General features: G+C 43.9%; 1 protein-coding gene across 1 annotated transcript; it reads right to left on the bottom strand.

Moving 5' to 3' along the window:
• Positions 1-37,869: 37,869 nt before the first annotated feature.
• Positions 37,870-88,437, bottom strand: SMO (smoothened, frizzled class receptor). Its single transcript, XM_044279964.1, has 12 exons — positions 87,885-88,437; positions 69,982-70,187; positions 57,856-58,065; positions 56,594-56,766; positions 55,810-56,029; positions 52,896-53,019; positions 50,694-50,786; positions 47,872-47,980; positions 46,165-46,350; positions 44,098-44,246; positions 43,479-43,613; positions 37,870-41,767 (listed from the first exon to the last, which is right to left on the bottom strand). Exons 1-12 carry the CDS (start codon positions 88,291-88,293, stop codon positions 41,172-41,174), a joined length of 2,610 nt encoding a protein of 869 aa, XP_044135899.1. The 5' UTR covers positions 88,294-88,437; the 3' UTR covers positions 37,870-41,171.
• Positions 88,438-143,317: the final 54,880 nt, after the last annotated feature.

Below are 143,317 nucleotides of genomic sequence, written 5' to 3'. Positions count from 1 at the left end.
CACCCAAGGAGTTAATGAGTAGCTTGTATCAGTAGTTCAGAGACAGCACACCAGAGACGGCAAATATTTTTGAATTCAATCTTTATTTTACCAGTGGTACAATCTCATGATAACATTTATGGCTTATTGGAACATTTCGGGCTCAGTTCGGTGCCCTTTGTCAAGCTGTGAGGCCGGTCATATCATTTCCACTGCGACAAAGGGCGCCGAACTGGGCCCGAAACGTTGCAATAAGCCATAAATGTTATTATGAGATTGTACCACTAGTAAAATAAAGATTGAATTCAAAGCTATTTGCTGTCTCTGGTGTGCTGTCTCCGAACTACTGATACAAGCTTCCACCATTTATAAGCATGTATTTAGCAGACATATACATCTGTTGCCTTTCATTTGTAGGTGGTATCTTCTTCCTTTAACAGCGGGGAACATGTGATGTATTCAGCTTCTACTATAAGGTCCGCCTTTCTTGTCTTATCTTAATAAATAAATAAGTATGGTATCTACAGTATATTTGAATGTTATCAGTTACTATCCCTTGGATAAAGTATGTTATAACAAAAGCAAATACAGGTGCACTCTGCAGTCTCACTAAACCCTCAAACTGATTTTAAAATTGAGAGATTAGTCAACATGTCCTACGGTGTAGAACATGTCTAAGCCTGGGTACCACGCCAAGGTTTCTCAAGTAGCCCGGGACCTGCTTTTTGTTATATTGTTATATTGATTTTGACATCCGCACTTGCTACCTTGTGTGAGATGTCTATTGTGGTACTTGTGGTTCGCCGCGGGCATCCTCCACCGTATGCATTTTGCTGGGGATCGCCATTAGCAACGGGCCACAAGTGCAGGATTTGCTCCCCTGTATATATGCACGACTGCATATGGGTTTGAGCACCTCCTGCTAATGCCACCCTGTCTTTTTAGTTTGTATATATAGATTCCTGGAGGTGTATAAACTCCAATATAAATGTGCCTGTTTTCCATCTACAGGCCACATTTAGGTGCACCTGTGAGGCCTGGGCCATATCAGCCAGTCTTGAGTGGGACTCGCAGACTCCTCCCTCCTCCCATTGCAAGCACGGCTACATGCTGGAGGTAACTGGTGAGCTGTTTGTGAGTCGGCCTCATGCTCCTGTAATTTGCCCACTGGCTCCTGGTATTGCCCATACGGCTCAGGTAGGAGAGTGTTAGGTCCCGGGCTACTTGAGAAACCTTGGCGTGGTGCCCGGGCTTAGACATGTTCTACACCGTAGGACATGTTGACTAATCTCTCAATTTTAAAATCAGTTTGAGGGTTTAGTGAGACTGCAGAGTGCACCTGTCTTTGCTATTGTTTTGTTATATTGATTATAACATCCGCACTTGCTACCTTGTGTGAGATGTCTATTGTGGTACTTGTGGTTCGCCACGGGCATCCTCCACCGTATGCATTTTGCTGGGGATCGCCATTAGCAACGGGCCACAAGTGCAGGATTTGCTCCCTTGTATATATGCACGACTGCATGTGGGTTTGAGCACCTCCTGCTAATGCCACCCTGTCTTTTTAATTTGTAGATAAAGTATGTTACCAACATTATCTATACAGTATGTACTCCGCTATTATCGACTCCCTGAGGAACCCAGGAAGGTGGGAAACGCGTTGGGATGTTATTTCCAACTAATTATTATCAAGGTGTACTTTTTAACTATTTTTCTATTAATCCTCTACCCCAGGGGAGTTTTTGCCTTGTAGGGCATCCTAGGGTTAGACAGGGTAACCTGTTGCTCCTGGGCTGAGGCCTAGTTAGGGCTTGTATAGGGAAAGTCTTTTCTTTTCTCTCCCTGGCACTTATATAATTGGCGCAGGCCTCCTATTTCTGCCATTACTATTGCCTTAGGCTTTTGCCCCTATCTAAGCCATCTATACACTTCATTATTTTGACCTAGTGGATGTCACATGCTCAGTGGTAGTTGGGCTATATCTCTGCCCATAAATATATAATCTCATCTGCCTTGGTATACAGGGCGATTTTAATTATATCTTTATTAAAAGTTAAGCTTTAAAGAGTACAAAAAATAAGTTGTTTTTATGTTTATGTAAGATAAGAATTGAGCTATAATGAGTGTTTATAAGGTCACAGATAAGGAGTCCATCAGCTCCCTGCCTGGAGGAGAAGAGAGAAAATACAGATCCTGCTAGTAGATAAACTCAAAGCTGTGCAGGGAAAATGACTCATCATTTTTAATAAAGACCAATTGAAAAAATTATTTTATAGCTCAAAATTACTACAATGAAATAATTAATAAAAATGGCACCAAAGGTGTACATAGTCTTTAAGAAAAGTCTTGAAGGTGGAAGTGAAAGGTTTAAATTATGGAGGATGGTAGGCATAAATGAGGGAGGAGATGTGGGTGGGTACAGCACTGTGGAGAGCTTTGTGGGTGAGGATGAGAAGTTTGAATTGTATTCTGTGGTCGATTGGCAACCATGGAAGTGACTGGCACAGACTAGAGACATCAGTGTATCGGGAGGACAGACTGAAGGGAGAAGAGTTTAGTGAGAGGAAGACTGATTAGTAATGAGTTACAGTAATCAAGATGAGACTGAATCAAAGCAACCACAAGAGTTTTGTCCGTTTACACTGTGAGAAAAGGGCGGATTCTGGAGATGTTCTTGAGGTGCAAATTACATGAGTGTTTCAATATTTGAATATGGGAAGCAAAGGAAAGATCTGTGTCAAATTCAAATCCAAGACTGCTGGCGTGCTGCCCAGGAGTAATGATAGCGCCAAAGACTAAATTTGAAATATCAGATTTAGGTAGGTTAGTAGATGGGGGAAAGTTTTTAGGAGATGGGAAATAAGTGTGCATTGAAAAATCTACTAAATTGCTCCTTACTAAACCATCTGTATGGTTTCTACCTGTATATTAGACCAGAACTTCATTACAATGTCTATAATCAGATTATTTATATGCTCACATTCAATAATTTCCATCAGTGATAAGGAGCATAAACCAGCCGTCTAGGTTTACAATTACTATTTGTAATCACTTACTGTGTGAATAAGGGCTTAAAGGGATATTGATGCGCAAGAAAAAGAAACTGTCCCTGGCCTGACATGCTATAAAAAATAAAAGAACTACTTACCTCACCGATCCCCAGCTATGGCAGTTCTAACAGCGTCAGGTCCCCAATGTACCTTACTTCCTGCTACTATCTTGAAATGGCAGTGAATGCCGCTCAGCCAATCACTGGGTGCAAGGATTTTTGCCACCCTAGGCAAAAGCTTATTTTGCCGCCCCCTTGACTCCGCCAGTTGATCCGCCCCTTTATATATCATTGATAATACACGCCTCAGCTTTTTTACCTCGCAGCCCCTATTTAAAAAGAAGTTCTGCAGCAGCTGAGGTGTACAGAACCTTCTAGAGCATACCACAGCCGCTGCAGAACCTCTTTTTGAAGAGGGCCTGGGAGCTAAATGTCCATCACTGATGAACAGACATAAAGCTCAAAGAGGTTCTGCAGCAGCTGAGGCTTGTATTATTAGGTCTCGGAGCTGTGTTGGTAATATAATTGATAATACATGCCTCAGCTGCTGCAGAACCTCTTTTGGAAGACGAATTGTGAGATAAATGTCCATCACTGATAATCAGACATAAAGCTAAAAAAGAGGTTCTGCAGCAGCTGAGCCATGCATTATGAGATGTGGAGGCAACGTGACTTATAATACACACCTCAGCTGCTGCAGAATCTCTTTGAGCTCAGTGTCTGCTCATTAATGATGGACATTTAGCTCCAAGGCTCTCTTCAAAAAGAGGTTATGCAGAAGCTGAGCCATGCATTAGGAGGTCTCAGAACTGTGCTGGGAATATAATTTATAATACATGCCTCAGCTGCTGCAGAACCCCTTTGAGCTCGACGTCTGTTCATGAGTGATGGACATTTAGCTCACAATTCGCCTTCCATAAGAGGTTCTGCGGCAGCTGAGCCACGCACTGTGAGATCTGGATGTGATGTGACCTCAGCTGCTGCAGAACTTCTTTTACCCTATAAATAATGCCAGCCGGGCTGTGTAAGGTGCCGGGATGCGGTACCGCAGCGGTATCCTGAGCGGACGGCCAGTCTGGCAGGCAAAGGAAACACAACAATGACTCCTGATTGCTGCTGCCGTGCACAGTATGTGCAGTTGTCAGAAGCTGGTTGGGGATTGGGGCGGGAGGTGGAGGAGGGTGAGGAAGGAGGGGGGGGAGTAATGGAGGTGGGACCAGGGGTAAGGAGCGGGGCGGTGCAACTCTTCAGAGGGCAGAAGGGGGGAGGCAGTTAGGAGTGGAACGTTCCTCTGGTGAGAGAGAAAGGAAGACCATGCAGACGGGCTGGGCGTGGTTTGTCAACAGTGGGCGTCTCTGATTTCTTACGAAAGCCTTTAGTGTGTAATTGAGGAGGCGTGGTCGCAGTTGTTGAGGTAGGCGTGTTTCCAGTGTCATACGAAGCAGTGGTAAGTGTTGGGAATAGCGGGGGCGTGTCTGCTGAGAGTAGAAGGGGTGTGGTTTTGTCGGCGGCGAGGGGAGGAGGAAGGCACCACTTGCAGGAACCGCAAAGGGGGAGGAGGTAGGAGAAGGTGCTGAAGGAGGGGAGAGAGGAAAAAAAAAGACAATGGAGCTTGTGTGCGGCTGCGGGAGGTTAAAGCTGCCCCCTAGCATCAGAGCGGAGAGCTGCGCCCCCAGCAAGAGTGCGCTCTACGTGGTGGCCTACTTTGCTTATGGGTGGCGCCGGCCCTGACTGGGTGCAGCAATGACCCATTTCAGCTAGTGATTTTTCACAAAATGAGCTGTAAGTGTCCCTATATAACGATCCAAAAAGTGATAGGAAGAAAACAAAGACAGAGCAGTATGCTTAAGGCCAGCAGAGTGGAGCATACTAAGGAGAAGTTTGTGGTCTAAAGTGTCAAATGAGAGCTGCTTTATCAAGGGTGGATTTGAAGGTATTGTTGTAATGAGAGGGAAGAGAGTGGGGCCGGTGATAACAGTACTCAATAAGTTGCAGGGGGTTAATGGCGTGTAGGTTTCTGGATGTGGGAAACGTAGGAATGTCATGAGAGGAATAAAATATATCTTTATAGTATAGTAAAGAATATTGTGGTCAGAAAATGGGATGGGTGAGCTGATAAAGGCAAAAACTGAGCAGTGGAGGAAGAAAAGTAGATCAAGTGTATTGCCGTCTTTGTGTGTGGCAGAGGAAGTAAATTGTGAGAGGCCTAGAGAGAAGGTTATAGAATGAAAGTGAGAGGCTGATGGGATGTTAAAGTCACCCATAATAGGAGTTGGTAATTTGCGTGATAGAAAATGGGAAAGCCAAACAGCAAAGTGATCCCGGAACTGGTGAGGTAAGCCAGGTGGACTATAGACAATAGGGACTCGCAAGGGGAATGGGAGGAAGAGTCTGATGGTGTGGACCTCAAATTAGGAGAATGTGAGAGAGGGTACAGGGGGAATGAACTGAAATGTGCACTGTGGAGAAAGTGGTATGCCTACTCCACCATGCCTGTTGTCAGGTCTGAGGATATGGGAAAAGTGTAGCCCATGGGATAAAAGCAGTAGAGGACACTGCGTCAGAATCTTGAAACCAAATTTTCGTGAGGGCCAGCAAGTTGAGAGATTTTGAAAGGAAAAAGTCATGGATGATGGCAAGTTTGTTACACACCGACGAAGAACTCCAGAGAACACGGTTAAAGGATAGAATAAGACATGAATGTGTAACACCCCAGAGTGGTGTTACCACTTCTGCACCTAGCTACTATCTTGAATGGTCTAACTTGTATGTCAACTATGCATTCTGTTCCAGGTTCACCACAATGTGCATTCCTAATAATGGTTTGCAACTGTTTGTTTTATGTAATGTGCCTGGTTCACCAGCAGGTAGCAGCAAACATGGCAGAGGTACAGTTAGGTAGAATAGAGCTTTCCATTCCATTCTAACCCCTCTCTGTGGAGAAGTGGATGAGTCCCACTTCCTGCAGGAAGGTTTGGGGCTATTTTTAGTTGGTCCAGCTTACCCCCTGCAAGGAAAAAGTGTGCAGGGCACGTCTCTGCTGGACATGCCCATGCCAGCCAGAGCACCCTCAGCTGTGCTGGCCATGGAGGCCAAAGCTTAGAGCCTCAGAAGCCAGGAGGAGAGTTCCCTGGCCTAATCTAGAGACAGACCACAGAAAGAAAACGCAGCATATAGCAGAAGCAAAGTTATACAGTCAGCCTGTCAGTACAGCAGAGCCAGAGAGAAACAGATGTAGTAGAGTCGAGTTTGCCTGCCATTTTTAATGCTAGTGTTATGTACCTGATGAAGGGGAGTTACTCCCCGACACAAGTTGTACTTCCGCATTAAAGATTTATCCTTACCATTACCATCTGGATTGGATTGTGGTCAGCTCTCTTGCGCCCTGGGAAAATGTTATTTCCTTTTATTCTTATTTACCTTTAGTTTTAATGCTAAAGCCTGCTAAGACTAAAACAAAGTTTAAAAACTGTTTCCGATGAACGTTTATTTGAGGTAAAACTGCTGTTCAACTACATACAAGGTCTGGATTCAATCTTTCTTTCAAATGCCTCAATTATTCCCCTTATTTATTGCTTCGGAGCCAAAGCCTGCGGTCCAGTCCTATCCAGGTAGGAGCACCGTGACACATATAAAGAGACATTTTAGGCCACAGCATACCACTCTGCATTTCCTACACCTTGGACGCGCGATATATAGAGGGTCCTGTTAATCAGATTCCCAGAATTTCTCTGTGTGGCAGGTGAAAAAATGAGATTAGCAGAAGGAGGTGAACCAGAGTTTGGTGAGATGTCAGCTGCAGCTAGTAGCAGGAAAATTAAAAGAGACAGCAGGTGGTTGAGTGATTTGTGAGAATGTTTTTTGTGCTGCACCAAGGAGAAAGATGGGTCAAAGTGATGTAAGAAAGTGGCCAAATTTATCATAGCAGCTCATGCTGGATGATAATCTAGTGTACTTTTAGACTAAATTCACATAGCCTATTAGTTGACTTCATTTTTGCTAGAATGGTGCCCCAAAATTGACACATTTTTGTGTGACTGGAGAAAATTCAGGACCACTATTACCCTCCCCAGGAGTGGTCAACTAGCAAAGATCACACCAAGAACAAGGTGAGTAATAGCGAGCTCACAAGGGAACCCAAAGTAAATCTTTAAGAGTAATGGACGCACACTATTGAAGGTGATTTGGGCAGTGGCGTACTAAGGGGCAGTCCGCCCCAGGTGCTGGCTCTCAGCGGGGTGCCAGAAGCAATGAGCGCTTCCATCAATACAGATAGAAGCGCTCATTGCTGGAGCGCAGGGAGCTGCGGTCCTGTCACTCACCACTCAGCTCCCCGCGCTCCTCCCCTCCTTCACGCCGGCGGCACACAGAATGTTGAAGCAGAAAGACTTCTCCCTGCTCCACCATTCAGCCTACAGACACAGATTGCGCTGTCTGCCTGTGTGGGCGGAGCCTGCAGACCGAAAATCTGCATAAGCTCCACCCACACAGTGCTGCAGAGCGATCTGTGCCTGCAGGGGAGAGAGGACTGTGAGCTTCAGGAATGGGACAAGGTGAGTAGGCACTGTGTTTTTTTTATTTTTTATTTTTTATACAGAGGGCTTAATTACTATGGAGGGGGAACAGAGCCAGAGGGAATTACTACAATGAAGGGGGAACAGTGGGTATTATTACTGTGAATGGGGCACAGAGGGCATTATTACTGTGAAGGGGCACAATGGGCATTATTACTATGAAGGGGACACAATGGGGATTATTACTGTGAAGGGGGCACAATGGGGAATATTACTATGAAGGGGGCACAAAGAGGGCATTACAACTGTGAAAGGGGCACATAGAGTGCATAACTACTGTGAGAAGGCACACTGTGGGTATAACTACTGTGAGGGGGCACACATCTGTTTTGTTTTAAAACTCTTTTTATTGTTTTATCAGCCAATAAAACATCCATATTGACTCTTTCGATATAAAAAATACAAATCTGAGATACAGACACAATATGACATAAGGCATATCAGGACATTTCTATGACATCTTCAATATTCTGGTAACATAACCAAGGACGTGGAGCTGATAACCACGCACAATTAGGCTAATGATTGCATAACCACATACAAAACCAATGGCAATAGTCATACATGGGTAACCGGGTTATGGTAAGAAAAGGGGAAAGAGTAACAAACAGGGGGTGGGGAGGGTACATCAAATAGCTGGAGCGTAAAGTATTTCCATTAACCTTGGAACTTCTCCAAGGGAAGGACAGTCAGATGCTCTAATCTTACTTTTTGTAAGTCTCATCTCCATGAACTCAAAATTGCTCAGCTGTATGTAAGAGCCATCGTCTATGTACACTGAGTATTGTCTTATTCAAATAATCAACCTAGAGTGAACCTTCTATAAGCTCTCCAGGGGTTCCAAATAGCCTCAAATTTAAGTGGGGATCCAGATTCCCAATGTACCATCTGTTCAAGTCTACATATCTGGTCACATTTGACAAACCATTTCTGGATTGGAGGTATTTCCTGCTGTTTCCAGCACGTTGCAATGAGGAGTCTAGCAGAAGCCAGCAAAGCCGCACTCAAGATTCTCATGTTCTTTGGACCTTTTACATCATTATACAAACCAAATAGGCAAAGTTTTGGGGTCACAGGGACGTGTGTCCCACTCATTTTTGATAAAACTCTACACACTGCTTTCCAAAAGGGCACTACTCTGTCACAAGACCACCAAATGTGTGCATGAGTACCCAGTTCTTTATTACACCTCCAACACAAAGGATTGGAAGTAGCGGGGAACATACGGTGAAGTCTTTGGGGTGTAAAATACCACCTAGTTAGGACTTTATAACTATTTTCTTGTACCTTGACACACCTGGACACCCTCGTCGGGGAGAGCAAGGCACGCCCTCTCTCAACTGGTGAAAACTTGATTTGTAAGTCTGATTCCCATTGTTGTAGAAAGGTTGGACTATCTATTTTAGACGCGGACATCAAAATCTCATACAGTTTGGATATTTTCCCTCTTGGATCTTTAATCTGCATAACTAACTTTTCAAACGAGGAATGGACTACCACCGTAGGTAGACGTGTTAGGTATTGCTTTAAAAATCTGATGCAATAGTTGATATGGAATGGAGAGCAGCCTGTCATTAGCGGGTGTTTATAAAGTTCCAGCGCCGAAGGGATATCATTGTCCTGGCAAATAGCCAATAACGGAGATACGCCTTTTTTTACACTGTCCGGAAGAGTGTGCAAAAAATCAGTGGATGCTTGAAAAAAGACATCTCTAATTTGCATTAATATCAGGTAGTTAGGTGTCAAGGCAGACCTCCAGTTATACTTCACCCACATATGCAGTGTGTATTTAGTAATTGAACTCTGGGTTCTAAGATTTTTAGAGGCTTGGGGACCCTCCATAAATAAGAATGATCTCAATGGGACGTTTGACATGGCTTGTTCTACTATCAGATCTAACCGATCCGAATGAGGCCTCAACCACTCTAAACATCTAAGGCATAACACCGCCTTGTGATAATGATGTACATCTGGGATACCCAAACCACCATGTCTAGGGTGTCGTGTTATTTGTTTAAAAGGTAAGCGTGCTCGTCTTCCACCCCAGAGGAATCTTATCATGATGTCCTGTACTTTTTAAAAAATAATTTGGGGATAGGTATCGGGAGAGTCTGAATGTAATATAGGATGGTAGGCAGAAGAATAGTTTTGATTAGAGTTCTGCGCCCGAACCAGGAAACATATGGGATGTCCCATGAGCTAATAATATCTTCTAGGCGTTTCGGTAGGGGTACAAAGTTTTCTTGATATAAGCGGGAGAAGTCCGGCGTAAGTTTTATCCCTAAAAAGGTAATGTGAGTGGTCGTCCATACAAATGGTGTAGTTGACTTGAGGACTTCCAAATCTCTGGGCGTCACAGACATATAAAGCACAACTGATTTGGCCAGATTTACTGAAAAGTTTGACAAGTCAGAAAAGGTTTTAAGCGTCGACATGATGGCTGGGAAGGCAATTATAGGGTTGGATACCAACAGCAGTACGTCATCAGCAAAGGCTGCTGATTGATGGACTGATGATCCCACTGATAGCCCTGCTATCTCCTCATGCTGTCGAAAGGATTGCAAAAGAGTTTCAATAACCAGCACAAACAACAATGGAGAGAGAGGGCAACCTTGTCTCGTACCATTGGATATTCTGAACATAGGAGACAGCGTACCATTGACCAGGATCCTCGCAGTGGGCGAGTTATACATTGCCATGACCGCGGCGATAAAGGAATCTGGTATGCCATATTTCGCCAAAGCTTTAGTCATAAATAACCAGTCCACCCTATCGAACGCTTTTTCCGCGTCCATACTAAGAATCGCTAAGGGAATGTTTTGTGTTTTCGCCCATTGCATAAGGTTAATAATCCGAATAATGTTATTTTTCCCTTCTCTAGTGGGTATGAATCCTACTTGTTCGGGAGATATAAGTTCTGGCAAATACTTTTTAAGCCTATTAGCTAGTAGTTTAGCGTACAATTTTAAGTCGTTGTTGAGTAAAGAAATTGGCCTATAACTGGCACATAATGAGTGGTCTTTCTCAGGCTTGGGTATAATAGTCACCTGGGCTGATAACATATCTCTTGTAAAGTCTGCCCCTTTTCTCACTGCGTTACAGACTCTCAACAGATATGGTAGCAGAGTATCCTCAAAATTTACATAATAGACAACCGGTAAGCCATCTGGTCCGGGGCTTTTATGGAGGGGGGATTCTTTTAGCGCCTTATGTAATTCTACTAGAGTAAAATCAGAATCCAAGCCAGCTGCTTGTTCTACTTTAAGGGACGGTAGTTGTATATTCTTTAACCAATCGTCTATCAGACGACTTCTGTCCGAACGTTGTGCAGGAGATTGATCCTCCCGTAGATTGTAAAGTTGGCTATAAAACTTACAAAACTGTTCAGCAATCAGGTCCGTTTTACTGACCGTCTGTGCAGTCGTAGACTTGATATGAGATATAAAGGACTTCACTTTCCTTTTCTTTACTTGAGACAATAGTAATTTTGACGCTTTGTTTCCGTGAGCGTAATATTTACACTGAGTGGATAGAAATAATTTGGCCGTTTTGGCATTTAGTATATTTCTTAATTCCGAGCGCAAGGTGTCCAGGTGTGCCAAGACGTCCTCCTTAAGTTGTGATTTATGTAGTTTTTCAAGTTTGGCAATCTCTGCTGTGAGTTCCTCGATCTTAACCTGCTTTTGTTTTTTTACATAAGAGCCCAAGGCTATTAGCTGCCCCCGTATCACTGATTTGTGGGCATCCCAAAGGAGTACTGGGGATATGTCCTCTTTATCATTCAACTGAAAGTATTCCTCTAACTGTTTCACTATTTTGGGAATAGTAGTACTATTCAACAGCGTTTCATTCAATCTCCACCTAAACTCCCCTTTAGGAAGGTTCGTCAGTTTGTAGGTAAGGAAGACAGGTGCATGATCTGATAGAAGAATACTTCCAATTGTGGATGCAGTACAATACTGCAATGAGCGTATATCGAGGAAAATATAATCTAAGCGCTGGTAAGATTTATGAGCAGCTGAATAATAAGTGTAATCTTTCTCGGCAGCGTGCATCATTCTCCAGGAGTCTGTCAATCCTATTGAGGAAATTGCTGACTTAATCCTGCTCAAAGACGACCTAGTAAGCGCAGACAGACCAGAGGAGGAGTCCAAGGTAGGAGTTAATGCAACATTAAAGTCGCCTCCCAGAAAAACTGTACCATCAGCATATTTGCCAAATTCTGCAATAGTCTCCCCCAACCAGTCCGCCTGAGCCGAGTTAGGAGCGTAGATATTCCCAAACGTAAATACTTGGGACCCAATCAAACCTTTTATAAAGATGTATCTACCCTCTTCATCTGCTAGAGAGTCCTGACAGATAAAGGGTATATTTTTATGTATTGCTATGCTGACCCCCTTAGACGCCGATGACATAGATGGGCTATGGAACCACTGGTTAAACAGCATATGTGACAATCTCGGCACATGCTGCTTACGAAAATGCGTCTCTTGCAATAATGCTATATGTACTTTCAACTTGTGCAGATAGTGACATATTTGAGTTCTTTTACTAGGAACATTCATGCCTCTTACATTATATGAGCACACCTGTAGCTCAGTCATAATAGACAAGACTTACCACTCCAGCTAGATGAAGGATCTGTCCCAACGAAGTAGGCTGCTTCTTTTGTGGAGGTATAGGGGAAAGACCAGGAAAGGAGGGGAGGGAAGGACAACAAACCATAGGGGAAACACAATATACAACAATTGAACACCATCTCATGGTGCATATCCACGAAAATACAGTGGACAGACTCCAGAGATATAACATGTATAGACCAAAGGAGGAGGGTCTACCAAACATGACCAGTAAACCCTCTGAGCCCAACGCTTTTGGGCTATATAAAAATAAATAGGCAATAATGTACCTAAGAAAGAAAAGAAGGAGATGGAGATGGAAGAAAGGGGGATATAGAAAAAAGAGGAGGTATTTGCAAATAAATCATAAAACATAATAAATGAATGTGGATGTAGAGGAAGAAACTCTCTTCATGGAGGGGGGGTCTATTCGCCCATACTGTGTCAGTAATCCCATAGTGACTAGTCTCCTATACAACCGTGTACCAGAAATATTCGGCGATTGAGTATTAATTATTAATAAATATTACATCCACTAGATGGCGTACTACACCCACAAATCCTTGAAGCTGTTTCTTCTTGTGCTGCACTAGAATCCGCAGGACATAGAGTGATGCAGTTAGGCTATCCTGGGCTATATAGGAATAAGAATGAAGACTCAAGAATCAAAGTAGAGGAATAAAGAGTAAAACAAAAAGATAAGGGTGCAGGTAAAAGGTAAAACAGAAAAGAAAAGAGAAAAGAATAAAAGAATAAAATATTGTGCAATATTCACCACCAGGACATTACATCTCCTACTTATCTGAAGTGAGATCGAAACAAGGGAGGAGAATAGAAAACAGAAAACATGAGAAGGAAAACGCATTTAAAGCCGGGGGCCACAGTGTAAGCAATGAACAGTATGAATACGAGAATAAGAAAAACCGCACATTACTCGTTCATAGATTATGCAAAGTCCATGACTATTGTGATCTCCTCAGGTGGGAAGTTTTCTGGACCTCTGGGGACGCAGCTTCTTTGGTACGACGGTTTGCCAGGAATCCTGCACTGGCAGCTCAGGTAAGTTCGCCATATTCTGCGCAGGGCACCAGTCAGGGATGTCCAATCCTTGTACATCTAACACCTCACAGACTCTTACAAGGTCAGCATGGCTTCTTACAACTTGTTTGCGCAGCGGCGTATTAATTAGTAAGCCAAAAGGATGAAGCCAACGATAGGACAGCTTTTTCTGAATAAGAATGTCCAAAAAGGGCTTTAGGTGTCTCCGTTTCTTGAGGGTCATCGGCGACAAATCATGGTATAGCGACACTGTGGATCCCTCTATCTCAATATTCCTGTTGTTGCGCGCAGCAGACAAAATGTCCTCCTTTATGGCAAATTTGTTTAGCCGACATATAACATCCCTCGGAGGGTCTTGCGGTCTCGGTGCTGGACGTAGCGCTCTGTGTATTCTGTCCAATTCAAAGTCCTCCGGTTGGCGATCGGTCACCAGGCGACCAAACAACTGAACTACTTCTTGCTTCAAGATTTCTTGCGCCACCGATTCAGGGATCCCTTTTAAACGGATGTTGTTCCGTCTCCCCCTGTTATCCTGGTCTTCTATCATGGAGTACAAATAATTCACATGTGCCTGTGCGTCGTCTAGGCTGTGTGAGACTTGTTCATTGAAAGATATAATGACCTGCTGTGTCGCCTCCAGCGCCTCCATTTTAGAATTCATCTGGCGCATGTCTTTCTTTATATCAGACAGATCTCGACGGATTGGTTCAAGGGCATCTTGCAGGAGGTCTCTCATGAATTCCCGAGAGATAGGTAATTCTTCTGACTGCAAAATTTCCTCTTGATCGCTATCAGCGTCCCTCTCTGAATCGAGGTCCTTGTCGTCCTCTGGACTGGAGCGGCGCACAGGCGCCATCTTGGATTCGCCTCTGGGCTCAGCTCTTCTCACAAATTTGTCCAGATCGCTCTGGCTAGCAGAGGCTTTGAGCCTACTAGGAGTGTCCTTAGGCTTGTCCTTGCCTGTTTTGCCCATTTTTAGCAAGAAATAATAGCTTTGAAAGGCTCAGAAGGCACGGTCAGCAGCAGAGCTCTTCACATGCGCTGCATCCGGCTCGGCTGCTTGACTCCGCCCCCCGGGGGCACACATCTGTACAAAACTACTGTGAAGGTTGTACAATGAGGGCAATACTACTGTGAGGGGGTACATTTTGTTTAAGTATTGGGAAGGGGGGGGGTGCCAGAGAAAGGTGCCAAGCACCCTAGGCACGCGACTGACTTTGGGCCTGTCTTGCTGAATATGGGCCAGGACGCCGTGCTGTCGTTGATGGAACAATGAATTTGAAATTATACCAGCAAATTCTAAAGGAAAATGTCAGGACATCTGTGTGTGAACTGAATCTCCAGAAAACGTCATCGGTATCTGATCTGTGGGGATCAAACCCCTGCCGATCAGCTATTTGAGAAGAGACTGGCACTCGCAGTAGCACCGCGGCCTTCCAACTTAGCCTAGGTCATGTGATGTCACAGTCATTGGTCACAAGGTCTAGGTGCAACTCAGCCCCATTGAAGTGAATGTAGCTGAGCTGCGATACCAAGCACAGCCACTATACAATGTACGGCGCTGTGCTTGGCGAGCTGAGAAAAAGCCACAGAGCTATTGAGAGCGCAGGTACCTGCTCAAACAGCTGATAAGCAGGGGTCCTGGGTGTAAGATCCCCACCGATCAGATACTGATGACCTATCCAGAGGATAAATCATCAGTATAAAAGTCTCAGAATACCCCTATTTGAATGGCTAAGGGTACTTTCACACTTGCGTTTTTCTTTTCCGGCACTGAGTTCCGTCATAGGGGCTTAATACTGGAAAATAACTGATCAGTTTTATCCACATGCATTCTGAATAGAGATAAATCACTGAATGGCGTTTTGGATGGAGGAAATGCCGCAGCATGCTGCGGTATTATCTCTGTCCAAAATTCCGGATCAGTTGCCGGAATGCCGGCATGAATTTAGATTGAAATGTATTAGTGGTGGATCCGGAATTAAAAATACCGCAATGCCGGAGCGGTAAAAATTTGAAAAAAATTCAGCAATGCGCAGGCTGGTAAAAATGTGAAAAAAATATCCAGAGAGACGGACTTGTTCTTGCAATGCATTTGTAAGACGGATCCGCATCTGGATCCGTCTACAAATGCTGTCCGTTTGCATGCAGATTGCCGGATCCCTCTGCTGCAAGTGTAAAAGTAGCCTTAGCCAAAATCCTGACCTTAATCCATCAAAAATGTTGCAGAAAGACCTGAAGCAAGCAGTTCATGGGAGGAAACCCATCAACATAACAGAGTTGAAACAGTTTTGTGTGAATGGGCTAAAATGAGCCGATGTGTAGAATCAACAATTACTGGAAATGTTTGGTTGCAGTTATTGCTGCACAAGAGGGTCACATACGATACTAAAAGCAAAGGTTCACATACTCCTGCCACTCACAGATATGGGATTTTGGATCATTTACCTCAATAAATAAATTAATAGCCAAGTCTAATATTTGTGACTCATTTGTTTGATTTTGTTTGATTTTATTTTAAATCTTTATCTACTTTTTTACTTTGGTAGAATGATGTCCTGCAAGCTCAGCCTTTGTTCTTTGACAGTTCAGCACCACCTAGTGTTGATGCTTTATTATGACATTATGGTAAGACGCCTCATGGCTTTACTATGCATGTATTCTGTGGCGTGCTTGGGCGAGGGCGGTCCACCCCGGGTGGCGGCTCTCAGGGGGGTGCAATGAGCGCTTCCATCAATACAGATGGACGCGCTCATTGCTGGAGGGCTGACGCGCCCACATAATGTGGCGGGGCACGGGAGCGCATAGTTCCCTGTCCTGCCGCCGTTCACCGATATAGGCTTCAGGCCTAGTAGTCCTGAGGCTATGCGGTAGTAAAATCCCATCGCAGGCGTGCGTGATGACGTCATCGCGCGAGCCTGTGCCGGGACGCAGCAGCACAGTGAAGTGTTTGCGACTTCCTCTGCGAGCAAGCGCAGGTGAGTATTTAGCTTTTAGGTTTTTTGTTTTTTTATGTGCCAACTTTGGGGGACATGGGGGGGACACAGGAGGACATGTGTGGGAAAAATATTATGGTGGGATACTGTGTGGGGAAAACATATTATGGGAGGGATTACTATGTGGGGGCAAATTATTTCAGTGGCATGCCTAGGGTGTTTGGCACCCGGGGCGGGTCCTTTCTCTGGCACCCCATCTCCCAATACTTGACCACATACCTCTTATATCCAGGGACATCTTCTGTCATGTAGACCTTCTCTTTCCTCTTCTCCGTTAAACCGCCATGACAAATTCTTTCAGCTGTGTCTTGTCCCTACAGAGTTTGTAATACAGACACGTTAGATTTCTCAATTTTTCCATCAACCTCCCCATCCTGCTGCCACCCCCAATACTGTGCACATTGTGCCCCCCAATGCCCCAGGTACTATACTGCTGAAAAAATAGTGACCCTAGTAGATATTATTGGGGTCATTTCTTAAACTGGTGTAAAGTAGAACTGGATTTCCAAAAGAGCTGTCAAATATGAAAGGTGGAATCTGATTGGCTGCTATGGGCAACTAAGCCAGTTCTACTTTATGCCAGTTTTATAAATTACCCCAAATGTCCCTATAGTGTCCACAGCATATAATGTCCTCTAGATTGCCCCCAGTAATAATAACACCCTATATTGTACTCCAGGTAATAATTTCTGTATAGTGTACCCAGAAATAATAGAATTGCCCCTACAGTGCCTCCCCAATAGCAACACCCCCCCCCCCCACGCTGCCCCCCCATGGTAATTTCCCCCACACGGCCACCATATAGTAATTTCCCCCACACGGCCACCATATAGTAATTTCCCCCAAACAGTAATTTCCCCCCACACTGCCCCCATACAGCAATTTCCCCTCCTCCACAGTAGTTCCCCCCCCATTGCCCCCCCCCCCCCATACAGTAGTAAATTACTGTATAGGGCAGTGTGGGGGAAATCACTGTGTGTGTGTGTGTGTGGGGGGGGGGGGATTACTATGGGGGATTACTATGGGGGGCAGTGTAGGGGAAATTACTATCAGGGGCAGCATTGGGGGCATTGCTATTGGGGAGGCACTGTAGGGGCCATTCTATTATTTCTAGGGAGACTATACAGGGATTATTACCTGGAGCACAGTATAAGGTGTTAGTATTACTGGGGGTACTCTAGGGGGACATTTTAGCTGCTGTGGACACTATAGGGACATTTGGGATAATTTATCAAACTGGTGTAAAGCAGAACTGGCTTAGTTACCCATAGCAGCCAATCAGATTCCACCTTTCATATTTGACAGCTCTTTTGGAAATCCAGTTCTGCTTTACACCAGTTTATATCTACTGGGGTCACTATTTTTTCAGCAGTATAGTACCTGGGGCATTGAGGATTACAACAAGCAGAGTATTGGGGGTGGCAGCAGGATGACACTGTGGGGACACCAGGATGGGGAGGTTGATGGAAAAATTGAGAAATCTAACGTGTCTGTGTTACAAACTCTGTACAGACGAGATGCAGCTGATAGAATTTGTCCTGGAGGTCTAACGGAGGAGAAGCGGAAAGAGAAGGTCTACATGACAGGAGATGTCCCTGGATGTAAGACGTATGTGGTCAAGTATTGGGGGGGAAGGGGTGCCAGAGAAAGGACCCGCCCCGGGTGCCAAACACCCTAGGCATGCCACTGCATGTATTCTAAAAGTAAACAATATCATTGTGCTTTGTAAAGTGGCAATCATTATTGTGTGCAAAACTATACTACAAAGCACTCAAACTGTGTATCTTGCCCTCTCTATACATTTACGGTAAATCAGAGAAGCAGCTAGCAGTAGGGGACGCCAGCAGCCCTGGGCTCACTAGGGGCCAATTGCAGCGTGTGCATGGTACTATCCCAGGGCCCTTCCAAGGTGTTATAACGCACGTCCCAGATTAGGAATGCCAGAGTGGTATAATGGCCTATAATGTCTCTATAGCTTGATGTTAGTTGTGTCACGGTGTCTCCTACCTGGGTACTGCTGGACTCCTGGCTTACTTGCAATAAATTTGAGTGTAGTGATAGTAGGAGTAATAAAGGGATTTTGCTGAATAAATGAAGTCCAGAACTTTAGGTGAAGTTCAAACGTTTCTTTACTTGAAGCAACTTCATCCAAGCAGTATACAGCTTTGGTCTCTTGGTCCTAGCAGGTTTTGGCAATCACTGGCAGGAATGAGTACTTGAGCTTTAAATTTGGAGCTTGCAGGATAAAACTTCTGCTTGGGAGCTCTGTAATTGTGGCAGGGTTAGCTTCTGCATTAATCTAGTAGCTTTCTGCTTGGTGTGGACAGACTAGCTGAGGAGGAATTGGCTTCTCCTAAGACTCTGGACTTATCTCACAGATGGATTCTCAGGGAATGCTTTCTTCCTGGAACTCTGGAGGTTGTCTGTAGTTTTCTGTTTTTCTCATCCAGCTGAGCTGAAGGTGCTAAGGCTGGGTATATGACCAAGTCTCAGCCGAGACTCTGTCCTTGCTGTCTTCCCTATGCAGGGGAACTCCTCACACACACACACACACACACACACTACCCCTAGCAGGGGGTGGGCTACAATGACTAACTTCCTTCCCCACCCATGCTGCAGGATGTGGGAACTGCCCACTTCTCTACAGAGGGGGAGCTAAGCTGGAATAAACCATTCCAGCTCAGATGCACTAAACTGGGACTTCTGATTGCCAATGTGTTTCTGCCACCTACTGGTAACCAGGCAAATTACAGGAACAATTACATTTAAAGGGGTTCTGTCACCTCGTTTTAGATTATAGAGCTGCGGACATGCACGGCTAGATTACCGCTAGCATGTCCGCAATATGTCCCCACTCACATAGTATTACAACTACAATTATTTTACCACTGTATTTTATGAATAGTACGAAGATATACTATATATTCGAACAGAAAATTTCGAGACACCTCATCGAATATTTTATTGTCGATTATTGTCAACTATTGATTTTTGCTCGCGATTATATTTTATTGTCGATTCTATTGCCGATTCGAATATTGAGTGTTAATTATATTATTGTCTTAATATTGTTCTAATACCATTATTGCATGTTACTTTGTCTCCTAATATATGGGAAATTCACTAAGAGTCTCTACACCATATATATATATATATATATATATATATATATGTGAAAGACACTGATCGGATCCAGCTCACATTTTACCAGTTACCCATATACCCTAATGATCCCTCCCCTATAAATAGGAAGGAAATCAGTAATACTGTCCACCACTGATGAAGGTGCAAGAGTGCATCGAAACGCGTTTGGTAAGAATAGAGACAGTATATGGGTTTATAATAACCAAATTACCCAAGGACGTCCTGTAAAGAGAATCGCTAGCTGACAACTATTTAATCTGAGGACTTTTTGTAAAGAAAATTCGCTAGCTGACAACCATTCGAACAGGCTACAAACCAGTGACGTAAGCACTCAGCTGACCGCAGCAACATAGCTATCCTTCCGGTCACGTGAGACGCCATCCCCTGCAGCACGTGGGACGCAGGAAGAGCAACCAGGAACCCAGGACGCCGCAGCGGAGAGAGACGCCGAGGGAGCATCACACCACGTGCGCACCAACACCATCCAGGACCGGACTACCGCCCATATATATCGGGGTACTGTGTACAGAGAATTTCTTGCAGCCATTCCCTGAGACCCACAACTGATGGGATAAGACTGTTTCATATTGTACACGGCTGTCAATACTTATCCAGGACATAAGAAGCAAACAGTAATACCTATATCATTAATGGTTCTATTCTACTTTACGTAGTTTTTATTCAGATTTTATCTTATTTTATTGTGCACATGTTTCCATTTTAAGCAGCACCTCTATACAGACTGATCACCTGTATAAGCAGGCAAGCCTTGATACAGAGCGATATATAGTCTAATCGACTATTTGCATTGTGCTAACACACTGAGCATCTATACTTTATATGTGTCCAAAACATTACTGAATCGACAAATCCAGTGTTGTGTACATACACTATATTTTATATAATAAACAATCCTTTATACCATACCTGCATTGATAATATTTATTACCTATATACCCAGCCATCTGAGTGCCCTCCACTTCTCCATGTCCTTTTATTGTGTTTAAAAAATGATTTTATAGATATGTAAATGACCCTGGTAAGGAGCCCAAGGGGCTGTACTAACCTTCTGGGAGCCCAGCCTACGCCCCCTGTGAAGGAGTCCAGCACCGCCTGCGACCTCCGAATCTCCTCCTTGCTCACAGTTAGATTGCCGTAATCTCGCGATGCGTGAGTTCGCGCATGCGCAGTTCCTTCCCTGAGGCTAATGCCAGCACAGGGAAGGAACATTATGCCGGCACTGCGCATGCGCGAGCTCGTGCATCGCGAGATTACGGCAATCTAACTGTAATCTGTAGGTCAGTACGATTACAGTGATAACAAACACATATAGTCATTTTTTTATTTCACAGCTTTTGTTTGCAATAAAACCCCTTTATTTTGAAAATAAAAAAAGTTTTTGCATTGCTACTTCCCAAGACCCATAACTTTTTTCTTTTTCTTTCTATGGAGTTGTGAGGGCTTGATTTTTGCAGGACAACTTGTATTTTTCATTGGTATAATTTGTGACTAAATGGCGCTTGATTAAGTTTTTTCGGTGGCAACTAAGAATAAATGAGCAATTCTGTCTTTTTTTTTATAATTTTTTAATGGGGTTTACCATAGGAGTCTCCACCAGCCTAGCTGCAAGGAAAAAGAGGAGACTGTATACAGTAAGTGGATCGGCAGGTAAGCACACAATACAACACTTACCTGCCGCAGCAACACCGACTGGAACCTGGGCATGAGTACTGGTGCCCACACATCATACAGGACACCGTACAAACAACCACATGCATGGCGGCCCCAGGCAGAACAGCATACAAACTTGTAGTTCCCCCTCCGTAGAACCCCGATACCCCCTTCCGAAAGGTATACCACACAGGGAACATATCTAGCAAACATGCTAGACTACAGACACCAACAGACCAGACATGTAACAACCACAAGACAAGACAACAACCACTCATACATAAACATCACCAAACATATGCAAGGGTAGTGAAGAGAAGGTAGACAACGGGATGACATAGAAGACATCGGAGAGACATCGATGTCCCACTAGGTGGCCCTCAAGGACTGGGCAGATAAAAACACCCAGGAAAGGAGCAAAGCTCCAGAATGTCATGGAACCATGAACCAGACGTACAACAGAGATGAGTGGAAATAAGAAGGCTTTATTGGAAATCAAGCCGTAGCAAAAGTCCAAACGGATGGCTAAACCGAAGCAGGGTCTTGCGTAGACAGAGGTCAGGAACTAGGAGGGTGGTCAGACGAAGCCAGGATCAGGAACCAACGGGGTAGTCAGACGAAGCCAGGATCAGGAACCAACGGGGTAGTCAGACGAGGCCAGGATCAGGAACCAGAAGCAGCAGCAGTCTTAGAAGCATGTGAACACAGGCGGACCAAGCAAGGAACTGAAGCCACAGACCTTCTATATATATGAGCTAGGCATCCAGCTCCTCCCAGTGGGAAGGAGGAGCCGCAGGGTGGGAGGCTACAAGAAACCCAGAAACCAAGATGGCCGCCAGCACATGTCAAACGAAGGAGAACAGTGAGAAGGTAAGACCATGACAGTACCTCCCCCTCAAGGGCCCCTCCTCCGCGGAGTAAGGAACGGTTTCAGAGGGAAGCGTGCGTGGAAGGCTCGGAGCAACGCAGGAGCATGGACATCTGCGGAGGGAACCCAGGAACGCTCCTCTGGACCATAACCACGCCAATGGACCAAAAACTGCAACCGACCGCGGACCAGGCGTGAGTCCAGGATATTGCTCACCTCATATTCCTCACGGTTGCCCACTTGGACCGGACGGGGCCGAGGAACCGAGGAAGTGAAACGATTACACACCAATGGCTTCAACAGGGAGACATGAAACACGTTGGAGATCCGCATGCCAGGAGGAAGCGCAAGGGCATAGGCTACCGGGTTTACCCTGTGAAGCACTCGGAAGGGACCAACAAAGCGAGGCGCCAGCTTGGGAGTGGGCACTCGAAGGTTGAGGTTGCGGGTGGACAACCATACACGGTCTCCGACCTGGTAGGAAGGAGCGGGCGCTCGTCTGCGATTAGCCTGGAGTCTCTGGCGTTGCGCAGAGACCTCAAGGGACCTCTGGATCTGTACCCAAGAAGTACGTAGGACGGAAAGGTGATCCTCCACAGCCGGAGTATCCTGGGGAGAGAATACCTCCGGTAACACGGCAGGTTGGAACCCATAATTGGCCATGAAGGGAGACGTCCCAGAGGAAGAGTTCACCGCCGTGTTCCTGGCAAACTCAGCCCAAGGCAGGAGGTCAACCCAATTGTCTTGGTGATCGGAGACATAGCAACGAAGGAATTGCTCCAAGGCCTGATTGGATCGTTCTGCGGCCCCATTGGACTGAGGGTGGTAGGCCGAGGAGAAAGAGAGATGAATCCCCAACTGGGAGCAAAAGGCGCGCCAGAACCTGGACACAAACTGACTCCCCCGATCCGACACAATCTCCTTGGGCAAACCGTGCAACCGGAAGACCTCCCTGGCAAAAATCGAGGCCAACTCTTGTGCAGAGGGTAACTTCTTGAGAGGAACACAGTGGCACATTTTGGAAAACCGATCCACAATCATGAGAATGACCGTATGGCCTCGGGATGCAGGGAGGTCCACAATGAAATCCATCCCCAGGTGTGACCATGGACGCTCCCCGGTGGCTATGGGTTGCAAAAGGCCCAACGGAAGGTGCCGAGGGGACTTACTCTGGGCACAAACGGAGCATGCCGCTACATATGCGGCGATGTCGGAACGTAGAGAAGGCCACCAGAAAAGACGTGAAACCGCCCAGGACAGCTGATTCTTTCCAGGGTGCCCCGCGGCCTTGGAGTTATGGTAGGTTCGCAACAACCGAGTGCGCAACTCCTCAGGCACAAAACATCTGCCGTTGGGTCTCCCAGAGGGAGCACCAGATTGAGCCGCCAAAATCTGCTCACCCAGAGGAGAGGTCAGGCTGGTGCGAATAGCGGCCAGGATCTGATTCGGGGGTATGACCGTAGTCGGAATCGACTCCTCCCCGGACAGCTCGGAGTACTGCCGTGATAAGGCATCCGCTCTGATGTTCTTGGAGCCGGGTAGGTAGGAGACCACGTAATTAAAACGTGACAAGAACAGAGCCCATCTGGCCTGACGTGGTGTCAATCTCTTGGCCTCAGAGAGGTAGGTCAGATTCTTGTGGTCCGTCAGGATGAGAACCGGAACCACCGAGCCCTCGAGCAAGTGCCTCCATTCTTTAAGGGCCTGCACGATGGCCAATAACTCCCTGTCACCAATCTGATAGTTGCACTCCGCGGAAGACAGTTTCCGGGAGTAAAACCCACAAGGAAGCAGAGGACCCTCTGGTGTTCTACGCTGAGACAGGAGGGCGCCTACTCCCGTCTCAGACGCGTCCACCTCGAGGACAAAAGGCAACCCAGGGTTGGGATGCGACAGAATCGGAGCCGACACAAAGGCGGACTTTAGAGCCTCAAAAGCTCGGATGGCCTCGAGCGGCCAGACCTGAGGATTACTGCCCTTCCTGGTCAGATCCGTGAGAGGCTTGGCTAGCATGGAAAAGTCCCTGATGAACTTCCGATAATAATTGGCGAAGCCCAAAAAGCGCTGCAGGGCACGAAGCCCACTGGGCTGGGGCCACTGTAAGACAGCCGAAACCTTCTCAGGATCCATGGAGAACCCCTCAGCGGAAATGATGTAACCTAAGAAGGTTACCTGGGATCGGTGAAATTCGCATTTCTCAAGCTTACCGAACAGCTTGTTCTCTCGTAAGCGTTGCAACACTCGTCTGACATCCAGAATGTGGGCCTCCATGGATGCAGAATATACCAAGATGTCATCCAAATAGACCACCACACACTGCTGCAACAGGTCACGGAAAACATCGTTGATGAATTCCTGGAAGACTGCGGGCGCATTGCACAACCCAAAGGGCATAACCAAGGATTCATAATGACCGGTCCTGGTGTTAAACGCGGTCTTCCACTCATCGCCCGCCTTGATCCTTACCAGGTTATATGCCGCCCTCAGGTCGAGTTTGGTAAAGACCGTGGCCCCTTTGAGGCGATCGAACAGCTCGGAAATCAAGGGTATCGGGTAAGCGTTCTTGATCGTGATGCGATTGAGACCCCTGTAATCGATGCAAGGCCTCAACTCGCCGCCCTTCTTTTTCACAAAGAAAAATCCAGCCCCTGCCGGGGACGAGGATTTGCGAATGTGTCCGCGTGAAAGCGCCTCCCTCACGTACTCCTCCATGGCCTCATTCTCCGCTACCGACAGTGGATAGACTTTGCCACGAGGAGGAACGGCACCGGATTGTAACTCTATGGCACAATCGTATGGGCGGTGCGGAGGTAGGGCAACCGCGCGCACCTTATCGAATACATCCCGGTACTCTTCGTATTCAGGAGGCAACAGAGAGTCCGAGGAAGTACACAGCAACTTGACAGGCCCATGGATGCAACTAGCCCCACACTGCGGTGACCACGAGAGGATCTCGACCGATCTCCAATCGAAAGTCGGATTATGCTTCTGGAGCCAGGGGTACCCCAAGACCACCGAGTAGTGTGGAGACGAAATAACCTGGAGACAGACCGACTCTCTGTGAACAGCACCAATGGCTATCCCCACTGGAAGGGTCTCATGAGTCACGTGTGGCGGCAGAAGGGGTCTGCCGTCTATCGCCTCAAGAGCCAGTGGGGAACCTCGAGGCTGCAGAGGAATGGAATTGGCGGCAACGAACACTCTATCAATGAACAAACCACCAGCACCAGAGTCCACCAACGCCTGGGTCGTCACCGAGCCCCCGACCCAGGAGAGGACAACCGTGATCAGTGGTTTGTCAACACGGGAAACCGGGGACGAGGAGACTCCACCCAAGATCTGCCCCCGACAGGACCTCAGGTGCGAGCGTTCTCCCGGACGGTTCGGACATGCCAACCGAAAATGCCCACCGAGACCACAGTACATGCATCGGCCCTCGCGTCTCCGGAGTACCCTCTCCCCCTCAGACAGGCGAGCAAACCCCCGCTGCATGGGTTCACCCCCAGACAAGTCATCCCCAGGAGGCGTGGGAGGAGAGGGAGGCACGGGTGGGACAGCAAACGTAGGCGCCAATCTGTTAGGAGACCTCCGCAGGCTCTCCTTAAAGGAAGGTCTCTCCCTGAGTCTGGTGTCAATCAAAATCAGGAAAGAAATAAGAGACTCGAGCTCCACTGGTAGGTCCTTAGCTGCAACCTCATCCTTCAAGGCATCCGAGAGACCATGAGAGAAAGCAGCGACCAGAGCCTCATTATTCCAGCCCACCTCTGCTGCCAGGGTACGAAACTCAATGGCGTATTCAGCTACGGATCGTGAACCCTGTCTGATGGACATAAGGAGCTTCGCAGCAGAGGCAGCACGAGCCGGCACATCGAATACCTTCCGAAGAGAAACAACAAAACCGGAAAACTCGGCAACCACCGGATTGTTGTTCTCCCATAAAGGGCTGGCCCAGGCCAAGGCCTTGTCCGAGAGCAGCGAGATCAAGAAGCCCACCTTTGATCTCTCAGTAGGAAAGGCATGTGGCAGCAACTCGAAATAAATGCCCACCTGGTTAAGGAAACCTCGGCACTGAGTTGGCTCTCCCCCAAAGCGCTGTGGAAGGGGGGCAGAACCGGTCATACCCCGAGACACCGCAGGCGCAGCAACAGGTGTCGGGGTAGACTCTGGCGCAACAACCGGAGCGGCAGTAGGAGCGGGCCCAGGAGCGACAACCGACCCATCGGCAACGGAAGCGAAATGAGCCGTGCGTTCAAGCAGGGTTTGCAACGCCACAGCGAACCGACCCAACAGGTGATCCTGCTGATCAAGTCTGGCAACCAGCGTAGATAGCGAGGATGGCCCTGTACCGTCAGAATTCATGGCTTGGTCCTAATGTCATGGAACCATGAACCAGACGTACAACAGAGATGAGTGGAAATAAGAAGGCTTTATTGGAAATCAAGCCGTAGCAAAAGTCCAAACGGATGGCTAAACCGAAGCAGGGTCTTGCGTAGACAGAGGTCAGGAACCAGGAGGGTGGTCAGACGAAGCCAGGATCAGGAACCAACGGGGTAGTCAGACGAAGCCAGGATCAGGAACCAACGGGGTAGTCAGACGAAGCCAGGATCAGGAACCAACGGGGTAGTCAGACGAAGCCAGGATCAGGAACCAACGGGGTAGTCAGACGAGGCCAGGATCAGGAACCAGAAGCAGCAGCAGTCTTAGAAGCATGTGAACACAGGCGGACCAAGCAAGGAACTGAAGCCACAGACCTTCTATATATATATGAGCTAGGCATCCAGCTCCTCCCAGTGGGAAGGAGGAGCCGCAGGGTGGGAGGCTACAAGAAACCCAGAAACCAAGATGGCCGCCAGCACATGTCAAACGAAGGAGAACAGTGAGAAGGTAAGACCATGACACAGCACCAACAAAGGCTGGAGTCCAACTGACTCCAGCCTGGAAGCCTCAGGTAATAAAACCCAAGTGGCCACACCCAGCCAGGAAGTTAACCCCTCCAGCTCCATACAGGGGAGGAACCAGTAGAAGGGGAGCAAAGCCCATACATGCTGCGACAACAAAGCATTGCCCCTGATAACCAGCATGTACCGCTAATGTGTCACAGCGCACAACAAAGACCGTGACAGATGCATTTTCCCTTACCCGATCGTTTTTATTAATTTATTTTAACAAATGAAAAATAGATGATGACCTGACACATCATTTTGTACTGTACACAAAAAAGGTCATAGCATCATCATATATAGAATCTATAAGACAAAACAAAAAAAGAACAAAGCAAAAGAGAGCAAACCAACAAGAGGTATCAAGGTTAACAATTTGCTGTAGGAGTGGCATGGCAAATAAAAAATAGAATGGCATACATGTCTGATATTCATCATGCATGGATAAAGGGGGATGCAAATGCCCCAAGGAGAGTTGGCAGAAAGCAATTCATGGGGACTACAAATACACAAGCTTTAGTTGGATTCCCAAGTGGAAAGTTCTTCCCAGTTGTTAGATTTGTTTGCGTTTATTCAACCACATTTAAATGTCTGAAGCTTCTTTCCTGAGCCAACAAAGTGGGAATAATAGCTTCACAGCTGTAATCAAAAGGTTAGGCCGAATGCACATGGCCGTGAGTGGTCCGTGGTATCGCGGCCTGGCATCCTGCTTAGAGCAGGGGTGCACTGCGTCAATGGTTGCTATGACGCCGTGCGCTCCTGCTCTCAGCAGGAATCCAGGCCGGGATACCATGGACCATGGACAAAGTAAAGTAACTTAATTTTTTGAAATACTCCATTAAGGCTGCAAGCTGTGACCCAACCAGAACCCATACCTATACATCTAACCAGAGCTTCAATTTACCTTGCAATCCATTTGGCGCCTGGTCTTCCCTCATAAAACTACAATCCCCACAATCCCTAGCTTTCCTGCTTACTGATTGGCTGCCTGATATACAGTCCGGTCACGCCCCCTCTACTCAGTAATCACCAGCACACTGACACAAGACATTTAGCGAGAGATGTGATAGCAACACACTGAGCATGCTCGACCTCACAAAGGCTCAGAACTACAGGTCGATGCCATGGTAATTTATAAGGAAAGTGGGTAGCAGAGGAAGAAAACTACTTTTATAACTACTGAATGGTAAATCTGTGACATTTACATCGTATTAGGTAATTATTGATGATGAATTAGTCTAAAACATAAGTTATATTTATGGGAACTGGAATACCCCTTTAACCACTTCAGCCCCGCTAGGTGAAACCCCCTTCATGACCAGGCCACTTTTTACACTTCGGCACTACACTCCTTTCACCGTTTATCGCTCGGTCATGCAACTTACCACCCAAATGAATTTTACCTCCTTTTCTTCTCACTAATGGAGCTTTCATTTGGTGGTATTTTATTGCTGCTGACATTTTTACTTTTTTTGTTATTAATCAAAATGTAACGATTTGTTTGCAAAAAAATGACATTTTTCACTTTCAGCTGTGAAATTTTGCAAAAAAAACGACATCCATATATAAATTTTTCGCTAAATTTATAGTTCTACATGTCTTTGATAAAAAAAAAATGTTTGGGCAAAAAAAAAATGGTTTGGGTAAAAGTTATAGCATTTACAAACTATGGTACAAAAATGTGAATTTCCGCTTTTTGAAACGGCTCTGATTTTCTGAGCACCTGTCATGTTTCCTGAGGTTCTACAATGCCCAAACAGTATAACTACCCCACAAATGACCCCATTTCAGGAAGTAGACACCCTAAGGTATTCGCTGATGGGCATAGTGAGTTCATAGAACTTTTTATTTTTTGTCACAAGTTAGCGGAAAATGATGATGATTTTTATTTTTTATTTTTTCTTACAAAGTCTCATATTCCACTAACTTGCGACAAAAAATAAAAAATTCTAGGAACTCACCATGCCCCTCACAGAATACCTTGGGGTGTCTTCTTTCCAAAATGGGGTCACTTGTGGCGTAGTTATACTGCCCTGGCAATTTAGGGGCCCAAATGTGTGAGAAGAACTTTGCAATCAAAATGTGTAAGAAATGACCGGTGAAATCCGAAAGGTGCACTTTGGAATATGCGCCCTTTGCCCACCTTGGCAGCAACAAAGTGTCACACATGTGGTATCGCCGTACTCAGGAGAAGTTGGGGAATGTGTTTTGGGGTGTCATTTTACATATACCCATGCTGGGTGAGAAAAATATCTTGGTCAAATGCCAACTTTGTATAAAAAAATGGGAAAAGTTGTCGTTTGCCAAGATATTTCTCTCACCCAGCATGGGTATATGTAAAATGACACCCCAAAACACATTCCCCAACTTCTCCTGAGTACGGCGATACCAGATGTGTCACACTTTTTTGCTGCCAAGGTGGGCAAAGGGGCACATATTCCAAAGTGCACCTTTCGGATTTTGCAGGGCATTTTTTACACATTTTGATTGCAAGGTACTTCTCACACATTTGGGCCCCTAAATTGCCAGGGCAGTATAACTACGCCACAAGTGACCCCATTTTGGAAAGAAGACACCCTAAGGTATTCCGTGAGGGGCACTGCGAGTTCCTAGAATTTTTTATTTTTTGTCACAAGTTAGCAGAAAATGATGATTTTTTTTTCTTTCTCTTTTTTCCTTACAAAGTCTCATATTCCACTAACTTGCGACAAAAAATAAAAAATTCTAGGAACTCGCCATGCCCCTCACGGAATACCTTGGGGTGTCTTCTTTCCAAAATGGGGTCACTTGTGGCGTAGTTATACTGCCCTGGCAATTTAGGGGCCCATATGTGTGAGAAGTACTTTGCAATCAAAATCTGTAAAAAATGACCGGTGAAATCCGAAAGGTGCACTTTGGAATGTGCGCCCCTTTGCCCACCTTGGCATCAAAAAAGTGTGACACATCTGGTATCGCCGTACTCAGGAGAAGTTGGGGAATGTGTTTTGGGGTGTCATTTTACATATACCCATGCTGGGTGAGAGAAATATGTTGGCAAAAGACAACTTTTCCCATTTTTTTTATACAAAGTTGGCATTTGACCAAGATATTTATCTCACCCAGCATGGGTATATGTAAAATGACACCCCAAAACACATTCCCCAACTTCTTCTGAGTACGGCGATACCAGATGTGTCACACTTTTTTGCAGCCTAGATGCGCAAAGGGGCCCAAATTCCTTTTAGGAGGGCATTTTTAGACATTTGGATCCCAGACTTCTTCTCACGCTTTAGGGCCCCTAAAAAGCCAGGGCAGTATAAATACCCCACATGTGACCCCACTTTGGAAAGAAGACACCCCAAGGTATCCAATGAGGGGCCTGGCAAGTTCAAAGAATTTTTTTTTTTTTCGCATAAGTTAGCGGAAATTGATTTTTTTTTGTTTTTTCTCACAAAGTCTCACTTTCCGCTAACTTAGGACAAAAATTTCAATCTTTCATGGACTCAATATGCCCCTCAGCAAATACCTTGGGGTGTCTTCTTTCCAAAATGGGGTCAGTTGTGGGGTGTTTGTACTGCCCTGGCATTTGAGGGTCTCCGCAATCATTACATGTATGGCCAGCATTAGGAGTTTCTGCTATTCTCCTTATATTGAGCATACAGGTAATGAGATTTTTTTTTTCCGTTCAGCCTCTGGGCTGAAAGAAAAAAATGAACGGCACAGATTTCTTCATTCGCATCGATCAATGTGGATGAAAAAATCTCTGCCCAAAAAAAAAAATGGAGGGGAAAGGCGTCTGCCAGGACATAGGAGCTCCGCCCTACATCCATACCCACTTAGCTCGTATGCCCTGGCAAACCAGATTTCTCCATTCGCATCAATCGATGTGGATGAATAAATCATTGCCGGGATTTTTTTTTTTTATATATATATACATACAAAGTGCTTGCCAAAGCATAGGAACGCCGCCTCCTCCTCAGCTCGTATGCCTCGGCAAACGTATCTGTCACTGCAGAGGAGAAAATCCCGTCTTGCAGCGCCGCATACACCGACTTGCGTGTAATCTGACAGCAGCGCAATGCTTCTGTCAGAATGCACATCGGTGCTGCAGCTAGTAGATCGGTTGGTCCACCTGGAAGGTAAAAAGACAAAAAAAAAAAAAAAAAAAAAACAGGCCACAACGCAATAATTTTATTAACTTTGGAACAGAACATGTAACTTTAACTTTTGGAACTAAACATTAACCTGTTTGCTTACCTGTTTTTTTTTTTTGTTTTTTTACCTTTATAGAACAAACCTCTCCTTCCCCATGGGTCAATGTGCAAAGCGCAAATCGCCCAAAGATGTGGCGAAGTGCGTTATGCACTTTGTCCCATGTGAAAGGAGACGTTTGCAGCAGCAGTGAGTGAATGGGCCCTAATAGCCCTGTGTGCCTGTCCTGGTGAGATGATCCCTATGCTAATAGTGTACCTGTGAGTGGTACTTCCGGAAACACTCTCCAAAGCATAGGGCAGGGTGGTCCGGACAGTCAGGACAGAAATAGCGGGTGTCACGCCTTATTCCACTCCTGCTACAGACACAACATCTTTTTCGGGGTGACGGTTGGGTTGAGGTACCAGGAACGACATTGGGGAAATGTCGCTCGTGTAGACGGCTAACTACACTGGTGGTTGGGGCCACGGAACCTCCTGGATACAGGAGGTTCTCGATGATCTCTTCCTGAAATTTGAGGAAGGATCCAGTTCTCCCAGCCTTACTGTAGAGAACAAAACTATTGTACAGAGCCAATTGAATTAAATATACAAACACCTTCTTATAACCAGCGTCTGGTGCGTCGGGAAACTAAATACGGAGACAACATCTGGTCATTGAAGTCGACCCCTCCCATGTGGAGGTTATAGTCGTGGACTGAGAGGGGCTTTTCAATGACACGGGTTGCTCGCTCAATTTGTATTGTCGTGTCTGCGTGAATGGAGGAGAGCATGTAAACGTCACGCTTGTCTCTCCATTTCACCGCGAGCAGTTCTTCGTTACACAGTGCGGCCCTCTGCCCCCTTGCAAGACGGGTGCTAACGAGCCGTTGGGGGAAGCCCGCGCGACTAGTTCGCGCGGTACCACAGGCGCCAATCCGTTCTAGAAACAAATGCCTAAAGAGGGCCACACTTGTGTAAAAATTGTCCACATAAAGATGGTACCCCTTGCCGAATAAGGGTGACACCAAGTCCCAAACTGTCTTCCCACTGCTCCCCAGGTAGTCAGGGCAACCGACCGGCTCCAGGGTCTGATCTTTTCCCTCATAGACATGAAATTTGTGGGTATAGCCTGTGGCCCTTTCACAGAGCTTATACAATTTGACCCCATACCGGGCGCGCTTGCTTGGGATGTATTGTTTGAAGCCAAGGCGCCCGGTAAAATGTATTAGGGACTCGTCTATGCAGATGTTTTGCTCTGGGGTATAAATATCTGCAAATTTCAGGTTGAAATGGTCTATGAGGGGCCGAATTTTGTGGAGCCGGTCAAAAGCAGGGTGGCCCCTGGGACGGGAGGCGGTGTTGTCACTAAAGTGCAGGAAACGCAGGATGACCTCAAATCGTGTCCTGGACATAGCAGCAGAGAACATGGGCATGTGATGAATCGGGTTCGTGGACCAATATGACCGCAATTCATGTTTTTTTGTCAGGCCCATGTTGAGGAGGAGGCCCAGAAAAGTTTTAATTTCGGAAACTTGGACTGGTTTCCACCGGAAAGGCTGGGCATAATAGCTTCCCGGGTTAGCGGTTATAAATTGTGTGGCATACCGATTTGTTTCTGCCACAACTAAGTCTAAAAGCTCCGCAGTCAAGAACAGCTCAAAAAATCCCAGGGCCGAACCGATCTGAGCCGTCTCAACCCGAACTCCAGACTGGGCGGTGAAAGGGAAAACTACGGGTGCGGCTGAAGTTGGGGACTGCCAATCAGGGTTTGCCAGCACCTCTGGGATTCTAGGGGCTCTACGGGCACGTCTTTGCGGTGGCTGCGACGGGGTCACTACTGCACGTGCCACCGTACCAGCTTCAACTGCCCTTCTGGTGCTCGCTACTTCACCAGGTTGTACGGCAGTGCTGGTACTAGGTCCAGGAAGGGCTGGGCTGCTGGTGTATGCCTCACCACGTAATCCGACAGCACCAGCCCCACTCTGCTGCTCTTGAAGCGGATCCTGCGCAACCTGCGGTCTAGCGACACGGGGCCGGGTACGCCTGGTTCTATCAGGGACCTCAGCCTCCTCGTCCGAACTTTGGGTCAGAGAGCCACTGCTTTCTACAGGTTCGTATTCTGACCCGCTGGATTCATCAGATGAGGGTTCCCACTCCTCATCCGACTGGGTCAGAAGCCTGTAGGCCTCTTCAGAAGAATACCCCCTGTTAGACATGTGGGCAACTAAATTTAGGGGTATTCCCTGAGACTACCCAAGAAAAAAAAAGCAAGCCTGTCTTACAAAGGGGAGCCTAGCGAAGTACCGGAGGCCGCTGCGGTTGATAAAAAATATCAAAACTGATTTTTTTATCGCCGCAGTGCGTGTAAATTGAATGTGCAGCGATCAAAAAAAAAAGTTTTTTTTGTCACTGCGGTGGGGCGGGTGTGGGCGAACGCACGTGTGGGCGACCGATCAGGCCTGATCGGGCAAACACTGCGTTTTGGGTGGAGGGCGAGCTAAAGTGACACTAGTACTATTATAGATCTGACCGTGATCAGTTTTGATCACTTCCAGATACTATAAAAGTACAAATGCTGATTAGCGATACGCTAATCAGCGAATAACGGACTGCGGTGCGGTGGGCTGGGCGCTAACTGATCGCTAACTACCTAACCAAGGGACCTAAACTATACCTAAAACCTAACGGTCAATAACAGTGAAAAAAAAAAGTGACAGTTTGCACTGATCACTTTTTTCTTTTCACTTGTGATTGACAGGGGTGATCAAAGTGGTGATCAAAGGGTTAATTGGGGTTCAGGGGGGTGATCTGGGGCTAAGTGTGATGTTTGGTGTACTCACTGTGAAGCCTGCTCCTCTGCTGGATCCAACCGACGAAAAGAACCAGCAGAGGAGCAGGCAGCCATATAACAGATCATATTTACAAATATGATCTGCTATCTGGCACTTTGATTGGATTTTTTAAAAATCAGCAACCTGCCAGCCACGATCATTGGCTGGCAGGTTGCTGACGAAATGGTCCTTAACGAAATGCCGGCGCGAAGTGCGCACGCGCGGGCGCATACTCGCGTCATCTCGCGTCTCGCGAGATGACGCGTATATGCGTGACTCTGCGCAGCGCTGCCACCTCCGGACCGCACATCTGCGTTAGGCGGTCCGGAGGTGGTTAAAGAAACACCTAAAACCAATAACTGAGTTTCCTCAATAATAAACAAAAATCACTATAAAGTCCTGAAGTTGTGTTCAGCGGTTTTCGTGGTATATGTCTGCATAAACTGAATAACATATATACAGTATGTGGTCTTACAGTTTCTAAAGAGGTTGTCACCTAGATTTCCCAGATGAGCAAGGTTAAAAATTCAGCTTTAAAGGGAACCTGTCATGTGGATATTTGATTATAATCTAATTATATACAATCAATAACTACTAAAAGGTACCTTAGATGTATTCACTTACTGGTGTGACAGATGGTTACCTCATAATATACACACAAAGATGCCGCATTCCACATGCTAATGAGCCGATTTGAGTCCAGCGTGATGTCATTGAGTCCAGCGTATATTTAATTGAGAGCTATAGCCACTCCCCTGCCCACCTGCTGCTGATTCCTATGGAAAATAACTGTCATTCAGCAGCAGGTGGGCAGGGAGAGTCAGAAGCTCATAAATACTCAGGACTCATCATTATCAGCTGGAGCTTTTCAATACAAGATGTTGGCAGATTGACTGGGTCAATTAAAGAAAGTGACCCAGCATTTTGCTAAGAGAATCAGTCACTTATTTATGTTGCCCTTAGTTAGGACACCGTAAAACGGGTGACAGGTTCCCTTTAAATCTACACAGTTATATCACCTGCTTCCCAGTCACTGAATAAAAAGGATAGGTCATGAATATATGAACCCCTAAAACCGCTTGAAGTTGCTTTCTCTACAGAGGATTTTTCTCTATATTAGGTTTTAGACCACACAAAGCAGCTGGCTGCACATAGCCAAGCTACACCCACTTTTGGCAGTCAATGGGTGCATGATCTTGCATTAAAATCAAGTGACCACAGATTACAGTGGGCGGAGCCTGGTCAGCCACACTATGTGGTCTTACCCTTTGAGGGACTAGCTCTTTAATTTCCCATAGATCTAACAATAGGGAAAAAGTCCTAATAGAATATGTATCCATCCCACAAACAGTCCAGAAAACATAAAATTAGGCACATTTTATTAATTCATATTTACAAGTATAAAGATACAAAAAGTATTTTGGTACCAGCATCTTGTGTTTGACATTTAAAAATATAGGAATCTTTTAAAAATAAAAAAGGAGACCAAAATACTGAATTTATTTTACAATGTTCAAGCTGCAGGCGCAGTTTCAATGCACAAACTCCTTCCTAAATGCGCACTTGAGACCATTCCACATTCCTGTCTATGTACATGTTAACAAGTGTCTTACATACCTTATGTTTGTAGTGTATATAAATGCATCCAGGGGGCTACATTACCTGTAGCAGCTCCCGATTATATTCCAATGTCCCTTTACCTGAAGAATCATTGTGGGCCTGCACTTAAAGGGGTTTTCTGGAATTAGTACTATGGTTTTTAACAGATATGCTCATGCATACATCTTCCCCATGCTTTTTTTTTATTTTTTTATTTGGACTCTCCTGACTTGTTTTCACCATATAGACAAATCCCTCGGGTTTGTTTCCATCCTGTCTGTAGCACTTCCTGTTCCTGTATCCAACCAAACCCATGATGCACTTCTTTCACAGCTCTAGCAGTTTATAGCTCCTCCCACCCAGCTAGTTACATGGATACTCTCCAATCACTGCCTCTGTTGTTGCTCTGACACACCCATGGATGTAACATAACAGGAAATAGGAAAAAGCTGCATGGACATGGTCATGTGACCACAGCTCAGAATAGAAGACAGGAGCAAAAAAAGTAAAATAAATACTTCACAAAATTACAGCTACCTTCATAAACAATTATTTTAAAGGGATGTTGTCATTTTCTGTAAATTGTATCGGTCATGTTAGAAAATGGCTTGCTGGACATCCCTCAAAATTCTACACATGGAACAATAACTTTCAGAGAATGACATATCCTTTAAACGTGCCATTTGTGGCACGGACCATAGATCCTACCTATAGCCAGCAAGTGTTCCAATATTTTGCATTTTATTTATTTTTTTGTGATTGGATTGCTATTTGGGGAAAGTGTCATACATGAATAGACAACTTTATTTACAAATGCCTAAACAGGCAATGGAACCTATCTTGGCCCGGGTGCAAACTAATACTTCACTTTTATTATAATGTTCATTAAAATGTGTCACTAAATTTGAATGTGAATCACAACTTGTTGAACTACAAACAAAGAAACAAAAAGGCGTTAGAAACACAGTCTGTAGTCCACTGTTAGGATTGATAGTATAGTCAGTTAGAGGCGATGTGCACAAACTCTAAAAGCTATATAGGCAACCTTTTGCCGTGCCTAGTCTGCAAATTAAATTGCCAACTCAACCTGATTATCAGCTATATCTAATTTGGTGTCAATGTACAGTGGGGGACTGATTCCCTCAACCCACAATACAACTGAAAGTACTACTTGATAACCAACAGTTGCTGCAGACATTGGCAACACAGTTGCAACTACTGTAAATGGCACCTGCTAATGGTGCCAACAGGTCACAGTAAACCAGCCGGACTACTGTTTTAACTCTAACAGTGGAAACATGACTGCTTGTTAAAACCTAGAACTGCCCCCTGACATGTTTCGCCAGTATCTCTGGCTTCTTCAGGGGTAACGGGCAGCCAACAGTGGACTACAGACTGTGTTTCTAACACCTTAGGAGCCTTTTTGTTTCTTTGTTTGTAGTTCAACAAGTTGTGATTCACATTCAAATTTAGTGACACATTTTAATGAACATTATAATAAAAGTGAAGTATTAGTTTGCACCCGGGCCAAGATAGGTTCCATTGCCTGTTTAGGCATTTGTAAATAAAGTTGTCAATGCACCTTGCCCAGGTCAGGTCCTGTTATTTATAGTATACATGAATAGACGTTTCTAATGATTTCATCAATGTTCCTAATTAATAGTTCAAGAAATATATTTCCCCACATTTATTGTTTTGTTAATAGCGGGGCAGACGTGATCAGACTACGCAAAGGTTGTTTGTGGTCTGTTACTATGGAGGCGCATAAGACACAAATACAAATATTTTTAATGAAGACCATTTGTTGCAAAAATGTATATAGCCCGAGAGCGCTTTCCTCTGACTTGCATCAAAGATCTAGGATGGGTTTCAGATTGAATATAATATCTGGGTGTTCATTCTGTCTACTAAACAGCCCATCAAAATACTGGAACACAGCTTAGGCTACTTTCACACTTGCGTTCGGGGCTCCGCTTGTGAGTTCAGTTTGAAGGCTCTCACAAGCGGCCCCGAACGGATCCGTCCAGCCCTAATGCATTCTGAGTGGATGCGGATCCGCTCAGAATGCATCAGTCTGGCAGCGTTTGGCCTCCGCTCCGCTCAGCAGGAGGACACCTGAACGCTGCTTGCAGCGTTCGGGTGTCCGCCTCGCCGTGCGGAGGCAAACGGATCCGTCCAGACTTACAATGTAAGTCAATGGGGACGGATCCGTTTGAAGTTGACACAGTATGGCTCAATTTTCAAACGGATCCGTCCCCCATTGACTTTCAGTGTAAAGACAAAACGGATCCGTTTGCACTATCATGAACAAAAAAAAAAATATGAATTATTTTTTTTGTTCATAGTAATGCAAATGGATCCGTTCTGAATGGATCTAAGCGTTTGCATTATAGGTGCGGATCCGTCTGTGCAGACACCAGGCGGATCCGCTCCGAAAGCAAGTGTGAAAGTAGCCTTATGTGGCGCACCAATGACGGCACACTTGGTAAATTCCAAATTTCAGGAAGTCTTCACTAAGCAAGAAGGTGTTACATTAGAAAAAAAAAGCCTAGAGTTTTTCTAGACAAACGGGTAACTTCTAGCATGTATATAAAATAAATTAACGTCATACCAGATTTGGGTGACTAGCCTTCATGGCATAAATTTAACTGGGTACATGTGGCTTTATGATATATATATATATATATATACATACACACACACACACACATTGTCCAGCAGGAGTGCAACAAGCTGTCACCAATGCTTATTAGATGATGGAAACAGGGTTCTAAATGATACCACAAACATGCTATCCCTTATAAATCTGTTTCCTTCAACTTTTATCCCAGTTGCTCTAAAAGTCAAATTTTCTATACATTTTTTAAAAAGAAAATGCACCGAAAGGGAAGAGTTCTGCACTTCTTAATGGCCTCGACTGTACCTTTAAAGGGGATAATATCCGTATGCAAACACAAATATAAAACAAAACTAAAAACCAAGCATATAAAAAATACATAATCACAAAATCAGTTATGTTCTCATAATAGGAAAGAATGTAAGCTGAGACTGAAGACCAATATTTACCGGTACTTTCCATAGGAAAGCATACTTTCGAGACCTGCAAAATTAATGACAGTCTATCACAATGCACAACATGTCTCAGTCAGTTACTTATGTGGAAGGGTTAAAGTACCTGTATCTTAGAGGTGCTAGTTTTACTGGATATACAAAAAATAAGAATTTAACCCATTAATTTACAACAGAACAAAAACACCACCAAGACATAAATAAACAGCCAAAGGCTTCTGCCATGAGGTGCATGATATAGCTTCCCCTTTAAGGCTGTTCATATTTTATGGTGGTATACAAAACATGTACAGTAATATGACACATAATTGTATGAACACACAGCTAAATTACACAGCTAAAGGGGGGATTTCACATCACCATTATTTATTCGTTCTTCTGATCCATCAGAACAGACAAAAAAAAAAAAAAACAAGGAAAAAAAAAAAAATTGATCCCGTGCATCAGTTAAGCACATTTGGCATCCGTCTGAGCCATTTGTATGCAGTACTTTTTTTCTTCCCCGTCTACAAAAATGGATCTCTGACGGAAATGAATCAAACGGATGTCAAATGTACATAAATGATGCACAGATTCAGTTTTTTTCAGTTCTTTTGAAGGATCAGAAGAACGGTGATGTGAACCCAGCATTTCCAGTAAATATGCATATAAATCCAAAGTATAAACTTGTACTACAAGTTATTTCTGAACTTTTTGGGGAACAGTTTTGGGAATCATTAAATTGCACTGCAAAACTTTCCTTTCCCATCTCCCAACAAAAGTTCCATCAATATAAAATTTCTCTACCCCCAAAGTAAAACGCTAATGCTCAAGGTGGAGCCCCGGACAACAAAGATGGTCTGTTGAGACCCATTATGTTTAAGTCACTGGGTGGTTATTGCTTCTAGACTGTTATAATCAAATGGCCTGGTGAAATCATCTGCTCTGTAAGGCACATAGGTTCTATAAAAGGCACCAAACATATTCTGTGCAGGGGTATAACTTAAAGGGGTTCTCCACGAATAATCAGCCTTTGGCAAGTGCCTGCAGCCTGTCTCTTTAAATAGAAGATTCATACTTACCTGCTCCCCACACTGACTCTTCTGCGTCCATGTTCCAGTGCCTACAGCGCAACATGGACATGGTCACATGCTCAACTGAAGCCAATGACTGACTTCAGAGGTGACATGACCACAAGTGGCACATCACAACGGAACATGGAGGCATCACAGAGGACCAGAGCAGTGGGGAGCAGGTAAGTATGAATCTTCAGTTTAGCACTTGCTAAAAGCTAATTATTACATGAGAACCCTGTGCCTCAGTGTAAAAGGTTTAAAAGGGCGCAATGGTCTGTCTTCCAGAAGCCACTTCCACAGAAGAAGTTTAGTCAGTACCATCATTAGACAGATAGATAGTACCTTCTTTCAGCTTGTTCTGATTATACAATTGTTAAGAAATTTTATTTTACTTGGGACAATACATTTGCTCTGTACATAATAAATAATTGTCCAGCAGAACATCCCCCATCAGATAAACCCCAAAAGTGAGTTGAAGAGCAAGCTGCATAGCTGCTTTGTGAACAAACAGTAAAAAGGATTTTGTAATACACTATTGCAAATATTGATATTAATTTGGGTCCAGCTCTTTCCGCTCACTGGTGATTCCTGTATATATGTTTGTGTGTGCAGATCTAGGTCTTCTCTTCTAGGGCCTTTGAAGTTGCCTTCTAGCTAGTCACATCTCAGGAACCAGAGATAACACAGGTCTGGCGTCATTAAAGAGTGTCATGATTATCAGATCCTGCACAGTGACATCGGAGGATGGGGGGAATGGATATAGAAAGATAAAGGTTCATAAGGTATGAAAAACTAGGGCTGGGCGTAATTTCTTGGGGTTCACCAAAGTAGTGAAGATTTGTCCTGTTTTTCTGCCTGTCCCAGTACCAGAGCCTATGCCATCTACCGTACATGAGTGTTAAGTTTCATGTTTATTTCCTTTTATTTTAGGAAACTGCTATATATTGTATTTCTGTATGTCTTTTGTTACACCTTTTCTTTTATATATACATAAGTATTGTTACTCTTTTTGTCATATTAAACTCCCTTTAATAAGTTCTGGCTTGTGTTCTTGAACGAATCCACGTACTAAGCTTGAAGCACACAAGGCACCTGTTTAGATAATAGTTTGGGAGGATATTGTAGTATTTAAATAATGTAAACTGGGATTATATTGAGATAGGAGGGAGTAACTGAAGTCTTTCTGTAAGTGTGTGAGCTCTTGAAACAAACCTTAGTGGTGGCAGTGTTGCGGTATTACTGGGGAATATTAATAATTTAGATAGATCAGTTGTCTTTGGATTGGCCGCCCAGCCACACCCACACATCATGTGAACTCCAACGAAGGTGATCGTAACATGTACATTCTTCTGTTATTCAGTCCTAGGAAGTCTTTTGTATCGTATTTCATCTCATGTTCGAAGCCTTAGATGAAACATCCATGTTCAGATCTCATTTGACATCTGCATGTGTTTTTGTCTCAGGCCATTGTCAACCAGCCTGCAACTATGATCCATTCTAAATTATTGGACTTAAGAAAAAGTCTGTAAACATGTCTACTTGGCTACTAGAAATCAGAGTCTGTATCCATTAGTTCAGCATCCATCAGGTTTGCCCTGGAATGCATTGGGGGAAACCCTGCTCTTCTAGTTTGAGTTCTTTCAGTACGGTGCCCCACATTCCCCATATTATATAATTGGGGATTCCCATTTGAATGCTGGAAGGTTCCATCACACTTTGGCTGTGGTATGAACTGAACATTACTCTGTTCAGCAATGGGAAACTCATCAGCAGAATAGGGATGAGACATTAAATTAGTGTGAGTATAACTTCTGTATCCATGGCGGTCATCCCTGGTCTCAACATGGTATAGACTTCCTTGTAGAGGAGGCCATCTCTGGTACTCTCTGCATGATCCTGGAAGAGCGTCTTCTATTTCCTGAGGTTCCCTAGACCTAGTCACTAGACCAGGTTTGGCAGGAAGCTTTGGAAGGCGTGGCACAGCAGTTGATATCCGATGTCGATAGCTTTCCATACCCCTTGATTCCTCCATTGGTCTGATCTCTTTCTTCCTTCTCCTTTTCTTCTTCTTAGTCTTCTTCTCTAGGCCATAAGGGTTGTCTGCCTCTACCAGCCACATGTTCTCTCTCTCTTCAGGGGGCACTAAAGAAGGATAAATGGTTTTAGGCAATGTTGATTTATGAAAGGTATCATAGCTTAATGCTCACAGAAAAGAACAAGGCAAATATTAAGAAATATTTAACACACACACACACAAAAAATAGTTTTGGCTTTTTGGGTACACCCATATATACCAGAATTTTATGTTTTAGATGTTTGAGTGTTTTACACAGGAAAAGCTTCAAAAGATCTACACCATATCTGCAAAATTTGGTGTGGATGTATTGTGATTTAATGCTTACAATTGTTTATGGATTGAAATACAAAAAAAATTCAAAGTTTCAGAGAAAGAAAAACATTTTTGGGCTTAAATTTGATTACTATGGTTTTGAACAGATATGCTCATGTACAGTCGTGGCCAAAAGTTTTGAGACTGACACAAATTGTGGTTTTCACAAAGTTTGCAACTTTATTGTTTTCCAATCTTTTTGTCAGATGTTTCTATGCTATACTGAAGTAAAATTTTAAGCATTTCATATGTTTTTTTTACTTTTATTGACGATCCCACGTTGACCCTTCTTTTTCAAGAGTTTCACAATTAGCCTTGGCATGCTGAATATCAGCTTCTGGGCTAAATCCTGATTGATGGCAATCTAAACAGTTCTTGGAGTTTATCACAATTTCTGTGTTTTTATTTGTCCACTGCCTTTTTGAGGTTTGACCACAGGTTCTCAATGGCATTTAGATATGGGGAGTTTCCTGGTTATGGACTCAAAATTTCAATGTTTTGTTCACTGAGCCACTTAGTTATCACTTGCCAAAACATCATCCAAGAGCAACCTCTCCAAATAATCCAGTGATTAACACAGATTTTTCCAGCATGATGGGGCACCACGTCACAAAGGAAAAGTAATAACAAAGTTGCTCTGCGAACCAAACATTACAATTTTGGGTCCATGGCCAGGAATACCCCCATACCCCCCTTCATCTTAATCTCATACAAAACCTGTGGTCAATCCACAAAAAGTGTGTGAACAAAAAATAAATAAAATAAAAACACAGAAATTGTGATAAACTCCAAGCAGTGACCAGGCAAGGGGTTGCCATCAGTCTGGATTTGGCCCAGAAACTGATATCCAGCATGCTATCCTCTGGATAGATCATCAGCATTTGAGGGGCGGGGGTCCGACACGTGGGACCCTTGCCGATCAGCTGTTTGAGAAGGCAGCGGCGCTCCAGGAGTGCCGCGGCCTTCTCACTGTTTACCGCAGGCCCAGTGATATCACGGCTAGTATTGACTGGCCTGTGCTCGGCTAAGCTCTGTTCACTTGAGTGGAGCTTAGCCGCGCCCAGGCCAGTGATACAAGTTGTGACGTCAGTGAGTCAGCGGTAAACGGTGAGAAGGCCGCAGCGCTGCTAGAGCGCCGCTGCCTTCTCAAACAGCTGATCGGCAGGGGGTCCCGGGTGTCGGACCCCCGCCGATCAAATGCTGATGATCTATCCAGAGGATAGATCATCAGTTTGAACAAAGTGCAGAACCCCTTTAACATACAGTATCTGCCAGGAGCTTTCCAGTCATATATTGCAAACCGGTCACTGAAGCGCAGTGTGAAGACCGAGCATTGATCTGGATTCTCAACCATTTCAACAATGGTAACTCTGGAAAGATATTCCTCTTCCTGGCACATGAGGCAGCCACATGATAATTGTGATAATGAAAAAGATCACAGCACAAATGGGAGTTGTAAATTACCTGGAGTTGCCACTGGAGTTACAGACACATCCTGTGGTAATATGGCTCCTCTTCTAGCCACCATCTTTGTAACATGCTGCGCCCATGCAGAAGACATGTCAGCAGATGGCTCATTGATGTCAAAGTTTAAACCAGCTGAGGATTAAAAAGATCACACATAATGATACCAACACAAATTGATGACCCAGGACAAGGAGCCATGAAGCCACCCACTGGGACCCTTCCCCTGGCCTGTGATGAAAGTGTATTACTACAACACTTTAGTACTGGAGTAGTTTCACATTTTAACATGGTTTTCCAAGATTTTTATTCAAAGAGACCTCAGGGCTCCAGTGAGCCCTGCAGCCTCTCCCTAGGCCAGAGACGTCACGTTCGTCCAGCATACTCCCATTAAAGTGAATGAGGCTGAGCTGCAATACCTAGCAAAGCTGCTATCCAGTGGATGGCGCTGTGCTCGTAGGTTACAAAAGACTATTGGGCGCAATGTAACCCTATACCTTCTTTACAGGAGCTAATAGCTTACTGGCCACCCTTGGCCTCTGAAATAAACTAGTCCAGTGTGTGTATTTTAGCTGACTAAAAGCTACATACAGCCTTTTAATTTTAATGGTGTACTTACCAACCGGTCCTTCATGGGAGACTGTGTGCAGACTAAAAGATAGTTCCTTCTCAGGGTTGTTAAGCAACTCCTTCCGTTTGGAAAATGCCTTTGCAATCATCTTGCTTTTCTTGATTCTCTTAGGTTCATCATCACTACGCCCCAAAATCCTGACAAGCATAGGATGACATATAAAGGTTATTCCAACCAAACAAGTTATGGATTCATCATCACTACGCCCCAAAATCCTGACAAGCATAGGATGACATATAAAGGTTATTCCAACCAAACAAGTTATACTTCTTTGTAACACAGGTTTCTTTTATTACGATTGTGAAGCTTAACCTTGAGTTTTTCCTAAATATCAGACTAGAATGAAAGCTCGTAGATGGCTATCTCTGCCAGTCCCAAGGAGATGAATGGCAGGACACATGTAACTGCAACTCCATTTATATGGGGGAAAAACAGAGTTCCTGTGTTCATGATAGGCGAGGGTCCAAATGGTTGGACCCCACTGATCAGACACTCATCCCCTATTCTGGATAGGGAATAAGTGTTTGTCATGGGATGACTCCTTTAAAGAGAACCTGTCAGCACCAAAATGGACCATAAACCGCCAGCAGTACCTCTTTTTTATTTTTTTATTTTTTTTTGTAATGTATCGGGGCAGTGATACTGACCATTTTTGTGATATACTTTCATTACTGAAATCGTACATTTCTATTAGAAAATAGCTCTAAAGTGGCCCATTTTGAGTCTTCTGTTTACATAACTGAGGAGACTTGCTCCACGCTGACTGTGTTATATAAACAGAAGACAGAGGAGCGTTGCTAAGGCTCATAATGGGCCACTTTAGAGCTATTTTACTAATAGAAATGTGTGATTATAGTAATTAAAGTATAAAAGGCCATCAAGTGGGTGCGGTGAGCTTGACTTCAATAACCTAATTTGCATGCGACCCGCTGGGGAATAAAAGTTGTTTTCCAGTGATCATGCACCTCGGACATCTTACACAAGAACATCATTAGAAACTTGATGTCAACAGCTTTTTCGGTACTGCTGGCGGTTTATGGTCCATTTTGGTGCTGACAGGTTCCCTTTAACCTCCCGCCACATTTGTTTCTACCCTTAGGCCTCATGCACACGACCATATGTATTTTGCGGTCTGTAAATCGCAGATCTGCAAAATACGGATACCCTTCACGCTGCATCCGCATTCTTTGTGGACCCATTGACTTCAGTGGGTCTGTGGTCCACATTTCGTGACAAAGTATTGGACATATTATATATTTTGCTGGAACGGACATACGGATGTGGAAAGCACACGGATGACCCGTGTGATGAATTTCCATCCTCAGCATGTTAACCTACTGCGCCTTCCCACTATGGGTTTCCCCCTTTGACATTCTGCTGTGGAAAGAGTGCCTAGTGTAGCCATAACCGGAAAGAAGAATTTAAAATCAGTATGTTTCCAGTGTAAAATTAAATTGTGGGTACACTACTAGGTATCGCTGCTGTGCAAGCAAACTAATGTGTTCATGAATGATATACAAAACATTGGCCCTGATTTACTAAGCTGTCAAGACATGCACCAGATTTATCACAGGAGCTCAGGCTGGATGATAAACGGAGTGCAAAGACAGATACTTTTCTATGACTATTGGTTAGCTTAATTTGAGATGACAGAATGATATGGCAGAATTGTAGTGCAATTTTGGTAAAAAATTGCGCATCTTAGGTCATGCGCCTTTCCTATGACGCTCCACCCACATTCCTTTTTGAGCAAGTCCAAAAAAGTATAGTAAGCCTAAGTGTGAAAAATTCACCAGAATCGCGCCAATTTGCACCACTTTTTAGACAAATTCTAGGCACAGTCACATTAGTAAATCGGAGCGACAGTACAGCACATGCCATAAGTTCAGCGAGTAAGAATCAGGCCATGTAATATTGCCAACTACTGAGCAATCAGTCTTCCCTCCTCTTTGTCTTATGATTTGAGACACTTATTGTTTTAATTATTTTGAAAAACATAAAAATAATTGAAACAAGAATGTGTGTTTTTAATGAACCTCTGATTTCAGACCTCACCTGCACCAGGCCCTCTTCCAAATAATAATGGTTGCTTTGGTCCACACCCATGTGCTCATAGCTATGCCAGTTCCAAACATGGCAAAGAGGTTAATCTTCTCTACAAGGAGGCTGGGCCTGTTCTTTATGCCACACTCTGGAACTGGCTTGTTGGTCTCAGTGGCAATGGTCACATTGGCTTCACATCTGAAAAACAGTAGATTGCACATGTCCAGTGGAGGGCTCCTTGAGTAATGCTTTGTGAAACAAATACATAGATCAGTAAATGCTTACCAAGCACAGCACCCACAGCACCGTCCAATGCATTGCCGCTGTGCTTGGTATTGCAACTCAGGCTCATTCGCTTAAATGCGCCTAGACATGTGACTAATGAAGGTGACATCACAGGCCTAGGAGCACCCAGTCTCTTCAAACATCTGATCGATGGGGTTGCTGGGAGACAGACCCCAACCAGTCAAATTCTGATGACCTATCATGAGGATAGGTCATCAATAGTAAACACCAATTTTTTTTGAAAAAAACAAACAAAACACTTTAACACTTTAAACTTGTTACGTATGATGTCAGAATACTATTTCAGTAACTATTTTCAGCTTTTAGAGGGGCTGTCTCACCTGGAATATTGGTGGCATACTGCTAGGATGGGCCACTAATGTCAGATTGGTGCGTGTCCCAATCTATGTCTATGGGATCACCAAAAACAGCCAAGCACTGTGCTCAGCTATTTCCATAGAAATAATTGGCGATCACACTGCGCAAGCGCGGCCACCGCCTCCATTCACTTTTAAGGAACTGCAATTGAAATGAATGGAGGACGGCCACGCACACACAGTGTGCTCTCGTTCTCTTTGTTCTAGAGGTGGGACCTGCATCTGTCTGGCATTGGTGGCAGATCCTAGCAGTATGCCACCAATGTCCCAGGTGAGACAACAAATTGAGAGTATTCCGTAGAGGCTCCCATTTACACTGACTAATGAGGTCTTGCACGCTGGCTTGTTCTCTTACAATACCTAACATTGTTATATTTTGTTATAGTTTTTTCACTATGATATCATTTTGGCTAGAAATGACAATGATAGAGGAAGGCTTTAACCAAGTCACTTAGGCCTCTTGCACACGACCGTATGTATTTTGCAGTCCGCAAAAAACGGATCAGCAAAAAATACGGATGACATCCTTGTGCATTCCGAATTTTGCGGAACGGAACAGCTGGCCCCTGATAGAACAGTACTATCCTTGTCCGAAATGTGGACAATAATAGAACATTTTTTTGCAGAATGGAAATATGGACATACGGAAACGTAATACACATGGAGTAACTGCCGTTTTTTTGGGAGGACCCATTGAATTGAATGGTTCTGCATACGGTCCGCAAAAATAAAAATGGAACGGACACGGAAAGAAAATACATTTGTGTGCAAGAGGCCTTAGGCTGACTATGTTGGCCACTTTCACACCTGCATATTTTGGTCATTATTTTTAATAAGAAGCCAAAACCAGGAGTGGAACCTACAGAGAAAAGATATACTGGAAAGACGTTGAACCTCCTACAGGTCTTGGACCCACTTCTGGTTTTGGATTACAAATACAGACGTGTGAAGGTGGCCTTATGGTCTACATAAACACAATGGATGACAAGTGAAGTCACCTGCTAAGTGCTATCACCCCAGATACATTCTGAATTGCCTAGTTAATTGCAATACTCACAGAACATATTCACGGAAACTCCTTTCCCATTCGGCTTGGTTGAAGAAGTCATAAAAATGACAGGTGAAGGTGATGAGCACAAAACCAAATGCCAAAAATCCAAATATTCCTGTATTGGAACAGAGAATGTAGAAAAGCATTAGACACACGGCAATGCTGGGATATACAGGTGAAACTCAAAAAATTTGAATATTGTGCAAAGTTTATTTATTTCAGCAATGCAACTTAAAAGGTGAAACTAACATATGAGACTCATTACATGTAAAGCGAAGATATTTCAAGCCTTTATTTGTTATAATTTGGATGATTATGGCTTACAGCTTATGAAACCCCAAAGTCACAATCTCAGGTCCCCTTTTCTCAGGGGATATGGATTAATTAGCTGACTAGAGTGTGACACTTTGAGCCTAGAATATTGAACCTTTTCACAAAATTCTACTTTTAAGCTGCATTATTGCAATTCCTTTTAGGTTGCATTACTGAAATAAATGGACTTTTGCACAATATTAAAATTCCAGCCAGGATTAGAACATTAGAGGTGACATTTTTCGAGTTTCACCTGTATAAGTACTGAGCTTCTATAAGATCTCCAGTCTTCCACAGATCATCCGGCTGGTTCATGACTCTGTTAGTGCCTAGTATCGTTATGAACCTTAAGGTCTTCTATACAATGAAATACTCTTTCTAATGAATTAAAATCGTTTTGTTTGAGCATTTAACTAGGCACCTGGGCTGATGGTGTCATAAACCATCCAAATCTCTAGGATCTTCAAATCGTACTACCAAGGTAAGTATAAATTGGTGTTGACAGATACACACGCCACTATAACATTATTTCATAGTAATTTGACCCTTTACATCTGTATTGTGCGCCATTAAATAAATGGATTTCTATGCAGCTTGGGACCAGTAATCCAGCCATGTGCTGGTATACTTTTCCTGTAACATATTTGATAGCTCTAATGTTCTAATCCTGGCTGGAAATATGAGTATTACATCTGCATTATGAGACTTGTATGTGTACAGGATTACCAAAGCCTGCTTAACAGGCATTAGATGCAAATGCATTTTAAATGTTAACATATGGAGAATACTACACTGGCCATTTGCTATATACAATAAGTCTAATTTCCCTGGCACAGTGCCAGGATTATAAGGTTTTATAGAATGGAAAAACAATGGGAGGAAAGGCAGGTTCCCAGCGGTCTGCCCTACTGCTAGTGCAGAAGTCCCTGGTCTGTGCAGGGTACAATAGGACAGATAGTTATAGGATGTGCAAGTAACTTCATCGCCTGCTCATGCTCAGCGGCATACTTCATTGGAGGCAGACCACACAACTTCTACGAGGCTCAGTTCCCAAAAGGAAAACTGCATTTTCTTGCAGCCGCCACGAGTCACAGCTCATTGCATAGGGATTATTTTCAGCTTCCGTTCCAGAGCATGTTGACATATGCATTGGGGCCTCCGTCGCAGATTCCGCCAAAAAGAGCAGACAAAAAAGTCCTGCATGCAGGACCTTCTTTTCCATTTTCACCCAAAAAAGCAGACACGCGAACAGAAACCGAACGGACCCCATTGTAGTCAATGGGATCTCTTCTGCTCTTCTAAATGATGTGTAAATTCCTGTGCACCGAGCTCCCCCTAGTGGTGGCTGCAGGCAGTCAGCTTTGTAATAGAACAGAAGCAGATCTATCAATGTATCTTGCCAGTTTCAAGGTGTCAATAATCAATACATTGAGAAATGTGGTGTTCAGCATGAGTGCCGTATTTATGAAGCACCTATTCAACTTTTTCTGGCACAGAGGTTGGGGTGAATTTTTTTATTATACCTTTTTTAATAAAAAATTTGTTCCACTTAATAAATAAAACAAAAACAAATTGAATCAGGGCACTGCACGCTGCGGTACCAGGGAGTGATCGTAAAACATATCTATTGGGAAACTTGGAAGACTGGGCGGGGGGCCTACGGGATTTGTGTACTCCCTTGCCCATGCTGTATATTGTACAGTGAAACCCCCTAACTTCTGTATTCAATTTAACGTGAAATCAGTATAAAAAGACATAAAAATTATGACGAATGTAGATAGAACTACACAATCACACCAATGCAGTTTATACAGTAGGACACTGACTTAGGGCTCATGCACACGACCGTATTTTGCGTTCAGTATACTGGACGTTTTTTGTGTTCAGTATGCGGAACATATACTGAACCATTCATTTCAATGGTTCAGCAAAATATACTGAAGTGTCTCCGTGTGCATTCCGTTTCAGTATTTCCATGCCGTGAAAAGATAGAACATGTCCTATTCTTGTCCGCAAATCACGGTGCTTGGCTCCATTCAAGTCAATGGGTCCGCAAAAAAAAATGAACACATATACGGAAATGCATCCGTATGTCTTCTGTATCCGTTCAGTTTTTTGCTGAACCATCTATTGAAAATGTTGTGCCCAGACCAAATTTTCTATGTAATTACTGTATACTGTATAAGGCATATGGAAAAACGAAACGGAAAGACGGAAACACAACGGAAACAAAAAACGGAACAACGGATCCGTAAAAAACGGACCGCAAAACACTGAAAAAGCAATACTGTCATGTGCATGAGCCCTTAGGGTCTGTTCATATTGAGTTCAGGGTATACATGACGTATAGCTCATAAATCTGCCACAGACCAATATATGTACACACCGTATATTGTGTGAGTCTTATATATCTGTAACAAGAAGCATGAGCTACTTATAACATGTACTCTCTGCATGATGCTACATCGTTACAAACTTGACTTTATAATGATTTCATTTGAATGGCAAAGCATTACCTAGCCGCAGCATGGTTTCATTGATTTTACTGGCTGCCTTCTCACTAAGTAGTCCAGGGTGATTGCTTTTGATGGAAAACAACGTCATCACACCTATAAGAGAACTGCATGTTCAGTGCACTCCATTATCATCATATGGAAGGCTCCACAGTGTGTGCGGAGAGACCGACAGCTAACAGGTTCACAGTTTATGTTCTGTCCGTCCAACACTACAGAGACCAACAGTAAATACAAGTCCTTGATTCATCCTATACTAACTGGTCATAAAATCTCTTTCTGGGTAACAACCACAACTATTGCCATTTCCTCCAGTGGTCTCACAAGCTTTCCCAAACACGGTGACATATACTGTATACCCCCCCCCGCTCCCGCATCAATGTATAACTAGGCATATTTGACATTAAGTAGTGAAGGAAAGAAAGGGGCAGACGGGCCATGTACCTTACAGGGAAATTTCCCGGTGGGCCGATGCACAAGGGGCAGCCGAGCCCTCCTCACAGCCGTTGGCCAGGTACATAACGATCTGATGTTCTCAGCGTTAATTAATGCTAGAAGCATCAGGTACATATGCACTTGGCCAGCAACTGAGGGTGCCTTCCTAAATTCAACGGTATCACCATCCGTAGTATGGTGATAGGGCAGTATTTTATGCTGCACTGGGGTATCTGCTTTTCCTGGGGCGGTATTTTATGCTGCACTACAGTATTGCAGGCCTTGCCTACTGTCAACTTAGCCCTGTCTACAACTTGGGGCCACTTTTTTTTTTTCAGGGCCATTTTCAGTTCCCATTCCGCCCCTGGGGAAAGATGAATGATGGCCCTATGGGGGTGCATTTCTAGCTAGCTTTCTAAGGAACAGAAAAAAGAAACTAATAAATAGTACAATGTACAAAAAGCTGCCTGGAATAGTAACCCTCTCTTTGCAGAGTTGCTTTAAAGGGATTCTGTCACCAGGTTTCACCCCCTCCAGATAAAAATAGGTTTATGTTCAGGGAGCTTTAACCATTCCTAATGTGGTCTTATAAATGTAATCTGTAGGCTCATTTTGCTAAAAATACGCTATTACTAACCTGTCAGTCATAAAAATAAGGTGCCCAAGGGGATGTAAATGGCTCCAAGCTGCAGCCCTCACCTGCTGCCGTTCGTGCACAGCGCCGACTCATAATCTTCTGTGACGCCTCCAGCTCTCCCTCTGTAACATCGCTGTGAAAGCCTCCTGCTCTCTCTATCTCCCTCCCCCCTTCTCCCTCCTTCCTCTGTAACATCGCAATGTTACAGCAGCAGGAGGAGGGGGGAGGGAGGGAGAGCAGGAGGCTTTCACAGCGATGTTACAGAGGGAGGAGGGAGAGAGAGTGAGCAGGAGGCTTTCACAGCGATGTTACAGAGGGAGGAGGGAGGCTTTCACCACGATGTTACAGAGGGAGAGCTGGAGGCGTCACAGCATGTTACAGAGGGAGGAGGGAGGAGGGGGGAGGGAGAGAGAGCGAGCAGGAGGCTTTCACAGCGATGTTACAGAAGGAGAGCTGGAGGCGTCACAGAAGATTATGAGGCGGCGCTGGGCACGAACGGTAGCAGGTTAGGGCGGCAGCTTGGAGCCATTTACATCCCCTTGGGCACCTTATTTTTATGACTGACAGGTTAGTAATAGCGTATTTTTAGCAAAATGAGCCTACAGATTACATTTATAAGACCACATTAGGAATGGTTAAAGCTCCCTGAACATAACCATATTTTTATCTGGAGGGGGTGAAACCTGGTGACAGAATCCCTTTAAAGATTTATCAAAATAAGACAGGAAGCACAAAGCTACGTAAAATAAAAATATATACAGAGGCGGTGCCACAAAGGTACCTGCCACTCTGATCCCTACTGGGTCGACTGCAGCGGTTATGTGGTATTCATCATTTACGTGACACTGCAGCCAATCACTGGCCTCAGTAGTGACATTTCATTCAGGCACACATGACCGCTGAGGCTAAGGATTGGCTGCAGTGGTCACGTGAACTATAAATGTGACGTCATCAGTAAGGGCCCAACAGGAATCGGGAGCGGCACGGGAGAGGAGGGACGTTTTAAAGGCAAGTAAGTTGTTTATTTTTTTATAGATATGTTAGAGAGAGAAATATAGAGACAGATAGAGAGATAGATAGAAAAAAAAAATAGGTAGACAGCTATTTTTTTTAACAACTTCATATATTCTCACCTCGTATAAGGAAGTAACCTCCAGCTACCAAGACAATTCCAATAGGGGCCAAGACAAAGCCAGCTCTATACCTGTAGTTTTTGTATCCCACAAAGCAAATGCCGCTCACAGAGTCACCATCCACCTATTAAGACACAAATGTAAATGTCTCACGTGTGTTCTTCATATTTTTTTTTACTTAAATGTAACATTTTGCTAGTACACTTCAAAAGTACAGACAGATCGATAAAAATTTAAATAAAAAGACAAGGCCTTTAGGGGTTGGCTATGATTTGCTTTTTTTAATTCCCCACCCCATGGGACAAGTGAAGGGAATTATACAGATTCTTGGGTCCAGAGCTGTATTTGCTGCACCTCCAGTCCCCCCCATGTGAACTTCCTGCAGGGACGGGGTCATGTGTGTTACTGCAGCCAATGACTGCCTCAGCGGTGACGTGCCCCCCAAGCAGCACGTTGCATACTGCCGAGTCACGTGCCGTTTGAAGACATGCACACAATTATACAATATGCATCAAAGCATGCCATTATTTTTTTCCCTTGAAAATAAAATTCTATGGGGGTCTTATTTGGGATTCATGCAATACAGATCTGTGAATAAGGCCTAATACAGTGTGTTCATTGAAAGACATGGTTCCACAATGCCACCTTGTGGTCACTGTAGAGAGTACACATTGAGTCTATGGGTACATTTATTATTACTCTACTATATTCCTGCAGCGCTTTACAGACATTAGCATCACTCACTGTCCCCAATGGGGCTCACAATCTAAGGTCCCTATTAGTATGTCTTTGGAGTATGTCTTTTACATTCACACATTCGTTATAAAAAACGGCCGTTTGAAATGGCAAAGTGGCCCATTTTTAATGGCAGTTTTTTTTAACAGATGCTTTATAAAAAAATAAAAAATAAATAAAAAAAACCGTACCCCTTCAACTGTATGGGGGCCAATAGTCAGTGATACCGGCAAAAATAGGACTTCCTACGTTTTGACGGATGTTATTAATGGGTCATTAACAAAAATAAAAAAACGTTGTTGAAATAGAACCATAGATTGCAATGGTTCTAAAAATGGCCTTGTGACAGCCATTTAAAAAAAAGCTGTCACATGGCGGTTTTCCACTGTTGTGTGAATGGAGCCTTATTAAAACTAGTGCAGCCAAAAGGTGGAAGAGTTACCCAAAGAAGCCTCATTTTGTCTGCTCTACTTTAATGCATTTCCCAGCCTGGTCTCATCCTTTTTGAAGCCAGTGAAATATGTTCGAGGACTTCATAAATAGTAGGCCATAGCAGCCACTGGAAAAGTGCATTGTAGCCTCATTTCTCCTCATTGCCACGTGGATTTACAGTACGAGCCAAATACTGGCCACTATTTACTGCAGTCCGTTTTCTGCCTGAATCATCTGAAATGCTAACAAAAAATGGAGAAAATGATTTTCATTACAGGTAACACTAAAGCCTAAAAGGGTATTCTGGTTATAACGGGTTAGGCTACTTAACATTAGCGTTTTTTGCGGATCCGTCATGGATCTGCAAAAACGCTTACGTTACAATAATACAACCGCATGCATCCGTCATGAACGGATCTGGTTGTATTAGGTCTTCTATAGCCATGACGGATCCGTCTTGAACACCACTGAAAGTCAATGGGGGACGGATCCGTCCCCATTGACTTACATTGTGTGTCAGGATGGATCCGTCTTGCTCCGCACCACATGGCAGACAGAAAAACTAAGCTTGCAGCATTATTCTGTCTGCGATGGGAGCGCAGCCAAACGGAACGGAATGCATTTTGGTCATTCTGTTTCGTTCAGTTTTGTCCCCATTGACAATAAATGGGGACAAAACTGAAGGGTTTTCTTCTGCTATCCTATGACGGATCTCAATAGCGGAATTGAAAACACTAATGTGAAAGTAGTCTTATGCAATATGGGATAACTGCTAGATCGGGAAGGGGAGGGGTTTGACCACTAGAACCTCCACCAATCACCATAATGGTCCCGTGTCCACCCTTTGAGTGGAACGGCAGGGATGGCAGAGTGATGGCAGTTATGTCAGGACCACAGACTTTGAATAGAACAGTAGTGCAGATGCTTAACCACCACTCCATGCAAACATCCAAACCCCCCACCGATCTAGCAGTTATCATCTATGCAGAGAGAGGTAAAAACTGCAGGTAACTATAACCGAAATATCCCTTTATTAATGGCACCGATGTCACTTTCTGGTGACAGTTATAGTAAATCATGTGGTGTGAAGCCCAGCCCCTTCCGCTACACCCCTGCCCCTTTTCTCGACATTTTGGAAAAGTGCCAAGAAGCGTAAAAAAGTCACAACTTATGGTGCACATACGGAGTGCATCATAATTTGCGACTCTTTATACTACAATAGCGGTGTAATGCCATTCGTAAATGTCTCCCATGTTGGTTTGTAGTTTTTTTGCAGCTCGTGGCTGTTTTATCAAAGTGCAGCATGTTCTGGTATGAGACTTATCTGGCATATAGGGAAAAAATTATGTTTTAATTATTACAAAATGAAAAATGTTTACAACTTATGGCACTTTTACAAGCGGTTAAAGACACCGCAACGAGGAGACGGCCTGCACAAGTGAACAGGGAGCACAAAGAGAAAGCACTATAAATGGACCATGAGCCGATTGCATCCCTGTACTATTACTAATTTGATAATACACAAAATGCTGAGATCTTAGGTATTTAAAATGTAGTTAAACTGAAAAGCTGACGTCCAAGAAACACCAAAACAGTAAAAAAAGCTGTAATATAGCTATATATTTGACAAATGTTTTCACAGAAACAGCGCCTCTCCTGTCCATGGGTTGTGTCTGGTATTGCAGCTCAGCTCCAGTGTGCTAGCCACAGACCACTGTAACAGAACTGCATTATGTAGTCTTCTTACCTGAGCCACAGCCAGGATGGCCACAGTCAGCACAAAGGGAATGGACCAAGTGATCAAATGGAAGTATGAGGTCTTGCCAGAGAGTGGCTGGTAAGTGGTGCCCAGAGCTTTGAAGGAGGTGTGCCAAGCGTATGTCAGCATGACAAACCAGATCACCCCTGACATCATGGAGTAGTAAACAATGACAAAGATGATCACACAAGAGAGAGTTTCATTTGATCTGAAAAAAAGCAGAAAGGATAAAAAGCATGAGCTTCTACATTATGTGCCTCACTTTGTAGCTATATGCATGGATGAAGCGGCGGTGTGGTAATATGACATCACACAACCAGAAAAACAATGCAAGCCTTGTATAGATTGTGTCACCCAAGCAGAAGATTCTCTCCAGCTAGTACTATAATCCATTCATGTCCTACAGGCTATGTCCGGATGTTTTTTTTCCACATCCGATCCGCATTTTTTGTGGACCAGATGCAAAACCATTCACTTCAATTGGGCCACAAAAGATGCGGACAGCACACCATGTGTCCATTCCGATGCACTCTCAAAAAAAAATATAACAAGTCCTATTCTTGTCTTTATTACGAACATGGATAGGACAGTTCTATTATGGGCGGACATGCTGCAAAATGTGGAACGTACACTGCCGGTATCCGTGTTTTGCATATCCACAATTTTCAGACCGCAAAAAGGGCAACAGCTGTGTGCATGAGCCCTTAATCTGCAGACTGCTGATCCTGAATGAAAAACTTCAAAAGAGGTTTGTGAAATGCACAGAGCTTACGTGGGTTCTCCAAGTCTCATGGTGCCATCTCCACGACAAACTATTTCTTTCCGGGCACCGTCCATGAATTGTGCTAGCCACCCAATGCTGCCCATGAAGAAACAGGCATTGACGTAAAAAAGGATGACTGCAGGGTATCGGTTGGAATTTTTCCAATCTGAAAGAAATGTAGCCTGGCAAAAAAAGAGAAAAGAGAAATAAATTAGGAATCTTCTTATCAATCAACTAAGGTGAAGAATGCATGTAAGGCCTCATGCACACGACCGTTGTTTTGGTCCGCATCCGAGCTGCAGTTTTTGCGGCTTGGATGCGGACCCATTCACTTTAATGGGGCTGTAAAAGATGTGGAGAGCACTCCGCGTGCTGTCCACATCCGTTGCTCCGTTCCGTGGTCCGCCCAAAAAATATAACCTGTCCTATTCTTGTCCGTTTTGCGGACAAGAATAGGCAGTTATATTAATAGCTGTCCATGCTGTTACGCAAATTGCGGAACGCACACGGACGCCATCTGTATTTTGCGGACCGCAAAACACATACGGTTGTGTGCATGTAGCCTAAAAGAAACCTTTGAAGGATAACCTACTTCACATAATGCGGTCACAAACAACCTACCTTTCCATTACCACAATTCTACTGAACCAGAAGTTTGGTTCTGCAGGTCCAGGTCTTGTGGAAAAATATAGGCCCCTTTCAGCCGTGTGAGTGTCACCCTCTGTTCACTTTATGATGCTATGTAACCCTTTAAGGTCTGGAATGTATTGGATAACACTGACAGCATTATGTCAGTGTCATCTAATCCATTCCAGAACTGTAAGGGTTACACAGCATCATAAATCAATATAATGCTATGTGACCCCGGCAGTGCTGGGAGGTCAGAGCGGGTACGTCACTCGTCTGAAAGGGGCCTAAGGCTCCTTTCACATTGCATTTCCCCTGCATGTTTGCCGTACGTGCCAAGAAAGCAGTGCTGACGCATACATCAAACATACCCATAGACACCTAACATGCGGTACATGTCAGGGATACAGTTTGGAAGGACTGTGCTTTTCCAGTAAAAAAAAAACATATACCATGCGATATACTTGTGTTTAACATAGGCACCTATGGGTGATGGATGTCTGTCAGTAGCATACGTCTGAGGTTTCCATCGGAGGATCCTGAACGCAGTGTGATTACAGCCTAATATGAACCATTATGGGATCCTAAAAGCCGTCTTACAGTGATCTACAGTAATCAGTGTGCTCTGCTGTCCAGCAGCTTACCAGAGTGAAGAAGGTGAAAAATATAGTGACGGAGCTGAATATGGCAATGTAGATGTGCATCTCCCGATGCTCCTCCTGAGTAAACAGTGGGTTCTCACACTGAATCCCGCAGCCTTCCACATCCTCGTACCAGCTCTTAGGATTGTCCGTGCGGACCAGGGGGGCCTCACAACGACCTGAGCTGTTGAACTTGATGTTCTGCACCTCATTCTGCAAACACAGGAGAAGAAGCATTAAAACAAGCAGGACATAAATATGCCCCGCTGCATCATTACATTCACCGGACAGATGTCAGGAACATTTACCAAATAAATATCCCTAAATAAATTAGAAAAGAAAAGGTGGCCGGTATAGCATACTGGATGTCCAGAGGCTGAAAACAGGGGGCACACTCCTAGAGATTGTATTATTTTCTTCGCTTTTTATAGTTTTTTTTATGTACAGCACTTTCAGTCCAACAGATGGGATCCCACCAATGTTCCCCATGTACTGATCTTAAAGGGGAATTAGCATATAATAAGGTGATGGCATAACGGAAGGATATACCCTTTAAAGGGCATCTTCCAGCAGATTTGCACCTATGACACTGTCTGACCTGTCCCATGTGCACTTGGCAGCTGAAGGCATCTGTGTTGGTCCCATGTTCATATGTGTCCCCATTGCTGAGAAAAATGATGTTCCAATATATGCAACTGAGCCTCTAGAAGCAATGGGGGTGTTGCAGTTACACCTAGAGGCTCTGCTCTCTCTGCAACTGCCGCACCCTTTCCACTTTGATTGACAGGGCCAGACAATGAAAACATCATCATGCTTGGCACTGTCAGAGTGCAGAAGGAGTCACAGTTAGGTGTAATGACAACGTCCCCGTTGCTCTTAGAGGCTCATTTACATACAGTAAAACCTAATTTTTCTCAGCAATACGGGCACATATGTACATGAGACCAACACAGATTCCTTCAGCTGCCAAGTGCACATGTAACAGATCAGCCAGGTTTATAAGTGCAAATCTGCTCACAGATGCCCTTTAACCTCTTAAGGACACAGGGCGTACAGGTACGTCCTGATGTCCTGGTACTTAAGGACACAGGGCGTACCTGTATGCCCTGTGTATTTCCGATCACCGCCGCGCGGCCGGCGGAGATCGTAACTAGGTGCCTGCTGAAATCAATCAGCAGGCACCCTGGGTCAATGCCGAGAAGGGTCCTGTGACCCCCCAGTATCGGCAATCACTGCGGATTAACCCCTTCTATGCCGCTACTGCGGCATAGAAGGGGTTTGTGTTTGAGGGAGCCCATCGAGTCCCCGCGCTGCTGTGGCGGAGACTCAATGTCTCAGAAGGCAGCCCGATGCAGTGCAGAGGCTGCCCAATGCCTTGCACGGCATCGGGAACTGCCTTCTACGGGAGCCGAGGAGATCCAGCCTCAGTCTGCGTCTCCTAGGAAACCTGTTTGTGTACTACTCACGGTAGTACACGAACAGGCAATGCATTACAATACAAATATATTGTAATGCATTGCAGAGGGGATCAGACCGCCAAAAGTGAACATCAGAAATAAAGTATAGAAAAAAAAAGTAAAAAAAAAAAATGTTTTTAATAAAATTAATAAAGTAAAAAAAGAAAAAAAAAAAAAAACGCCCCTTTCCCCTTATTTTATAATAAAAAAAACAGAAACCCCCCCCTAAAAATACCCCCACACATATTAGGTATTGCCGTGTCCGTAATGACCGGCTCTATAAATATATCACATGATCCACCCTGTCCGATAAATACCATAAATTCTTCTTCTTTTTTTAACGGTGTAAAAAATTCAATTTTTGTCATCTTACATCACAAAAAGTGCAACACCAAGTGTTCAAAAAGGCGAATGCCCACCAAAATAGTACAAATCTAACCATCACCTCATTCCGCAAAAATTAAGCCCCTACCTAAGCCAATCTCCCAAAAAATTAAAAACTATGGCTCTCAGAATATGGAGACACTAAAACATCATCATTTTTGTTTAAAAAATGCTGGTATTGTGTAAATAAAAAAAGTATACATATTAGGTATCGCCGCGTCCGGAATAACCTGCTATCTAAAAAAAAAATCACATGACCTAACCCCTTTTTTACGGTAAACACCGTAAAAAAAAAAAAATAATTGTCACAAAAAGTGTAACAGCAAGCGATCAAAAAGTCATACGCAACCCAAAATAGTGCCAATCAAACCGTCATCTCATCCCGCAAAAATGATACCCTACCCAAGATAATCACCCAAAAACTGAAAAAACTTTTCCTCTCAGACTATGGAGACACAAAACATGATTTTTTTTTGTTTAAAAAATGAAATCATTGTGTAAAACTTACATAAATAAAAAAAAGTAGACATATTAGGTATCCCCGTGTCCGTAATAACCTTCTCTATAAAAATATCACATGACTTAACTCCTCAGGTGAATACTGTAAAAAAAATTAATAAAACTGTGTCACCTTACATCACAAAAAGTGTAATAGCAAGCAATCAAAAAGTCATACGCACCCCAAAATAGCGCCAAACAGTCATCTCATCCCGAAAAAAAATGAGCCCCTACAAAAGACAGGTCGCCCAAAAAATATATAAAACTATGGCTTTGAGAATGTGGAGACACTAAAGAATCATTTTTGTTTTTTAAATGCTTTGTTATGTAAAACTGAAACTAGTCATTTTTAGTATTGTCGAGTCCGTGACAACCTGCTCTATAAAAATACCACATGATCTAACCTGTCAGATGAATGTTGTAAATAACAAAAAATAAAAACGTGGCCAAAACAGCTATTTCTTGTTAAATTGCCTCACAAAAAGTGTAATATAGAGCAACCAAAAATCATATGTACCCTAAAATAGTACCAACATAACTGCCACCCTATCCCGTAGTTTCCAAAATGGGGTCACTTTTTTGGAGTTTCTACTCTAGGGGTGCATCAGGGGGGCTTCAAATGGGACATTGTGTAAAAAAAACAGTCCAGCAAAATCTGCCTTCCAAAAACCGTATGGCATTCCTTTCTTTCTGCGCCCTGTCATGTGCCTGTACAGCAGTTTACGACCACATATGGGGTGTTTCTGTAAACTACAGAATCATGGCCATAAATATTGAGTTTTGTTTGGCTGTTAACCTTTGCTTTGTAACTGGAAAAAATGGATTCAAATGGAAAATCTGCCAAAAAAGTGAGTTTTTGAAATTTTACCTCTATTTTACATTAATTCTTGTGGAACACCTAAAGGGTTAACAAAGTTTGTAAAATCAGTTTTGAATACTTTGAGGGGTGTGGTTTGTAAAATGGGGTAATTTTTGGGTGGTTTCTATTATGTAAGCCCTACAAAGTGACTTCAGACCTGAACTGGTCCTGAAAAAGTGGGTTTTAGAAATGTTATGAAAAATTTCAAGATTTGCTTCTAAACTTCTAAGCCTTGTAACGTCCCCAAAAAATAAAATGGCATTCCCAAAATGATCCAAACATGAAGGAGACATATGGGGAATGTAAAATAATAACTATTTTTGGAGGTATTACTATCTATTATAAAAGTAGATAAATAGAAATTTGCTAATTTGCTAATTTTTTTAAATTTCTGGTAAATTTGGTATTTTTTATAAATAAAAATGATTTTTTTTGACTCAATTTTACCAGTGTCATGAAGTACACTATGTAATGAAAAAACAGTCTCAGAATGGCCTGAATAAGTAAAAGCTTTTAAAGTCATTCACACATAAAGTGACACAAGAAAGAAAATTATATAATGTTGTCTGGTGTGAAAGTAAATGGACCTCAGCAGCGGTCCCCTTAAGGGAGTAGGTTTGACCTCCTAAGTAAGTTACAAACAGAAAGTGCGGGAACCGCGCTCTACCAAACAGTTAATGTCAGTTCTTGAACCTTGCAACCATAGAGGACCGAACGTCCACTCCAGCTCACAGAGGCGTTATTCGCAGAAAATTAATGTTCATACGAAAAGGTGTATAAACCGCCTCCTACTGGTCCACAGATCTCTTGAAGATTCACCAACGATGGAATCCAAAACACCGGACACGAATACCTTCAAGAAGGAATAGAACAGATGGTGCAATACCCTCGGGATCTTTAAAGGTAAGAGGTTTATTGTACTTACAATTATCACATTACAAACTTGCACATAGAAATGCCCGACCCGGGTTTCGCTATTCGCTTCTTCAGGGGCTGCGGTGCACTCACCGCTGCAAACACGAGTAAAATGTCTTCTACCCCGGAACTGAAACGGACTTCCGTTCTCAGATTGCTTATCACCTACAGGTGTCCGATATCAAAACGTATATCAAGTGTGCAATATAAATAAACATATAAATTCACGTAAAATAGTCAATACATACAGTGTAAATACATATATAAACATAAAATTTTGCATATAAAATTATTATATAAAATATATAAAAATATATAAAAAAAGATGTAATAGTATCAAACAGATCAAGCCATACAAACTGCTTTTATATCCCACTCTATATTTAATCCCTGTGGGTGCAGGGTGTCCATCTCATATATCCATTGCGCCTCTTTTTTATTAATTTGCGTGGCGGGATTACCTCCACGCCAATGGCGTTTTACTAGTTCAATACCGCAAAATTTTAAACCAATGGGATCTTTCTGGTGGACTCTTTTAAAATGGGCTGAAACACTATGCGTTTCCAGCCCCTTTCTGATATTTCTAATGTGTTCTGCCACCCGAACTTTAAGCTTCCTTAGTGTTCTACCTATATATTGGAGCCCACAAGGGCACTCCAACATATAGATAACTCCCATAGTTTCGCAGGAGATGTTTCCCTTTATCCTTGAAGTAGTAGTTTTGGAGGTGGATACAATTTCTTTTATTTTAGATTTTTTCTTTTCTTCCCTAGAGCGGTTTTTGCAACAAGGGCAAAAACCACACCAGGTAAAGGCATTAGAGGAATTAGTAGTGGTGAGATCATTTTTCACAAAGCTGTGTACAATACGATTCCTAACAGTAGGGGCTCTTTTAAAAATAAACGGGGGTATTTTTGGGATAAGATCTCCAATAATCCGATCATTTTTTAGAACATTCCAGTTCTGATGGATAATTTTTCTGATCTGGGGGCACATAGTGGAATAGGACGTGGAGAAGGCAAATTGGTACTTATCCCTTATCTGGGTTGGATCCATATTTTTATTCCTTATTTTAGGGTTATCTGATTTTACTTCTTCTCTCTGTTTGTATAATGTTTCCCTTTCATATCCCTTTTCTATGAACCGATCTATAATGATGTTACTTTGATTCTCATAATCTTCTATGTTGGTACAATTCCTTTTGATACGTTGTAGCTGTCCTTTCGGTACATTGCACAACCAGGGCTTATGATGACAGCTACTCCTTTCTATGTATCCATTCCGATCTGTGGGCTTAAAATAAGTTTTGGTTATGATTCTTCCTTGTTCTAACATAATCTCTAGATCAAGAAAGTGGATGGTGGTTTTACTAATCTCCTCAGTGAATTTTATGTTCCATTCGTTGGAGTTGATATAGGAGATAAAATCCAACAATCCCTTTTCAGTGCCCTGCCAAATACCGATGCAGTCATCGATATATCTTTTCCAAAAACTCAGACTGCCATCCACGGTGTCTCTCTTTAGTGCAGGGGAGATGGTGAAATGCTCCCAGTATGCCATAAAGAGGTTGGCAAAACTTGGTGCGAATTTCGCACCCATCGCCACACCAGAAATTTGCAGGAAATAATAATCATTATACCAAAAATAATTGTGTCTTAAACAATACTCTATGCAGTCCAGGATAAATATTTTTTGGTTTTCACTCATCTGCTCATCCCCATCCAAATAAAATTTAACCGCTTTCATGCCAATTTCATTAGGTATTATAGTATATAATGATGTAACATCCAGGGTCATTAGATGGGTATTATCTGAGATGTTGTCAATATCTTTCAATAACTCCAATATATGCCCTGTATCTCTTAAATAAGAGGGAGTAGTAGTCACAAAACGCTGTAAAAAAATATCTATGTACTCTGATACTCGACTGGTGATTGAGTCGATACCAGAGACTATCGGTCTCCCAGGGGGGCGCTCCACATTTTTATGCACCTTTGGTAAGTAATATATAGTGGGAGTTTTTGGATATAAATTATTTAAATACTGATATTCTTTCTGGTTAAGGACCCCTTGAGCGAGACCTCTTTCAAGAAGGATTTTTAATTGCTTCTTATATTCGATGACCGGATCACTTTTTAGTTTCTTATATGTCTTTTCATCACTCAAGATTCTTACCATTTCAGCATCGTAATCTGCCTTATCTAACACTACTATCCCCCCCCCTTTGTCGGCTGGTTTAATTATTATTTTATCATGTTGTTCAAGATTTTTTAAAAAGTGGACGTTCGGTCCTCTATGGTTGCAAGGTTCAAGAACTGACATTAACTGTTTGGTAGAGCGCGGTTCCCGCACTTTCTGTTTGACACATAAAGTGACATTGGTCGGATTTGCAAAAAATGGCCTGGTCCTTAAAGGGAATCTGTCACCTATTTTGAGCCTATAAAACAGTTAACATAGCAATGTGCAATAAAGTACCTTCATTCCTGCATGTGTCCTCTTTCTTTTATTCAACTTTTCATTCAGATGAAAAAGTGATTTTTCTGATATGCAAATTAAGTCTCAAGGTGCCCAGAGGGGCGTTATTACTCTGCTCTAGTGCCCAGTAACGCCCCCCTGCAGTGCCCAGCCCGCCTTTCTTCCAAGCCCAGCACGCCTCCTAGGAAAAAAATGGAAGAAAGGCGGGCTGGGCACTGCAGGGGGGCGTTACTGGGCACTAGAGGAGAGTAATAACGCCCCTCTGGGCACCTTGAGACTTAATTTGCATATCAGAAAAATCGCTTTTTCATCTGAATGAAAAGTTTAATAAAAGAAAGAGGACACATGCAGGAAGGTACTTTATTGCACATTGCTATGTTAACTGTTTTATAGGCTCAAAATAGGTGACAGATTCCCTTTAAGGTGAAACATGGCCGTGTCCTTAAGGGGTTAAGGCTTCTTTCACGTGTCCTTGTCAGTGATGACATCTGTGACAAGATGGTCAGTGTCATCTATAAAGATGTCTGTTGGGTCTGTTTATCTGCGTCATCCGTATCCCACATGCACAGCTAGGCTGAAAAAGGGATTTCTAGAGCTTCTCCTACCAATGGTCAGTGAAAATCAGTGACAAAACATGGGCATGTTTGACCGCACCATGGACCAAAGAAGTGCGTGTATCATTGGATATGTGAGCTGTATGTGGAGGACACGGACAGCACATGTCCGGGATTCACTGGTGTGTGGAAGAGGCCTGGAGAAGCAGTTTTCCTTCTTCTGAAGGAGAGCTATTTGGCATACTTTTCATGTAGCAGAAGCTTATAACAGAGAGCAGTTCTTCATATTACTGTATTATCAATCTGACTGATTTAGGGTACGGCCACACGTGGAATAAATGGCACATATTCTCCACAGCAGAAAATCTGCAGCATTTACAGTGCAAGCAAAGTGCATGAGGTTTCAGAAAGTTTTTCAAATCGCCGCATGTCAATTTATGCTGTGGGATTTACTGGTTTTCAACCTCTACAATGCAAAAACTGAAATCTGCAATTCCTTCAGACATGGTGCTACATAAGCCAACCCTTTTCAAGAGTTTTACTGGTGGCGGATCACGATCTGAACCGCTGCAGCAGACCCGCTACGAGAGGCTGTACCCTTTCTGTGTGACTGACCATTAATGTTTAAAGGGGTTCTCCAGGCTCTCCTATATTGATGAACTATCCTCAGCATGAGGATCAATATCAGATCAGCGGGGGTCCGTCACCCTGCCCCCCTGCCGAATAGGTGTATGACGAGACTCCCTTCTCTCTTTCTGCTCACTGCTGCTGTCTATGTCAAAGCAATGGCGAAAAGTAAGAGAGACTGGAGATGACACGTGAACCTAGCGAAGGTAACAGCTAACTATAGCTTATGGACCTCATTATCACCAGTGACCAGGAGTAGCTTTCCGAGTGTCTGGACACAACTAGACGATTTAAGGCCAGAATTGTCTTCATCACTAACTAAACCTTCCGGGTAGTAGTGAGAACCTGAACCTTTCTAGGGTTTCCTGCCAAAGAATGAAGCAGATGTGTTTGCCTGCCGTTAGGGGAACGCCCTTAAAGGATAACTCCTAAATAAATAGTTATTAGCATCCTTAGTGCCAGTGTGCTGTAAAGTGAACGTAGGATTACCACCTGGATCCTTGCCTGTAAAGTGTCTACTTTAACCGCCTCCGGACCGCCTAACGCAGGATCGCATCTACACGTCATCTCGCGAGACGCAAGATTTCCCGTGAACGCGCACACACAGGAACTGCAGATAAGCGAGTGGATCTACAGCCTGCCAGCTGCGATCGTTCGCTGGCAGGCTGGAGATGCGATTTTTTAAACCCCTAACAGGTATATTAGACGCTGTTTTGATAACAGCGTCTAATATACCTGCTACCTGGTCCTCTGGTCGTCCCTTTTGCTTGGATCGACCACCAGAGGACACAGGCAGCTCTGTAATAAGTAGCACCAAGCACCACACTACACTACACTCCCCCCTGTCACTTATTAACCCCTGATCACCCCATATAGACTACCTGATCACCCCCTGTCATTTATAACCCCCCTGTCATTGATCACCCCCCTGTAAGGCTCCATTCAGACGTCCGTATGTGTTTTACGGATCCACGGATCCATGGATCGGATCCGCAAAACACATACGGATGTCTGAATGGAGCCTTACAGGTGGGTGATCAATGACAGGGTTGTGATCACCCGATATAGACTGCCTGATCACCCCCCTGTCATTGATCACCCCCCTGTAAGGCTCCATTCAGACGTCCGTATGTGTTTTATGGATCCACGGATCCACGGATCCATGGATCGGATCCGCAAAACACATACAGATGTCTGAATGGAGCCTTACAGGTGGGTGATCAATGACAGGGTGGTGATCACCCGATATAGACTGCCTGATCACCCCCCTGTCATTGATCACCCCCCTGTAAGGCTCCATTCAGACATTTTTTTGGCACAAGTTTGCGGAAATTGATATTTTTTTATTTTATTTTTATTTATTTTTCTTATAAAGTCTCATATTCCACTAACTTGTGTCAAAAAATAAAATCTCACATGAACTCACCATACCCCTCACGGAATCCAAATGCGTAAAATTTTTTTAGACATTTATATTCCAGACTACTTCTCACACTTTAGGGCCCCTAAAATGCCAGGGCAGTATAAATACCCCACATATGACCCCATTTCGGAAAGAAGACACCCCAAGGTATTCGCTGAGGGGCATATTGAGTCCATGAAAGATTGAACTTTTTGTCCCAAGTTGGCAGAAAGGGAGACTTTGTGAGAAAAAAAAACAACATAAAAATCAATTTCCTCTAACTTGTGCCAAAAAAAAAAAAAAGCTATGAACTCGCCATGCCCCTCATTGAATACCTTGGGGTGTCTTCTTTCCAAAATGAGGTCACATGTGGGGTATTTATACTGCCCTGGCATTTTAGGGGCCCTAAAGTGTGAGAAGAAGTCTGGGATCCAAATGTCTAAAAATGCCCTCCTAAAAGGAATTTGGGCCCCTTTGCGCATCTAGGCTTTAAAAAAGTGTCACACATGTGGTATCGCCGTACTCAGGAGAAGTTGGGCAATGTGTTTTGGGGTGTCTTTTTACATATATCCATGCTGGGTGAGATAAATATCTCTCTATAATGACAACTTTGTATAAAAAAAAATAAAAAATGGGAAAAGTTGACTTTTAGAGAGATATTTCTCTCCCCCAGCATGGGTATATGTAAAAAATACACCCCAAAAACACATTGCCCTACTTCTTCCGAGTACGGCGATACCACATGTGTGACACTTTTTTGCAGCCTAGGTGGGAAAAGGGGCCCACATTCTAAAGAGCACCTTTAGGATTTCACAGGGCATTTTTAACACATTTGGATTTCAAACTACTTCTCACGCATTAGGGCCCCTTAAATGCCAAATGCCAGGGCAGTATAACTACCCCACAAGTGACTCCATTTCGGAAAGAAGACACCCCAAGGTATTCTGTGAGGGGCATGGCGAGTTCCTAGAATTTTTTATTTTTTGTCACAAGTTAGTGGAAAACGATGATTATTTTTTTCTTGCAAAGTCTCATATTCCACTAACTTGTGACAAAAAATAAAAACTTCCATGAACTCACTATGCCCATCACGAAATACCTTGGCGTGTCTTATTTCCAAAATGGGGTCTCTTGTGGGGTAGTTATACTGCCCTGGCATTTTAGGGGCTCTAATGTGTGAGATGTAGTTTGAAATCAAAATGTGTAAAAAATGCCCTGTGAAATACTAAAGGTGCTCTTTGGAATGTGGGCCCCTTTGCCCACCTAGGCTGCAAAAAAGTGTCACACATGTGGTATCGCCGTACTCAGGAGAAGTTGGGCAATGTGTTTTGGGGTGTTTTTTTTTTACATATACCCATGCTGGGTGAGAGAAATCTCTCTCTAAAAGACAACTTTTCCCATTTTTTAATATAAAGTTATCATTTGACAGAGATATTTATCTCACCCAGCATGGGCATGTGTAAAAAGACACCCCAAAACACATTGCCCTACTTCTTCCGAGTACGGCGATACCACATGTGTGACACTTTTTTTGCAGCCTAGGTGGGCAAAGGGGCCCACATTCCAAAGAGCACCTTTAGGATTTCACAGGGCATTTTTTTTTTACACATTTTGATTTCAAACTACTTCTCTTGCATTAGGGCCCCTAAAATGCCAGGGCAGTATAACTACCCCACAAGTGACCCCATTTTGGAAATAAGACACGCCGAGGTATTTCGTGATGGGCATAGTGAGTTCATGGAAGTTTTTTTTTTGTCACAAGTTAGTGGGATTTGAGACTTTGTAAGAAAAAAAATCATCATTTTCCGCTAACTTGTGACAAAAAATAAAAAATTCTAGGAACTCGCCATGCCCCTCACGGAATACCTTGGGGTGTCTTCTTTCCGAAATGGGGTCACTTGTGGGGTTGTTCTACTGTCTGGGCATTGTAGAACCTCAGGAAACATGACAGGTGCTCAGAAAGTCAGAGCTGCTTCAAAAAGCGGAAATTCACATTTTTGTACCATAGTTTGTAAATGCTATAACTTTTACCCAAACCAATAAACATACACTTATTTTTTTTTATCAAAGACATGGAGAACAATAAATTTAGAGAAAAATGTATATAGAAATGTCGTTTTATTTGAAAAATTTTACAACTGAAAAATTTAATTTTTTGCAAAAATTTCGATTAATAACAATAAAAGTAAAAATGTCAGCAGCAATGAAATACCACCAAATGAAAGCTCTATTAGTGAGAAGAAAAGGAGGTAAAATTCATTTGGGTGGTAAGTTGCATGACCGAGCAATAAACGGTGAAAGTAGTGTAGTGCAGAATTGTAAGAAGTGGTCTGGTCATTAAGGGGGTTTAAGCTAGGGGAGCTGAGGCGGTTAAAAGGGACAACTCCTTCATTAACAACTGCCATTGCCTGATAATAAGATTACAAGTGAACTTATTACTTATGCTATGTAAGAAGCTTTCCATTGATGAACTGTACCAACTGTCCAGAGACTATTGGTTGTCAGTAAATGTTCAACTGGTTTGCAACTACCGACTCCTCATTCTTACTACCACTACTCTCAACATTTGCACCCAACGGTGCTGTCGTCACAAACCAGGGGCCCAGCCACAAGCACCCTAAACATCACCACCATCAAGGGCACCTCAACCAACATCTGGCTGGTGTTCCCTGCAACACAGAGTGCCCCAGAAGATCTTGTGCTGTCTTCCCATCCACTGCACTGCCGGCCCCAAGAGACAACGAAACTGTGAGTACTACTTTTCTCGGCACCTCATTCACTAGTATGCTCACGCCCGTACCATCCTTAGGGAGCCCTGGCACGCTGCACATGTAATATTGATGACCTATTCTGAGGATAAGTCAGCAATATAGCAGAGCCTGGAAAACCCCTTTTTTCATTAAATCATTTTGGGAGTACAAGTAAATTAGTAGAGGAAACCTGATAAGTATTTCTTACCGGACAACCTTCAGGGAATCGATCTGTGGAGCATTTTAGAAAATCAGGCCAGCCCCTCTCGCGCTCCACAATAGCACAAGGGCCCCGGGTAGCTAGACACAGGCCTTGACTTGGCAGCTCTACTTTGCCCGCCTCACACTTTGGCATGTACACGGCGCAGAGCAGGGGTTGTATCGCCTCCCAGCAGCGAGGAGCATTCCGTAAACCTGACAAAGAACAGAAACAAGTTTATATTTCACTTATCTTGAGCTAATAGTTCAATCAGTAGTGGAAATAGGGAGATTTATCAAAGCTGGCTTAGTAGCCCATAGCAACCAATCAAATTCCACCTTTCATTTTCTAAACGGGCTCTGAGAAATGAAAGGTGGAATCTGATTAGTTGCTATGGGCAACTAAGCCAGTTTTCCTTTACACCACTTTTATTGTATGGGGCTTGTCACATGCAAGACCCTCATAGGGTTTCATATACATTTCAGACACAGACATTTATCCACTGCATGTCCATACATACTCTAAAAACCTCACGTAAAGGTATAAATATACCAGTGACGTAACGTGTGCCAACATTCATATGCTCAAAAATCTATCCTATATAGTGCCATACAGTACCCTCCTCCGAGCAGATAGAAAACATGTATGACGTATAAAGGATGAGTGCCCCATACTGTACATCCCACACCTTTTCTGATCCTTCAGGTCATCCCTTTATACACTTACAGGACCATATCGTTCGCTGTATTCCTCCACATAGTGAGGGACCGAGTCCAGGAAAGCTGCCAATTTTCCTCATCGAGAACACAAAGTGAATAAACCTCAGAGGTAGTAGTTAGAAAGTATGTATAGTATAGTAGAGTACAGCATTCCCAGATCATACATCAGAAGTCAGTGTGAACAGGGGTGAAATAAGATCGAGTTAAATGTTGAAGAGACATGTAAAGGAGAGTCCTGTACCTGTACATCTTCATACATGTCATCTGATAAATTCCATCTCTCCAGTGGATAAGGTATAAATTTATGCCAAAATGTGCCTGCAAGGACTTAAGGGATATAAGAACTCCAATGAGAAGATATTGCCAAATCTGAGTTCTGGGGGCCTAGGACTGGCTGTCCGGTAAAAATGGGTGCCAGGTAAGGATGAGCAAACCAGTTCGGATAGGCCAACTTTGCTATTTTTTGGGAGGCAGACGAAGCTGAATCTTTTCAGGTTCGCTTCAGCCCAATCCACTAAAATAGCGAGTAGCGCCATTTTAGTGCACATTTCAATGGGAAAAAAGCACTAGGATGGAAGAAAAGGAAGTGGAGGGGAAGGACTTGTGCTGATGGGCTTCTAGGCTGTCTGTCAGCCTGAACGAGCCAATCAGTGCCGCAGCAGGCAGAGAGGTGCCCTAGCAGAACGAGCAGAATATCATTCTGTGTTGGGCTGTAAATGGGGATGGTTGGGTCTTACAGTGTCTGCCAGAAATGCCACAAATGATCTTAGGGAGTCAGGGACAGTCATGAGTCACAATAAAGCTTGTGTTCTACTGCCAGGGACAGTGAAGAAAAAGGCTAGAATTACAGAGAAGAAGAATTGCGTGTCTAGAATAGGGACAAGCAGGGAAAGCTGTCAGCCAGGGAGTGAGAAGTGAGTAGCTGAGGCTGGGTGTACCTCCTGACACAACTGCAGCTCCTGCAAACATCAAATGCATCTACCTGCAAGGAAAATACTTACATATTTTTTCTCCCCATATTCACAGAAATCCATTTTTTTATATATTTTTTTTTTTTTTTTGGGGGGGGGGGGGGGGGCTATTTTCGGCAGCCCCATAGAAATGAATGGAGGGCAGCTACACATGCGCAGTGCGCACTCTACGGCTTTTGGGGCTCCATTATCGGTGTAGGTGCAGGTACCAGAGGTGGGACTCACACCTATCAGACAATGGGCCCCTATTGTCTGAGATGGGAAAACACCTTTAATGAAACCAGCACATAGGTGATCAGCACACCAATACACATTAGGGTAACAATTTAGCCGAAACAGCCTGCCAGATCTATTTCACCCAAGTGTGAAACAAGCCTTAGGCTATGTGACATCACGTTTTTCATATCTGCATTGCTTCTACTTAGCCCACCACTGTTTCCCGAGTTGACCCCTAGCAGAAGAGGAAAACCCTCCTACATTCCTACAGAGATTCTAGCAAGGTTCAAATGGAGGCACTACACCATATTGGGGTGACAACTACAAGGGTCCACGCTTATGGAGGTTGGCATGAAGGCGTGTTACACAAGTAAAGTTCTCCATGTGCGTTAGTTTTCTGTCAGTGGCTCTTTGACTAGCAGATCAGTGTAGCACGCTACACCTCTAAATCCACAAAAAAATAATAATAAAGGAAAACCCTTTAGAAGCCGGTGAGAAAAAAAGGATTATAATGGATTATAATCCATTTGTCAAACAAATCATAGCGAATAACAAAAGATCACTGTATTTGCCAATATTCCCGTTTTGTGCTGTTAAAGGGGTTGTCCGGGATCAAGATTTCTTTTTTTAAAACCAGTTAAATCACTATTAATAGCGGTTTGAAGGTCCCCCCAGATGTTTTTAGGTATTTTTACACTTCAGCAGGGCTCCTACAGTCCCCCACTGATTGTTTACCTTTCTGTTTGTGTGCGGTAACTTCCTGCCTCAATGCTTTCTGGGTCCCAGCGCAGCTAAACGCCTCCTTCCTTACTAAGAATGCGCCCTGCTCGGCGAGGGGCGTGGCTTAGCGCTGCGCTGCGATGGGCGTGGCTTAGCGCTTCTGTTGCCGCATCGTTACTGCCCCTCCATGCGCTTGGAATAATTAGAGGCTGACGGTGACGTCACCGGGCTCCTTGTGAAGCGGAAGGAGAGGCTTCGCTATGCAGAAAGGGACCCGGTACGTCACTGACTGTGATAGAAACTGCACTTCCGGCTGAAAATTTGTGAAGTGAAAAAGGGCCATCAGAAATGTCTGGTAAGGGAAGGACAGGCATGAATGTAATATTTAGGGGACCATTGTACATGTAGACCCATGTCCCCAATCCTGGACAACCCCTTTAAGTCTTAGGCTGGGTTAATATCATGTTTTTTTCCCATCCATACAGTGGCATCTGTTCACCATAGAGTTCCATTGTAAAAAAAAAATTAAATTTTTTTTTTTTAAAATGTATACTTTTTTTTTTTTTTAACATTGTAAAAAATGTAAATTTATTTATTCTATATAGAGCTACTATATTCTGCAGCACTTTACAGACATTATCATCCAACTGTCCCCAATGGGGCTTACAATCTAAGGTCCCTATCAGTATGTCTTTGGAGTGTGGGAGGAAACCGGAGTAAACCCACGCAAACATGGGGAGAACATACAAACTCTATGCAGACGTTGCCATTGGTCGGATTTGAACCTAGGACCCCGGCGCTGCAAGGCACCAGTGCTAACCACTGAGCCACCATGCTGCCCGTATACTTTTTTTTACTGGACTGTGCCGGATACAAGAATGTGGTGTGCTGCATTATTGTATCTTTTTTTTTCTGACGTATACGTCAGCTGAATTTTCCAGTTTGCATTCAATATCCCGAAAAGTAATCATTTATGATGGTAGCTGTAATTTTGTAATGTGTTTCTTTTACCTTTATTGCTCCTATCCTCCCTTCTAGGAATGTCCATGCAGCTCTTTCTCATTTCCTGCGATGTTATGTCCATACAGGGGTAGTGATAGGGCAGTGTTCATGTAACTAGCTGGGTGGGAGGAGCTATAAATCAGCCGGGCATTATCAGGGGCGGTGCTGGAGTCATGGCAGAGTAAGGAGAAGTGCATCATGGGTTTGGTTGGATACAATAATAGGAAGTGCTACATACAGGATGGAAACAAACGTTTACATTGTCAAAACGGGTCAGGAGAGTCCAAACTGCAAAAAAAAAAAAAAGCATGGGGGGAATGTACATGAGGTAAGAAACTACAAGAGCATATCTGTCAAACATCACTGTAATCCCAGAAAACCCCCTTTATATATGCTATTTAGAGAATTCTAGGTTAATAGAAGCTTAGGATCCCTATTTCTTGGCCATAGTGGAGAGCGATTACAAATGGCATCTTTTGCTGTAGAGGACCTTAGGCAGATCACTCACTGATTTGAATGGACCCTGTGTAATATTTAAAGGGAATCTGACACCAGCAACCTCACTATCCAACTCTTTACATAGACGCTGTGGTTCACCTGATTAAAATGCTGTTCCTCTTGATGATCTGAGGCTATAGCATGCACCGCAACATGCAACTTTTTTACGCCAAAACAGTGGCGTAAGGAGCTTAATAAATGTCCCCCTGTGTTTCTTTAGTTGATCTGAGGCTCTGTCCCTGAGTTATGATACATTTTCTTAATATGTATCTTAGGGCTTTGGTCCAATGAGGACATCACCGTTGCTCTTGTCACACCCGAGCTCCACTCCTATTGCCAGCCCCTCCCGGCTGCTTTGATTGACAGGGCCAGGCAGTGGCAAAGCAGCGAGGGAGGGGATGGCGACAGGAGTGGAGCTTGGGTGCAACAAAAACAATGGTGACACCAACATTGCACCATAGGCCTCATTCGCATATTAAAAAGTATCATAACTCATGGACAGAGCCTCAGATCAACTAAAGAAACACAGGGGGACATTTATTAAGCCCCTGATGCCACTATTGTGGCATAAAAAAGTTGCATGTTATAGCGCATGCTATATGTGCACCATAACTTGCAACTTTTTAGGCTTCTCAACACTTTTCCTAAGTGGCGAAATGAGGGGGTTTAACAGAGGGGTGGGGCTTATAACTTTCGCCAGAAAGTGGCAGAAATTATAGCTGAAGTCCTCACCAGCCTGTAGACTCGTGGCTGGCGTAGACTCCAGTATCTGCTGCACGGCAGGGCAGAGATGAGCCTGATTTGTTAAGAGGTATGTACCAGTGCCTCACGCCAGTGCAGGGAGATCAAGACTGGAATAAGTATTGATAAATGTCCCTCACCATGTTTTAATTATACGAACTTCACCTATGTAGCAAGTCTATCAAAATGACTTTCCTCACGCCGTCACTCCCTTTCTTCCCTCGGGCACACCCCAAAGCTGGGACTCCTGCCTGATGGTAGTTGAAGTGCCCTTGGTGTTTCGGATTTAGCGTGGATGCAAGGCAGGAGATGTTGGTGCTGTGGCCAACAAATGGTATTAGAGTCAGTAACCAGGCCAGATGTAGAAAAAGAAACATCTCATTTTACTGAAGTGCAAACTGAGGGTTGTAGTCCATCCAACAGTCTGAGAACACAATTCACAGTGCAAGCAATTTTTTAAATGCCAGCTGTAGTTCACTACTGCGCCATACAGGTTTAAGATGCAACTGGCCAGGTCGTGTCTAGGTGTGGATGGTGTCTTAGATACTTCCCACTCATAACAATAATGTCTATGGCTTTTGATAGCAGAGTACCTTACTGACTCTGTTTGCTCGGCCGTTACAGATCCTGGAACGTCCAGCTCAGTCCTCTATCTCCTTTCCTGGAATACTGTATTTTGCAGATGGTTCTCTCTTGGTAGATTATCTAAGATGGTTAGTCTCTTTAGTTTGACCTAGTATTGAGGCGCGAGGCAAAACACACCCTCTCACTTCCTCTGCAAACTACAAACTCTCTTAAGCCTCATGCAGATGTCCGTGGAACACGGTCCGTGAGATACCCGACTGGCAGTGCAGGAGCGCTTGGCGTCATAGCAACCAATGACGCCGTGCACTCCTGCAATGCCAGTCCGGTATCTCACGGACCGTGTTCCACGGACGTCTGCATGAGGCTTTAGACCAGGGATGTCAAACTCGTGGCCCTCCAGCTGTTGCAAAACTACAACTCCCATCATGCCTGGGCATACTACAGCTATCAGGGAATGATGGGAGTTGTAGTTTTGCAACATCTGGAGGGCCATGAGTTTGACATCCATGCTTTAGACTGAGCTAGAGGTGGAGCTAACCAGTCTACCTCCCAGCCTCAGGAGCTGTATCAGGGTTGATTAGCCTAAAGGGGTTATCCGCCTTTTTCTTACTTAAGATCTATCCTTGAGCGTCTCCGTACAGTATTAGAATGTATGGGCTCCGATGAGCCGAAGTAAGTTATTTACGAAGTCGCGTGTGACTTTGTTGAATAATTTCGGTAGTTGATTTTTAAAGTGGAAAACTTTGAAACCGAACCAGTTCCAACTGGTACCTCAGAACAGAAGCAGTTCAACGAAGTCACGCGCAACTTCGTAAATAACTTACTTAGGCTCATCAGAGCCCATACATTCTAATACTGTACAGAAAGGGATCTCTGTACAGTATTATTCCGAAGTTTTGAACGAAGCGACTTCGGATGAAGCTTTCAAAGCTCATCTTGCTCAACACTAGCCATCAGTATCTGATCAGCGGAGGTCCAAAGGAAAGATGATCAGTAGATAACCCCTTTAAATGACATAACAAAAACTAAACAAACAGTTTCCAAGTACTCCCATCTCTGGGGTACTGCATAGAAATTAATCCAAATAAGCTCCCAACAAGCTCGGACTCTAATGCCACCAGATGTAGGGCAGCTATCCTACAAGTCAATGTTCAACTCTGTAAATAGGCCTTGAGACATGACTCAGATATTAAACAAGCCAGCACCACATCTGCTGACAGCTGTTTTGGAGTGATTGCTCCTTATCAATGCAGAGCAGAGGGTACTGGTTTACCTGGGTGAGAGGTGTAAGTCAGGAATTGGGGGGTACTACCTCTCCTTGGGGAGATAGTGCCTTAATTGGTGTGAGGAGACCTATAGGCCATACATGTTCCTCTGGAATTCTGGGAAGAAAGGGATGCCGGTACTCTCTGCTCTGCACTGATGAGGGGCAATCACCCTGAAACAGCTATCTGCAGATGAGATGCTGGCTTATTTAATATCCAAGTCATGTCTTAAGGCCTATATAAAGGGTGGAACACTGACTTATAGGATAGCTGCCTTACATCTGGTGGCATTAGAGGCAGAGCTGGTTAAGAGCTCATTTGCATATCATTTTTCCCCGAGCAGCAGGTATGGCCTATAAGGCTGGTTTCACACGAGCGTGACGGATTAGGACCGGATGCGTTCAGAGTGCGTTCAGTGAAACTCACACTATTTTGCAATCAAGTTCAGTCAGTTTTGTCTGTGATTGCGTTTAGTTGTTCAGTTTTTTCTGCGCGGGTGCAATGCGTTTTGATGCGTTTTTCACGCGCGTGATAAAAAACTGAAGGTTTACAAACAACATCTCTTAGCAACAATCAGTGAAAAACGCATCGCACCCGCACTTGCTTGCAGATAAAATGCGTTTTTCACGCAGCCCCATTCACTTCTATGGGGCCAGGGCTGCGTGAAAAACGCAGAATATAGAACATGCTGCGATTTTCACGCAACGCAGAACTGATGCGTGAAAAACAACGCTCATGTACACAGATCCATTGAAATGAATGGGTCAGGATTCAGTGCGGGTGCTATGGGTTCACGTCACACATTGCACCCGCGCGGAAAACTCGCTTGTGTGAAAGGGACCTAAGGCCTCTTTCACACGGGCATCATGTTTTTTGCCCGGATAAGAGGCGGGTGCGTTGCGGGAAAATGCGCGATTTTTCAGCGCGAGTGCAAAACATTGTCATGCGTTTTGCACTCGCGTGAGAAAAATCACGCATGTTTGGTACCCAGACCCGAACTTCTTCACAGAAGTTCGGGCTTGGGATTGATGTTCTGAAGATTGTATTATTTTCCCTTATAACATGGTTATAAGGGAAAATAATAGCATTCTGAATACAGAATGCTTAGTATAATAGTGCTGGAAGGGTTAAAAATAATAAAAAAGTTAACTCACCTTCTCCTCTTGTTCGCGTAGATGCTGGTCTGTTCTTTAGCTGTGGACTGAATGACCTGAGGTGATGTCAGATCACATGCTCCAATCACATGGTCCATCACCATGGTGATGGAGCATGTGATCTGACGTCATCAAAGGTCCTTCAGCCACAGCTAAAGAACAGACCGGCCTCTACGCGAACAAGAGGAGAAGGTGAGTTAACTTTTTTATTATTTTTAACCCTTCCAGCACTATTGTACTATGCATTCTGTATTCAGAATGCTATTATTTTCCCTTATAACCATGTTATAAGGGAAAATAATACAGTGAATAGACTGTCACCTAGAACCCATGCGTGAAAATCGCACCGCATCCGCACTTGCTTGCGGATGCATGCGATTTTCACGCAACCCCATTCATTTCTATAGGGCCTGCGTTACGTGAAAAACGCACAAAGAGGAGCATGCTGCGATTTTCACGCAACGCATAAGTGATGCGTGAAAATCACCGCTCGTGTGCACAGCCCCATAGAAATGAATGGGTCAGGATTCAGTGCGGGTGCAGTGCGTTCACCGCACGCATCGCACCCGCACGGAAAACTCGCCCGTGTGAAAGGGGCCTAAGTCTTCTCACGCCGATTAAGGCGTTCTCTCCCCAAAGAGAGATAGTACCGCCCAAATCCTGGGGTACTACATGTGTCTATGCAAGCATTTTGATGGGGAGGTCACGGGTGACAGATTCCCTTTAACTTCTACTGTGGTGGAACTGCAGGAAAATTTAACTTATTCTGGCCATTTGAAGTTATTCTGCATCCAAAAAATAGGGGATAACTATTAGATTGGTGTGGGTCCTACTGCTGGGACCCCCACCAATCACGAGAACAGGCGACCCATTCCACCCTGAAATGAAGGGAGTGGCTGGTTACACATGTGCGTGTCTGTTCCATTCATTTCTATGGGAGTTCTGGAAATAGCCAAGTACAGCGCTAGTGCTAGTGATCAGTGGGAGTCCCAGCGTTCAGTTTTTGAAGCCAAAATCAGTTTTGGATCATAAACGGAGAGAAATTATAGAAGGACAGATACATATTCTCCTCTTTTGTTAAATTCCCTCCTGGTCTTAGCTTCAAAAACTACATCGAAGAAGCTGCATGTGTGGCAGCAACCTCGCTGTCGGGTTTCCCCACAGATAACGGTTGAGTTCAGGTGGGGGTGTCACTTCTTTATCTAAAGGTGGATTTAATTGGGCTGACGAGCAGCAGATTATTGGAAAGGAAGGGCTCCTTCCCAACAGTCGGCTGTTCAGGTCCACAGTTTGGGAAGGAGTGATCGCTACTGTTATCACTTGTCCCTATATAGAATCATTGCTCCTGGGCAGCAGAGTGCTGTTTAGACCACATGATCTGCTGCCCGGGAAAGATGACTGAGGTGTCTGCACCTCTGATCATGTCACCCAATGAACTAGTGAAACAAATCTGTCATCTGTGGTAGCTTTAGACTAGGGCTACACGAAATTTGTCGCACCAATGTCGCGCAACAATTTTTATAATGATAGTCTATGGTGTCGCACTGCGACATGATGCGACTGCGATATGACAGTCGCCAAAAAAACATCAAAAATGTATTTTTATGCAACTGTCGCAGCATGTCGCAGTGCCACACCATAGACTATCATTATAAAAATTGTCGCGCGACATATGTTGCATTGTAGTTGTGCCCTATGTGTCGCGCGTCACAGGTGTCGTATAGACCTAGCCTTAGCAGATTATCAGGAACAAGCGTTTGTAGGAATGTTCATTCCCAATAATTGGCTACACCTTTAGGCCTCTTTCACGCTACCGTTTTTTTTTTTTCTGTTTTGCGGGCCGTTTTTGCGTTTCGTATACGGAACCATTCCTTTTATTGGTTCCCCCAAAAAATGGAATGTACTCCGTATGCATTCCGTTTCCGTACCGTTGAAAGATAGAACATGTACTATTATTGCCCGCAAATCACGTTCCGTGGCTCCATTCAAGTCAATGGGTCCGCAAAAAAAAATGCATCCGTATGTCTTCCGCATCCGTTCCGTTTTTTCAGAACCATCTATTGAAAATGTTATGCCCAGCCCAATTTTTTCTATGTAATTACTGTATACTGTATATGCCATACGGAAAAACTGAACGGAAACAAAAAAACTGAACAACGTATCCGTGAAAAACGGACCGCAAAACACTGAAATAGCCATACGGTCGTGTGAACGAGCCCTCAGAAATAGGAATTGTCCATAGAACAGAACCTCTTTAAGCAGATATGCATCAGATTACAGATGCTTTTACAGACCTTGGAAATAATTAATCCCAAATATTAAAAAGGAGGGGCTATTTTCAGCCACATTGTGATGGTCCTGAAGCTAGTGTTTGGCTTTGTGAAAGGGGTTTTTCCAAGAGTTTTGCAGTATACCATACTGCTGTATAGACTTACTGCCACAGGCCAGACTGGATGTGGCATACAGTTACGGGAGCACCATTCGCGAGGGGTGCGAGGACCCAGATATCCTGTGAGAATACCCCTTTAAGTTAATTTTACATGCATTCCTTTTAAAAACATACACTGCAAAAAAGGTATGTAATTCTATGCCAACTGCAAAACTTTTTACAACACATCTGTCAAAACAGATAAAGTTGGCATCTGTTTCACGTGCGTTTTTTCCTTTTTCTTCAGACAGATCCTAATGTATAGGCTATGTTCATACAGTAAGGCCTCAGGCACACGACTGTATTTTTGGCCCTTGGCCAATCCACATTTTTTTGTGGATCGCACACAGACCCATTTATTTCTACGGGTCTGAAAAAAATAAAATAAAAAATAATGACAGCACATGGGTGTCATCCACGTGTTGTCCGTATCCGTGTGGCTGGGCCACAAATTATTAAACCTTTCCTATTCTTGTTAGTTTTGCGGACAAGAATAGGCCTTTTGACAGTGGGTCCCATTTTCTTGGCTGCAGCAGGATGCCTCAGTTTATATAATATTTTACACTTCGGGTACTTTCACACTTGCAGCAGAGGATTCCGGCAGGCCAGATCCATCAAAAAGCATGCAAACTGATGGCATTTGTCATACGGATCAGGATCCTAATCCGTATGACAAATGCATTGAAATGCTGGATTCCTCTCCCCGGTGTCATCTGGAAAAAACGGATCCGACATTATTTTTTTTTTACATTTTTTTGCGGTTTGAGCATGCGCAGACCACAATGCCGGATCTGTTTTGCCGGAATATTCGGCGCCGGATCCGGCATTAATGCATTTCAATGGGAAAAAATGCCAGATCTGGCATTCCGGCAAGTGTTCAACGCTTGGCTATCTCCTGAGTTCCCATAAAAATGAATGGAGCAGACACACGCATGTGCGTATGGGGCCACAATGCTAGTGATCAGTGTGAGTCCCAGCGGTCAGTTTTTGAAGCCAAAATCAGTTTTGGATCATAAACAGAGAGAAATTATAGAAGGACAGATACATATTCTCCTCTTTTGTTAAATTCCCTCCTGGTCTTAGCTTCAAAAACTACATCGAAGAAGCTGCATGTGTGGCAGCAACCTCGCTGTCGGGTTTCCCCACAGATAACTGCTGAGTTCAGGTGGGGGTGTCACTTCTTTATCTAAAGGTGGATTTAATTGGGCTGACGAGCAGCAGATTATTGGAAAGGAAGGGCTCCTTCCCAACAGTCGGCTGTTCAGGTCCACAGTTTGGGAAGGAGTGATCGCTACTGTTATCACTTGTCCCTATATAGAATCATTGCTCCTGGGCAGCAGAGTGCTGTTTAGACCACATGATCTGCTGCCCGGGAATGATGACGGAAAATTTTAGACGGAGATAAAACCGCAGTATGCTGCGGTATTATCTCTGTCCTGAAAAGTCAAAAAGACTGAACTGAAGACATCCTGAACGGATTTCTCTCCATTCAGAATGCATTAGGATAAAACTGATCAGTTCTTTTTCGGGATTGAGCCCCTAGGACGGAACTCAGTTCCGGAAAAGAATAACGCTAGTGTGAAAGTACCCATAGTTTCTTAGTGGTGTTTTTCTTCACTTTTGCAGGTGTTTTGTGGCAAAAATTCCATCTTCAAATGTTAGCTGAAGGTTTTTAGGTAGTATATAAAACAGGACACACAAGCGGTTTTTGTTTTTTGTTTGCACCTGTCATTTTAGTTCACAAGGTGACCTGTTTATGACTTTCTGGCTTCTTTTAAAAAAAAAATCAACATGCTGTAGCTTCTTGCATGTTTTTTTTTTCAAGTGTTTTCACATGACCTTCTCAATAGGGGGAAAAAAACAATAAGAAAGTGGTAGTGGTTAGACACATTGGGGAGATTTATCAAATCTGTTGGTTTAGACCCGTTTCACACTGCCATTACAGCATTCCGGCAGGCTCTTCCAGCATAGAATACCAGGAATCGGGTGGACGAAAACTGCTGCGTGCATATATTTGACTGGCGAATTCCCTGCATATTTGCAGGATTTTGACCGGATCTCTGCCAGACCTCATTATAGTTAATGGGACTGGATGGCATTCTGGCAGTGTCCGGATCCGGCAAGCTGTTCCCGAACAGAACAGCCTGTTGGATCTATAAATGCTAGTCTCAGTTGCCCATAGCAACCAATATGATTTCACTTTTTATTTTTAAGAGCTATTTTGGAAAATGAAAGGATCAATCTGATTGGTTGCTAGAGGCAATTAAGCCATTTTTCCTTTGCACCAATTTTGAATTTCTCCAACTATGTGCAAAACACAAATGAAATAGTAGCACAAATACAGCCGCAAAAATGCAGGTACTAAAATAAAAACTCAAGTGCTTATTCTAGCATTTGTTTAACTTTTTTTTATTTTTACCAGAGTCAAATTCAATGTACCATCAATGTGGTGTTTTCTGGTATTACTATACGGATGTGCTCATGTAGTTGCTTCCTGTTTTTGTATCCAACCAAACCCATGAATTACTTCTCCTTTCTTTGCCACGACTCTGACACCGCCCCTAGCAACACCCAGCTAGTTTGTAGCTCCTCCCACCAGCTAGTAACATAGACACTCCCCTATCGCTGCCCCTAACACCCAGCTAGTTTATAGCTCCTCCCACCACCTAGTTACATAGACACTCCCCTATCACTGCCCCTAACATCACCCAGCTAGTTTATAGCTCCTCCCACCCAGCTAGTTACATAGACACTCCCCTATCACTGCCCCTAACATCACCCAGCAAGCTTATAGCGCCTCCCACCAGCTAGTTTATAGCTCCCCCCACCCAGTTAGTTACATAGACACTCCCCTATCGCTGCCCCTAACAACATCCAGCTAGTTTATAGCTCCTACAACCAGCTATTTACATAGACACTCCCCTATCACTCTCCCTAATAACACCCAGCTAGTTTATAGCTCCTCCCACCAGCTAGTTACATAGACACTCCCCTATCAATGCCTTTGATGCTGCTCTGACACACCCATGGACATATCATCACAGGAAATAAGAAAGAGCTGCATGGACACGGTCATGTGACCACAGCCTAGAACGATAGGAGCAATAAAAGGAAAATACATAATAAAATTACAGCTACCTTCATAAATGATTTTTTTTTTACTGGATGTTGATACAAACCAGAAAACCACTTTAAAGCCTTTTCACATGGGCAGACGCTCAATCCCAATTAGGCAGTCAGTCTGGAAAGATCACTTGTCAAATGTACAGAACGCTGTCTACAGCAAGAAAAGATGGGCTTACAATCATCAGAACCACCAGATCAGTATATAATGTGGACATGGAATTTGTATCCAGGAGATACCACTTCCTACATTCACCTTTATGCAAGTAACTGGTTGCACTTGCAACAACTCAGAAGACACCCATGTAAAAACTGTACCAATTTTGCCAAAAATCTGCACAACTATATTTCTTGATGGATGGTTGATACCACCATTTTTATGTAGAAAGTATAGAGAATAGTTAAAAAATATCTAATAAAACGTACAGACCACTGCAAAAGACTTCAATCCATATGATGCAATGGTATCATCAGCAGAGTATTGCAGAGTCCATTGGATCAGATCAGCAGAATTATCTGTATGTCTATAGGAATGGATGAAATGCAGGAGACCAAGTCATTGTTTTTTTTTTTTTTTTTCAGGACAATGACATTTTCATATTAGAACTGTTCCTATGTCTTTGTGCAGTTGGCTGTCACAGAGGGAATGTCCCCACTTAGGAACCTCTTCTATTTGCCAGAAAAGACAGCCGCTCTGTATTTCAGAGCTCTCTCATAATTACTTTTGTTAGCTGGGCAAAACAATGGGATTGTGCCCACTGGATATAGACAGGAATGTTTCCACTCACTGACAGCTAGCATAAAATAGACAGCCACTGACCACCGATAGAAGGAAGGGACCAGATCTTTAAATAGAAAGCTGAAATGGACAATTTGCAGTTCATCTTCATCTTTTTGAAGGGGTACGGTGCTTAGAGAATAACTTGAATCTCTAGTGATCACTGGGGGGTAGGAGGGTCTCAGGACCAAGACCTTCACCGATCAATACTTTGGTGGATATGTCTATGACATGTCAGAAGTACAGTTCTAGAAAATGTTCCTAGAAATGCTTCTATCGAGATCTATGGTTATAGCATTGAATATAAAAGTTAGCAAACTCTTTACATGTACTTTCCAACTAGGGTTTTCCTACAAAAGCCCATCACAAAACTGGGATGAATATGGTATGCTGTGATTTACAGAAATAATTCCACATCCTGTGAGCAGGATCATTAAAATCTTGTTCAGTGCCTTGAAAAACAGTACATGTGAATATACCATTGCAGCCACCCTCGTAGCTCTTCATGTAAGAAATTACACATCTTCCATTGGTCCACAGAAAAATAGCAGAGACCTGCCCTACTTTGGTCTGTTTTCCAGCCCATTAAAATCTAGGATTCCATGAAAACCACAAAAAGCTCACGGATGCCACCCTAGTCCATTTTCCATGGACCTTTGCTAGGAGATGCTCTGGAGATTGGTCAAGCAGTGCATGTGAGGGCAAAAACCAGACAAGCAGAACAAAAACAGATGCAACACTGTCATGGATGAAAAAAAGTCTTCTTATCAGGGACCGAAAATGGACATGGACATGAAGTTCCTATGATCTGGAGATGTCTGAAATCAAGTAGCTTTCTGAACTTCTAGTCTCTTCCCAGCAAACAATTGCCCATAACCTATGATGGCATCAATTTAATGGATATCTCAGGAGCTTTTTGATAGTTTTTTATGATGTATCTGTAGTCTACGGATGATGGAGGACACTATTAGGTAGCCGTCACCTATAGGCTATAATAGATTCTGATTAAGGCCTCGTGCACACGACTGTGTTTTGCGGTCTGCAAATTGTGGATCCGCAAAAAAAACGGATGACTTCCGTATGGATCCATTGTAATAATGCCTATCCTTGTCCACAAACTAAAAAAAAAAAATAGGACATGCGCTGTTTTTTTTTTGCGGGGCTACGGAACGGACATACTGATGCTGTCCGCATTTTTTGCGTACCCATAGAAATTAATGGGTCCGCATCCTATCAGCAAAAAAAACGGAACGGACAAGGAAGCAAAATACAGTCGTGTGCATTCGGCCTAACAGATATGAAAAGCTCATGAGGTATACGTGTAAGGCTACTTTCACACTCGCGTTTGGTGCAGATTTGTCATGGATCTGCACAAACGCATCCGTTCAGAACGGATCCGGTTGTATTATCTTTAACATAGCCAAGACGGATCCGTTTTCTATTGTGCCAGATTGTGTCAGAAAAAACGGATCCGTCCCCATTGACTTACATTGTGTGTCACGACGGATCCGTTTGCTCAGTTTCGTCAGACGGACACCAAAACGCTGCAAGCAGTGTCCGCCTCCAGAGCGGAATGGAGACTGAGGCGAACTGGTGCATTCTGAGCGGATCCTTATCCATTCAGAATGCATTAAGCGCAAAACTGATCCGTTTTGGACCGCTTGTGAGAGCCCTGAAAGTATATATTTAACATATAAGTTTCTTTTACAAGACTCTGTGGGATGGACCCTGCAGTCTGCTATGCTACTCCATACCTTCTTTTTACGTATATCAGACAGAGGCCAAAAGGACACTCTTTTAGCCCCTGTCTGATTAATGGAGCTCTATGGGCACATTTAGTGTGTACCTTGGAGCGTTCCTTGCCTACATACATAACAATAAGGCCTCTTGCACGCGACCATATGTATTTTGCGGTCCGCAAAAACTGATCCACAAAAAATACGGATGACATCCGCGTGCATTCCGTATTTTGTGGAACGGAACAGCTGGCCCTTAATAGAACAGTACTAACCTTGTCCGTAATACGGACAATAATAGGACATGTTCTATTTCTTTGTGGAACGGAAATACGGAAACAGAATGCACACGGAGTACCTTCCGTTTTTCTGCGGACCCACTGAAATGAATGGTTCTGTATACGGTCCGCAAAAAAAAAAAAAAACAACGGAATGGACACGGAATAAAAATACGTTTGTGTGCAAGAGGCCTAAATGTGATATAAACAGGGAAGTCAATGGGTCTGGCGGGTGCCGGTGGTATCTGTCTTCTGGTGCTTCCAGCCATCTGTCATGGCTTCCATTAGAAGCATAAACCCTACCAGTGTGAACAAAGCCTCATAAATGTTGTCCCCTCCTAATGTAAACCCATGATCATACGCATATCTCACAGTGACATGCCGCCCATAATAACGTCAGACTACGGAGAGCAAAAAGCACTTTTACACAAGTTTCCACCAACCACTCAGCAGGCTTGTGTGGCCTACTCTCCCCAAAGCAACAGATCTAAAACTATAACATTCACATCATAAGATGCCCAAATGGTGGGATTGATTGCCACAATCTATCAGGACATTATGGTGGGAAGGCGGCCCCTTTAGTTTTTTTTACCAGTAAATGGTCTAATAAAGATAAAATGTAGAGGGGCTGCCCATTTTCCAGTGCAAGTTACAAAATAAAATAAGTCATAAGTAATAGTAAACTGGGTGCCCCATCTCCACTACCGGAAGTACCAGCAGGGACCATCCTGCACTACATGAGGGAGAGCTCCACAATCACGTGATCTCATCCAGAGAGAAAAGAGCCACAAGTCAACACAACTGCACACAAGTGTGTGTATGTATGTATGTATGTATATATATATATATATATATATATATATATATATATATACACACACACACACATACTATACATACGTAGACATATACCATATAACACACTCACTATACACATGTATACATATACCACACTCAGTTCACACATATATTATACACCACACTCACTGTACACGTGTATACTTATACTACACACCACACTCACTGTATATGTGTAGATGTATACATTATACCACACTTACTGTACAAGTGTATACATAATATACATCACACACTAACTGCATGATACATGTATAAATACACAACATTACATGACACTCACTTTATACATGTGTACTTATACCCCACACACTGTATACATGTGCATTACAGTCACTGCATAATACAAGTATACATATACACCACACTCATGGTATACTATATACATATATACTTTACACCACACTCACTTTATACTTGTGTACTTATACTACACACCACACTCATTGCATATATGTATAAATCTACTATACCCCACACTCACTGAATACATGTATACTTACACGTCCCACTCATTGCATATATGTATAAATATACTATACACCACACTCACTGTATACATGTATACTTATACACCACACTCATTGCATACATGTATAAATATACTATACCCACACACTTATTGTACACCTATAGGTAGACACTGTATTGTCAGAGGTAACAGGGCTTGAGGACTCTATATATGGACACCATATCAGACAGATGTGTATATACCTCAGGATACAGGAACTTCAGACTTTCTCACAAACAAATAGCTGCTAATTAGCTTAATAAACATCTGGCCCTGGCCACCAGTGAAGTGTATGGAAATGCAGCCTCCTGGCCCAGGATCACACTCACCAGACCAAAGCAGGAGTTTATCATGAACTTCTTCTTGATTAGAGGAATCCTCAGCCAGGCCAGTGGATGTCCATGTATAGGGCAGAGTAGATCCAAGGCACACATTGTACTTGAGGGCTTCACAAGTGGTGGTCTTCTTGCACCTATCCATGTAAAAAGACTCATTGAACTGAGCTCCTCTAGATCCAGATATGGAATCGAAAAACCAAAGCCCCATCATGCAGCAAATCCACAGCACCATGGAGGAGGACATCTTTACAAGAGGGGGAGGATAGGAGCAGAGAAACCCTCCAGACTGTGCGCTTATTGCATTCAGTTTGACTTTGCTTTGTTTCCTCTTCAGCAGGATGGGTGCACGTCTAGCCCCCTCTCTTGCACCCTGCCCTCCTCCATTTTGCTCTCTTCTCATTCAGAGCAGACGATCCTAAAAGCAGAAGTTTCAGGAGTCCAAGTTAGATCCAGCCCAGAAGTCCTAAACTCCCACACCAGAACATGGAGCTTGTTTAGTTACTACAACCCACTCTTGTGCCCATCCAGAGAACTTGCAGGAAAGGGATTTGTAGGGAGAGGAGTGAAAGAATGTAATCTGATCCAGGCAATGGCTGTGCCTCCTCCTCCTCCTCCTCCACTCTCTGCCTCCTTAGTTTTACATCTCACACTACTTCACACTTAGGAGAGTGTCTTCACAAAAGAACCCTCTGAAATGTACCAGGAAAGTCCAGATTATGGCCCACCTTGAAAAAGAACTGCATTTATTTCGATCAGCATCACTGTAGATTCAATTCTTCTGTAATAAATAAATAGGACATTGTCTCTTTTGATACATCTGCTCTCTGATGCCTCTGTTAGTAAATATCCTGGAATGTAAAGATGATCTGAACCCCAAATATGTATAAATTTTAGATGAGTTACAACAATGTATATTAGTAGATAGGACAGGAAAGGGATTTGTAGGCAGAGGAGTGGAAGAATGTAATCTGATCCAGGCTGTGGCTGTGCTGCTGCTGATTCCTCCTCCTCTCTCCTCCTTGCTTCCAAAGTTTTGCATCTCAAACTACTTCATACCCAGATTTCCTAATCCTGTAGATGGTGTAACCTTGGTCAGGCTGTCTAGACCTGCACCAGATTTATCTCAGGGGCTCAGGCCGGATGATACATCTGGTGCAGGGATAGCCACTTTTCTAGGACTCTATACCAACTATTGGTTTACTTCAGGGATGGCCAACCTGAGGCACTCCAGCTGTTGCAAAACTACAACTCCCAGCATGCCCAGACTGCCTACAGCTAGCAGCCTACAGCAGGGCATGGTGGGAGTTGTAGTTTTACATCAGCTGGAGAGCCGCAGATTGGCCATGCCTGGTTTACTTTGAGACAGATGTTTATGCCAGAATTATGCTGCAAAATCTCCCCCCTTTTTGGCAACACCAGGAAAAAGTGCATGAGCCAAACTGCGCTAATTTGTGCCACTTTTTAGACAGATTTTTGACCCCATTAGTAAATCTGGGCCACTGTCTTTTCAGCCACAAAGGGATCTAATATAGTCCAACAAGGGGGATTAATGCCAATAAAAACATAACTTTTAGGCCTCTTGCACACGGCCATTCTGCGGCCGCTCTGTGCATTGGGGACTGCAATTTGCGTTCCCCAATGCACGGGCCCCATCCGTGCGGCAGCTGCGACTGATCCAGACCCATTGAACTTAAATGGGTCCATGATCCATCCGCATTGTAAAAAAATAGAACATGTTCTATTTTTTTGCGGTGCGGAGGCACGGACAGAAACACCACGGAAGCACTCCGTAGTGCTTCCGTGGGGTTCCGTGCCTCCATTCTGCATTGCAGCTCCGGATTACAGACCCATTCAAGCGAATGGGTCCGCAGTCGTGATGCAGGGAGCACACGGCCAGTGCCCGCATATTGTGGACCTTTTTGCGGGCCGCAATACGGGCCACGGCCGGCAACGGCTGTGTGTATGAGGCCTTAATTTCAGTACACAATAAAATATATCAATAGAAATAGCCTTAAAAAATCTTTAATAAAAAAAAGGGTGCATGGCAGCATCCACAACCAGGTTGTAGGAGTAATTAGAACCATGCATTGTTACCACCTCCAATGTGACATTCGAATGTCCCTTGCTGTGGTCCAGAAATGAAGGGAGTACCTGGGAAATTGGACAAAGTAGTTATGGCATGTCCTATTTTACCCTAATGTGTCCGCTCTGTCCCTACAGCCCTATGTGCAGAGCACCCACCCTGATAAGAGCAACCCTGTCTGGAACCTGCCCCTGACCAACATACCCTAGATTGACCCTAACCTGATGTTCCGATGTGCCGTGTTTGGCACACTTGCCCATCAGAGGACAGTAGAGTGAATGGGGTAAAAACATGGACCAAAGGTACTGATCTGTGTTATTAAGACATGACCCATGGTAAACATCTCAGGTTATGGTCAAGTTAGGTTGTGTAGGTCAGGGGAATGTTAGAGACAGGGTCTCTCTTATAAGGATGGGTGCTCTGTACATTGCTAGGGACAGAGTGGCCACCCTGAAGGGCACAATAGAGTATAATAGGACATGCCATAACTACTTTTGTCCCATTTCCCAGTTACTCCTTTCATCTCTGGACCAGTAAGGGACATCCGAATGTCACAGTGGATGTAGTAAGAACGCATTGTTCTAATTCCTCCTAGTACCTGGTTGTGGATGCCATTGTGCACCCTGTTGATATCTCTTTTATGTTAAAGATTTTTGAAAAGAGGCTATTTCTATTGTTATATTTTATTCTGTTCTCAGAATACACTGTGGTAATGTGAACAGTGCTGGAAGGTGTGCTGTCCCACTTCAGGTACCTCAGATGGGCGAGACAGATAAAGTCCAGAGATTGGCAGTAGTCTCAGCAAAGCATAGTTTGCTGAGACATTTCTGTATACATTTTCTGGGCTGGATTTTACTTGGACTGGTGGCTAGGCTTGGTAGAGGGAGTTCCCAGTCCACACCCTTCCAGTACGGGTTTTCCTTTCTACCTGAGGTGATCGCAGATGAGGCCTGCTGTAATCAGGCTGGCATAACGCGCCTCAGAGTAGGTCAGTCTGAGGAGGGAGAGCGAGACTGTTGTGAAGCAGAGGCTCTGTGTGTGGTCTCGGTCAGGAGGACTGAGGGGCCACGAGGCTTTGAATAGCCTGAGGTTTGGAGGACCTAGCGACACCTAGAGAACGAGGGTTGCACACCCAGCGTCTGGAGGACTACTGGGCCACACTCCCCCAAAAGGTACTGGAGTTGCCACAGTCTTAAGGCTGCAGTATTGATGTTGGCTGAGGAAAGCCGCATATGTTGTCCATGTGTGAACTGAGCTCTATGCGTGAGGTAGGGACATATTGTGTTTAGGTAGCGCCTAGACGGGCAGGAGTTTATTTGTGTTTTAAGTGTTGGCGGTGTGGGAACCTCACCCCACCCAGTGATGTATAACTGGACTATCATTTATAAGAAGACTGTCAAAATAAATGCACAGTGTGGACATGAAAATCCATTGTCTGGTGAGATATCTGTGAGTGTGACCCCCTGAACAGAGACGAGCCCTTACAACACGTTATGCTTTAATAGGCATTACTCATCCCTGTTGGACTATATTAGATTAGCTGGTGATATACCCACATATTGCATTTATTGTGGATAAGTTGATTTCACAAAGGGATCTACAATAGTGCTTTGTCCCTATAATAACAAGATAAAATGTTCCAGGGAAGATATAGATTTAGTGCCCATATATACATTCATTCTGATTAAGAGCGATACATGGAGGTGGTGGCTCCATTCAAAGAGCCACAACAGCGGGTTGATATGGCTCTATAGCATAATGTTATTGAGGGCTAGATTGATCAAAATGGACAAGTTTAACCAAAACAAGTATTTGGGCAAAATTTAACAATGATTGGTCTGTCAGGCTGTCACTATCTGAAAAGAAGTTGGCCATGTTTGAAATTTTCCGTCTATAGCCGGATGAAAGATCTTTCTTTGAAAGAATGTTCTCAGAAAGATCATTTGTCCTTTGCCCGCTGTCATTGAACATGTATGGCCAGTTTGAACAACTGTAGAAACCAATGTGGACTAAAATGTGTATAGCTGTGTCTGCAAAACAATTGTTCATGGCCGTTTGGCCAACAGTTATCTCATGTGCATGGTTTGCTCTTCTTCTAACTAATGTGTATGGCCACTTCTGCTAACACATTGGACAGAAGGAGGTTCATGGCTGAAGAATTGTTGAAGGAACAATCATCTGGTGAAGAATTATTTGCCAACCATACACATATTAGTTCACACTGGGCATACATGTTCAATGTCATCACACAAAGGAAAAATAATTTTCTGAAAGCTCCTTTGTCTAAAAATGTGCTGAAAATTTCCACCGCTGTTGACTTCTTTTCAGATGATGGGTGAATTGGTTGAAATTGTTTGCCTTGACCAACTTTAAACTAAAGTGTTTGGGTACAGTACCTTTAGAAAGGCATGAACAGTAGCGGGGGATGAATGGTGGGAAAATGTACTAGTGGGATATACATTTAAGAAGTTAATAGTGGGTAATAAGTTACTCGGTTTGTAGCTGTGTGGTGCAGATTTAATGGAAGAGATGTCAAATCATAGACCATGTGTGTCTCCTGGTGAGGGCAAAATATTATCTTGCAACAGAGGATTTGTTTTGATATCAAAGCATGCATGTTCAAAAAGTGGGCTACCCATCCAAAGGTGGAGTATCAGAATAGGAAGCCGGAGGGGAAAGACAAACAATTAAAAGGTAAACCACTCGCTGCTCTGCTTTGCAGAGCACCTTAGGAAAGGAAACCTTTCACCGATGTGCTATGCCAGGCTTTAGCTGGGTGCCTTTTTTGGCAGTAAACAGCAAAATCAATAAACTTCTTTAAAAAAAATTAGTTTTAGTGCATTTAGAAAAGTTTCAAATAAATTTGAATAAAAGGTTAGTTAGTCTTTAAGAAAATGAAAATACTTAAAGGGAACCTGTCATCACCTTTATGCAGCCCATACTAACGGCAGAACAAAGTAGAGACAGGTGAGTTGATTTCAGCGGTCTGTCATTTATAAGTTAAAAGTAAGTGGTTGCAGACTAGGCCTAGAAAAGAGTCCCGGCCACCTGAGAAGAGTCCTGGTTATTCAAGAATTCCTGCTCTCCTGCCCACCTGCTGATGACTGACAGTCTTCTACCTAGTTTTCTCCCTTTCTCTCTAGGAGAGAACTGCCAATCATCAGCAGATGGACGAGAGAGCAGGAGAATAGGAATAACCATGACTCTTCTCATGTAGATTTGTCTCTTTTCAAGGCCTGGGCTGCAATGATTAAGATGCCGGTTCTCAGAGTGATACACTGCTGAAATCATTATTTCTGTCACTAATTTATGCTGCCCTCAGTGAGGTCAGCATAAAGTTTATGACAGGTTGCCTTGGCTGCCTCCATCTTGCGGACAACACAGCCACCCTTCACCTCCTGAGAACTGCAAATACCGGACATGGGTCGCTCCAGCTTCATGGTCATGCAAGTACCAATGGTGTAATCAGGATAGACTTGCATCGCTCATTCCAGGAGCAATATAATACTGTTATCTTATCTCTGCCTGGCCAAACATTGTCCTCTACTATATAGGGGCATAATGTCCATTTAAATAACTGTATCTAAATCTAATTGCATTACAATCTACGCAACATGGGTTTATCCGCTACTATATAGGGGCATAATGTTTATCTGATTACTGTATGTAGATCTAATTGCATTAATATCTATGCACTATGGTTATTTCAAAACAAAAATAAGAACATATATATAAACAATTTATAAAAAATAAAATACAAATAAAAAGAATATAAAAGAATTAAAAATTAGTATCATTCTTAATTCAGGAGGTATATAACATCATAGGCTGGGTATTTTGTGTCCATTTGGATTCATGTAATAGACTTTTTGGCCTTACTTATTGAATATTTAATTGTCCGCTAGTTATCATCATAACGGCTACATTATTATCTTATAAACATATATATTAGTTTTTTCTCTTTTTCTTTGCTCTGGTGACAATTTTGGTGATAGGTATTTTTATGTTGACATGTCCCCTGAGGAGCCTGACATTAACTGGGCGAAACGCGTAGGAACAATTTAAGGACATTCTTTAGGATATTTCTATAGTATCCACATTCATATCACATTTCCTTTTCTTTTTCATTATACGTTATTTGAGTGTTTGTTGTCACCCCATCTGGGGCATAACATTTGGTTGTTATTTTTTGTACTTATAGTAGTCCAGGTCTTTATTTAGGGCCACTAGTCTAATAAATTGGAATACTATACCGGGTCAGGGTGACCTAAGGGTTATCAGGAGGCACGAGACACGGGATCGCCCCTATTGGGGCGGCTATTCCGTTTGTAGGCAGGGCATCAGAGTCAAGGTCAACTTTAGGGATAGGCCCAAACTCTCCGACACATTTGTCAACCCTCCTACAAACAACCTTGTATCAGTTTTTCTACTTTCTTTTCAAATTATTTTCTTTTGTATTAAACTATGGGTGTATTGGCTTTTAATATATAAGAATTAAAGGTTATGTTTTAGAATAGTGGTATTTCTGTGATTTCAGGTTCCCTTTAAATAACAAATAGTTTAGGTTAGACAAAGTATTGTTATACAATTGGCCAAAATCAGAGGCTGAAAACAAGCCAGGTCACAAGTGAAGATCTGCAGTAGCATATGGTACATCAAAGCAGGTCACTAAAAGATAGGAATAGTGCTGACCAATAGCATGGTGAACTGATCCTGATTATTTAGCCTCATGCAAGTGTGACGTCTCCAAAGGAAAACAGGAAATCCTTTGTACTGGACATTAAAGGGTGTCTGTCAGGAGATTTGTACATATGAAACTGTCTGACCTGTTACATGTGCACTTGGCAGCTGAAGGCGTCTGTGTTGGTCTCATGTTCATATGTGCCCGCATTACTGAGAAAAATTGTTTTAATATATGCAAATTAGCTTCTAGGAGCAATGGGGGTGTTGTCATTACACCTAGAGGCTTCAACTTCTGAACCTTCTGCACTTTGATTGACAGGACCAGCCAGTGTAAATGTGATCCTACCTGGCCCTGACTTCTCTGAAAGTTGATAGGGCATGGCAGTTGCAGAGAGCAGAGCCTCTAGGTTAATGGCAACACCCATAAAACATCATTTTTCTCAGCAATGGGGACACATATAAAGATGGGACCAACACAGATGCCTTCTGCTGCCAAGTGCACATGGAACAGGTCAGCCAGTGTCATAGGTACAAATCTGCTGACAGATGCCCTTTAAATATTATTTCATTATAAATATATTACCAAATACCTTCCATTGGTTATAATGGCTTGTTTTGTCTGGAGAGCAATCATTAGGAGAAATAAAATGACTGCCATCCTACTAGTCCACACAAAACCTGTCCTAATTACACAGGAGGACAAGTTAAAGAGCTGCGCCATCTTCCTCTCTTACTTGTCAGGAATTATGATTCTAAATACAGTTTAATATGATCTTCAGATGAATCTCAGTAGGAAAGGAGTTCATTAGGAGACATGAAGTACAGAGCAGATAGTGGGGGGTGTAGATAATGAGCAGCAGCACTTGCATGCAGCCTCCATTACCACAGTCTGTCCTGTCTGTCCTCTCTGTACCTCATGTCTCCTCATGTACTCCATTCCTACAGAGATTCAGCTGAAGATCTTATCAGCTGTATTCAGGATCATAATCCCCGACAAGCAGAGCAGAGATGAGCAGTTCTTTACCTCATTGTTGTAAAGTAACTTGTCCTGCTGTGTGATTAGGACAGGTTTTGTGTGTACTGATAGGACAGCAGCCATTTTATTTCTCCTAATGATTGTTCCCCAGACAAAATGAACCATTATAGCTAATGAAATGTATATAGGACTATATTTATACTAAAGTAATATTTAAATATTTCTATTTTCTTAATTCATAGAGAACCCCTTTAGGATTGGTACCTGGATAAAAAGTAGGCAGAATGTTTGTGGAAAGTTTTTAAAGGGCATCTGTCAGCAGCTTTGTACCTATGAAACCATGTACCTATGACAGCTGAAGGCATCTGTGTTGGTCCTATGTACATATGTGTCTGCATTGCTGAGAAAAATGAAGTTTTACTGTATGCAAATGAGCCTCTACGAGCAATGGGGGCGTTGTCATTACACCTAGAGGCTCTGCTCTCTGTAACTACTGCGTCTTCTGCTCTTTGACAGGGCCAGGCAATGTAATAGTGATTACACCCGGCCGCAGCACGGCAAATATGCTGGGAAGGCAGCCAGACAAATACCGCTGCACGCAGCCAGTGTGAAAAGTAGCCTAACACCATAATATAGAACATGTATGTCATAGAGGAGCTTCACTATCTGAAGACCACCTCTACGAGCAAGCGTGGAGAATCGTGAAGTAATTATATTTATTTAGATAGTCAGCATATCATATTACATTTTCTCTGCTGATTGATGGAGGTTACTGGACCTAGACCTTCAGCATCAACTTTTAGAAAATGGGTCAACCCCTTCCCAACCCTGGGATTTTTGTTTTTTACTGTCCTCCTCCCGGAAGCCATAACTTTTTTTCTCCATTTGCCATATGAGAGCTTGTTTTTATGAGTTGCAAGTTGTACTTTCTATTGGCACCATTTAAAGGGAGTCTGTCACCGACTTTTCACATTCTACGCTGCTTATATTGCCTTATTTCACACACTCGTTTTAGTCTTATTTTATAAAGCTGCAAAAACAAGCTTTTAATTGTATGCAAATAAGGGCTCATAAGTGCCCAGGCCCCTCTGTGTTTTGCGCTCCTAACTCCCACCCAGCCTCGTAATCATCTTACATAATCCTCGCCAGCTCCCCAGATCCCGCATGTACATAGTTTACCGCCGGGCCTGGGCATGCGCACTCCGATAACCACTGAAGGCATCGGCTTGGTTTGCAGCAGTGCACATGCGCACAAATCTTATCAGTGACTGACAGCTATCTGTATACACAGTCATAGAGGGAAGGATGTCAGTCACTGATAGGACCGACTCCCTGACTTCAAAGCCCAGGATGAGCAGGAATTTAAATGAATGAAATACAACTTATTCTTAAATGGGTTGTGTCACTTCAGCAAGTTGAATTTATCATGTAGGTAAAGTGAATACAAAGCACTTACTAATGTATTGTGATCATCCATATTGCTTCCTTTGCTGGCTTGATTATTTTTTTTCATTACATTATACACTGCTCGTATCCAGGGGTTATGGTTAGGGATGAGCGAATTGACTTCGGATAAAACATCCGAAGTTGATTCGCATGAAACTTCGTTAGACTACTGTACGGAGCAAGCGCTCCATACAGTATTAGAATGTATTGGATCCTATGAGCCGAAGTTATTACTTCACAAAGTCTTGGGAGACTTAGGCTACTTTCACACTTGCGGCAGGACGGATCCGACAGGCTGTTCACCATATCGGATCCGTCCTGCGGCTATTTCGCCGTGCCGCCGGACCGCCGCTCGGTCCCCATTGACTATAATAGGGACGGGGCGGAGCTCCGGCGCAGCACGGCGGTGCACGGCGAAAGGCCACCAGACTAAAATTACTGCATGTCAGGCTTTTTAGTCCAGCGGCTTTCGCCGTGCACCGCCGTGCTGCGCCGTAGCTCCACCCCCGTCCCCATTATAGTCAATGGGGACGGAGCGGCGGTCCGGCGGCACGGCGAAATAGCCGCAGGACGGATCCAACATGGTGAACAGCCTGTCGGATACGTCCTGCCGCAAGCGTGAAAGTAGCCTTAGGGTAATAACTTCAGAAATTAATTTCTACTGTTAAAAACAGTTCCAAGGTACCACTTGCTCCGTACAGTATTCTAACAAAGTGTTATGCGAATCGACTTTGGATGTTTCATCCAAAGTCGATTCGCTCATCCCTAGTTATGGCTAATAGCTGCAGAGCACATATGATGTGGCTGGGACGAGAGCTTTTTCCTATAGTGTGCAGGCACGGCCACCGCTGCTGAATTGCAGGGTAGTCATAACCCCTGGAAATGAGCAGTGTATAATGTGATGGAAAAAACTAATCCAGCCAGTAAAGGATGCAATATGGACAATCACAATACATTAGTACAGTAAGTGCATTGTATTTCTTTCTCTATATGATAAATGCCACTTACTGGTGAGACAATATCTTTAATCTTTTTTTCACACAAAACTATACATCAATCTGCTCAGTTATTCCTGCTCTATAACATGCTGCCTGCAGAATACTTCTCATTTTCATGGTGACAGGTTCACTTAAAAAAAAAAAAAACTTTTTAACTTTTTTATAGTCTACGGAGAGGTGTGAAGGCTCTTTTTTTGCAGAACGATCTGTAATTTTTGGAGCGTGTATGACTTTTTAAACAAATTTTTAATTCATTTTTTTGGGAGGTGAAACAAAGAAAAAATGGCAAATTGCCCATTTAGATTTTTCTTTTTGTTACAGTGTATACCATACAGGATAAATGCGTTTATATTTTAACAGTATGGGCATTTTGGGATGCGGTGCTGCAAATGACCTTTATTTTTTATTGTTTATTTTTATTTTTAATATGGGATGATCTGAATTTTTATATATTTTTTTTTTTTTACTTTTTCCAACTTTTTTATTTACTTATTTTTTTTAAGTCCCCTTAGGGGACTTGAACATAGTTGATCCCATATACTGCACTGAATTACCATTGCAGCCAAGAGGATATTCAATACAGTCTCCATAGCAGCACATTGCTGTGGTAGCCTCAAGCCTTCCTAATTAAAATGGAAAACCAGGAGCGGCGCCCGGAAGTGGGGAGCGGGGTCAGTAAATTACCGATGCGGAACCCAGCATATGTGGGGGGGGGGTTCTTGAAATTGGATAACCCCTTTAAGCATTGAAACACTTTGGGGAGATTTATCATGAGTGGAAAAGTCAGTTTTGCCAGAGTCTGCACGGCCATGTGCTGGCCAGGCTGCGAACCGCAAATTGCAAATTGCGGTCCACAATGCACGGGCACAGACCGTGGGGCAGCCGCATGTGGATCGCGTACCCATTCTCTTGAATGGAGTCTGCAATCCATCTGTTCAGCAAAAAGATAGAACAAGTTGTATATTTTTGCTGAACTGAAACACGGAACGGAACACCACGAAAGCACTCTGTAGTGCTTCCGTGGGGTTTCGTTCTGTGCTTCCGTTCCATTCCGCAATGCATATCCGGATGCACACGGCCAGTGACCCGTGTTTTGCGGAACCGCCGTTTGCGACCCGCAATATGGCCACGGGAGCACTACGGCCGTGTGAAAGAGGCCTCATTGTTGCTTCTTCTGACACTTCTGTCTTGAGATGTTACTCCACTTTTTACACCACCCCTTTACAGCAGAAAGAGTGCCACCATTTTTGTAAGTTTTAAAAAGTCGGAGTTGATAAATCTGACTGAAATCAGCTTGATGAGCGAAGCATGGCTACTTTCCTAATCAGTTTTCAAAACTGGAGGGAGTGGTGCAAAAATGCAAAATGTCACAATTTTGTGACTTTTTGAAGCCAGAATTCTGGAGTGCAGTGCTTGGTAAATTTTTACCCCTAGTTCTACCTGTGGCCTCTCTGGCTTGCTTATTATATTCCAGTTATCACCATGCAACGTGCGATCTCGTGTTATAGTAACCTTGGTGGCCCACATTAGCACATTAACTTGCTTACTTCTCAAAATGGCTTAACCCCTTTAGGACCTGGTGATTTTTCGTTTTTGCATTACCATTTTTTACTCCCTGCCTTCCCGGAGATATAACTTTTTTATTTTCCCATTTGCATAGCCGTATGTGGGCTTGTTTCTTGTGGGACAAGTTGTACTTTGTAATGACGCAATTTCTTATTGCCTAAAATGTAGTGAGAAGCTGGAAAAAAATTCCAAATGGAGTGGAATTGGAAAAAAACCCTCTATTCTCTATTAGTTTAATTTTTACAGCATTCACTAGACAGTAAAACTGGTGTATGCTCTTCATTCTCTGGGTCAGTATGATTACATTGATACCACATTTATATAGTTTTTCTTGTGTTTTAATACTTAAAAAATTAGAACTTTGGAAAAAAAAAATCTTTTTCTTTTGGTATATTCTAACCCAAGAATATGTGACTTTCTACTGAGCTTTGTGAGGGCTTATTTTTGCGGGGCGATCTGTAGTTTTCAGTGATACTATTTTGGGGTGTTTGACTTTTTGATCACTTGTTATTCAATAATAATTTTTAATAATAAATTTTAATCCATTTTCTTTTTTTTTTTTGTTACAGTTTTCACCATATGGGATAAATACGATTATATTTTAATAGTAAAATAAATATTGTTTGTTTATATTTATTTTGGGGAAAGAGGAGTGATTAGAATTTTCATATATTTTTAATCTTTTAAAAAACTTTTACATAAAAAAAAACCTTTTTGTAAGTCCCCCTAGGGCACTGGAATATCCAGTCTTCAGATCACTTTTGCCTTACACTGCAATGAACTATGATTGCAATGAGCGAATTTCATATTTTGAAATTTGTTCATGTTTCGTTTACTGGTAAAAGGTGAATTGCGTTATGGATTCCGTTACCACGGACAGGGCCGGTGCAAGGAACACAAGCGAAGCTACATTTTGGCGCCCCCTTCCCCCCTACAGCTCACCTGGCCCTGGTCCCGTCTGCAGAAGCTGGCTTCTCCTCTGTGTGGTCCTGGTATCTTCTCTCTGGTTCAGACAATCGTTGGTTTGAGGACCGTATTTTTCGCCCCCTAAGACACACCTAGGTTTTAGAGGAGGATAATAAGAAAAAAATATTTTCCATTACACCTCAGGTCAGACCAGCAATCAGACCCCAATGGTAATCAGACCTCAGATCAGACCCCCATGTCAGCCATCAGCCCCCATCCATCACCCCCCCATGTCAGCCATTATGCCGCCATGTCAGCCATTAGCCCCATGTCAGCCATCAGCCCCCATCCATCATGCCCCCATGTAAGCCATCATGCCCCCATGTAAGCCATCAGCCCTCCATGTCACATTTCTCCCCCTTCATGTCAAATCACCCCCCTATGTCACATCACCCCTCCATGTCACATTTCTCCCTCTCCATGTCACATTTTTCTGCCCTCCCCCAGGGTGCGCCCTAAGGCAGCCGCTTGGTCTGCCTTATGGTAGCACCGGCCCTGACCACGGACCATAACGCAAATCTATGACAGAATGCATAACGGAATGCCTTTAGAGGCTTTCAGTTATTCATTCCATCATAATAGAAGTCTATGGGCTGCAAAACGAATTCCTCCCGTCCGGAAATGGAACAGATTCGTTATGCAGGGGAGTCCTCTCCTGCATAACGGAAACAGGACGGATTTGTTTTGCAACCCATAGACTTCTATTATAATGGAATGAATAACGGAAAGCCTCTAAAGGCATTCCGTTATGCATTCAGTCATAGAATTGCGTTATGGTCCGTGGTAACGGAATCCATAGCGCAATTCACCTTTTACCAGTAAACGAAGAATCAACTGTGCTGTGACATCCTTTCTCCAATTTACATATCAGTGTTCAGAAGGAATAATTGGGGAACAGCACAATTTAGAGTAACGATAAAAGATGCTCCAGAATTGTTTATTTTATAAGGAATTTAAGTATTTACTTAAACAGACAAGTCGGGAGAGGTGACAACATTTTCATACTTAGAAATTATAAGCCTTCCCCCAAAATATGTCTCTCTTTCTATTTATATCTGTGGTCGAGGCTACGGAAAATAGGATATGCTAGCTGAGGGGGGAAGAAGCTTAGTAAGGAAACTAATTGATGGCTGGTGGTGTGCCCTTAGCCATGAGCGCGGGTAGGCCTATAAGGGGGCATACCCTAGGAGAAAGGGAATAAATAAGGGAGGGAGGGGCACCAGAAGCACACGCAGGGTGTGAAACAGTACCTGCGCCCCTCCCACAAATGATTAACTCAGCCCTCTAATTTGTGGTCGACGCTACGGAAAATAGTATATGCTAGCTGAGGCGGGAAGAAGCTTAGTAAGGAAACTAACTGATTGCTGGTGGTGTGCCCTTAGCCATGAGCGCGGGTAGGCCTATAAGGGGGCAAAAAAACTAACGTAGGAGAATATATATATATATATTTATATATATATATTTTTTATTTTTTTATTTTTTTTATTGTAAATTCAGAGAGCATGCAAGCTCAAAGGGCCAGATGACAAAAGGCTTTTGATATCTCAGCATGAGGATTAGGAATGTACCGGGAAAAACAGGAGGACTTCCAACGACCCATTTTCTTAATGACATGTCCGGGCACCCCATGCTTCAAAGCCACGGAGGCAGCTCCGATTCTGAAGGAATGCCCGGATATGGAGGCAGGATCGAAGCCTAGGCCGGAGGCTAAGGACTGTACGTGGGAAATGAATTGGGAAGAGGTTAAAGGACCATTCTTGAAAGGAAGCAGGGGACTGTCGGCCGGAGCGTCGCCCAATACTGTAAGAAGTTTTCTGAGGACTTGGACTGGGCACCAAGCGTTGAGAGTTTCAAAATACTTAATGATCACTGGAGGACCTGTTTGGGAGGTTTTTAAAGACGGGAGACGGAAGATAAAGTGGTTGTGCTGCCATTCTAGCCGGCCCTTTGATGGACCCCTGTTTCTAGAGGAGGTGCTGGTAAACTCTCCTGGTCTTAGGATACCGTAAAAACGTAAATATATGGCGGCTTTGATGATGATGCTAGGGTATGGCCCCCGTTATGGATTCCGTTACCACGGACAGGGCCGGTGCAAGGATTTTTGCCAACACAAGCGAATCTACATTTTGGCGCCCCCCCCCCCCCCCCTTACAGCTCACCTGGCCCTGGTCCCGTCTGCAGAAGCTGGCTTCTCCTCCGTGTGGTCCTGGTATCTTCTCTCTGGTTCAGACAATCGTTGGTTTGAGGACCGTATTTTTCGCCCCCTAAGACACACCTAGGTTTTAGAGGAGGATAATAAGAATTTTTTTTTTCCATTACACCTCAGGTCAGACCAGCAATCAGACCCCAATGGTAATCAGGGGGTCTGATCAATGGTAATTATCACTGGAGGACCTGTTTGGGAGGTTTTTTAAAGACGGGAGATGGAAGATAAAGTGGTTGTGCTGCCATTCTAGCCGGCCCTTTGATGGACCCCTGTTTCTAGAGGAGGTGCTGGTAAACTCTCCTGGTCTTAGGATACCATAAAAACTTAAATATATGGCGGCTTTGATGATGATGCTAGGGTATGGCCCAAAAGGATTCCCGTCTAGTGAGGTGGACAGTTTCCTGAAAAGGTCACCTGATACCGGCTGCCTGACGAGGCGGTCTCCTTACTAGATTTCTGAATATTCCTGAGGGTAGCTTTACCTGCGTGGGAAGAGAATATTGACGCGTTACAAGGGCACTCGAGCATGGAATAATGCTGTACTCCTGACAGGTACAATCTAATGGTGCTATAGGAAAGCTTGAGTTCTGTGTGACAATAAGCCAGAAATGCCAGAATGTAGGAGATTTTGTCGGTGTTGTTCCCGGGATAAGAAAGCGAGAATTTGGTGAAAACTTTCCATGCGATTCTGTAATTTCTGTCTGTCTTGGCCGACAGGGATTTGTGGATGAGGGCCTTGGCGGCTGCGAGGTGCATGCTCAGTCCGTTGTCAGTGTGTGGAAGGCTGGTGGGGTTAATCCTATTCAGTCTGCTTCTGGTACCACCTGAAAGAAAGCGGGAAAGTTGAATCGTGACAGAGCATCGGCTGATAGATTCTTGGAACCCTGAATATGTTGACAGAGGAAATGTAAGTTGTGACACATGGAGAGCAAGACCAGTTTGCGTACAAAGGACATGACTCTGGGGGATTTGGACCTACCTTGGCGAGGATTTCTACTAAGGACTGATTATCAGTAACAAAAACAACTGGGGAATTGGCCCAACAACTGCCCCACTGCTGAGCGGCTGATACTATAGGGTAAATTTCCAAGAGGGGCGAAGATTGTCTGACAGGATTTCGGACGGCCACGGACCGGTGAAACCGCTGGAGGCTGCGGCGTCTGAAAAGACAGTAGAAAAGGCGGGATTCCATTGTGGCACAAACAGGGAAACACCGTTCCATTGGGACAAGAATTCGTCCCACATGGACAGGTCGGCTAGGGCCTGGGAGAACAAGTGCACTGGGGAGTCCTGATCTATGGCCGTGGGCCATAGCTGAAGCAACCTAGAGATGAAGGCCCTACCTTGGGGCATAACTCTTGTGGCAAAGTTTAGCATGCCTAGCAAGGATTGTAACTCTGTTTTAGTGAGGGTATTAGAAACTAGCGATTTGGAGATGGCATCTTTGATTTTTGTGAGCTTCTCCTCTGGACTATGCCTAGAAAGGTTACAGCCGTGGCGGGGCCCTCTGTTTTTGAAGATGCAACTGGGACATTTAGATTTGAAACTAATTGTAAAAGGAATGCTAGCCTGTCAGCTAGACGACCCAGTGCTTTGACTAAGAGAAAATCGTCCAGATAGTGGCTAACCATTGGGCAGTGGCAATGGTTAACCAACATCCAGTGCAGCGCTTGGGCGAACTGGTCGAACAAGCTGCTCTTGGAACCGAAGATCAACCTGTTGGCAAAATAATACTTATCCTGCCACTTGATACCGTAAAATTTCCAGAGCTGAGCCTGGATAGGCAGGAGCTTGAAGGCATCAGCGATATCGACTTTTGTTAACCAAGCTCCCCTGCCTGCCAGCAGGATCAGCTGAATGGCTTCATCCACTGAGGAATAACTCATAGAAAACTCCTCGGATGGAATTAGGGAGTTGAGGCTGGGTATATGAGAACCATGAGGAGCGGACAGGTCGTAGATTAAACGCTTTTTATTTGTAAAAATTTTTTGTGACAATCCTGATGGGACTGACTCTCCAGTAATCGAAAGGCACTGAGGAAAAAGGGCCGATTAGGAAACCTTTTTGAAGCTCGGATTGGAACAAGGAAGTTACAGAGTCGGGATCCCTAACTGCGGATAAGAGGTTGTCCCCTTCCCAGGTAGACTGGGGCAAAGCTACTAGCCCTGTGTGGAACCCTTCTGTGAAGCCAGCAATAAGGAACTGGATGAAGGAGGGCTCGTGGTGGTCCTGCAGTAGAGTTGCGAGCAACTCTATGTTAACCCCGCCTAGTCAGGACTGCTTGGATCTTTGGGGCCAGGTAGTTTGGGGGTGGGCCCTGAAACAGATTGTACAAATATGGAGGGCTCGGCACTTATTGTAGTTGCACGCCGCCAGATTGTAATTATTACATATCTGATTCCTGCCCAGCAGAACTATGGGTCTGCCCAGCTTATCTAAATTTGGTACCTGCCTGGGGAGGCCTGACGGGCCAGGAACAGGAGTGGCTGAGAAGGTGGAGGCTAAATTAGGACACCAGTCAGATGTATGCAGTATAGACTGTCAGGAAGCGCAGGAAGGGGCTTTAAGACCTGCGAAATGCCTGCAAAAGAGTTCCATGTCTAGCACAGCCCAGTTGGTGACATGATTGAACTGTGCGATTGCTGCGGCGGCTTTGGCTGAGAAGGAGCGATGGTAATCGTAAAAGGCAAAGCCACCATACTTATAGCCCAGGTCGGTGACCCTATAGAGGTACGTGTCCAGCTCCTCCTGTCTCTCCGGCTGGCCAGAACAGATGATGTCCCGGAAAAGGCTAAAAGCCAGGACAAATTCTGGGATGGAAAGCTTCTTGTTGAGACGGGCGTCCTTATATTTAAGGACTACGGACACATCACCGCAGGCGATGGTCTTGTTCTCTGTAGTATCATGAGTGGTGATAAGTATGGAGGCCAGATTTATGTCTTTCCCTGCCAAAATGTCCTTCCTGATGTTCGCAGGGGAAATATAGGTGGTGCTGAGAACCCTACCTGGAGAGGGGCAGCGTGAAAGTTGAGGGGACCGGCGCGGGAGGGGCCGGCGGCTCGGCAGCCGGAGCCCGATTCTCGACAGCGAGGATTCTAGACTGCATGTCGAAGACCGCGCTGGAGATACCGTTGATTAAGGCATGTAGGCGATTCAGCTCAGCAATTAGCTTTGGCACGGTCCAATTGCGCAGTGACATGCAACTAGGATGCTCGGAGACTTGGGACTCTGGCATGGAGATGGCGTCTTCAATGTCAGACACGTGAGACATGACTGGGCTGTCTGAAATACTGAAGACATGGAGAAGAAAAAACATGGACACAACAATTGATGGTTATGGAGAATAAGGCAGATGAAATATTAGTGAGACTGACGAGGGAACGGAGAAGTGCTGTCGAGCGAGTCCCGGAAGAGATGAGAGCCGAACGACCTAGGGTGAACCAGAATTACAATAGAGAGAGAGTGCGATGAGTGGACCCTGGCGGGATTTGAACTACGTGGCCTGAAACGCGCAGGTAGTGGAGCTGGGAACGTGAAACCTGGCCAGCGTGGCAGGTTGACCCTATGGGAATTGGGGCAGCGAGACCTGGTTAATGAGACAGGCAGTGACCTTGACTATGAGGCCTGGTCTGGGAGGCCGCTTTATCATGAAATTTGAGCTACGTGGCCTGCGACGTAACAGGCGAGAAAATAATAAAAAACGTAAACCTACCGATGTGGCAGGTTGTCCCTATGCGAATTGACTACGAGGCCTGATTGTTGTGGCAGGCGGTGGCCGAGGCCTGGCTTGATTGGATGGGATTATCTGAGTGGAGAAGCGAATAGATAGAGAAGACGGGACCTGGCGGCGTGGCAGGCTGATGCTAAAGGGAGCAGAAGAGATTTGTTGGTGTGACCAAATACCACTAAAAAGGCGTTAAGCTGTGCAGAGGCGACATGTGGAGCCGCAGAGGAACCGTACCTTGAACTTAAGTGAGGTGGTAAATGGAGGACAATGGGCCGCGAGGCTGGAAGCAATAGGTAACGTATACAAGAGTAATTAGGTAGAGCAGGCGAGAGCAGGAAGTAACGTGTAGCAAGGAGTGGAAGGGGGTCCAGGGGGCTCAAGCGGAGCGGAACCGCGGAACTCACCCTCTGCCAGACAGGTACATTTTAGGAAGTTTAGTACTTTTTTTTTTTTTTTACATGGATACATATATACATACAAGCAAGTTTAGTTCTTTCTCTTTTTTTTTTTTATTTCTTTATGTATACACATACAGTACTGATAAAAAGTTTAAGACCACTTGAAAAATGGCAAAAAAACATATTTAGCATGGCTGGATCTTAACAAGGTTCCAATTAGAGCTTCAACATGCAACAAGAAGAAATGGGAGTGAGACAAAACATTTTTTGAGCATTCAATTTAATGAAAACAACGAATAAACTGAAACAGGCTGTTTTTCAAAGTTTAGGACCACACCTCCAAAAAAAAACGAAACCCCCCCAAAACAGAAATCCAACTTCCAAGCATGAACTCAGTAAAGAGTAGCTCCGCCGTTATTGTTTATCACTTCAAAAATTCGTTTCGGCATGCTTGATGCAAGCGTTTCCATGAGGGGAGTGGGAACATTTCTCCAAGTGGTGAAGGCGGCCGCACGAAGGCCATCTACTGTCTGGAACTGTTGTCCATTTTTTTAAACTTCCCTTGCCATCCATCCCCAAAGGTTCTCAATTGGATTTAGATCAGGGGAACACACAGGATGGGCCAAAAGAGTGATGTTATTCTCCTGGAAGAAGTCCCTTGTCCTGCGGGCAATGTGTACTGTAGCGTTGTCCTGTTAAAAAACCTAGTCGTTACCACACAGACGAGGGCCCTCAGTCATGAGGAATGCTCTGTGCAGCACCTGGACATAGCCAGCGGCTGTTTGACGCCCCTGCACTTTCTGAAGCTCCATTGTTCCACTGAAAGAAAAAGCACCCCAGACCATTATGGCGTCCCCTCCACTGTGGTGCGTAGAAAACATCTCAGGTGGGATCTGCTTGTCATGCCAGTAATGTTGGAAAGCATCAGGACCATCAAGGTTACATTTTTTCTCATCTGAGAATAAAACTTTTTTCCACCTTTGAATGTCCTATGTTTGGTGCTCTCTTGCAAAGTCCAGACGAGCAGTTCTGTGGCGTTCAAGGAGACGAGGTTTTTGAAGACGTTTTTTGTTTTTGAAGCCCTTCAGTCTTAGATGCCATCTGATGGTTATGGGGCTGCAGTCAGCACCAGTAAGGGCCTTAATTTGGGTCGAGGATTGTCCAGTGTCTTGACGGACAGCCAATTGGATCTTCCGGCTCAGTGCTGATGACATTTTTTTTGGTCTTCCACTTGACTTTTTTGTTCCATAACCCTCAGGATCATTTAAGAAATTCCAAATTACTGTCTTACTGCGTCCCACCTCAGCAACGATGGCGCGCTGTCAGAGACCCTGTTTATGTAGTTCAACAACCCGACCACGTTCAAAGAGGGAGTATTTTATGCCTTTGCCATCACAACGTGTGACTACCTGACAGAAAATTACAATGAATCCACATCTTTGCACAGATTTGGCCTTTTAAAGGCATGTGGTCCTAAACTGTTGACCAGCTGAAAAACAGCCCGTTTCAGTTTATTCGTTGTTTTCATTAAATTTAATGCTCAAAAAATGTTTTGTCTCATTCCCATTTCTTCTTGTTGCATGTTGAAGCTCTACTTGGAACCTTGTTAAGATCCAGCCATGCTAAATATGATTTTTTGCCATTTTTCAAGTGGTCTTAAACTTTTGATCAGGACTGTATATACATATGCCCATATATATATATATAAATATATATACAGTACAGACTAAAAGTTTGGACACACCTTCTCATTCAAAGAGTTTTCTTTATTTTCATGACTATGAAAATTGTAGATTCACACTGAAGGCATCAAAACTATGAATTAACACATGTGGAATTATATACATAACAAAAAAGTGTGAAACAACTGAAAATGTGTCATATTCTAGGTTCTTCAAAGTAGCCACCTTTTGCCTTGATTACTGCTTTGCACACTCTTGGCATTCTCTTGATGAGCTTCAAGAGGTAGTCACCTGAAATGGTCTTCTAACAGTCTTGAAGGAGTTCCCAGAGATGCTTAGCACTTGTTGGCCCTTTTGCCTTCACTCTGCGGTCCAGCTCACCTCAAGCCATCTCGATTGGGTTCAGGTCTGGTGACTGTGGAGGCCAGGTCATCTGGCGCAGGACCCCATCCCTCTCCTTCATGGTCAAATAGCCCTTACACAGCCTGGAGGTGTGTTTGGGGTCATTGTCCTGTTGAAATATAAATGATGGTCCAACTAAACGCAAACCGGATGGAATAGCATGCCGCTGCAAGATGCTGTGGTAGCCATGCTGATTTAGTATGCCTTGAATTTTGAATAAATCCCCAACAGTGTCACCAGCAAAGCACCCCCACACCATCACACCTCCTCCTCCATGCTTCACGGTGGGAACCAGGCATGTAGAGTCCATCCGTTCACCTTTTCTGCATCGCACAAAGACACGGTGGTTGGAACCAAAGATCTCAAATTTGGACTCATCAGACCAAAGCACAGATTTCCACTGGTCTAATGTCCATTCCTTGTGTTCTTTAGCCCAAACAAGTCTCTTCTGCTTGTTGCCTGTCCTTAGCAGTGGTTTCCTAGCAGATATTCTACCATGAAGACCTGATTCACACAGTCTCCTCTTAACAGTTGTTCTAGAGATGTGTCTGCTGCTAGAACTCTGTGTGGCATTGACCTGGTCTCTAATCTGAGCTGCTGTTAACCTGCGATTTCTGAGGCTGGTGACTCGGATGAACTTATCCTCCGCAGCAGAGGTGACTCTTGGTCTTCCTTTCCTGGGGTGGTCCGCATGTGAGCCAGTTTCTTTGTAGCGCTTGATGGTTTTTGTGACTGCATTTGGGGACACTTTCAAAGTTTTCCCAATCTTTCGGACTGACTGACCTTCATTTCTTAAAGTAATGATGGCCACTCGTTTTTCTTTACTTAGCTGCTTTTTTCTTGCCATAATACAAATTCTAACAGTCTATTCAGTAGGACTATCAGCTGTGTATCGACCTGACTTCTCCACAACGCAACTGATGGTCCCAACCCCATTTATAAGGCAAGAAATCCCATCTATTAAACCTGACAGGGCACACCTGTGAAGTGAAAACCATTTCAGGTGACTACCTCTTGAAGCTCATCAAGAGAATGCAAAGAGTGTGCAAAGCAGTAATCAAAGCAAAAGGTGGCTACTTTGAAGAACCTAGTTTTGATGCCTTCAGTGTGAATCTACAATTTTCATAGTCATGAAAATAAAGAAAACTCTTTGAATGAGAAGGTGTGTCGAAACTTTTGGTCTGTACTGTATATATATATATATATATCTTTATTTTAATTATTATAATTTTTTTTTTCAACACGTGTTTTTTTTTTTTTCAACACATGAGTTTTTAATATATTTTTTTAACCCCTTAGGGACCCATAACTTATCGGTACGCATGGTTCCAGAGTCCTTAAGGACCCATGACGTACCGGTACGTCATGTGTTGTTCCGATCACCGCCGCCCGGCTGGCGGTGATTGGAACAAGGTGCCTGCTCAAATCATTGAGCAGGCACCTCGGCTAAATACGCGGGGGGGCCCCGTAACCCCCCGTGTCGGCGATCGCCACAAACCGCAGGTCAATTCAAGCCTGCGGTTTGTGGCTCTTACCTGGTGCGGCGGCGGTGGTGCTATCGGGTCCCCATGGGGCTGTGGGGGGGACCCGATGGCATGGAAGGCAGCGCGATGCCTTTCTAAGGCATCTGCGCTGCCTTCCGGTGACAAACCTGTGAGATCCAGCCCCCTGGATGTCACAGGCCGGAAGCTGTATGAGTAATACACACTGTATTACTCATATAGCCAATGCATTTCAATACAGAAGTATTGGAATGCATTGTAAAGGATTAGACCCCCAAAAGTTCAAGTACCAAAGTGGGACAAAAAAAAGAATGAAAAAAAAAAAAAAGTTTCCCCCCCCAAAAATTAAGTTTCAAGTAAAAATGAACAAAAACGTCATTTTCCCCAAATAAAGTAAAACCAAACTTGGTAAAAAATAGGGGGGGAAAAAACATACATATTAGGTATTGCCGCGTCTGTATCGACCGGCTCTATAAACATATCACATGATCTAACCCCTCAGATGAACACCATAAAACAATTAAAATAAAAACTGTGCTAAATAAACCATTTTTTTGTCACCTTACATCACAAAAAGTACAACAGCAAGCGAACAAAAAGGCGTTTGCCCACCAAAACAGTACCAATCTAACCGTCACCTCATCCCGCAAAAAATTAGCCCCTACCTGAGACAATCGCCCAAAAACTAAAAAAACTATGGCTCAGAATATGGAGACACTAAAACATTTTTTTTTGTTTTAAAAAAGCTGTTATTGTGTAAAACTTACATAAATAAATAAAAAGTATACATATTTGGTATCGCTGCGTTCGTATTGACCGGCTCTATAAAAATATCACATGACCTAACCCCTCATATGAACACCGTAAAAAATAAAAACTGTGCTAAATGAACAATTTTTTGTCACCTTACATCACAAAAAGTGTAATAGCAAGCGATCAAAAAGTCATATGCACCCCAAAATAGTGCCAATCATAACTTATCCCGCAAAAAATCTCATCCCACAAAAAATGAGACCCTACCTAAGATAATCGCCCAAAAACTGAAAAAACTATTGCTCTCAGAATATGGAGACACTAAAACGATTTTTGTTTTGTTTCATAAAAGATATTATTGTGTAAAATTTACATAAATAAAAAAAGTATACATATTAGGTATCGCCGCGTATACCGTCATCTCATCCCGCAAAAAAACATACCCTACCCAAGGTAATCGCCCAAAAAATGAAAAAATTATGGCTCTCAGACTATGGAAACACTAAAACATCATTTTTCTTGCTTCAAAAAATAAATTATTGTGTAAAACTTACATAAATGAAGAAAAAGTATACATATTAGGTATTGCCGCATCCGTGACAACCTGGTCTATAAAAATATCACATGATCTAACCTGTCAGATGAATGTTGTAAATAACAAAAAATAAAATGGTGACAAACCAGCTATTTCTTGTTATCTTGCCTCACAAAAAGTGTAATGTAGAGCAACCAAAAATCATATGTACCCTAAAATAGTACCAACAAAACTGCCACCCTATCCCCTAGTTTCTAAAATGGGGCCACTTTTGGGGAGTTTCTACTCTAGGGGTGCATCAGGGGGGCTTCAAATAGGACATGGTGTAAAAAAAAAACAGTCCAGCAAAATCTGCCTCCCAAAAACCGTATGGCATTCCTTTCCTTCTGCGCCCTGCCGTGTGCCCGTACAGTAGTTTACGACCACATATGGGGTGTTTCTGTAAATTACTGAATCAGGGCCATAAATATTGAGTTTGGTTTGGCTGTTAACCCTTGCTTTGTAACTGGAATAAAATTATTAAAATGGAAAATCTGCCAAAAAAGTGAAATTTTGAAACTGTATCTCTATTTTCCATTAATTCTTGTGGAACACCTAAAGTTTTAACAAAGTTTGTAAAATCAGTTTTGAATACCTTGAGGGTGTAGTTTATAGAATGGGGTCATTTTTGGGTGGTTTATATTATGTAAGCCTCGCAAAGTGACTTCAAACCTGACCTGGTCCCTAAAAATAGTTTTTTTGAAAATTTCTGAAAAATTTCAAGATTAGCTTCTAAACTTCTAAGCCTTGTAACATCCCCTAAAGATAAAATATAATTCCCCAAATTATCCAAACATGAAGTAGACATATGGGGAATGTAAAGTAATAACAATTTTTGGAGGTATTACTATGTATTATAGAAGAAGAGAAATCGAAACTTGGAAATTTGCTAATTTTTCCCAATTTTTGGTAAATTGAAGTGAAGATAGATGAAGACAGACTCTGAGGAGCGCTGCCGAATGCGAGTGCAGCTGCGCTGCTGAGGTAGTTGGAAATGAAATACTGTGCTGTTGCTGTGTGGCCGGGCCGGACAAATGGGAATGGATTGCTGAAACTTGAAAGGGGGGAAAATAAGTTATAAGAAAGTCTGTGAATGGCTACTGGGCTGGCGCTGCTGATTTGAGGTTAATTATAACTACTGTGGGAGTAAAGGCCGGAAATAAATAACTACTGTGAAGAGGGGACTGAAAGGGGTTAATAAATACTGTGAATGGGGGACTGCTACAAGGGGTTAAAAACTACTGTGAAGGCCCTTCACAGTAGTTATTAAAGGGTTTCTACCACTTAGGTGTCACATATTTAGCTGTCAGACACTAGCGATCCGCTAGTGTCTGCTCTGGCCAACCATCCTAATATAATTGCTTTTGGGGCGGTGGTTTGGCTAAAAAAACTACTTTTATTAATATGCTAATGAGCCTCTAGGTGCTATGGGGGCGTCATTAGCACCTAGAGGCTCCGTCTACCTTCAGAAACTGCCGCCGCCCAGCGCGTCCCTCCAGCCCGCCCATCTCCTCCTGAATGCGATCCTCCTTGTGAGCGTATGTATTCTGCGCATGCGCAGTGAATGTCTGACCGCTTCCTCGCTCAGACGCCTGCGCGATGACACCATAGTGCTCCGAGGAACAGGCGCAGTGGAGATGTCTGAGCAGGGAAGCTGTCAGACATTTACTGCGCATGCGCCGAATACAGGCGCTCACAAGGAGGATCGCATTCAGCAGGAGATGGGCGGGCTGGAGGGACGCGCTGGGCGGCGGCAGTTTCTGAAGGTAGACGGAGCCTCTAGGTGCTAATGACGCCCCCATAGCACCTAGAGGCTCATTAGCATATTAATAAAAGTAGTTTTTTTAGCCAAACCACCGCCCCAAAAGCAATTATATTAGGATGGTTGGCCAGAGCAGACACTAGCAGATCGCTAGTGTCTGACAGCTAAATATGTGACACCTAAGTGGTAGAAACCCTTTAAACCCTTTCAGCAGTCCCCCATTTACAGTATTTATTAACCTTTCAACAGTCCCCCCTTCACTGAAAGGGGTTAATAACTACTGTGAAGGGCCTTACCCCTCCCCCGGCGGTGATGGGGGAGTGGCTTCACAGATAAGGGGGCATGGCTTCACGGAAATTGGCGTGGTTTATCCATTTGGGGGTGTGGCCGGTGAGGTCCAGCTTTCTTGGGTGAAGCCAGTGGCCACCCTATATGTTGGAGGCGGCTGTGGGAGGAAGTGATGTTATTTACATGGAACTGTATGTTGAAGGCAGCTGGGGTAGGGAGTGATGTTATTTACATGGGACTGAATGTTGAGGGGCCGATGTTTATATGGGATTGCATGTTGGAGGCGGCTGGGGAGGGGGTGATATTATTTACATGGGACTGTATGTTGAAGGTGACTGGGGAGATGGTGTGATGTTACATGTATTTACATGGGACGCTATGGCGGAGGGAGGGAAATAGTGTTATTTACATGGGACTATATATTGGAGGGGCTGAAGGGAGGGGAGTGATGTTATTTACTGGGCTAAAACACTACAACATATTAACCCTCAACTTTCTGCTGGAAAGAAATACAGATAATAAATAGTGAACGAGTAAAATAATCAACCAACCAGCCTATCACTGAGAATGTTTAAAGTGCCTACATAGCTGTTTCAAATAATAAATAAATGTGAAGTTTTAAAAAATATACAGCACATAAAAAAGACGTATCCAGGTCACAAGGACCACGTATATTAGTTACCTAAAAAGTAAAACGTTTATATGTGCTGTGAGGTCTTACCCACTTTGCACGTTGCACTGGGAGAGACACGTGACTGAGCCACACCCCGTGGTGATGCAACAGCATCCTTAGCAACAGGATGCAATGCACTGTTTCTTCCTGATGCAGACCTTTGCTGGGGGAAATTAGTTGTGGGTTAATTGCTCAGCTGCTCTCTTACTGTGGGCGAGTGTTTCTGACTAATGGAGTGCCGAGAGATGAACCTACCAGGTTCTGATCCAGGGACTCGGCGCTCTATTTAACCCCTTCCTGGGCAAACACCAGTGCCAGCGATAGTCTCTGACTCACTAGCTGTATTTGCGGGTTTCTTGTTCCTGTGCTTATTGGATTGCTCATTTCTCTGACCACTCTCTGTCTCTCATTTGGTACTGCATAGCATGTTTGGTTCCGTCGACCAGTTGCGGTCTAGCTATCTGGGGCTTGTACTGTAAGTCGGTAGGAAAAGCGGGCTGGGTTCTAATCTTAGGGCTCACTGTCCTTGTCTGTACCTACCTACAGCCATAACATCAATATAGAAAAGCACTGTCATATTAAGAGAGAGATCCAGAGGCTACATGGCATCTTTGGCCATACGACACAGAATCATGATAGCACATCGCAACCTAATGAAATTGACTGTATTGTAAAGCGATACAGAATATAGTAGCACTATATAAATAAAGATTATTATTATTACTATTATCGGGTCATGATGTGACCTGTAAGTTGCTGCAACACGGAATTCGCTAGAAATCCTAACATGCTGGTTACTGCAATGTTTGGTTGTGCGTCCCATTCATACCCAGTTCCATTTAATTTTTATAAATATTGGGGGAGATTTATCAAAACTGGTGTTTAAGGAAAACTGGCTTAGTTGCCCATAGCAACCAATCAGATTCCTCTTTTAATTTTTTAGAGTTCCTTTTAACGATGACGGATCTGTCATGAACTCCATTGAAAGTCAATTGGAGACGGATCCGTTTTCTATTGTGCCAGAGAAAACGGGTCCGTTCCTATTGACTTACATTGTGTGCCAGGACGGATCCGTTTGGCTCAGTTTCATCAAGTGGACAGCAAAACGCTGCAAGCAGCGTTTTGGTGTCCGCCTCCAGAGAGGAATGGATACTGATCGGAGGCAAATTGATGTATTCTGAGCGGATCCTTATTCATTCAGAATGCATTAGAGCAAAACTGATCAGTTTTGGACCGCTTCTGAGAGCCCATGATGACGGATTTCACAAACGGAAAGCCAAAACGCCAGTGTGAAAGTAGCCTTCAGGAGGCTGCCTCCGGCATCAGACCCATTGAAATCACTGTAAGAATGATAAATCACCGCAGAGAAGCAGCAATATATTATTATGCCTAAAATAATGTATGCACCTGCATGTTTCTAGATAGGGGATTGTCAGAACAGAGGGGAGTCAGCAGCTGAGGAATGTCAGAGTAGCACAGTAGTCATGGAGGCGCTCAGATTCCTAAGTTACTGCCTCACGCATTATGTAGTAGGTACTATAGTCTGAAAATACAGTAGTATTTTGTCTCTGAAGGACCACCGGGCTTGGGGCTCTTGGCTGAATTCACCCATGTGCATTTTTTGAACCAGAGCCAGGAGTTGAGCCACCACCACCCCCCACCCCATTCTTTTATATTCACTCAAAAATCGCATGTGTGATTCCAGCCATATCACGTGACGATACTTAGTATGGTCATTTTTGAAATGATGTTAATATGGTCTCGCCTCCGACCATACTGTATGTTTCAGCCAGACACAATAATACACTTGTGTGATTGACTGCTTCCTCATACTGCTTACAGTAATACAGCAATGTTTACAGCACTGTCAGCCGGCTGAGAGTTGTCCTACATGGAATACAAGCTTTCTCAGCAGTAAGGATGGCGTATAGAAGGTATGCGTAAGGTCTGTTCTAGCACAACACATAAATGTCGTTCTGGAAACTATTTCAGCATTGAAGCATTCCTCCAGCCTGTATTACCCTCCTTACAGAATTCAGGCTGCTAACCTTCAGCATAGTGCATTACTGATATTTACTCACTAGAAGCATAAGGTTTATTGAACTCTATGGTGGAGATTTACTAAGCAAAATACCCCAAAATTCTGGGACAGGCCATGCACAAATTTCTGATGTGTTTCAGACAAGTTTTATGCCTGACTAGACGGTTTTGAAAATTGTCTAGAAAAGGGAACGTGGCTAAGAGGAGACGTGAAATGCGCCAGTTTTATTAGAGGCATGCACCACAATTTTAGCACAATATATTGCAGCAGAGTGTGCCAGCCAAGAGGCACAGAATATTTAAAGAAGGCCTTTCACTACAATAAAAAAACTAAACTAAGTATACAGACATGGAGAGCGACGCCCAGGAATCTCCCTGCACTTACTATTATCCCTGGGCGCCGCTCCGTTCTCCTGGTATAGGCTCCAGTAGCTTCAGATTTTAGGCTCAACTGGGAGGAGCCTGCTCTTGTTCTCCTGGGCGTCTCCTTCTCCCAGGCTGTAGTGCTGGCCAATCGTAGTGCACAGCTCATAACCTGAGAGAAAAAAACCTCTCAGGTTATGAGCTGAGCGCTGCAATTGGCCAGCACTACAGCCTGGGAGAAGGAGACGCCTAGGAGAACAAGAGCAGGCTCCTCCCAGTTGAGCTCAAAATCTGAAGATACCAGAGCCTATACCGGGAGAACGGAGCGGCGCCCAGGGATAATAGTAAGTGCAGGGAGATTCCTGGGTGTCGCGCTCCATGTCTGTATACTTAGTTTAGATTTTTTATTGTAATGAAAGGTCCTCTTTAAGACAGCATGTGCCATTCTGATAAATTTGGCACAGGTTAATAAATCTCCCCTTTTATACACAGTTGAGTCACGTCACTACAACCTCCAACTAATATCCAGATATCTAGATCAATACATAATATATCTAGTTCGTTAATTGCAATGGTTTGTCGCTGCTTGTCTCAGACGTGATGTGGGTTCAGTTCACACAGAGTAAAATGCAATATATATGAGGCCGCGCGTTTTCTTCAGCACAACTTATCACAGGTATTATCACTCTCCCTCTCCCACCGTGGAATCGAGTCTCACAGACGTCTTCTACTATAAAACATCCTATGAAACATCAGAAAAGGTGCACTGATGGGGAAGCAACATTTATACAATCCCCGCTGTAACTTTGCAAGTATACTCACAAGCACAGGCGGAATGTCGGCACATCAGGTGAATATAGATCTACTTGTTTTTTTGTTCCTGTCTTCGAAGTTATCGTAATCCTACGGATATCAGAAATGCCTCCCCATAGTGAAGTACCGTAAGTGAGAGAACGCAGGAGTTTTATATATTTTATGCCTGCTTTATAGGAGCTTTATGAGTATAATAAATCTATTTATATCTACTGTGACTTAGAGTTCTTCACTATGGGGAGGAATTTCTGATATCCGTAGGATTACGATAACATCGAAGACAGGAACAGAAAAACGAAGTAGATCTATATTCACCTGATGTGACAACATTCCGTCTGTGCTTGTGAGTATACTTGCAAAGTTACAGCGGGGATTGTATAAATGGTGCTTCCCCATCAGTGCACCTTTTCTGATGTTTCATAGGATGTTTTATATTAGAAGACGTCTGTGAGACTCGATTCCACTGTGGGAGAGGGAGAGTGATAATACCTGTGATAAGTTGTGCTGAAGAAAACGCACGGCCTCATATATATTGCAGCATCTAGATCAGCTGGAAGTGACTCCATAAGCTCCTGATAGGTTGTCAAAGGTATCTGGAGCCGTGCTGACTGCAGAGCATCACACAGATGCTGGAGGAGGATTCATAACGCCGAAGTGGTCCCACAGATGTACAGTTGGGTTCAAGCCTGTGGAATTAGGGGGCCAGGGGAGTACTTGCTCATGCTCTTCCAACCAATGTCAGACATTTCTAGCCACGTCACATTGTCTTGCTAGAAGATCCCATCTGCCCCTGGGAAGACAATCAGCATGATCTGCAAGGATGGATTTATAACCAAATCGGTTTACAGTGCCTTCCACGTGGATGAGTAGACCCAGAGAATGCCACGGAAATATTCCCAAGGCCATAACGCTGCTACCACCATCTTGTGTTCTTCCAGCAATGGTTGCAGGGTATTTGTTCTCTGATGTTTCCAGCATGACATGCCAACATCCATCCGATTGAGCAGCGAAGGGGCAACACCAGAAAGCAGAAACTGTGACTCATCGAGGAAGGCAACCTTTTGCCAAACAGATGTCCAATTCTGATACTGCTCCAAATAATTGAAGCCTTTTCTGCTGGTGCAACTTCATTAGCAGTGCTGCAGAGACCATTGATTGCAGCATGTGAACAGTCCCCAAACGGCACAGCTTCAGAAATACTGTCACCCTTGGCCCAGTAATCATCCCTTTTTGCACCTCTGATAAATCACCCCTTTTATCCATTACAGCAATGAGGAATATGTGAGCAGAAAGCCTTCTATACCCACCAAGCCAGCTCACCCCACCTTATATACCCACCAACCCAGCTCACCACACCTTATATACCCACCAACCCAGCTCACCACACGTGACTTCCTCCATGATCTACACAATGCCAACATCGAAAGTAGGAAGTGGTCATAAGAATGTGACCCGACTTTGCATCTTGGTATGTCTTCTAGGATCCCACAGTGTGGAGCTATCGCTCTGTGACTCCTATCATATTTATAGATTATTAAATCAATACCAGGTTCAAGATTTGGAGAAAATGTGAGTGATTCAACTTTTGGGAAGTCAATGAAGAGATTTAGTGTTCTTGATTTCCTGGAAGTTATCAATATATTAATAAAACTGGACGTACAATAAAAAGAATTACACAGACAACAATTGTAATATTTTTCATCTGTGTGCAAAGCTTCCAGGTATTTGCTGTGATTAAGATGCACCAAAAACATCATTATTCAGACAGGATATTAGGAGGTACCATAGTAATTCTCAAAGTCTGAATCACTACACAAAATAGATGAAGAAGTTAAACATCCCTGTATTTTTCTACAGTTGACCCCATTCATATACCCCCACCCTCATTACTGTATCATTTTCCTGTAAAGTTTTTCCAAGATTTAAAATTGATGAATGTGAATCTGTGGTCCAACCACTAGGACTCTGAACATCCTGAGAATGAAGGGTTCCCCCTCGTGGCTTTACAAACCACAATGCTGCCCTCATTCATGAGATGTTTCTGTTATTACAGCTCTGCCCCATTTTAGGGAGCTGAGCTACAATACCAGACACAGAGGTTTTCATTACTGTTCCATTTTTGCCCCCCAGTTTGTTGGTGGAGACATGAACATATAGGTTAGGCCTCATGCACATGACTGTTGTTTTATTCCGTGTCCGTTGCTCCGTTTTCGTGATTTTCTGCGGACCCATTGACTTTCAATGGGTCCGTTGAAAACTCGACTAATGCACCGTTTGTCATCCGCGTCCATGATCCGTGGTTCCAGTCCGTGAAAAAAATATAACCTGTCCTATTATTTTCGTGGAAAACGGTTGGCAGACCCATTTAAGTCAATGGGACCGCTAAAAAACACGGAGGCACGCAAGATTGTCATCCGTGTCCGCGTCCGTTTTTTTCCTATCATTTGCATGGCAAACCTGTCTTAGATTTTTTATTACTTTCCTCCATGTCTAGTGATCCTCCAAAAATAAAGGAAGACACACGGAAACAAAATCGGAAACGGATCACGGAACAACCGAACCCCATTTTGCGGAACGGAACACAACAACGGTCGTGTGCATGAGGCCTTAGGGAGGACTGCAGCTTCATGAATGCGCTTCTGTGAAGATTCTGGACTTCCTGGATATGTTGTTGTTGCTCTCTTGCAGTAATTTTAACGGAAATCATTCTAACTAATCTGCAATGTTAGGGGAAATCTGGAAGTGGGCAAATACTTTTTTTCTAGTGCGGTACATGTGGGGTTTCTGCCACATTCCAGCAGCATACTGATAATTTTCTTTCTATGAAATTGACCATAGCATATGCAAGTCTTTGAGGTAGGGAAATTATTGTAAGCTCTGCTGAGGATCCGGGACTAGTGGGGATACATCATAAAATAATATTTTTAAAAACATTGTGTTTTATATGTGGGCCATATAACAAAAACTTTACAAACTCCTTCTAATGTAAAGCTGTTATTTAGATTTTGCAACATATTGCTAAAACCCATCTCAGTTACAGACCTCTAAGCCTCACATTAGTAAAACCTTAATTGTTTTGCACATTCTACCACTGCATAAGGGCCCTGTGACAACTCGGGGTCACTTAGCTCCCCAGGATCGCAGTTTTCTCCGTATAGACGTTTGGCACACCGCAAGAAGCCACTCCAACACTGCAGATTTTGGTTCAAACTGGCCACAACCAGCTTTATTGTCACATTTACAGCAGTCCAAACAAATCATAAACATAAGTCCTTGGCCGTCTGGGTGTACCACCCAGCTCCCCAAAACAGGGTGCCGGCTCTCAGGGGGGTGCAATGAGCGATTCCATCAATACAGATGGAAGCGCTCATTGCTGGAGGACTGACGCGCCCACATACTGCAGCGGGGAACTGGAGCGCATAGTTCCCTGCCCCGCCGCTGATTACCGCCATAGGCTTCAGGCCTAGTAGGCCTGAGGCCCGTGCAGTAGTGAAATCCCGGCGCAGGCGTGCGTGATGATGTCATCGTGCGCACCTGTGCCGGGCAGGTGAGTATTTAGCTTTTAGTTTTTGTTCTTTTCTTTTTTTTTTTTTTTTATGTGCCAACTATGGGAGGACACACAGGAGGACATGTGGGGAAAAAATATCATGGTGGGATACTGTGTGGGGGCAAATTATTATGGGAGGGATTACTATGTGGGGGTAAATTATTATGGGAGGGATTACTATGTGGGGGCAAATTACTATATGGGGCAGTGTGGGGGAAATTACTATGGGGAGCATTGTGGGAGAAACTACTGTGTGGGGACAATTACTGTGTGTGGGGCAGTGTGGGGGAAACTACTGTGTGGGGAAAATTACTCTGTGGGGGTGTCACGATGGGGAGTGGGGGAAACTAAGGTAGCAGCTAGGCCTGGAAACAGGGAAAAGGGAGCTGGAAACCAACTTAGCATCCCTATGTCACGGAAAGGTGTACAGGAAACAAGACAATACAAAATGAATATATGACTCACTGGATCCAAAACTAAGGAACAAAAAGGGAGACCCCTGCATAAGACCTGGAACTCTCCCTGACTGCTCAGCCTATGCGAACATCCCAATAGTAGATGATTGCATATCCTCGAACCTCGACTGTATGACACCTGAACACCCTATAATAGTGAGGGGACACGACCACCGGCTCCCTACACTAGACACGGAGGGAGTCAGGGTCACCTGGGATCCAGCAAACAGAAAATCACAAATGACTGTACAACACTTATCTTGTAGAAGACTGGGAAATAGGATCAGCATGCACACACACTCCAGGAAGTTGTATAAACCACACACTAATGCATTATGGGGAGGAATTTAAAGGGATGCAACCAGTCCAACTACATGACAGCTGAGAGAGGCTAACGAGATGAGGAACTGAAAACCAAAACAAAGGAAGCTCAAGGAGGAGGTTCTGAAAGGCATATGTCAGAGCTTCTCAGATGTCTGGTGGTGACACCCTAAATCCTATCCCTGACCTCCTGACTGTATGAGCCGCCCTCGATAGTAGCGGGGCTCATACTCTCGAACCTGGGCCCTACTGAACCTAACGTTCCCTGCAATATGGCGTCAGAAGGTGGAGACAACCGATTCCTCCAAGACACAGAGAAACTGGAGTCTCCAACAGGCCTAGCACCAAAGGGGAAGAAAGCAGCCAGCAGTGGATCACACGACAGGTAAGTGTCCAGTGGCAGAAAACACCACTGCCAACAGGAACTCGAGCCATCCACCCCACTACCACAGGATTCTGGTAATGCGCATAGGCCCAAACACACACGCCAGGGTGGACCCAGCACAGACACCAAACACAGAATCTACAAACCGGATTCCAAGAAAGTTGGGACACTAAACAAATTGTGAATAAAAACTGAATGCAATGATGTGGAGATGGCAAATGTCAATATTTTATTTGTAATAGAACGTAGATGACAGATCAAACGTTTAATCCGAGTAAATGTATCATTTTAAAGGAAAAATACATTGATTCAAATTTTCACGGTGTCAACAAATCCCCAAAAAGTTGGGACAAGTAGCAATAAGAGGCTGGAAAAAGTTAATTTGAGCATAACGAAGAGCTGGAAGACCAATTAACACTAATTAGGTCAATTGGCAACATGATTGGGTATAAAAAGAGCTTCTCAGAGTGGCAGTGTCTCTCAGAAGCCAAGATGGGTAGAGGATCACCAATTCCCACAATGTTGCGCAGAAAGATTGTGGAGCAATATCAGAAAGGTGTTACCCAGCGAAAAATTGCAAAGACTTTGCATCTATCTTCATCAACTGTGCATAACATCATCCGAAGATTCAGAGAATCTGGAACAATCTCTGTGCGTAAGGGTCAAGGCCGTAAAACCATACTGGATGCCCGTGATCTCCGGGCCCTTAAATGACACTGCACCACAAACAGGAATGCTACTGTAAAGGAAATCACAGAATGGGCTCAGGAATACTTCCAGAAACCATTGTCAGTGAACACAATCCACCGTGCCATCCACCGTTGCCAGCTGAAACTCTACAGTGCAAAGAAGAAGCCATTTCTAAGCAAGATCCACAAGCTCAGGCGTTTTCACTGGGCCAGGGATCATTTAAAATGGAGTGTGGCGAAATGGAAGACTGTTCTGTGGTCAGACGAGTCACGATTCAAAGTTCTTTTTGGAAATCTGGGACGCCATGTCATCTGGACCAAAGAGGACAAGGACAACCCAAGTTGTTATCAACGCTCAGTTCAGAAGCCTGCATCTCTGATGGTATGGGGTTGCATGAGTGCGTGTGGCATGGACAGCTTGCATGTCTGGAAAGGCACCATCAATGCAGAAAAATATATTCAGGTTCTAGAACAACATATGCTCCCATCCAGACGTCATCTCTTTCAGGGAAGACCCTGCATTTTTCAACAAGATAATGCCAGACCACATTCTGCATCAATCACAACATCATGGCTGCGTAGGAGAAGGATCTGGGTACTGAAATGGCCAGTCTGCAGTCCAGATCTTTCACCTATAGAGAACATTTGGCACATCATAAAGAGGAAGGTGCAACAAAGAAGGCCGAAGATGATTGAACAGTTAGAGGCCTGTATTAGACAAGAATGGGAGAGCATTCCTATTTCTAAACTTGAGAAACTGGTCTCCTCGGTCCCCAGACGTCTGTTGAGTGTTGTAAGAAGAAGGGGAGATGCCACACAGTGGTGAAAAGGGCCTTGTCCCAACTTTTTTGGGATTTGTTGACACCATGAAATTCTGATTCAACATATTTTTCCCTTAAAATGGTACATTTTCTCAGTTTAAACTTTTGTTCCGTGATTTATGTTCTATTCTGAATAAAATATTAGAAGTTGGCACCTCCACATAATTGCATTCAGTTTTTATTCACGATTTGTATAGTGTCCCAACTTTTTTGGAATCCGGTTTGTAGTAGAAAACAACCTGGACCACCATGCTGCATGAACCATGGAGGCACCAGGCTGTGCTTCTTGTAGTTCCCCCTCTGGGGAACTCCAGGGACCCCCTTCCGGAGAGATAGGACATACAAAATATATGTCTGGCCTCCATGCTGACCTAAAACACCAAACAGGCCAGACATGAAACACCAAACCAGACATAACAACAAACCCCAAACATAAACCCACACCAAACATACAACAAGTGAGGTAGGGTAACAGACACTAAGGGGGGACATCAAAAGACATCAGGTGACATCGGGTGACATTGATGTCCCATAAGGTGGCCCTCAAGGACTGGGCAGATGGAATAGCACCAGCTCCTCAAGACACTGAAGACAATCTGACCTCAGGCTCACAACTCAGAACAATAAGAGCCAAGAGGCCACACCCAGCTCCACTTTGCACACACCTTAACCCCATACACACCAGAAATGGGAAGGCAAACAGCCTTAAAGGGGAAGTGGACACGCATGCAAAACAAACAAAACGTTGCCACCAGCAACCATCATGCGGGGTAAAAGTGTCATGGCAAACTACCACCAAGCCGTGATGGGGGCAGTGTGGGGGAAATTACTGGGGGGGGGGGAAGTGTGGGGGAAACTACTGTGTGGGGGCGATGTGGGGGAAACTACTGTGTGGGGGCAGTGTGCGGGAAATTACTGTGTGGGGGAAACTACTGTGGGGGGCAGTGTGGGGGACATTACTGTGTGGGGGCAGTGTGGGGGGAAATTACTATATGGGGCAGTGTGGGGGAAATTACTGTGTGTGTGTGGGGAAATTACTATGGGGGGATTACTATGGGGGCAGTGTGTGGGAAAATTTCTATATGAGGGCAGCGTAGGGGCGTTGCTATTGGGGAGGCATTGTAGAGGCAATTCTATTATTTCTGGGGACACTATACAGGGATTATTACCTGGAGCACAATATAAGGTGTTAGTATTACTGGGGGCACTCTAGGGGACATTTTAGCTGCTGTGGACAATATAGGGACATTTGGGATAATTTATCAAACTGGTGTAAAGTAGAACTGGCTTAGTTACTCATAGCAGCCAATCAGATTCCACCTTTCATATTTGACAGCTCTTTTGGAAATCCAGTTCTACTTTACACCAGTTTGATGAATGACCCCAATTATGTCTACTGGAGGTCCCAATTTTTTTCAGCAGTGTAGTACCTGGGGCATTGGGGGGCACAACGGGCACAGTATTCGAGGTGGCAGCAGGATGATACTGTGGGGACATCATGATGGGGAGGTTGATGGAAAAACTGAGAAATCTAAAGTGTCTGTATTACAAACTCTGTAGAGACGAGATGCGGCTGAAAGAATTTGTCATGGCAGTCTAACGGAGGAGAAGAGGAAAGAGAAGGTCTACATGACAGGAGATGTCCCTGGATGTAAGAGGTATGTGGTCAAGTATTGGGGGAAGAGGGGGTGCCAGAGAAAGGACCCACCCTGGGTGCCAAACACCCTAGGCACACCACTGACGGTGTTTACCCTACACAGGATTAGAGGGTCGCGGCTGCCACAGGCCTTGACGCAGCATGTTTCTTATCCAGACTGGGAGCCCTGATTGAGGAGCTCAGCCCACATTTACCTGAGCTCCTCAGCTTGCTGCTAATTATCTAAATTTCCAGCTTAGCTGCTGCAGACAGTGGGAAAAACCTATTTTCCCAGCCTTTCCTGTTCTCACCCAGGTTCCTCTGGGTGAGATACACCATTTCAATGGCTCTCTGGCAGCGCTACTGCCACATATCCTGCCCCCTGATAAAGACCATAGGACTTTTCACATTACATAACCCCACCTCCAGGGTCAAGGGTCCTATGTTTGAAAAACATCTGGGGTCACCTCAGCAGTAGGCATACCATACCTTCTATGAGCATCTCCTCTACATGAGGTTGTTGACCTTTCTCTCCAGAAGGTCTGTCATCTGTTTTCTCTCCATCACTATCGCACAGCTCATCACCCTGGGCTTGTAGAAGTGCTACTTCAGCAATTGCAGACATACATTCGGTGATTAACTCTCTCACTACTGACAGTGCTGAGTCTCTATACTCACTTGGCTCTTTACATTCAGTATAACTGACCCTGAGCTCTGATACCTGAGGGTCATCCCATTCAAGCTCATATGTTAGGGCATCCATCACAATATGTACCACATCACTCTTTATAACCACATCTTCGTTGTTACCACAGGCAACCTGGTCTACATCGCTTGTAACATTAGTGACCGGGACACACATTACATCTGCACCCACAGAACCAATCTTGCCCTCCCCTTTGGTGGCTTCCCTCTAAACCTGGGAATGAGTGAGCTCTGCGGGAGTCTCAGCTTCTACATTCCACTCACGACCTGCAGGGGGCAGCATTTCTACTAAACACACTTCTCTACCATAGACATCCTCCTTGGCGGTGTTATACTCTAGGTTACTACCGACAAATGACACCTGTAAGAAATTTAGCAGTAACTATTTTCAGATTGGTTGAGTATGATCTAGTATGGTTGAATGCAATTTGGATTGCAATATGGAATTTGAATTTGGATTGTGAACTTTGTAGTTTGCAATTGGTGGAACTGTAAGTAAACACACATATAACTGGTTCAGTATACAGTTCTAATCACTATATTAACAGTAGGAACATTATATAACTATTTTGGCCTCTCTGCTTCCATAAAACACAGCTCTTAGTGGAGTGAATGTCTATTCAGCTTCTCTCTCTGGTGAATAATCATTTCTAGCAGCTCCTGCTAGGGAATGTCCCATACAGGCTGTGTGTGAGGCTGGCTGTGATTGACCAAGACACCTGCTGTGTGTGAGGCTTGCTGTGATTGGTCCAGACTCCTGCCCAGCAACAACAGTTTAACTCTATGCTTCCTGTTGTTTCTGCTTTGTCATTGAGATTACCTTACATCTATATAATGAATCTTAAAGACATATTATCTTTTCTGCTTCTGTGAACACAATATGTACAACAGCTATATGGCATCCAAACATGAAGTCACTGTAAATAAATCTGCTTTTGGTTTTTAACACACACATAGGAACTGTATTAAGGTTATTGGCAGGTCTAGCTGTATAAACATATAAGCTGTATTAGCAACCTAGGACAGGTCTTAGCTGGCCAGCTACACTCCCACCAAAATTACCTATAATTCTATGTTCTCAGTAGTAGGACATAAACATGAATTTGAGGAATTTTCCATCATGTTCTCAACTCTCAAGTGTCTTTTATCACTCTCAAGTAGAACAACTAACTTCTGTATAGGACGTTCCAACTTAAGTGGAGTAGTGAGATGTTTTCCTTTTTTGTCAAGTTTTGAGTCTCCTATTTGTAACAACACTCTCCTTACTAGTTTGTCTTCATCCTTTTGAACTTCTAGAACTCTGGCCAATTTCCATTGACTTCTAGGTAAATCTTCTTCTTTCACTAACACTATGTCACCAAAATCTGGGTGTTTACCATTTACTTCTTAGCATCAGATTGGCTAAGTACTCTTTCCTCCATCTATTCCAAAACTGTACTGATAGATATTGAACTCTTTGCCATCTGCTTTTAGCATATAAATCCTCTTTGGTGAAGTTGCCAGGTGGTGGCTGTATGAAATCAGACTTAAGGTGAAGTAGATGGTTGGGAATTAAAGGGTCCAAACTTGTTGGAACGTTGATATCATCAACTGTAAGTGGGTGACTGTTAACAATAGACATTACATCATAGAATAGGGTCCTAAATGAAGCATTATCTATTCTTCCGGCGTTCTTTTTCAACACTGAACTTAACACATTTCTTATAGTTCTGATCTGTCTTTCCCAAACTCCTCCTGTATGGATTGCATGTGGAGCATTCATATGAAAATCACACGGTTTCTCTAACAAATACTCAGTTACTTTTTATTTATCTATCTCTTTTAGAGCTTTCTTCAATTCATTCTTTGCTCCGACAAAATTAGATCCTTGGTCAGGTCTAAGCTATCTGACAGTACCTCTAATATCTATGAAACATCTCAAGGCATTGATGAATGCGTCAGTTGACATATCCTCTAACATTTCCAGGTTAATTGCTCTGGAGCATGTAAATATTAGTCCATATCTCTTGTACTCCTTGCGGTTCTGTTTGGTGATGAATGGTCCAAAACAATCCATTCCGCTATAAAGAAATGGTGGTGATGGGTTTACACAATCTGCTGGTAAATCTGCCATTCTTTGTTCTTTGGTAGGTCTATGTGCCTTTCTGCAGACTACACATTTACTTATATACGTTGCTATAACTTTGCTTCCTTTCACTATCCAGTAACCACCTTCTCTCAAACAGCTTTGGGTAAAGCTTCTTCCCTGGTGCAAGGATTTGTTGTGGTAGTGATCAATAATCAATCTTGTGAAGGTAGAATTTTTGGGTAGAATTGCTCGATGCTTCACTCTGCTAGGTAACGATTAGAGTTGAGCGGACACCTGGATGTTCGGGTTCGAGAAGTTCGGCCGAACTTCCCGAAAATGTTCGGGTTCGGGATCCGAACCCGATCCGAACTTCGTCCCGAACCCGAACCCCATTGAAGTCAATGGGGACCCGAACTTTTCGGCACTAAAAAGGAGAGAGGTCCCGTAACAGACAATCAGCAGAGAATTAGTCTGCATGTCATAGCAGAGAATCAGGCTTCACGTCAGCCACCAATGCAACAGTCCATTGTCAGATATTTAGGCCCAGCACCCAGGCAGAGGAGAGAGGTCCCGTAACAGAGGATTTGGCTTCATGTCAGCAGAGAATCAGTCTGCATGTCATAGCAGAAAATCAGGCTTCACGTCAGCCACCACTGCAACAGTCCATTGTCAGATATTTAGGCCCAGCACCCAGGCAGAGGAGAGAGGTCCCGTAACAGACAATCTGGCTTCATGTCAGCAGAGAATCAGTATTCATGTCATAGCAGAGAATCAGGCTTCACGTCAGCCACCACTGCAACAGTCCATTGTCATAAATTTAGGCCCAGCACCCAGGCAGAGGAGAGAGGTCCCGTAACAGACAATCTGGCTTCATGTCAGCAGAGAATTAGTCTGCATGTCATAGCAGAGAATCAGGCTTCACGTCAGCCACCAATGCAACAGTCCATTGTCAGATATTTAGGCCCAGCACCCAGGCAGAGGAGAGAGGTCCTAAATGAAGCATTATCTATTCTTCCGGCGTTCTTTTTCAACACTGAACTTAACACATTTCTTATAGTTCTGATCTGTCTTTCCCAAACTCCTCCTGTATGGATTGCATGTGGAGCATTCATATGAAAATCACACGGTTTCTCTAACAAATACTCAGTTACTTTTTATTTATCTATCTCTTTTAGAGCTTTCTTCAATTCATTCTTTGCTCCGACAAAATTAGATCCTTGGTCAGGTCTAAGCTATCTGACAGTACCTCTAATATCTATGAAACATCTCAAGGCATTGATGAATGCGTCAGTTGACATATCCTCTAACATTTCCAGGTTAATTGCTCTGGAGCATGTAAATATTAGTCCATATCTCTTGTACTCCTTGCGGTTCTGTTTGGTGATGAATGGTCCAAAACAATCCATTCCGCTATAAAGAAATGGTGGTGATGGGTTTACACAATCTGCTGGTAAATCTGCCATTCTTTGTTCTTTGGTAGGTCTATGTGCCTTTCTGCAGACTACACATTTACTTATATACGTTGCTATAACTTTGCTTCCTTTCACTATCCAGTAACCACCTTCTCTCAAACAGCTTTGGGTAAAGCTTCTTCCCTGGTGCAAGGATTTGTTGTGGTAGTGATCAATAATCAATCTTGTGAAGGTAGAATTTTTGGGTAGAATTGCTCGATGCTTCACTCTGCTAGGTAACGATTAGAGTTGAGCGGACACCTGGATGTTCGGGTTCGAGAAGTTCGGCCGAACTTCCCGAAAATGTTCGGGTTCGGGATCCGAACCCGATCCGAACTTCGTCCCGAACCCGAACCCCATTGAAGTCAATGGGGACCCGAACTTTTCGGCACTAAAAAGGAGAGAGGTCCCGTAACAGACAATCAGAAGAGAATTAGTCTGCATGTCATAGCAGAGAATCAGGCTTCACGTCAGCCACCAATGCAACAGTCCATTGTCAGATATTTAGGCCCAGCACCCAGGCAGAGGAGAGAGGTCCCGTAACAGAGGATTTGGCTTCATGTCAGCAGAGAATCAGTCTGCATGTCATAGCAGAAAATCAGGCTTCACGTCAGCCACCACTGCAACAGTCCATTGTCAGATATTTAGGCCCAGCACCCAGGCAGAGGAGAGAGGTCCCGTAACAGAGGATCTGGCTTCATGTCAGCAGAGAATCAGTCTGCATGTCATAGCAGAAAATCAGGCTTCACGTCAGCCACCACTGCAACAGTCCATTGTCATAAATTTAGGCCCAGCACCCAGGCAGAGGAGAGAGGTCCCGTAACAGACAATCTGGCTTCATGTCAGCAGAGAATTAGTCTGCATGTCATAGCAGAGAATCAGGCTTCACGTCAGCCACCAATGCAACAGTCCATTGTCAGATATTTAGGCCCAGCACCCAGGCAGAGGAGAGAGGTCCCGTAACAGAGGATCTGGCTTCATGTCAGCAGAGAATCAGTCTGCATGTCATAGCAGAAAATCAGGCTTCACGTCAGCCACCACTGCAACAGTCCATTGTCAGATATTTAGGCCCAGCACCCAGGCAGAGGAGAGAGGTCCCGTAACAGAGGATCTGGCTTCATGTCAGCAGAGAATCAGTCTGCATGTCATAGCAGAAAATCAGGCTTCACGTCAGCCACCACTGCAACAGTCCATTGTCATAAATTTAGGCCCAGCACCCAGGCAGAGGAGAGAGGTCCCGTAACAGACAATCTGGCTTCATGTCAGCAGAGAATCAGTCTGCATGTCATAGCAGAGAATCAGGCTTCACGTCAGCCACCACTGCAACAGTCCATTGGCATATATTTAGGCCCAGCACACAGGCAGAGGAGAGAGGTCCCGTAACAGACAATCTGGCTTCATGTCAGCAGAGAATCAGTCTTCATATCATAGCAGAGAATCAGGCTTCACGTCACCCACCACTGTAAGAGTCCATTTTCATAAATTTAGGCCCAGCACCCAGGCAGAGGAGAGAGGTCCCGTAACAGACAATCTGGCTTCATGTCAGCAGAGAATTAGTCTGCATGTCATAGCAGAGAATCAGGCTTCACGTCAGCCACCACTGCAACAGTCCATTGGCATATATTTAGGCCCAGCACACAGGCAGAGGAGAGAGGTCCCGTAACAGAGGATCTGGCTTCATGTCAGCAGAGAATCAGTCTTCATGTCATAGCAGAGAATCAGGCTTCCCGTCACCCACCACTGGAACAGTCCATTGTCAGATATTTAGGCCCAGCACCCAGGCAGAGGAGAGAGGTCCCGTAACAGAGAATCTGGCTTCATGTCAGCAGAGAATTAGTCTGCATGTCATAGCAGAGAATCAGGCTTCACGTCAGCCACCACTGCAACAGTCCATTGTCAGATATTTAGGCCCAGCACCCAGGCAGAGGAGAGAGGTCCCATAACAGAGGATCTGGCTTCATGTCAGCAGAGAATCAGTCTTCATATCATAGCAGAGAATCAGGCTTCACGTCACCCACCACTGTAAGAGTCCATTTTCATAAATTTAGGCCCAGCACCCAGGCAGAGGAGAGAGGTCCCGTAACAGACAATCTGGCTTCATGTCAGCAGAGAATTAGTCTGCATGTCATAGCAGAGAATCAGGCTTCACGTCACCCAACATTGGAACAGTCCATTGGCATATACAGGTCCTTCTCAATAAATTAGCATATTGTGATAAAGTTCATTATTTTCTGTAATGTACTGATAAACATTAGACTTTCATATATTTTAGATTCATTACACACCAACTGAAGTAGTTCAAGCCTTTTATTGTTTTAATATTGATGATTTTGGCATACAGCTCATGAAAACCCAAAATTCCTATCTCAAAAAATTAGCATATCATGAAAAGGTTCTCTAAACGAGCTATTAACCTAATCATCTGAATCAACTAATTAACTCTAAATACCTGCAAAAGATTCCTGAGGCTTTTAAAAACTCCCAGCCTGGTTCATTACTCAAAACCGCAATCATGGGTAAGACTGCCGACCTGACTGCTGTTCAGAAGGCCATCATTGACACCCTCAAGCAAGAGGGTAAGACACAGAAAGAAATTTCTGAACGAATAGGCTGTTCCCAGAGTGCTGTATCAAGGCACCTCAGTGGGAAGTCTGTGGGAAGGAAAAAGTGTGGCAGAAAACGCTGCACAACGAGAAGAGGTGACCGGACCCTGAGGAAGATTGTGGAGAAGGACCGATTCCAGACCTTGGGGGACCTGCGGAAGCAGTGGACTGAGTCTGGAGTAGAAACATCCAGAGCCACCGTGTACAGGCGTGTGCAGGAAATGGGCTACAGGTGCCGCATTCCCCAGGTCAAGCCACTTTTGAACCAGAAACAGTGGCAGAAGCGCCTGACCTGGGCTACAGAGAAGCAGCACTGGACTGTTGCTCAGTGGTCCAAAGTACTTTTTTAGGATGAAAGCAAATTTTGCATGTCATTCGGAAATCAAGGTGCCAGAGTCTGGAGGAAGACTGGGAAGAGGGAAATGCCAAAATGCCTGAAGTCCAGTGTCAAGTACCCACAGTCAGTGATGGTCTGGGGTGCCATGTCAGCTGCTGGTGTTGGTCCACTGTGTTTTATCAAGGGCAGGGTCAATGCAGCTAGCTATCAGGAGATTTTGGAGCACTTCATGCTTCCATCTGCTGAAAAGCTTTATGGAGATGAAGATTTCATTTTTCAGCACGACCTGGCACCTGCTCACAGTGCCAAAACCACTGGTAAATGGTTTACTGACCATGGTATTACTGTGCTCAATTGGCCTGCCAACTCTCCTGACCTGAACCCCATAGAGAATCTGTGGGATATTGGGAAGAGAAAGTTGAGAGACGCAAGACCCAACACTCTGGATGAGCTTAAGGTCGCTATCGAAGCCTCCTGGGCCTCCATAACACCTCAGCAGTGCCACAGGCTGATTGCCTCCATGCCACGCCGCATTGAAGCAGTCATTTCTGCAAAAGGATTCCCGACCAAGTATTGAGTGCATAACTGAACATAATTATTTGAAGGTTGACTTTTTTTGTATTAAAAACACTTTTCTTTTATTGGTCGGATGAAATATGCTAATTTTTTGAGATAGGAAATTTGGGTTTTCATGAGCTGTATGCCAAAATCATCAATATTAGAACAATAAAAGGCTTGAACTACTTCAGTTGGTGTGTAATGAATCTAAAATATATGAAAGTCTAATGTTTATCAGTACATTACAGAAAATAATGAACTTTATCACAATATGCTAATTTTTTGAGAAGGACCTGTATTTAGGCCCCGGCACCCAGACAGAGGAGAGGTTCATTCAAATTTGGGTAGCCTCGCAATATAATGGTAAAATGAAAATAAAAATAGGATTGAATGAGGAAGTGCCCTGGAGTACAATAATATATGGTTAAGGGGAGGTAGTTAATGTCTAATCTGGACAAGGGACGGACAGGTCCTGTGGGATCCATGCCTGGTTCATTTTTATGAACGTCAGCTTGTCCACATTGGCTGTAGACAGGCGGCTGCGTTTGTCTGTAATGAGACCCCCTGCCGTGCTGAATACACGTTCAGACAAAACGCTGGCCGCCGGGCAGGCCAGCACCTCCAAGGCATAAAAGGCTAGCTCTGGCCACGTGGACAATTTAGAGACCCAGTAGTTGAATGGGGCCGAACCATCAGTCAGTACGTGGAGGGGTGTGCATACGTACTGTTCCACCATGTTAGTGAAATGTTGCCTCCTGCTAACACGTTGCGTATCAGGTGGTGGTGCAGTTAGCTGTGGCGTGTTGACAAAACTTTTCCACATCTCTGCCATGCTAACCCTGCCCTCAGAGGAGCTGGCCGTGACACAGCTGCCTTGGCGACCTCTTGCTCCTCCTCTGCCTTGGCCTTGGGCTTCCACTTGTTCCCCTGTGACATTTGGGAATGCTCTCAGTAGCGCGTCTACCAACGTGCGCTTGTACTCGCGCATCTTCCTATCACGCTCCAGTGCAGGAAGTAAGGTGGGCACATTGTCTTTGTAGCGTGGATCCAGCAGGGTGGCAACCCAGTAGTCCGCACAGGTTAAAATGTGGGCAACTCTGCTGTCGTTGCGCAGGCACTGCAGCATGTAGTCGCTCATGTGTGCCAGGCTGTCCTTTGTGGGAGGCGTATCGTCATCGTCCTGCCTTTCCCCCCAGCCACGCACCAGTGATGGACCCGAGCTGCGTTGGGTGCCACCCCGCTGTGACCATGCTTCATCCTCATCCTCCTCCACCTCCTCCTCATCCTCGTCCTCCTCGTCCTCCAGTAGTGGGCCCTGGCTGGCCACATTTGTACCTGGCCTCTGCTGTTGCTAGAAACCTCCCTCTGAGTCACTTCGAAGAGACTGGCCTGAAAGTGCTAAAAATGACCCCTCTTCCTCCTCCTCCTGGGCCACCTCCTCTTCCATCATCGCCCTAAGTGTTTTTTCAAGGAGACATAGAAGTGGTATTGTAACGCTGATAACGGCGTCATCGCCACTGGCCATGTTGGTGGAGTACTCGAAACAGCGCAACAGGGCACACAGGTCTCGCATGGAGGCCCAGTCATTGGTGCTGTTCTGTAGTGCGACTGACCCGTGCGTGCTGCAGCTGAAACTCCACTATGGCCTGCTGCTGCTCGCACAGTCTGTCCAGCATGTGCAAGGTGGAGTTCCACCTGGTGGGCACGTCGCATATGAGGCGGTGAGCGGGAAGGCCGAAGTTACGCTGTAGCGCAGACAGGCGAGCAGCAGCAGGATGTGAACGCCGGAAGCGCGAACAGACGGCCCGCACTTTATGCAGCAGCTCTGACATGTCGGGGTAGTTGTGAATGAACTTCTGCACCACCAAATTCAGCATATGCGCCAAGCAAGGGATGTGCGTCAAACTGGCTAGTCCCAGAGCTGCAACGAGATTTCGCCCATTATCACACACCACCAGGCCGGGCTTGAGGCTCACCGGCAGCAACCACTCGTCGGTCTGTTGTTCTATACCCTGCCACAACTCCTGTGCGGTGTGGGGCCTGTCCCCCAAACATATGAGTTTCAGAATGGCCTGCTGACGTTTACCCCGGGCTGTGCTGAAGTTGGTGGTGAAGGTGTGTGGCTGACTGGATGAGCAGGTGGAAGAAGAGGAGGAGGAAGCCGAGAAGGAGGAGGTGGCAACAGGAGGCAAAGAATGTTGCCCTGCGATCCTTGGCGGCGGAAGGACGTGCGCCAAACAGCTCTCCGCCTGGGGCCCAGCTGCCACTACATTTACCCAGTGTGCAGTTAGGGAGATATAGCGTCCCTGGCCGTGCTTACTGGTCCACGTATCTGTGGTTAGGTGGACCTTGCTACAGATGGCGTTGCGCAGTGCACACTTGATTTTATCGGATACTTGGTTGTGCAGGGAAGGCACGGCTCTCTTGGAGAAGTAGTGGCGGCTGGGAACAACATACTGTGGGACAGCAAGCGACATGAGCTGTTTGAAGCTGTCTGTGTCCACCAGCCTAAATGACAGCATTTCATAGGCCAGTAGTTTAGAAATGCTGGCATTCAGGGCCAGGGATCGAGGGTGGCTAGGTGGGAATTTACGCTTTCTCTCAAATGTTTGTGAGATGGAGAGCTGAACGCTGCCGTGTGACATGGTTGAGACGCTTGGTGACGGAGGTGGTGGTGGTGTTGGTGGTACATCCCCTGTTTGCAGGGCGGCAGGTGCCAACGTTCCTCCAGAGGCGGAGGAAGAGGCCGAGGCGGCAGCAGCAGAAGAGGCCGAGGCGGCAGCAGCAGAAGAGGTAGCAGGGGGAGCCTGAGTGACTTCCTTGGTTTTAAGGTGTTTACTCCACTGCAGTTCATGCTTTGCATGCAGGTGCCTGGTCATGCAGGTTGTGCTCAGGTTCAGAACGTTAATGCCTCGCTTCAGGCTCTGATGGCACAGCGTGCAAACCACTCGGGTCTTGTCGTCAGCACATTGTTTGAAGAAGTGCCATGCCAGGGAACTCCTTGAAGCTGCCTTTGGGGTGCTCGGTCCCAGATGGCGGCGGTCAGTAGCAGGCGGAGTCTCTTGGCGGCGGGTGTTCTGCTTTTGCCCACTGCTCCCTCTTTTGCTACGCTGTTGGCTCGGTCTCACCACTGCCTCTTCCTCCGAACTGTGAAAGTCAGTGGCACGACCTTCATTCCATGTGGGGTCTAGGACCTCATCGTCCCCTGCATCGTCTTCCACCCAGTCTTGATCCCTGACCTCCTGTTCAGTCTGCACACTGCAGAAAGACGCAGCAGTTGGCACCTGTGTTTCGTCATCATCAGAGACATGCTGAGGTGGTATTCCCATGTCCTCATCATCAGGAAACATAAGTGGTTGTGCGTCAGTGCAGTCTATGTCTTCCACCGCTGGGGAAGGGCTAGGTGGATGCCCTTGGGAAACCCTGCCAGCAGAGTCTTCAAACAGCATAAGAGACTGCTGCATAACTTGAGGCTCAGACAGTTTCCCTGATATGCATGGGGGTGATGTGACAGACTGATGGGGTTGGTTTTCAGGCACCATCTGTGCGCTTTCTGCAGAAGACTGGGTGGGAGATAATGTGAACGTGCTGGATCCACTGTCGGCCACCCAATTGACTAATGCCTGTACCTGCTCAGGCCTTACCATCCTTAGAACGGCATTGGGCCCCACCATATATCGCTGTAAATTCTGGTGGTTACTGGGACCTGAGGTAGTTGGTACACTAGGACGTGTGGATGTGGCAGAACGGCCACGTCCTCTCCCAGCACCAGAGGGTCCACTAACACCACCACGACCATGTCCACGTCCCTTACTAGATGTTTTCCTCATTGTTATGGTTCACCACAACAACAAAAATATTATTTGGCCCAATGTATTGTATTCAAATTCAGCTGAATATAAATTTGAGGCCTAGTATTTAGGCGCTGGGTGACCGGTATGGATTTAGTGACAGAATTAGACTTGGAAATGCACAGTAGCGTGTGTGTGAAGTTATTCTGAATGACCCTATGTGCACCTTGAATATTATATACCCTTTTAGGGATAGATTTCAAATAGCTCTGATATAGCAGCAACCACTAAATTATGAAATTGCTAAATTGGGAATTGTATTTCAACCCAGAACAAAAAATGTGCTTTGACGGACACTAAATAACTTGCCCAGCCACAACAGTACAGCGGTAACGACAGATTTAGCGGGATATAAATTTGAGGCCTAGTATTTAGGCGCTGGGTGACCGGTATGGATTTAGTGACAGAATTAGACTTGGAAATGCACAGTAGCGTGTGTGTGAAGTTATTCTGAATGACCCTATGTGCACCTTGAATATTATATACCCTTTTAGGGATAGATTTCAAATAGCTCTGATATAGCAGAAACCACTAAATTATGAAATTGCTAAATTGGGAATTGTATTTCAACCCAGAACAAAAAATGTGCTTTGACGGACACTAAATAACTTGCCCAGCCACAACAGTACAGCGGTAACGACAGATTTAGCGGGATATAAATTTGAGGCCTAGTATTTAGGCGCTGGGTGACCGGTATGGATTTAGTGACAGAATTAGACTTGGAAATGCACAGTAGCGTGTGTGTGAAGTTATTCTGAATGACCCTATGTGCACCTTGAATATTATATACCCTTTTAGGGATAGATTTCAAATAGCTCTGATATAGCAGAAACCACTAAATTATGAAATTGCTAAATTGGGAATTGTATTTCAACCCAGAACAAAAAATGTGCTTTGACGGACACTAAATAACTTGCCCAGCCACAACAGTACAGCGGTAACGACAGATTTAGCGGGATATAAATTTGAGGCCTAGTATTTAGGCGCTGGGTGACCGGTATGGATTTACTAACAGAATTAGACTTGGAAATGCACAGTAGCGTGTGTGTGAAGTTATTCTGAATGACCCTATGTGCACCTTGAATATTATATACCCTTTTAGGGATAGATTTCAAATAGCTCTGATATAGCAGAAACCACTAAATTATGAAATTGCTAAATTGGGAATTGTATTTCAACCCAGAACAAAAAATGTGCTTTGACGGACACTAAATAACTTGCCCAGCCACAACAGTACAGCGGTAACGACAGATTTAGCGGGATATAAATTTGAGGCCTAGTATTTAGGCGCTGGGTGACCGGTATGGATTTACTGACAGAATTAGACTGGGATATGGCCAAAAAATAACCACACTATTGCTGGTTAAATGCACTTGGTGTGACAGCTTGACCAACCACACTACTGAGGGTTAAATGCACTTGGTGACGGGCGCAGCTTGCCCCTGATGTAGTATATGGCCAAAAAATGAACAGACTATTGCTGGTTAAATGCACTTGGTGTGACAGCTTCACCCTGATGTAGGCTTTAGCCAAAAAACAACCACACCATTAAGGGTTAAATGCACTTGGTCGCAGCTTGTGCTGGCGCACCACAAGACACAAAATGGCCACCGATCACCCCAGAAAAAAGTGACTGACAAACGGTCTGGGCAGCCTAAAAACAGTGAGCAATTGAGTATCAGCAGCTCAATGATGCACAGCTGCAGATCGATCGATTAATCAAGTCCTTTGGAGGAGTTAATCTGCCTAATCTCGCCCTACTGTCGCAGCCCCAACCTCTCCCTACGCTAATCAGAGCAGAGTGACGCGCGGCGCTATGTGACTCCAGCTTAAATAGAGGCTGGGTCACATGGTGCTCTAGCCAATCACAGCCATGCCAATAGTAGGCATGGCTGTGACGGCCTCTTGGGGCAAGTAGTATGACGCTTGTTGATTGGCTGCTTTACAGCCTTTCAAAAAGCGCCAAGAAAGCGTCACAAAAGCGCCAAGAAAGCGACGAACACCGAACCCGAACCCGGACTTTTACGAAAATGTCCGGGTCCGTGTCACGGACACCCCAAAATTCGGTACGAACCCGAACTATACAGTTCGAGTTCGCTCATCCCTAGTAACGATGCATTTTCCAGTCTCCCTCCCACCTTCAGTATACCACCCTGCAGAACAAGATTAAGCAATGTACAATGGGTGGTTGGAAGCCTTTTAGGTTCTTGACTAAGTCTCTTCAACTCTTCACTGTAGAATCTCTGTTGAATGAGTCTTATGACTGTTTCTTCAGCTTTCATTCTTTCTTCTACATTCAACAATTCCTTCTTTCTAATTCCCTTTGCCAAACGTTGAATTCGAGCTACTACATTTATAAACGTATTCCATTTTGAACATCTTGCTAGTCTTTCATGTACAGTACAGACCAAAAGTTTGGACACACCTTCTCATTCAAAGAGTTTTCTTTATTTTCATGACTATGAAAATTGTAGATTCACACTGAAGGCATCAAAACTATGAATTAACACATGTGGAATTATATACATAACAAAAAAGTGTGAAACAACTGAAAATATGTCAAATTCTAGGTTCTTCAGAGTAGCCACCTTTTGTTTTGATTACTGCTTTGCACACTCTTGGCATTCTCTTGATGAGCTTCAAGAGGTAGTCACCTGAAATGGTCTTCCAACAGTCTTGAAGGAGTTCCCAGAGATGCTTAGCACTTGTTGGCCCTTTTGCCTTCACTCTGCGGTCCAGCTCACCCCAAACCATCTCGATTGGGTTCAGGTCCGGTGACTGTGAAGGCCAGGTCATCTGGCGCAGCACCCCATCACTCTCCTTCATGGTCAAATAGCCCTTACACAGCCTGGAGGTGTGTTTGGAGTCATTGTCCTGTTGAAAAATAAATGATGGTCCAACTAAACGCAAACCGGATGGAATAGCATGCCGCTGCAAGATGCTGTGGTAGCCATGCTGGTTCAGTATGCCTTCAATTTTGAATAAATCCCCAACAGTGTCACCAGCAAAGCACGCCCACACCATCACACCTCCTCCTCCATGCTTCACGGTGGGAACCAGGCATGTAGAGTCCATCCGTTCACCTTTTCTGCGTCGCACAAAGACACGGTGGTTGGAACCAAAGATCTCAAATTTAGACTCATCAGACCAAAGCACAGATTTCCACTGGTCTAATGTCCATTCCTTGTGTTCTTTAGCCCAAACAAGTCTCTTCTGCTTGTTGCCTGTCCTTAGCAGTGGTTTCCTAGCAGATATTCTACCATGAAGGCCTGATTCACACAGTCTCCTCTTAACAGTTGTTCTAGAGATGTGTCTGCTGCTAGAACTCTGTGTGGCATTGACCTGGTCTCTAATCTGAGCTGCTGTTAACCTGCGATTTCTGAGGCTGGTGACTCGGATGAAATTATCCTCTGCAGCAGAGGTGACTCTTGGTCTTCCTTTCCTGGGGCGGTCCGCATGTAAGCCAGTTTCTTTGTAGCGCTTGATGGTTTTTGTGACTGCACTTGGGGACACTTTCAAAGTTTTCCCAATTTTTCGGACTGACTGACCTTCATTTCTTAAAGTAATGATGGCCACTCGTTTTTCTTTACTTAGCTGCTTTTTTCTTGCCATAATACAAATTCTAACAGTCTATTCAGTAGGACTATCAGCTGTGTATCCACCTGACTTCTCCACAACGCAACTGATGGTCCCAACCCCATTTATAAGGCAAGAAATCCCACTTATTAAACCTGACAGGGCACACCTGTGAAGTGAAAACCATTTCAGGTGGCTACCTCTTGAAGCTCATCAAGAGAATGCCAAGAGTGTGCAAAGCAGTAATCAAAGCAAAAGGTGGCTACTTTGAAGAACCTAGAATATTACATATTTTCAGTTGTTTCACACTTTTTTGTTATGTATATAATTCCACATGTGTTAATTCATAGTTTTGATGCCTTCAGTGTAAATCTACAATTTTCATAGTCATGAAAATAAAGAAAACTCTTTGAATGAGAAGGTGTGTCCAAACTTTTGGTCTGTACTGTATGTCATCTTGACACTTGGGAGCAGTGCTCAATGTTTGTACAACTTTTACTTCTGGATCATCCATAGACAATTCTGTGTTACCTTTACTGGGTGTGATTTCCTTCTCCCAAAGGAACTCTCAACCGTAATCCAGTTTGAATTTTTCAATTCTGTTACATTCAGGCCACTTGAAGCATGATCTGCTGGGTTATGCTTTGTGTCAATGTGATGCCAATGCTCTGGATTTGTTATTTCCCGAATTTTCTCAACTCTGTTGGTGACAAAGATATGGAATCTTTGAGCTTCGTTGTTTATGTATCCTAGGATAACTTGTGAGTCTGTCCAAAAATATTCTTCATCTATTTTCAATTCCAATTCTTCTTTCAGAAACTTGCTTACTGATGCTGAAACTACGGCTGCTATCAGTTTAAGTCTTGGTATTGTCTAAATACTGGTAGGTGCAACTCTGGCCTTCCCCATAACCAGGGAACAGTGTATCTTTTCTTCTCCTATCACTCTGATGTAGGAGCACTGACCATAACCATAACTACTGGCATCTAAAAAAAGTGATGAAGTTCTATTTTCTTGTACTTTCCGAAATCATGAGGTACAAAACATCTGGGTATCCTAACTTCTCTCAAGTTTTGCAAGTCTCTTTTCCAACTCCTCACCTTGGCCTCAAATTTTCAGGTATGGGCTCGTCCCATCTCAACTTCTGTCTGCATAATTCTTGTAGTATTCCTTTTGCTCTGAGGATTACTGGGGCCAAGAATCCCAATGGATCATATATAGAAGCCACAGCAGAAAGAATGGTGCGTCTAGTTGCAACTTTCTCTTCAATGGATACTTCAAAGAAGAACTTGTCATTCTCTACATTCCATCCCAATCCAAGTACGTTCGGAACTGGAAGATGATCATAATTGAGATCTACATTCTTCATTGTTGATGATTGTCACTGATGGATTCCAGTACCTCTCTGTTGTTTGAGATAAATTTGTGAAGGCGCAGGTTTCCTCTTGCACATAACTCTTGGCTTTCTTTCACTAGTTTAAGTTTAATTGCAGATTCTATGGACTCTAGACTTATGAGACCATCATCTACATAAAAGTTTTTCTTCAGAAAATTTGCTGCTGATGGGCAATCTTTTTCATTCCGATTGGCCAGATACTTCATACCATAATTGGCGCAACCTGGAGATGATTCTGCTCCAAACAAGTGTACTTTCATTCTGTATTCTGCTGGCTCTGAATCTGTATCTCTGTCCTCCCACCATAGAAACCTCAGGAAGTCTCTATCTTCATTCTTCATATGAAACTGGTGGAACATCTTTTCAACGTCACACATGACTGCTACGGGATACTTTCTGAATCTACAGAGTACTCCAGGCAGAGTGTTTGTAAGTACTGTTGATCACGGATATTCGAATTGCGAATTTTTATCGTGAATATAATTACTTCAAAAATTCGCTAATATTTAGAATATAGTGATATATATTCGTAATTTTGAATATTTGAGATTTTTTTATTGTGAATTTTCATAATGCTCATTTTTATCGCAAATTTTTTAATTGCCGAGTAAAAACATGATTCCTCCCTGCTTCTTGCTTGAGGGCCACTGACTCATTGGCCCACAAGCAAGAAGCAGGGAGGAATCATGATTTTAAATCGGAAAAATGATGAATATTCTAAAAAACTAATATATAGCACTATATCGAATATAGTAGTTTTTTAGAATATTCTTAATATTCTAAATCAAGAATATATAGCAATATAGCGAATATTCAAAAAAACGAATATAGAGCAATTTCGCTAATATAGTGCTATAATCTTTGAATATTCGTAATATTCTAAAACAAGAATATATAGCAATATAGCTAATATATATATATATATATATATATATATATATATATAAAACTAATATAGAGAAATTTAGCTAATATAGTGCTATAATCTTTGTCTAATAGTTGTAATTTTTTCTCATATGAAGTTCAGATTGGAAAAAAATGACAACTATTAAAAAAAAGATTATAGCACTTTATTAGCTAAATTGCTCTACATTTGTTTGTTTTTATATTCGCTGTATTGCTAA

The sequence above is a fragment of the Bufo gargarizans genome, chromosome 2, assembly GCF_014858855.1.
Source record: "Bufo gargarizans isolate SCDJY-AF-19 chromosome 2, ASM1485885v1, whole genome shotgun sequence".
In the NCBI taxonomy this organism is placed as follows: Eukaryota; Metazoa; Chordata; class Amphibia; order Anura; family Bufonidae; genus Bufo; species Bufo gargarizans.
The sequence above is the reverse complement of the archived record's forward strand: the minus strand, read 5'-3'. Positions and strand labels throughout refer to the sequence as shown.

What these genes read in the sequence shown, in the direction of transcription:
- SMO (XM_044279964.1), bottom strand. Translation starts at nt 88,293, where the DNA reads ATGAGAAGAGAGCAAAATGGAGGAGGGCAGGGTGCAAGAGAGGGGGCT. An exon ending in GATTCCCTGAAGGTTGTCCG is followed by an intron (nt 58,066 to 69,981) that starts GTAAGAAATACT and finishes CTGTGTTTGCAG; the next exon opens with AATGAGGTGCAGAACATCAA. An exon ending in CTCCCATGAAGGACCGGTTG is followed by an intron (nt 43,614 to 44,097) that starts GTAAGTACACCA and finishes TTTAATCCTCAG; the next exon opens with CTGGTTTAAACTTTGACATC.